The sequence below is a fragment of the Myodes glareolus genome, chromosome 21 (assembly GCF_982192425.1).
Source record: "Myodes glareolus chromosome 21, mMyoGla1.1, whole genome shotgun sequence".
In the NCBI taxonomy this organism is placed as follows: Eukaryota; Metazoa; Chordata; class Mammalia; order Rodentia; family Cricetidae; genus Myodes; species Myodes glareolus.
This window is the reverse complement of record NC_142046.1, coordinates 18,876,763-19,020,941: the sequence shown is the minus strand read 5'-3', so window position 1 is coordinate 19,020,941 and position 144,179 is coordinate 18,876,763. Positions and strand designations below refer to the sequence as shown.

The 144,179-nt window shown below is 42.8% G+C and overlaps 3 protein-coding genes across 10 annotated transcripts in view; all 3 read left to right on the top strand.

Annotated features, from left to right (window-relative positions):
• Positions 1 to 47,045: 47,045 nt before the first annotated feature.
• Positions 47,046 to 91,962, top strand: LOC125398825 (histo-blood group ABO system transferase 2). Of its 8 annotated transcripts, none has more exons than XM_087899834.1 (8): positions 47,046 to 47,062; positions 51,830 to 51,932; positions 81,022 to 81,091; positions 81,732 to 81,788; positions 83,097 to 83,144; positions 87,747 to 87,782; positions 88,284 to 88,418; positions 90,550 to 91,962. In XM_087899834.1, the coding sequence occupies exons 2-8, from the start codon at positions 51,920 to 51,922 to the stop codon at positions 91,238 to 91,240; spliced, it is 1,050 nt and encodes a 349-aa protein (XP_087755960.1). In that variant the 5' UTR covers positions 47,046 to 47,062; positions 51,830 to 51,919; the 3' UTR covers positions 91,241 to 91,962. The 8 variants fall into 8 exon arrangements, with proteins under 8 accessions (XP_087755960.1, XP_087755958.1, XP_087755959.1 ...); XM_087899832.1 differs by lacking the exon at positions 47,046 to 47,062 and adding an exon at positions 51,497 to 51,601; XM_087899833.1 differs by lacking the exon at positions 47,046 to 47,062 and adding an exon at positions 51,707 to 51,726.
• Positions 91,963 to 111,102: 19,140 nt separating this feature from the next.
• Obp2b (odorant binding protein 2B) lies at positions 111,103 to 114,460 on the top strand. The gene is made up of 7 exons (XM_085681014.1): positions 111,103 to 111,195; positions 111,660 to 111,793; positions 112,010 to 112,080; positions 112,905 to 113,015; positions 113,665 to 113,766; positions 113,960 to 113,986; positions 114,438 to 114,460. The coding sequence occupies exons 1-7, from the start codon at positions 111,103 to 111,105 to the stop codon at positions 114,458 to 114,460; spliced, it is 561 nt and encodes a 186-aa protein (XP_085537140.1).
• A 28,573-nt stretch (positions 114,461 to 143,033) lies between these two features.
• LOC148118674 (von Ebner gland protein 2-like) overlaps positions 143,034 to 144,179 on the top strand; it is a 6,170-nt gene continuing 5,024 nt past the window's right edge. Inside the window, exons 1-2 of the mRNA XM_087900145.1 lie at positions 143,034 to 143,168; positions 144,176 to 144,179. The exon at positions 144,176 to 144,179 is cut by the window's right edge and continues 130 nt beyond it. Of these exons, the coding sequence (XP_087756271.1) occupies positions 143,034 to 143,168; positions 144,176 to 144,179 (139 nt within the window). The remainder of the gene's footprint in view (positions 143,169 to 144,175) is intronic.

Below are 144,179 nucleotides of genomic sequence, written 5' to 3'. Positions count from 1 at the left end.
TGCTTGTTTTTTTTTTTTTTTTTTTTGAGGCAGAATCTCTAGCAGGTCCAACTGGTTTCAGCCTTAATATGTGTACAAGGATGGTCTTGAACTCCTGATCCTTCTGCATCTCCCTCTGCAGTGCTGGAGTGATAAGCATGCCATGCCACCTACCTCTGATGGTCTTAATTTTCTTAAAACTCCAGTGATTTTGTTCCAAAATGGTTTCTCGGCCTCAAAGTCCTTTGTGTCCTTGGCTGATTTTTCATTTCTCACAGTGTCAGATTTTGTTTTTTTCTGTGACAGGATCCTTGTGTATCCCCGGGTGGCCTGGAATTTGCTACTGGACCAGGATGGCCTGGAACTCATAGATCCTCTTTCCTCTGCCTGTCACCACACATGGCCAGACTTTTCCCCCTCCATCAAAGGTGGATAAACTACCAACATCCAATATTCCATAAACCTTCCCCATCTTGACAACCCATGTATGTGCTGTCTGACCAGCCCTGGATACTCTTGAGACTTGACTTCCCTTTATACCCTTACCTTTCTCAGCAATTATGAATTAGCCAATTGCATCAATTCTGAGGTCTGGCTCCCATCAATGGGATGAAGCCCAGTCATGACTTGTGTTACCACAAAAGCAAGTGAACATCCTGCCTAGTATGCTTGCTTGCTCTGTGTGGTGGAGCACTCTTTTAAAAAAGAAATAGCCTTGATAGTTTGTTTTTTATTCTTTGTGTGTTCGTGAGAAACTGAGAATATTCTCCAGAAACATGAAAGCTAGAGGGTAATGTCTTTCTGTCTCTTCTGTGATTGATAGATTCCCCAAATTCTTGGCCTCTCTGCAGGATCTCTAAAATGTAAGATAGAGGGTGTGGACAGGGTTCCTTGAGGCCAGGAGGGTCATTTAACCTCAGAGATTATGGTAGTTAAGAAAAGGTGTGGGATTATTTAGGGGGGTTCAGACAAGGTTGGAGACTTGGAAGGCTCCCATAGCCCTCTCCAATATCTCTGTCTTCATTCCCACTCAGGGTTGCTCTCTGGTTATCTGGTGCTGGAAGCTGAGAGTTGGGAGTCTTTAAGATAACAGTTAAAGTAAGGTACAGATCTGAATATTAAGATGGATAAATTCCAGTGGCACTTCAAGTTAGGAGCTTTCTGGGTGCCATCGTTTTTCCCTTTTCTCTAATGTTCATACAAGCTTCCATCTCCATTTGAGGAAAACAAAGATAAGTGTCTTCACAGGGATGCCATCATTGGGGACATGCCCCGGGTTCCTTGTCCACTCCACTGTCCTATTCCTGAGACACCTTTTGGAAAGTGTGTGTGTGTGTGTGTGTGTGTGTGTGTGTGTGTGTGTGTGAGAGAGAGAGAGAGAGAGAGAGAGAGAGAGAGAGAGAGAGGGAGAGAGAGAGAACACAAAGAAAAGTCAATCCAAACAAACAACTTTAAAATGTTGTCCAGCTGGATCTAATCACAGGACCTGGCAAGTGGCAGACAGAAGGATTAGTAAAGAGCTCAAGGTCACCCTCAAGGACAATCTCAGCTATGTATTATCTGGTCTTAAAATATTTAAAAAATAGAAATATCACACTAGCTCAGAATTGAGAATAATAAAGGGTTATTTATTTAGGCGTAGATTCACAAATCACAATTCTCTGCTGGAATGGGGAACAGAAAGTGAATCCCACAGCTGGAAAAGAGAGCCAGAAGCAAGAGATTGAGCGAGCACATGCTTTATAGCTGCATTTACAGTATCAGAGACCACACCTAAGTGGGCTGGTATCTTAAACGCTATTGGCTGAAAGAACAAAATGTGCTCCCACAATGCCTCCCCTTTTGTTTAAATAAGAGAGTTCCAAACCCAATACAAAACTATATACACTAGGAACAGATATCAAGTATAATTAGAATTATAATCAGCATAAACAATATTAAGCAAGGACCGTATGTTAAATGTTTTAACAAACCTTCTATCCTAAGGAGTCTAAATCCTGTATAGGAAATGACTTGGATATATCATAAGAGGACAGTAACTACAATTATTTAATCTTTAACCTCATCTAAGCCTTGAGAAGGGAGATAATATTACTTGAGCAGGCAGGAAGTACAATCAAACAGCTTCCAAAGTGAGCAATATATGATAGAGACGATTAACTATCTGAGCAATCACCCAAAGTTTCATTTGCAACATTGAAACAACCAGTTTTAGCTAAGGCCTAGCATAACCGACAAACCATTTTCAGAGGCAAGAAATTTTTCAGAGCCGTCTTACCCTGTCTTGGCAAGATTTGACAGTCTTTTTCCTCGTGAGAGACTGAGAATATTCTCCAGAAACATGAAAGCTAGAGGGTAGTGTCTTTCTGTCTCTTCTGTGATTGATAGATTCCCTGATTTGAGCTTGTATCAATATACAAAAACTATATCAATGTAAATTATCCATAAATAATAGCTCACAAATATTTACTCTATTATCCACTATTATTACCCCTCCCTTTTTTTCTAGAACAAACATAGTTTCCACCCCAACCCTCTACCTGATACAAGTAATAATCAACAACCCCTAAATGTTGTTCCCATTCCCGAGGACAAACTTTTTGGGGGTAGGGGCATCGTCCTCTAGAGTTGCTTCCCGCTGTCATGGGGGTGATATTCTCTTTATGGGATCCTGCAAAACTAAAGGGATGGTTAAGTTTCAAAATTACTGTCTAGTATAGTTGCAAACAGTTTCTGAGCAGTTGGTAGGGTTTTTTCCAAAGTTCCTATTTGGAGTTCTGGCCAGAATGTCACAAGAAGGTGCACCATTTCAGCAGCTACTACCCTCAAAACCGGTTATACAATAGCACTATCAGCATCACAGTGTCATCTCAACCAGGCAGAGTTGTTGCTGTGGAGCTCCATCTTCTTGGAAACTTCAAGGATTACTGAAGGAAAAGGATCGGTAGGAAAATCTATTGTTCATCATGGAAAACTTAAGCATCATTCATATAAATATTATTCAATGAAGAATACGATATAGACAAAATAGATTTGGAGAAAGTAAAATTTTTCCTAAAGTTTTCCTTCTGTTCCATGCCAGATGGCTCCCGATATGAGACAGAAATCTGAATGTTCCTTTTAACAACACGTTTGGATTTAGAGAAATACAGAGCCATTGTCCAACTCTAAAATCATATATATATATATATATATATATATACACATAATATATAAATATATATTTAAATGTATATGTATTAATTACCTGACCTCATCACTCGTATTCCTCTTTCTAGATGATCCTTAGTGGATAGTTATTTTTTCTTCTGTCAGCATTAAAACATATAGGGTCTCTTGAATTTTTAAAGATGTGTATTTTCCTGTAAAGATAAGAGCAGAACCCTGGTCCAACCCTATATTCTTTCCTTACCACCTGTGTGATTGTCACCATTGTGGATGAGCTGTCATTTCTCTTTTTCAAGAGGTTTTTCCTTTTCATAATAAATATTTATTAATTTTTAAAACAGTATCCATAGTTTTTCTTCTGTGTAAACAAGAGCAAAACTCCTTTCCCAACATAGCACATCTTCTGGTTTCCATTGTAAGGTCAATACATCCTTGAGATACACTGGTTGATTTAATTCAGAAGTCCTTATCACTATTTAATGTTTTATTCAAATGGACTATTAGGTCAGGTGCTATCCCAACAACTGGTCATAGACAAGAGAAGTCTCCCAATAATCTTTGAAAGTCATTAAGAGTCCACAACCGGTCTCTCCTAATTTGTGCCTTTTAATCTTCTGAAAACCTACTCTGTAACCTAGGTAATTAACAGAATCTCCTCTTTGAATCTTTTAAGGACCAATTTGTAATCTCCATTTTGGCAAAACTTTCTTTACTTCTTTAAAGATTCTTTCTAAAGTATCTGTATTTTAATCAGATAACAAAATGTCATCCATGTAATGGTAAATTATAGACTTAGGAAATTGCTTACATATTATTTCCAGTGGCTAGCTGACAAAGTATTGGCACAGGGTGAGGCTATTGAGCATTCCCTGTGGGAGGATGGTTCATTGATGTAACCTAGTAGGCTGGGAATTGTTATAAGTAGACACTGTGAAGGCAAACTTTTCTCTATACTTTTCTTGTAAAGGTATAGTGAAGAAACAATCCTTTAAACCAATAACTATTAGGAGGCTATCCCTTGGTAACAAAGAAGGCAGAGAAATTCCAGATTGCAGGGGGCCCATAGGTTGAATAACCTTGTTGATAGCTCTAAGATCTGTCACCATTCTCTATTTTTCATATTTCTTTTTAACAACAAATACAGGAGAATTCCAAGGGATGGGAGATTGTAACATGTGGACCAGGTTGTTGGGGTTTCTGTCCCGCCTGGTACCCCACAGCTGGCAAATCCCAAAGAGAATCACACACAGGACTCCATAAGATTATAAACTGATTGGCCCATTAGGTTAGGCTACTTATTAGCTCTTATAACTTATGTTACCCCATTATCCTTATCTACGTTAGCACATGGCTCAGTACCTTTTCCAGTGGGGCAGCTTACATCTTTCCTCTCCGGTGGTCTGGGCAGAACTGGCAGAGGGAGCTTCCTAGAATACTCCCAGTCTCTTTGCTCCAACTCTACTTCCTGTCTGGCTTTTCTGCCAATACTGCCTGCCTGGCCAATCAACGTTTTATTAAAATATGATTGACAGAATACAGATAATTCTCCTGCACCATTTCCCTCTTTTTTTTAAACAAAGGAAAATACCCATAATCCATTTGTTGGAAATGTGGGTGTAGTATTTCAGGCTACTTCCTGCTGGTTGGGGGCGCTGATGATCTTATGGGGACTTAAAGAAAATTTAGAGTTATAATCAAGTCCTGACTGGAGTATCCTGTGAGTCTTGATCATCTCAGGCAGCAGTTTTGAATCTGTTCTGGATGTAGAACTCAGACATATGGGCCATCTATTCCTACCGGAGATTGCTCAGGTGGTCTCCCTTGGCCAAAGATGATTTTTCTTAACTCTGAATAAATCCAGAGCCTCTCATTTTCTGTGGAAACAAAAGCAAAAGCTCTTCTCCAAAGTAATATACCTTTTGACTTCAATTTTGAAGCCAAGGTATTTTCAAAATACCTATCTTGGGTTAGTTCAGCAGCATTTATAAACAAAAGTCTTTTAGCAGCTGTTGCTTCTTCCTCAGCATTCAAACAATTCAAAGAGAGCATAATAAGACACAGTATCAAGATTCTCTGTGTATTTTCCATCTTTATGCGGCTTTATTTCAACCTCTATTTCTTTTAATTTTACTTTTAACTTTTGGCTTTTTGAGACAGGTTCTCTGTATATATCTTTGTCCTGGAATAACTCTGTAGACCAGGCTGTCCTTGAACTCACAGAGATCCCTTTGTCTCTGCCTCCCCAGTGCTGGAATTAAAGGGGTATTCTACCACATCTTGAATTCACAGAGATCTCTCTCTGCTTCCCAGGCATTGGGATTAAAGGTGTGTGCTACCACACCTTGAACTCACAGAGGTCAATGTACCTCTACCCCTTGAAGTCACAGAGGTCAATATGCCTCTGCCTCCCAGGCATTGGGATTGAAGGTGTGTACCACCACACCCAACTACTCCCTTTTTTTCTTTTTTACTTTTAAGAACTTTAACCTTTAGTCTGCATATATTTTAACACATAGTAAACCTTTTAGAGGTTTACTTCCTCTTTGAATCTCTCTTTATTGTATGTCTCTCTTTTTCTGACCACATGAGCCTTTAATTTACAAAGCAATACGGAAAGCCATGGCTTTGACGGCTAGATCCAGCCCATTCCTTAGCTTTCCAGCCTCATGGCTGAGATACCAGCCAGAGCTATGTTCACTGCCACAACTCTATGGTGTTTCAAGGTTCTTGCCAGCAAGCAAGCTGCAGCATTCTGCTCACAGATCACACTCAGTCGGACTGCCTGCCTGAAAGAGTCAGAGTTTGCCTTGGCAGGACGGCCAAGAAAGCAGGCATTTTAAAATTGCACAGCCTTTTTCCTGCTACGACTGACAACTGAAAAGCATGCATTCAGCTTTTCGTCAACACCATTTAAGTGTTTCGTGGCAGGACCTCTTAAAAGAGCTGCAGGGTTTTGCAGCTAAAGCTGAGTCAGGAAGCCTCTCTTAGATGACAGCATTTGCTTGCCTCTAGCAAGCAGAGCAGACCCGAGAAATTGCTGATACCAAGAAAACATGCTTTACTCTGTTCTTTCCCAAACTTCCTCAGGCTTTCTGTGGATGCAGTTATCCACGTGGGCGCCATATGTAACATGTAGGGCCGGCTTGTTGGGGTTTCTGTCTCGCATGGTACCCCACAACTGGCATACCCCAAGGAAAAATCAATCACACAGAGATCTCTATAAGTTATAAAGCTGATTGGCCCATTAGGTCAGGCTACTTATTAGCTCTTATAACTTATGTTACCCCATTATCCTTATCTACGTTAGCACATGGCTCAGTACCTTTTCCAGCGGGGCAGCTTACATCTTTCCTCTCTGGTGGTCTGGGCAGAACTGGCAGAGGGAGCTTCCTAGAATACTCCCAGTCTCTTTGCTCCACCTCTACTTCCTGTCTGGCTTTCCTGCCTATACTGCCTGCCTGGCCAATCAGCGTTTTATTAAAATATGATTGACAGAATACAGATAATTCTCTCACACCAGTAGATTCTTCAGAATATCTAGTTACTCTTATACCAGCTCCTCTAAAGCCTGCAGCTTTTCTTCAGCTAGAGGCCACTGTTTAACCCATATTGTTTTCTCAATTAATCATTTTAAAGGCAGGGTCATTAGTACCTCTGATGGTTTATCAATTGATTTGTGTTCTTGTATAGTCTGAATGGCTGGTGATAATTGTCTATAACATCTTCTAATATTTTCCCCAGAAACACAAGTTTTTGTGGCTGCAGGAATGTCAATCTGGGTATTCCATTGCTGCAATAGGTCATGATCCACAAATTTATTGCAATATTAGCTACACATGGCCTCAGTCTTCTGGCCCTAGGCATTCAACCCATGTCATGATTTGTTTTACCTGAGATAGGGTTCAAATTCCTAGGAACTGGACATCTACCTCTTGAAGAGACCAATTCAGATGCCAAGATTCTGGAGTAATGATACTTACATCTGCACCCATGTCTAGTAAGCCTTCAATAAAAATGCCATTTATACACACTCTTAGCTTTGGTCTTTGATCATTTATAGAAGTCTGCAAGAATATACATTTCCTATGTCCTACTATCGTTTTTGACTCATCCTCCACATTTATTCCATCATTCAGATTAGTATTGTTTTTTACGGTAGGCATTGGATTTTTTTAAATATTACTGGTGAGAGATATTCTCCACAGTAAATGGAAATGAGTGGATCACGTTCATCATGGAGGCCCACAGAGGTTTCCCCATGAAATTTCCTGATGGTGTTAGGTTGCCTTATCTTTCTTTCATTGACCTACAATCACTGGTCCAATGTTGACCTTTGCTACACCTCCTACATATACCTGAAGGCTGAGTGCTTCTATTCCTGCCATTCCCAGACATTATACCTAGGAATCCTTTGTCTACAATCCCTTCTCAGATGTCCCATTCTACCACAATGACAACATTTGGTATTTTGATGTCTCCTCTTACCATTGGAAATTGCTTCTCCTACCCAAACTTCAGTACCATAGTCAAGTGTCTCAACATTCATTGTATGTAAGACCCATTCATCCATGGGTGCTGATCAGATCTTTGAAGGCCCAAAGATCCTTTTGCATTCTAAGTTGGCACTCTCATAAGCCAAATATTTAATTTTTATATATCTAGCTTCTAGGTCAGTTATTCCTATTTGTACAGCCTTAGTTATTCTTTGTGAAAAGTCACTAAAAGGTTCTCCCTGACCCTGTTTAACCCTAAGATATAATTTATTTCTCTTTCCTAGTTCATAAGTCCTGTCCCAAGCCTTTAAAGCTGCTGTGCTACATAGGGACAAGGTGTGTTCATCATAAAGAACTTGGTTCTGAGGATCAGAGTAAAGTCCCTTAACTAGAATTTGATCTAGGAAGATATTAAGCCCTTTTTCTTTTTCCTGTTGCTCTAAAATTTTTAAAATAGCACCTCCAAAGCACCTACGATCCATTTTCCAGGACTGCCAAGATTAAATGAGTCCAGTCTTGTGGTGTTGTTTTGTTACCAGAAGCCCACATTTTGACCATTTCCCTAATAAAGGATGAATATAGTCCATAAGCTACAATTGCTTGTTTAATTTTCTTTAGATCAGTTATATGTATGGGCTGCCATGAATATTCTTTGACAACCTTAGGGTACTTGGGGCCAGGTACTCTTTCTGATATTATCACCAGAAAGGAATGTAGAATTCTGGGGAACCTATCCCGGAGGTTTTTATGTACTAATGAGACTAAATTTTGTCTTTGTACCTTTTGTCCCTGGTCATCAAATTCTATAAGTTCCTCAATCTTTTCAAATCTATTTACCACTGCCTTTTATAAAGTCTGGTTCTCCTGTCTAGTGTTCTGTTCTAATGCCCTCATTGAGGATTCCAAGATATGATGTCTGTCCACTAGAGAAAATGTCTCATCCTTTTACATAATCTTCATAGCATGCATGTTACCTTCCTGGAGAGACATTCTATCAGTCAATTTGTCATATCCCTTCAACAGAGTCTGATTAATAGATTCAACAGTACAAATTCTCTCAAATAAAGTTTCAGCCCCCAACTGTTTATTATTGACTGGGTTTTATGTACCAAATCAGCTGTATTCTTCTTCAGAATGCTGAATTTTCCTCTTAATAAACCACTATTAGTCTGTGCAATTTCTTAAAGTACCTCAGTTGACTGAGTTTTGTTAGTTAAATTTTAATATCCTTCTTTAGAGTTCCAACCTTTTTTTGAGAAGCATGGTATCAGTCTGTAAAGACTGTCCCATTTCTAAAAGCTCTCATTCTTAGCCTCATTATCAAACCATATTTTTAAGGAAAAATATTGAGGACAAGATTAATCCCCAGAATCAACAATAGTGATGTAGGAGGGGAATCATATGTCTTGTAAAACTTCATACATGGTGCAAGTAAAGAGGCTATTGAAACCCTTGACGGTTAGGTTGTTCAACATATTGCCTTTTTAAATTATAAATTCATAATTTATATTTCAAATTATAGATCTTACCTATGGTTGATTTTGAGCTGGAGTAGGTGCAATAACCATTACCTGCCAGTAGGTGGTGTCGCAGCCCACCTACAAAACAAACCCAGTGGGTGCCTAGTGGTGTACTTGGACTTGTGTGCTTGGTCTGAATTTGATTTTAGAGTGAAATACTCAAAGATATGCTCAGATTAAAAACAGCTATGTAATATAAACCACAGACCATGTGCTCTGTGGATGTCTCTAGAACAGTGGAATAGCAAATGCAGACAAATTGTTAGAAGCTGTGGAACAAATGGCTCAGACCAGGGAAGCCTGCTTCTCACCTGAGTTTTTGCAGTATGTACTGGTGGGATGCAAGCAGTGGGGTACACGGGGACTTTAAGCCACTCCAAGGCATGTAATGAGAAAATATAAAGAACCGTGGCTGATCTGTAGTAAGAAAAGCCAGTGCATGAGAATTCTATATCCAAATGAACTGTTGGTTCCATACACAGGTCATGGCTGAGGCTGGCTGAGGGAGGACTTGTGCTAAGCCAGGCTTGCTGTGAGCCCGGCAGAGAACATGTGGGCATGCAGAGCTGGGGGTTCTAAAATCAAATGGTTGGACTCCAGATGAAGAAAGATCTCCAAGATATATATATATATCTCTTGGAGATCAGCCCTCTGTCAGATGTGGGGTTGGTGAAGATATTTTCCCATTCAGTAGGCTGCCATTTGTCTTATTTACCATGTCCTTTTCCTTACAACACTTTTCATTTACAGGAAGTCCCATTTATTGATTTTTGCTCTTAGTGTCTGTGCTTCTGGTGTTATATTTATGACACGGCTTCCTGTGCCAATGTGTTCAAGGCTACTTTGCACTTTCTCTTCTATCAGTATCAGTGTAACTGTATTTATATTGAGGTCTTTGATCCATTTGAGTTTTGTGCATGGGGATAGATATGGATGTATTTGCTTTCTTCTACATGCTAGCATCCAGTTATGCCAGCACCATTAATTGAAGATGCTTTCTTTTTCCCATTGTATAATTTTAGCTTCTTTGTCAAAAATCAGGTATTCATAGGTGCATGGATTAATATCATGGTCTTTGATTCAATTCCATTGGTCCATCTGTCTGTTTTTATGCCAATACCAAGCTGTTTTCATTACTGTAGTTCTATAACAGAGCTTGATGTCAGGGATAATGATGTCTTGGGATGTTTCTTTACTGTGTAGGATTGTTTCAGCTATACTGGTTGTTTGTTTTTTCCTGAATAGTTGAGTATTGTTCTTTTGAGTTCTGTGACAAATTGAGTTGGGATTTTGATGGACATTGCATTGAATCTGTAGATCACTTTTGATAAGATGACAGTTTTATTATGTTGATCCTACCTATCCAAGAGCTTGGAAGATCTTTCCATTTTTCTGATATCATCTTCAATTTCTTTCTTCAAAGACTTAATGTTTGTTTCATACAGGTCTTTCACTTCTTTGGTTAGTTTTACCCCAAGATATTTTATGTTGATTGTGGCTATTGAAAAGGGTAATATTTCTCTGATTTCTTTTTCAGCCCTTTTATCATTTGTATATTTAAAGGCTACTGATTTTTTGAGTTGATCTTTTATTTGGCTGCAATAATGAAGGTGTTTATCAGCTGTGGGAGATTTCTGGTAGAGTTTTTGGGGTCACTTATGTATACTATCATATCATCTCCATATAGCAAAAGTTTGACTTCTCCCTTTCCAATTTGTATCTCCTTGACCACCTTTTGTGGTCTTATTGCTCTATTTAGAACTTCTACCACTATATTGAATATATATGGAGAGAGTGGACAGCCTTGACTTGTTCCTGATTTTTGTGAAATTGCTTTGAGTTTATCTCCATTTAATTTGATGTTGGCTGTTGGCTTGCTGTATATTGCTTCTATTATGTTCCTTGTATCCCCGATCTCTTCGAGAATTTATTATGAAAAGGTGTTGGATTTTGTTGGAGGCTTTTCCAGCATCTATTAAAATGATCATATATTTTTTCAGTTTATTCATATGGTAGATTACATTGATAGATTTTTGTATGTTGAAGCATCTCTGCATCTCTGGGATGAAGCCTGCTTGATCATGGTGGATGATTTTTTTTGTGTGTTCTTTAATTCAGTTTTCCAGTATTTTATTGAGTATGTTTGCATCAAAGTTTATGATGGTGATTGCTTTGTAATTCTCTTTCTTTGTGTGGTTTGAGTTTCAGGGTGACTGTATTCTCATAAAAAGATTTTGGCAATGGTCCTTCTGTTTCTATTGTGTGGAGCAATTTGAGGAATATAGGTAATAGCTCTTGGACATTCTGGTAGAATTCTGTGCTGAAACCATCCAACTCTGTTTTGTTTGTTTGTTTTTGTTTTTTGTGGAGAAACTTTTGATGACTGTTTCTATTTCCTTAGGGGTTGTAGGTCTATTTAAATTGTTTATCTGGTCTTGATTTAATGTTGGTATGGTACCTATCTAGAAAATTGTACATTTCTTTTAGATTTTCCAATTTTGTGGAGTACAGGTTTTTGTAGTATGTTCTAATGATTCACTGGGTTTCCTCAGTGTTTGTTGGTATGTCCCCATTTTCATTGCTGATTTTGTTAATTTGGATATTCTGCCTTTGCCTTTTGGTTAGTTTAGATAAGGATTTATCTATCTTGTTGATTTCTCAAAGAACAGGTTCTTTGTTTCATTGATTCTTTGAACTGTTTTCTTTACATCTATTTTATTGATTTCAGCCCTCAGTTTGATTATTTCCTTCCATCTACTCCTCCTGGGTGAGTCTACTACTTTTTGTTGTAGTGGTTTCGGGTGTGCTGTTATGTCACTAGTGTGAGATATCTCTACTTTCTTTATGTAGGTACTTAGTCCTATGAAATTTCCTTTTAGCACTGCTTTCATAGTGCCCCATAGATTTGGGTATGTTGTACATTTATTTTCATTAAATTCTAGGAAATCTTTAATTTCTTTATTAAGATGAAGTCTCAATTCTGAATATCTATACCCCAACTACAATAACACCCACATATGTAAAAGAAACATTACTAAGATTAAGTTGCACACTAAACCCATACACTAATAGTAGGAGACCTCAACACCCCACTCTCACCAATGGACAGGTCTGCCAGACAGAAATTTAACAAAGAATCAGAGAACTAATAGATGACTCAAATGTATTTAACAGATATCTATAGAACATCTCACCCAAACAGAAAAGAAGATACCTTATCCGCACCTCCTGGAACCTTCTCTAAAATTGACCACATTTTTGGTAACAAAGCAAACCTCAACAAATGCAAAAGTATCTTATCGGATCACCATGGCTTGAAGTTATAATTCAAAAACACTGATTGCAGAAAGTCTACAAACTCATGGAAATAATACAATGCCTGATTGATTCTTGTACTTTTATATGCACATCTTTATTTATGTTGAAAAAATTTTCTTCTATGATATTGTTAAATATATTTTCTGTATTTTAAAAATTGATCCTCTTCTCCTTCTATTTCTATTGTTCTGTTTTGTCTTTTCATAGTGTCCCAGATTTCCTGGGTGTTTTCTGTTAGTATATTTTTAGATTTAACATTTCTTTGGTTGAAGAATTTATTTCCTCTATCATGTCTATAATGTCTGAGATGCTCTCTTTCATCTCTTGTATTCTGTTGGTGATACTAACACCTATAGTTCCTATTTACTTACCCAGATTTTCCAATTCCAGGATTTATTGCTTCTATTTCCATTTTCATATCTTGAACAGTTTACTTTATGTTTGTTTGGGGTTTTTTACTTGGTTTTATTTTATGGCTTTATTGATTTCTTTCATTTTTGTCTTTTTCTCAATTTCTATAAAAGATTTGTTCATATCCTCTATAAGAACCTCTATTATCTTTATAAAGAAATTTTTACAGTCATTTTCTTGTGCTACAGCTCTGTTGGATTGTTCAAGTCTTGCTGGGTTCTAGTGATGCCATATTGCATTTTTATTATTGATTGTGTTCTACTGGCCTTTAGAGATCATGACTTGGGATGATTTTAGGTCTATGTATTTTGATTCTTGTGTTTGATTGGTGCTTTGTTACTTGATTTCTCTTTGCTCTCTGGTCTTCTGACTCAAAAGGCCAAGGGTTCTGATGACTAGCATTTCTTTGGTTTCGGTAAGGTGTCCTCTCTGGAATTTGGGGGGTTGGGGTCCCTAAATCTGCCCTGACCTTTGCTAAGGGTAAAGTCCACTTCCAAAGTTGTAGACGAGGATATGGAGACCAGGAGAGTGCATGCAGACTGGGGTCCCTAGATCTGGTCTGGCCTATGGGGTCCATAGGACCAGCCTGGCCTTCAGAACATCTCTCAGTGCTGGGGTCACTAGGTCAATCCTGTGCTTCAGTAAGACTGAATTCTTCTGAAGCTATAGACCTGGGATTTCTAAATCTTGCCTGGTTTCTGGGGTTCCTAAGGAGAAACTTGGCCTCCTGAAAGAAAACAAGGGATGTAGCCCCCAATATGGAGCCTAGAGGAGGAATTGCAGTCTGGAGTGGCTGGGCAGGCCTTAAAGAGTATTAGTTGACAGTGAGCAGTGTCTTACTGGGTGTTCCTTGATCCTGCCTGGCTTTTTAGTAAAGCCAAAGACCTCTGCTAAAGTAGTAGGCTGGGATATGGGGCCCAGGGGTGGGTGCAGTCTGGGGTTGTTGGACAGGCTTAAAGGGGTTTAGTGGGTGGTGGACAGTGTCTTCTCTGGGACCCCTATGACTACTCTGTGCTCCAGTACAGCTGCTGGGATCTGTAGGCATTAGTGTAGAGCCCAGTGGAGGGGGTGCAGTCTCATATTTTTCTTTTTTATTTATTTTTAATTAATTTTCACTGACTGGTTTTATGTGTCAACTTCACACGAGCTAGAGTCATCAGAGAGGAAGGAGCCTCAGTTGAGGAAATGCTTCCATGAGATTCATCTTAAGGCATTTTCTCAATTAGCAATCAATGCCTTAGGACCCAGCCCATGGTGGGGTGTGACATCCCTGGGCAGATGGTCCTGGGTTCTATAAGAAAGCACACTCAACAAGTCAGGGGAAGCAAGCCAGTAAGCAGCTCCCCTCCAGGTCGCTGATCCTCCTTGAGTTCATGTTCTGACTTCCTCCAAAGATGGACTATGATCTGGAAGTGTAAACCTTTTCCCAGCAATAGAAACCCTAATATCTATCTATCTATCTATCTATCTATCTATCTATCTATCTATCTATCTATCTATCTAGTTTTCCAGGAGGAGTTTCTCTGTGTAACAGCTCTGGGCCCTAGTTGTACTGATACTCTCTTTGTGGACCAAGGCTGGCCTACAACTCAAAGAGATTCATCTGCCTCTTCTACCAGAGTGCTGGAATTAAAGACATGCATCACTATGTCCAGGTTATTTCATGTTTTAAAAGATGATGTTTGAAGCTGTAGCTCTTGAGGGTGTGGAGTACATCTATCTACAATACACCTCCGCTATTGAAAAGTTGACTTTATTTTTTTTTTCTAGTGTGATTTTGATAGCAACATTTCAAGACAACTAATAGCATACTGGAAAACTTTGAACAGTAGGGGTTTTGTTTAGGAAATAAAAAGAATATCATTCATAAAATGTACAAAACAAACTTGAAGTTATTTTTTGCTGTACCAGGAACAAGGGTTCTGCCACATAACATTGACACATCTTGGAACTGTTAATCATTCCCTGAGGAAGAAATTTCCACTGATCCCCGTAGAGATTCTTTATTGTACAGGTACAGAAACGACAAACTTCTTTATCCTGGTAGGTTAAATAGCAAATACATCAATCATTTAAATTTCTCACAATAAGAGACTAATCTGTAGGAATGTCTGTGGATGAGTGCACACCTGGTTGCAAAGGCTCCATGGACTGTATGTAAGTTTACAGAAGCTGCCCTTTCTCTGGTCTTGTTGGTATGCTGAAAGTAGAGTATTTCAAAGACCACTGGATAATTCTAGAGCTTCCAGGTGTGCTGTTAAGTCATTAATGTGAGCTTTCTCCATTTTCTTTATGAGGGCACTTAGTACTATGAACTTTCCTCTTAACACTGCTTCATAGTGTCTCATAGGTTTGGATATGTTGTGCCTTCATTTTCACTGAATTCAAGGAAGTCTTTAATTTCTTTCTTTATTTCTTCCTTGACCCAGGGGTGGTTCAGTAGTTCACTGTTCAATTTCCATGAGTTTGTAGGCTTTCTGAGTAGTATTGTTGTTAAATTCTAACTTTAATCCATGGTGATCCAATAAGACACAGGGGATTACTCCAACTTTTTTATATCTGTAGAGGTTTGCTTTGTTACCGAGTATGTGATCAATTTTAGAGACGGTTCCATGAGGTGCTGAGAAGAAGATATATTCTTTTGTGTTTGGGTGGAATATTCTATAGATGTCTGTTAAGTTCATTTGATTCATGACATCTGTTAGTTCTCTTATTTCTCTGTTAAACTGACCTGTCCATTGGTGAGAGTGAAGTATTGAAGTCTCCTACTATTAGTTTGTGGGGTTTGATGTGTGATTTAAGTTTCAGTAAGGTTTCTTTTACATATGTAGGTGCTCCTGTATTAGGGGCATAGATGTTCAGGATTGAGACTGAATCTTGATGAATTGTTCCTGTTATGAGCATAAAGCGTCCTTCTCCATCTCTTCTGACTGATTTTAATTTGAAATAATTTTTTTTAGATATTAGGATAGCTATACCCATTTGTTTTTTAGTTCCATTTGATTGGAAAACCTTTTCCCAACCCTTTTCTCTGAGGTAGTGTCTGTCTTTGAGGTTGAGGTGCATTTCTTGTATACAGCAGAAGGCTATATCCTGTTTTTGTATCCATTCTCTTAGCCTGTATCTTTTTATAGGTGAATTGAGTCCATTGATATTAAGTGATATTAATGACCAGTGGTTGTTAATTCTAATTATTTTTTTGGTAGTAGTGTTTGTGTGTCCCTTATTTGGGTTACGCTGGTGTGGGGGAGTAACAGATGCCTGTGTTTTTGTGGGTGCCGTTAGTTTCCTTGTGTTGGGATTGTTCTTCTAGTACGTTCTGTAAGGCTGGGTTTGTGTATACATATTGTTTAAATATGTTTTTGTCATGGAATATCTTGTTTTCTCTATCAAGAGTGAAAGAAAGCATTGCTGGGTATAGGAGTCTGGGCTTGAATCCATGATTTCTTAGTGTCTGCAGCACATCTATCCAAGACCTTCTGGCTTTCATGGTTTCCATTGAGAAGTCAGGTGTAATTCTGATCTGTTTACCTTTATATGTTACTTGACCTTTTTCCTTTGCAGCTCTTAATATTCTTTCTTTATTCTGTATGTTTTATGTTTTGATTATTATATGGCAAGGTGATTGTTTATCCGGTCTATTTGATGTTCTGTAAGCCTTTTGTATCTTCAGAGGGATATCCTTCTTTAGGTTGAGAAAGTTTTCTTCCATGATTTGTTGAATATATTTTCTGTGCTTTTGAGCTGAAACTCTTCTTCCTCTTCTACCCCTATTATTCTTAGGTTTGGTCTTTTCATGGTGTCCCAGGTTTCCTGAATGTTTTGTGTTTAGAATTTGTTGGATTTGCTGTTTTCTTTGACCAGTGACTTTATTTCCTCTACAGTATCTTCAGCAGCTGAGAGTCTTTCTTCTATCTCTTAATTTCTGTTGGTTATACTTGTCTCTGTAGTTCCTGTTTGTTTACCCAGATTTTCTATATCCAGCCTTCCCTCAGTTTGTGTTTTCTTTATTACCTATATTTCATTCTTCAAGTCTTGAACTGTTTCCTTCACCTGTTTGATTGGGTTTTTTCTTGTTTTTCTTTGAGGGATTTATTAATTTCTTCCATTTTTTTGTTTGTCTTCTCTTCCATTTCTTTAAGGGAGTTTTTCATTTCCTCTTTAAAGGTCTTCATCATTTTCATAAAATTACATTTAAAATCGATTTCTTCTACTTCTTTTGGGTTAGAATGATCAAGTCTTCCTGTTGTGTGACCCGCTGTGTTCTGGTGTTACCATGTTGCTTTTTAGGTTATTAGAGAAATTCCGGCATTTGCGCCTACCCATCTCTTTCTTCAAATAAGGCCGTCAGTGTCTTTGTGTCTTGGTCCAATCCTTACTGTGGCTGTCTGAGTGTTTGGGAGTTTTTCTTGGTCTGCTCTGTACTGTCAATGTCTGTCTCAGAAAGCCTCTGAAGTCCCTATGTGCCCGCTCTCTTGGTCTTCTCTCCTGGTTTTCTCTCTTGGTGCTCTCTCTTGGTCCCCTCAGTGTTGCAGCAAGCTCTTAGTCTCCTCAGTATTATAGCAAGCTCTTGGCTCTTAGGCAGGGCATGGCTAGTAGCTTGGGGGGTCCAGTGGGTGGGTTTGGGTTTGGGGGAGCCTAGCCACAGGAAACTCCCTGCCAAATAGCTAGAAAAAGCCAAGGGAATTAGGGGAGGGGCCTGAGGCTTTATCCCATTGGGAGGTCCTATAGAGTGGGGTGTCCTTCTGTGTGGCTGTTCACTCATCTCTTAAGTCCCCTCAATATGGGATCAAGTTGTGTTTCAGAGTTTCACTGAGGTTGCAGGAGGTTAGGCAGGTTTGGGGGCGTGGTGTAGCTAGTAGTTTGGATGGTGGCTGGGTGGGTTTGGGTTTGTGGGGAGCCTAGCTGCAGGAAACTCCCTGCTGGCTGGCTAGAAAAGCCTAGGGAGTTGAGGAAGGGGCCTGGGGGGTTTTGTCCCACTGGGGAGGTCCTAGAAAGTGGGACATCTCACCATGTGGCTGTTCACTCACCTGTTACATCCCCTCAGTATTGGCTGTTTTCCATTTTTTAAATGGGAAAAAAAACCTCTCTCTTTTAACCAATTCCTTCCTTTAATAATTCCCAATTTCCTCATCAAATGCCCTGACAATGACGATGAAGATGTGAGGCTGACTGCTGCTTTGTAGAACAGCAAAAGTCTGACTGAGTTGCAAGGCAGCTGCCTAGTTTGACAGCAACCTGAGAAGGGGGTCTAAAGCCCACCAGGAGTGAAGAAAGGGAAACCTGGCTGGTCGGGCACTGTCTCCGACTGTGTGTACCTCTGGTCTATGCCAGTGACTGCAAAGCTAAATGCAAATGGCTTTTTAGTAAATTTATACCCCAGATGTTGGGCACTAGATGTAGCATAAATTCTAATTGATATTAATAAATAAAAACCCAGAGTCAGATAAATGGGCTAATGTTGAAAATCAGAGAAGCAGTGTGGCCATCCACTAGAGAGTTCTTTTACCTCTCTGTCAATACTCAGACTGAAAGAGCAATCCTGTCCTCAGACTGAATCTCCCCACTGCATTTGTCTCCACCAGACAACCTCAGACTGCACTGCATTCCTGCCTCCTTCTGCCTTATAGTCCTCTCTTCACCCAGTCATATCACTCCTGTATCCACCTCCCTAGTGATGGGATTAAAGGTAGGTGGTCCCAAGTGCTGGGATTACCTTTGTGTGAGCTCTGTTTCTCTTTTAGACAGATCCAATCTTCTGTATCCTAGGGTGCCTTTAATTAATAGATATTCCTCTGCCTCTGTCTCCTGAGTCCTGGGATTAAAGGATTGTGCTACCACTCTCTGGAGTCTAGTGGCTTATCTCTGCTCTCTGATCTTTACTTTTGTCTAAATTAAGAAGGTTCGAAACTATATACAATAAGAACAATTGTCAAGTTATGTTCAGGTAAAAGAAAGGGAAATAACATACACAAAATAGAACTATAACCAACAAGAACAACACCAAGCAACAAATGTATGCTAAATGTGCAGGTTATAGGTAATTGGCAAATAACAGATTATTCCAATAGTTATCCTGTTCTGAGGATTCTAACTACATAAAATTCTAAGGCATTAGAATACGTAAAATGCCTTAGTGAAGATATGAGAGGGTATTGACTGTGTCTATTTAGTCTTCAAAAGCTGAGAAGGAAAATAGTATTATTGTAGTAGGCAGCAAGTGTAAGCAAGTAACTTCCAAAATGACAGAAACAGCTGACTACCTGGACAGTCACCCAAAATCATTCTGCAATGCTGAGATAACCAACTTTGGCTATTGGCCACAAATATCTGACAGCAGAAAATTCAAACGACTCTCCTACCTTGTCTTGGCAATATTTAACAGTTGCTTTTTCTTGAATTCTGCTTGTCCAGTTTAGATAGTGGGCTTATTGTCAGCAGTTGAGGCAAGGGCAGTTCTTTGCCCAATAGATCACTTTCATCAGAAAGAAAATAAGCTCCATATGGAGTGTCTCTGTTGCCCATAATTCTCTTGGGAATAGTTCAGTATTGCCAGGAGCGGTCATGTCTCCTGTCAACAGAGTTCTAAATTATTAAAACATTTAAATAATGTATTTTGTAGCTCTTTGCAGTGTTTGAAGATTACCTGTCTATGCAGAGTACATCTTTGTGCATCTAGAGGACCTAACTAAGTATGACAGACATGGGTGACTATAACATGTTTGCTGTGGGAAAACGGTCTTCTACCCTGTAAAAATTTGTTGCTTGTATTGCTTTAATAAAATGCTGATTGGCCAGTAGCCATGAAGGAAGTATAGGCAGGGCGACTAGGCAGAAAGTAAAGGTAGGACACCAAGAACAGGAAAATTCTGGGAAGATGAAAGACTCAGTCTGCTGTTGTCACCCAGACGCAGAGGAAGCAAGATGAGCATGCCTCACTGATAAAAGGTACCAAGCCATGTGACTGATGCAGGCAAGAATTATGGGTTAATAATGTAGAATGTAAGAGTTAATAAGAAGCCTCAGCTAATAGGCCAACCACTTTATGATTTATGTGTGTTTCTTTGGGATTGAATGACTGTGGGACTGGGCAGGACAGAAACCTAAGTCAACACATGTAATTCTCAATAGTCTATATAGCTTGCAGACTAAAACTTCTTATTAAAAACAAATAATCTTTAAACAGATTTTCAGCATGAGGACAATGACCTTGAAATTTAACAAATATATAAGAATATCTTTTTAAAAAGATTATTTATTTATTATGTATACAGTGTTCTGCTTGCATGTATGCTTGGAGGTCAGAAGAAGACACCAGATCTCATTATGGATGGTTGTGAGCTGCCACCATGTGGTTGCTGGGAATTGGACTCAGCACCTCTGGAAGAGCAACCAGTGCTCTTAACCTCTTAGCCATCTCTCCAGCCCCCTATAAGAATATCTTGTTTAGAGATAGGAATGTATAGTACAATATGACAAAATATTATTGAATTATATAAATTTACAAAATATCTTAAGCAGATATAGAAACATACATATATATATTATGACAAAATAATTTTTCATTTGTGTGCAAAAATGTTGTAAGTAGAAATAGGAACATACACAATATAACAAATCTACAATATATGAATTATCTTAGACAAGAATGCAAAATAATTTTATGTATGTGTCAATATACAAGAATTTATGTCAATGTAAATTATCTATAATTAATAATTGCTAAAGTAGTTTACAGGCAGACACATTATCCTGTCCTATCCACTCTCCCCTTTTCTTTACCAAATGTGATTCCTGAGTCTAACATTATTATTATTCAAGCAATCCTATAATAAATTATAACCAACACTGAGAAAACTCAAAGACATCCATTCCAAATGTTGGGAGAGGGGGCATCATTTTCTTTGAATTACTTTCAGTTGTCTTGGGGACAATATGATATCTTTATGCAATTTTATAAAAAAAAAACACTAACTTGATTGTTAAGGCTTAAGAGCTGTAAGATTTGTAGCCAGTCTCTAAGTAGCAGGTAAATCTTATTTAAAGTCCTTATCTTAAGTCCTTATCTTAAGTTCTTATCTTAAGTTCTGGCTAGAGTGTTGTAAGAAGGTGGGTCATCTCAGCTAGCTAATTTGGAATTGTCTTGAGCAATTTTTGGTCCAAAGCTGATCCTTGATCAGTGTTTATTGGCTCATTGGCATCATTATGAGCCAGGTGGAACTGTTGTGGGGCCACATCTATCTGCAGACTTCAGAGATTCATGTTAGGAAAATTTATTGTTCACTGTGGAACACTTAAACATTATTAGTATCTAAACCCAAAGTTTAAATTTCTGATATATTTGTATCCAAAGAAAGGTAACAAAGAGATGAATACACGTATGGGGACAAATAGAATTTTGGGGAGATAACGGAGTTTGGACAACAATAGTCCAGAGGTTTCTTTAAAAATATGACATGAATTACAAAACTAATAGCAACTATGGCTAAGAATTTGTATGTCCCATGTAGGTTTTATATCTCATCTAAAATTCCACCCATAGTATACATAAAAGGAATTTAAAATTCCTGGATGGTGATATTATCCGCCATTGACGTGGAAGGAGTGTACCAACCATAAAAAAAAAAAATCTATCTATCTATCTATCTATCTATCTATCTATCTATCTATCTATCTATAATTTATCAGTTTAAAATGTAAAAATATCCAGTAATTTACCTCAAATAAAATCCTCTGGAGATCGTCCTTGTGTGCTAGGCTCTTAAATAACCAGGCAGGAAAATAACCAGGGAGATATGGCTGCTGCGAGGTATGGATGGCTGGTTTGGGTTGGAGATTTTAAACTGCAATGACGATGTTTGCCAGCAGGTGTCTCAAGTGTACTGCCAACATAGGTGCTTTACTTCTACACCTGTGACTTCTTAGCAGGATGGGAAGCAACTACGGAATAGAGTTTGGTTAGAGGGAAAATAAAAGGAGGTGCTGAGGGGCCCCCAAACGCTAGTGAGCAGGCAGAATATAACAGCAACTCTGCTGGGCGGCCGTGGGTGTTCGGAGGCCTTGCTCAGTGGGTACAGGATGCAGGAAGCTGGGAGTGCTCTAATGAGAGCTGCCTGTGTGCCTCCTGGGAAGAGAGTTCAGCTGTACTGAACTGGGGATGGGGATGGGGGTGGAAAGCAGGTCCTGTCTCAGGACTGAGCTGTGAACACTTGGGGTTTTGCAGGCATGGGAAGCATGGAAACAAGAAGATGCCTGGAGAGGAAATGCCACAGGGACACTAAACGTAGGCAACATATGTGAAACCACAGGAGCTCTTTCAAATGGCTATCAGGGATTTGTTAGGGAAACACAGGGTACACAGCAAGGTATACAGCCTCTGAGGTCTTCCATTCTGCCCCGGGGTGAATGGAAGCCTGCCCCCCCCCTTTTAAAGAATTCACATCAGCAGCCTCTATGGGGCCAGATAGCCCAAGGTCATAGGAGGGGGGAATACCCACTACAGCCCTCTATCCCCCAACAAGGAGCACTGAGGCATGCCAAGTGCTCTGGCCCAAGGTGGGTGCTGCAGGTCTGTCATACTTTCATGGCGGGACCCAGGATGGTTCATTTGCTGGAATGCAAGTTGACATGAGTTTGAGGCTGGGTGTGAAAACAAGTTGTGCTTGAAGCTGTAGCCCATGTGTTGGCAGCTGGAGTTGGGGGTTGAGGAAGATGCCCCAGGAGAGCACCGAAGGTGCTGTGGGGCCAGGGGAGCAAAGATGTGCAAAGGAGTGACCAGAGCAGCAAAACTAGCGGCATGTGGAGGGCAGCAAACACAATGGAGCCAGTTTGTACTCCACTGTGAGCCATGGTTCCTGAGTAAAGACTGAGAAGACAGAAGAGAGAACCAGGGCAGGGCTGCCTAGGTGCGTGGGAAGCTGGGCTTGAGGCAGGAGGGGAGAGGAGATGAGCAGATAGAAGAAGGGCTGGGGCTCACAACCTGGGCAGATTTTTCAAGTTACCTTCTACAAAGGTAAGGCCAGACAAGGATACGGGGTGGTGTCAGAGGTGAAGGAGGAAATGTCACCGCTTTTGTCCCAGAGCTCAGTTGGCTGCCTGTTCTACTTTACATCCTGCCCAGCTCTGACACCTCTTATTGTGCTGGGTCTCCCACTCATCACTGCCTAGTGCTTTTGCATACATAAGTGCCGGTGTTTTGACCTAGTCTATGCACCTTGGTGTGGGCAAAGCCAAACTAAGCACAGCCAAGATGTCAAAGAGAAAGACTTATTGCCCACAGCAGCAGGGCAAGAATAGAGTCATTTACAAAGCAATGCTCTCCTCGAATAAAGTAAAGATAGCTTCTCAGCAAGTGTGCCTGCACACAGACATGTAGGGATTGGCCAATTCCTGAGCACAAGGACACATGCGGGCACAGACAATTAATTTTTTGGTTATAGATTTTGCTATGGTGTTGAAAACCCGGAGCCAACCCTAAGATGTTGCTAGGCAAAAATTTTATTTTTTTCACCTTGTCCAAACTTACAGTTTCCTTGAGATTCAGAGAAGAAGCGACCTTGACCATAGGAAAGTTTGCCCCTTTAAAACAACTGAGCCAAAAAGTACAAAAGTGGAATTTTTTTTGCAGTTAGTTATTTTTATGATTATGATGAAAACAGCTGCTGTGGATTTATGAGCAGCCACAATGGAAACAATTTAAGGCATGCGAGAAGAAGATTACAGAGGAAGAAAGAATTTAAAAAACTCTACAAGTTGTACTAAATATTAACCTTCAGTATGGGACATGATTGAGATAAACACTATGTAAAACATTAGAGAAATAAATCAAAATTCGACTAAGAGAAAAATGTAATCAGTTGTTACATGACAGTTTAAATGGGCAATATTTTGAGTTGTATTTTAGTGACAGTCTCCATATTGTTATCACTCCCAGCTCCCAGAGATAGTACCCCAATAGGACCAAGTGCTAAAAGTGGGGGTGGGGTTAACTGACCAGTAGCTCACTTCATAATGTTATTGTAATGCATCATTGTGTGATAAGAATAATTCAGTTGAATTGTGAGTTCCATCCCAACACCCAGTTTTCTCCGTTACCCAATTCTCTGTGTGGTCCCCAATCTATCATCTTTCTTTTAGCTTTATTTTTTATTACAAGCTTGTATGGTAACACACCTAGGTTATCTTAAAAATCTCACTTTTAAAGTGGGGTGCCATTGCTTATGATCAGCACAAGAAGGTCTATTTGGAGCGTAAGTGAAATTCTTAAGGATCCTAGGCTAGATTCTCAAGCTGTTATACATTTTAGCATAGCCTTTGGATCTTTATTGGGTACATAGGCCAGCCAAATCTGTAATCCTGGTTGATAATAAAAGAACTTAATAACAGCAACACCTAGTGGGTGTGTGTGTGTGGTGGGGGAGAACATGGAACCAATATTGTAAGGAAATCCATCCATGGGCACTGTGTCAAGAAAGGGTTCAGGCAGGTATGCAGTATTACTTTAAGTAATAGCGGGCTGCCTCAAACCAAATGACAGGATGAATAAGAGTGGGCTTAGGAATATGTACTTAACAAGTCTGACCCCTATAAGCAGAACTCTCTGAGTCTCTGATGATAAGACCCTCACAAAGAACATATTTGCAATGGGAAAGGCTGGCTAAGATCTCTTAATTTCTGTACCTCTTTATCAGATCTCTTTTTCTCTTGCTTCTGTCCCTCGAAGCTTCCAGCTGCCCAGTGGCTGCCTAAAGCATTATAATTGGGTACAAACCCAACTTATGGAGGACACATCATCACCCCACACCTACAGGATATTTAAGCTCCCTCCCTCTTTTAGTTCATCCATGTGATTTTCTCTTGCACCTTCCCTCCTCCCCCTGCCTTGATCTCTGGGGGGCTGGTGATGTGGGATGTGGTGATGGTGTCCAATGTTTGGCAATGTACATTCACATAAAGCCCTAGAAAGCTTAAAAAAAGGGCTTCTATACCCACAAAAAAGGTACTTGGTAGCTGTATATTTTTAGATAGGCTCTGTTGGCTGGCAGTGAGCAGAGATGAGACTTCTTCAAGGGACATCTTCCTGATTCATGATGGTGGCACAAATGGTTCTGTTCTGACTCTTTTGGGAGGTCCTGCTATGGAGAACGTAAATGGGATTTGAGATCAGCGTATTATGAATTGATTAATGGAGACATAGACCTATTGCATCGCTGGAGCTGGACTGGTAAGCATGGCTCACAGAGGCGGTGAACATACCTCTGTATGTTGGATGGGGTGGAGACAATAGGCAAAGCTGCAGAGTTAGTCCCAACCACGCCTGCTTAGCATTTTTTTAAAAATCCTCTCCTGGTCAGAAAATGATAACAGATACACAATAAGACAGATTCAGACAAAAAAGACCTCTGAATGGGTCATAGTGTTGAATTAATGTACATTGGCTTAGGAGAGTACAGATAGGCATAGATTAAAGAAGTAAATGCTGTAGGAAATCATATAGATCTGTGAGTCTAACCCTAAGTAAATAACCGTCTCTTATTCTCAATTCTGAGCTAGTGTGGGATGTCTTTTAAGCATCCTTCTTCAAGTAAAGATAATAAAATAAATACTAAAATGTAATAGAGTAAAAACATAAGCCACATAAAGATGAAATATACACAGAGGATCTAGATTATGTATATTATTATATTTTCTTTAAATTTTTTTGACATTTGATTCTGGGGGCTGCTAAGATAAACCAACATGTATATTTTAAAGGTATCTTGACTTCAAAAATGAGTCTAAGAATACGTTACTTTGGAAAAGAGGTTCTGCTTTTGTTTCCACAGAAGATAAAAACCTATGAATTCCTTCCAGGTTCATGTGACTTGATGAAACAAGACTCCCCAAAAGGTCTTCATAAACCCTAAAAATATTTCACTCAACAAAGAGCAGGAAGCAGTTTGGAGAAAACAATGCCCAAATTCTCAAAATGATTGTTTATAAATTTATATAAATTTATCATTTAAAGGATAATGATTATAAGTGGTTAATAGTCACAGTCAATCTCTTTCATTAAAGAGGGGTGATATAGGAATGAATACTTTACATTGGTATGGTATTTGGTTTATTGATACAAATTTAAGGTCAATTTTGTTATATGTATATTTCTACTCTTGTTTAAGATATGTTTATAGAGCTCATTTAAAAACTTAATGTATAATTAAAAATTACAGATTAATAATCATTTATAACAGTCAAATTTGTAGTCATGTTAGTTAGGTTTTCTAGATATACAGAGGTATATTTCAGTTAGATAGATAATCTTCAACACTTCAAAGACCTATAGAATATGGTATTTAAAAGGTTTTAAGAATTTAGATTTTTCTCAACAGTGAGACATGTCTGCTTCAGGCAACACCAATTACTTCAGAAAGATTGAGGGACATTGAAGAAACTTGTTATGGAATTTGCCTTCAATGTGACAAGGCTAGCCATTGGGTCAAGAAACTGCTCTTGCCTGGACTGCTTGCCTGTATGCTGTATAAACTGCACAAGCAGGCCCACAGAAAAGTGATTGCTGAACTTGCCAAAACAAGAATAGACAGTCCTTCAGGGTTCCTGCTTCATGGAAGAGTCTGCCAGACATTCTGTAAGACACAGAAGAAAGTGACTGACAAACTGTCAATGAAAGCAAAGCAGTCTTTCAAGTTTCCTGCTTCATGGAAAAGTCTGCCGGATATTATGGGCCTGTAGGCTGAAGATGGATGCCCCAACATTACAGAAGAACTTTGAGTGACCATCCAGGCAGTGAGATGTCACTGTCATTTTTAGAGTTTTGGAAGTTGCTTACAATGTACTTCCTGTTTACTTATGTAATATTATATTCTTCTGGGGTCTTTGATGACATTGAAGACAGATAGTTATAGTCATAGTTTTCCTTAGTTATGATAAAAGATAAATTAGATATGAAACTTTAGACTCACAAAGATAAAGTAGATGATAAGGTATTTTCTTTCATTTTGTCAGGTACAAATAGACTAAATATTGTAACTGTAATTTTTGCTTGATACTTGTTATGTTAAATATAATTTTACTGTGTTAAAGTTAAAACCTTCCTTTTTATTTTATACAGAAAAGGGGAGATGATATGGGATTCCCCTTGTATACTATGAATATGTTTTATTACCATTGGTTAATAAAAAAGCTACTTTGGCCTATGACAGGACAGAATACAGTTAGGTGGAAAAACTAAACTGACTGTAGGGTGTGATTATATATGTACTATATAATCATATATATAAATAGGGTTTTTGTGTGATTATTCAGTTCTGAGTGGTCAGGAAATGAAAGTGGAGTCTCTGTTTATAGGTTGAAGGATTCACTTGGGAATGGCTAAGCTCAGAATTAATCTGTTTTTTTACTTTTTAATTTGGTTTGATCTGGCTTACTACATCAGCAGAAAACCTGCTATTGGGTACAGAAAACCTATTATCTTGGGGACAGATAACTGGGAGGAATTGAGCCTTCCATGACTGGTGAACTGGTTCCCTTAGCCATATGGGAAAACACTCCTTTTTTAAAACAAAATCTCTCTCTCTGCTAGATGGAATCAATTTTTGACTTGGGTAAGTCTCCAACACCCAAGTAACTGCATACAGAGGTCCAGGACCTCTTCTGGGTCAAGACCCCTTCTGGGTCAAAACCTTTTGGGTTCCTGTGAAGCCACAGTCATGCCAGGATGACCCTGATATGATTCTGGAGCAAAGACTGTCTTTGTTCTGTGGGACCTTTGCGGGGGAGACATCCTACCCGAAGACTATCCACCTCTATAGCTTGACACCAGGCTATCTCGGGGGATGCCCTGCCCTAATCAATCTCTATCAAGGACTTGGAAATAAGCAATCCTGGATCTAAACCTGATCCTCAGTCACCCCTGGGGTGTCTACTATGAAATTTATCCAAATTGGGACTTTGTCAAATCATGCAACAAATGGTTTGACTCCCTTATCCAGGGTGTTTGAACTCTGCACTCCCACCCCTCCCTCTTCCCTGTTCTGTCTGTCTGTCTGCCCACCTCCCACATATCTCCACTCTGAGATGGCCTTTTGCTCTTTCATTCTCCACACTCCCCAATAAACCTCTTGTCCTAACTATGTTGTTTCTGGCGTGTTCTATTAGTGTCTTGAAATTGGTCTGTCCTAGCTCTCAACCCATGTACTATTCTGGAGACGTCCTGATTAGCCTTTGGGTTTTCACCTTTCTCACATTTTTAGCCATGGGAAACAAACCCTCAAAAACTATTAGTCCAACCTCCCCCTGGGATGTCTTTTAGAGATCCTAAAACCTCAAACCTGTAAGCCTTACTTACAGACTCTCACACTTGTCTGCCTTTGTTCTAAAAAATGGCCTAAGTACCGTGGAGATAATAAACTAAAGTGACTGTATAATTTCACCTTAGATCCTGGTATTCTGCAGGAGCTTTCTAACTATTGTCAGTGCACATGCAGATGGAAGGAGTTTCCTTATATCCAAGCCTTTTTCTATCTAAGTTCTAAGCCCTCATCCTTGTAAGACATTCACCTGCTCACATGTTCCTGGCTATGCCATCTAAGCTGGCGGAACATACCTGGTTTCTGCTCTGGACCCTGCTAATGAACCTCCACCTTTCCAACCTCAGCAGACAGCAACTTCTACCTCTTCAGCCCCCCCTCACCAATTAGTACATCAGCCCCTCCAGATCCTTCTTCCTCTCTGGTGTCATACCTGTGGCAGTCACCCAACCCTAGCACCTACCTTTACCCTTCATCTCTTGTGCTTGTGTGCTGCTAAGGAACCCAACCCTGACCAAACCAAGATGGCTGCAGTTCTCCTGTTGTGAGAGGTAGCCGGTGTGGATGGACTGGTCAAGGTACATGTTCCTTTCTCACTCTCAGAACTCTCTCATATAGAACAAAAGCTAGGTTCTTTTTTTTCCTTATTTATTTATTTACTTATTAAAAATTTCCACCTCCTCCCCGCCTCCCTTTTCTCTCCCCCTCCCCTCCTCCCCCTCCCTCTCTAGTCCTTAGAGCAGCCAGGGTTTCCTGCCCCGTGGGAAGTTCAAGGTCCCCCTCTCTCCATCCAGGTCCATATAGGTGAGCATCCAAACAAATCAGGCTCCTACAGAGTCAGTCCAAAAGCTGGGTTCTTATACGTCTAATTCTACCTCTTTCATAAGCAATTCTAATACGTTACTCAATCTTATAGTCTTCCCTTTCATGATATTTTTAGGATCATATCTAATAACCTACTTCCTGAGGAGCACAGGTGAGTTTGGGAGTTCGTGCAGATGAGGTTCACCAGACTGATGTAGCACACCCCCTGGGGCAGAGAAGCTAACTCTAAAACTTCTGCCTGTCTGGAGAAAGGCCCCTGGACCCACAGGCAGAAGTTTTAGAGTTGACGTTTAAGGTATACCATGCAAGAAATGATAAAATCCGTAGTCGTAAATGTCAAATGCTAGTCATAGCCACCCAACCAGCCACGGCAACTGATTGTCCCATTCGTGCTCCCTTCCCCCCTGGGGCTCAAACAGGCCATGTTTCAAATCTGGTAAAACTTGGCATTAGACCTGGATGTGTCCTAATCCTCATATTTGTCCCACAAGACCGTGTCCAAGGTGCCATAGGGAAGGACATTGGGCAGTCGGTTGTCCTCGTGTACATTGTGGCATGGAGACATCAAACCCAGACAATTCCCAAACTGACCTTCTAGGTATGGCCATGGATGATTGAGGCTGCCTTAGCTCTTTTACCCCGACTACAACCATCATCTGTAACAGGGAGCCATGGGTAAATATCATGGTATCAGGATGGTCCATCTCCTTTCTCTTGGACACCAGAACTACATACTCGGTACTGAGAGAATCCTGGGGGCCTGCCTCTCCTTCTAGGTTCCCTATTGTCAGGGTAGGGGGACAACCTTATCTACCTCAGCAGACCCTACCACTTAACTGTATTTTTTACTTTTAGTCATGCCATCCTGACCAGTACCTTTTACGGAAAGAGATATTTTTTAGCAAAAGTGGGAGCTTCCATTTTGTTTGGTCCTTCCATTTGCCTTACTCCAGACTTGCCAGTGACTCCCCTCCCCCTTCTAGCCTCCCAACCCCCAGCTGTAACATGTCTTTTCCTTTGCCAGTCTCTCAGGTGGACCCTCAAGTCTGGGACATCCAACACCCCTCTATTGATAAATACCATTTCCCCATCATCATCCAATTACAGGATCCTACTAGGTACATTACCCAAACTTAGTACCCTATATCTCCAGAGCCTTAGGGGACTTAAGCCTGTCATCTCTGACCTTCTAAGAAAAAAAGCTACTTTGCCCCACCTCTTCTCCCTTTAACACCCCTGTACTTGATATTTAAAAACCTAATGGAACCTATCACCTGGTTCAAGACCTCCGGCTCATTAACTCTGTAGTGGTCCCTCTTCATCCTGTAGTGTCTAACCCTTACACACTTCTCTCCACTATCCCTTCAGGAACCTCCCTCTTCTCAGGTCTAGATCTCAAGGATGCTTTTTTCTCTATTCCTCTCAGCTCTCAATCTCAAGATATCTTTGCCTTCACCTGGACTGACCCTGACACTCACCTCTCCACACAGCTCACCTGGACTGTCTTTCTCCAGGGATTCCAGGACAGCCCACACCTATTTGGTCAGTCTTTAGCTTCTGATCTACTCTCACTGTCTCTCCCTAAGTCTAAACTCATACAGTATGTAGATGACATTTTACTTTACAACCCATCCTTAGAGATCAATCAAACTAATACCTCGACTCTTATTTTCTTGTCCCAAAAGAATTACAGAGTCTCTTGTCCCAAAAGAACTATAGAGTCTCCCCTTCTAATGTCCAATTGTCTACCTCTCAGGTCATTTACTTGGGATTAACTATTACCCCCACCAAAAGGCTATTACCCTAGACAGAAAAAAAACTAACCCAGATCCTTGCAGTCTCTTCTACAAGAGAGGAGAATTTATTGTTCCTGGGAATAGCTGGCTTCCTGTGTTTCTGGACCTCCTCTTTTTCTCTCCTTGCCTGCCCCTTATATGAGGCTGCTCTCTGCTCTCCACATGAGACATCCCATTTCTAAGCTCTTCCAGAGACTCCAGCAGACCCTTATCCAGGCTCCAGCTCTCCTTCTTCCAGACCTAACTCATTCTTTTTACTCTATGCAACAGAAAAGGAGGGATATGCCCTTGAGATCCTAGGGCACCAGCTGGAACCTTCCTTTGCAGCCATAGTGTACCTGTCAAAGAAGCTAGACCTTACCACTCAGGGCTGGATACCCTGAATATGTGCTTTAGTGGCCACTGAGCTCCTTACTCGTGAGTCAAAGAAACTAACCTTTGGGTTACCTACCACTGTCTTTTCCCACCACAATATGTCTCCTCTCTTAACTTATAAAGGCTAACAAACCTTATCTGCTTCCTGAGTTCTTTCCCCCCAGGTGGCACTAGTGGAAGATGCCACACTCACTTTCCAATGCTGCCCACCCCTTAATATCTCAAACTTCCTACCTCAACCTAATACTAACTATTCCCCCATCTCATTCCGGCATAGAAACCTTAGAGGACCTCCTGCCCCAACCCTCACACATACAGGAGGGCAAATTGCCCCAGGTCACTTATACCTGGTACACAGATGGCAGCTCCTTTTTATGTGAGGGGACCTGTAGAGCAGGCTATGCTACAGTGTTGGATACTGGGGTGGTGGAGGCACAGGCACACCCTGCCTATACTACTAACCAGTAGGCTGAATTAACAGCCTTCACGCGTGCCTTCCAGTTGGCACAGGGACAATCCTTAAATGTTTACACAGACTCCAAATATGCTTTTCATATCTTCTTATCCCACATGGCTATCTGGAAAGAGCACAGGCTTCTTATGACAAAAAGAGGATTCATAACTAACTCAGATTACATTATAGACTTATTAAGGCCTCCTATCTCCCCAAAGCTATAGAAATTATTCACTGTGTGTCTGATCATTCCGACAGCTCCATTATTTCTAAGGGAAATAACCGAGCTGACCAAGCAGCCAGGACAGCAGCATTCCAGAGCCCAAACCTACCTCAGTCACCTCAGGGGGGGATGTATACAATACAACCCACATTCTCGCAGACACCCCTGACACTTGGCAAATTCTGTCCCACCTACATCAGCTCTTTTATCCTAATAGCTAGGCTCTGTCTCACATTGTCAAGGTTTACCTCAAACCTACCCCTGAGGACTTAGAGTTCTTAAAAACTATTACTGCCTCTTGCAAAATCTGTCAAAATTCAGATCCCAAGTTCAAATATCATAACTTCACTTTTTCCACCCACCAGGCCAGGGGCTCCCTTCCAGGAACTGACTAGCAGCTGGATTTTACTCATATGCCCACAGTCAGATGGGTTAAATATCTCCTGGTTTTGGTAGCTACCATGTCTGGGTGGCTTGAAGTGTTCCCCACCACTAACGAGGGCCCAGACAAATTTTTATGTCCTTCTCTGGGAAATTCTTCCCTGGTTTGGAATCCCAACCTGTCTTCTGTTGGATAATGGCTCAGAGTTTACCTCCCAGATATCTCAAACTTTATTTAAGGCTCTTAACATTCCCTGGCATTTTCCTATCCCATACCATCCTTAGTCCTCAGTGAAGGTAGAGCAAGCTAAACATTCCTTAAAAAATACTCTTGTTAAGATGTCACAAGAACTTCGCCTTAACTGGGTAAAGCTTTTGCCTCTGGCTCTTTTCAGGCTCTGGGCTCTCCCCAAAAGACCCCTTTCCATCTCTCCCTTTGAACTCATGTATGGACGGCAGGTTTTAGCTACTGGCCTCTCATCTAAAACCTCACCCCTCCCCAATCACCTGCTCACCCTGTTGCTAGACCACCTCTGTTCCCTCTTGTGGGAGTTTACTGACTACTCACTACCTCAACCATGAGCCAATCCCTGCCCCCTCCAATTAAAATTGGGGGCCAGGCCCTTTTCTCCCCCCTAGACCAATGCCCCTCCCTCCTTGCCCCTACGGGCAGGGCTCCTTTAAAGCAATTATTGTAACCCACAGCTACCAATCTCCAGGGCCTCCCTCATAGAATTTACCTATCTCGTCTTAAACCTTTTACTCTTTCAGTTCGGAACATTCCCTCTTCATATACCATAACTCAATCAGGGACCTGTTCCCTTAAGTTCCAGAGGACACCAAGATCAGCTACTTTTCCCCCAGTTCCAAAAGACTAAAGTCTCACCACTGTACTCAACTCTCTTGTGACAGAAACTCCATATGCTCTCCTTTCTGATTCTCCCCTTTTTCCTCTTTCTCCTATCTGCTTCACCAATTTCTCTGTAGCTCCAATGTCATACTTAAATTTCCAGTTAACCATTCAGCTATTGTTACAGGGACAATCATTAAACACAGAGCCAGAGGTGCAAAGACTGTCAGATGCCCAGGTGGTAAGAAACAATAATAGCCTGGGGACAGTCACACTCCCAGCCTCCAAACGGAGACTCACAAAACAGATTGTAATATAACAGGTTTATCATTGACTGCAGCAGAGTCTCCTGGACTTTAACACATGGTGCTAAAAGAAATAAGTGCCTTAAGGTTTGCTTCAGGTAAAACATTAAAAGGTCTAATAATTCCCCTTCCGGTCCCTCCTCTCTTACTATACAACTATTCACAATCTTCTATTTCAACACTATACTATCATAACCACAAGCTTTTAATGTGTCTATAATTTATCTCTTTTTATAGATTTAAACATTCTTATATAAGCTCCAGGGAGCTCAATTGGACCCACCTAAACAGACCAGACTGCCCAGGATAAGTATCATTTAATTCTTCCCTGGTTGCCCAAGATAAGTATCACTCCTGGTCTTGGGACCCATGGGAAACTCTCTCCTCCATCTCAGGAGACCCCTGGGAAATCCCCCTCCATCGTGCATCTGGGGACCCTTCTCAATCACTAGGATCTAAAATTTTTCTAAACATAGTTTTCTGCTTTGCCAGCATCTTGTCAGATCCAAGCTGCCAGCCAGCCAGCCAGTTCCACGGAAGTAACCAGCTACCCAAGGATGTGGCCAAGCATCCTAACTCTCTGATGCTCACAAGCCAGAAGGAAGAAGCCTCGAGAGACCCCATTCCCACCCATTGGCAACCTCTAACCCCCTCAAATCTTTATAAGAAACAAAGGGGTGGAATGTTATGGTTTCTATCACCCCAGCACTTTGGGAGGCACTTCTAGGTTCCAGGGCTGCACATGTGCCATTAGCACTCAGGCAATTTACATAGCCACCCAGGGTCCTCAGCCCCTATATGACTTAAGTGCAGCATGATCATGTGACCTAAGCATATTGCAGCTACTTAAGCTCTTCTGTGCATGCATAAGCCCCTGTGCATATGTGCTAGGCCGCCTTTAAGAGCTGGACATGCCTGCTCAGTGCTCTCTCCCTGTATCAACTTCCTCAGGCCTGTGCACATGTCTTTCTCTTAATAAACTCTTAAAGTGGGTTTCATTGTGTGTTTTGTGATCTCTTCTTGCTTGTGTCCAGTAATTTCACAGTGACTACTTATTATTCAGTCACAAGCTCAAGATTTCAATTTCCTCTGGTTGTCTTCTAAGTATAGACTTAGAGGTATGTTTCACCGTGCAAAAACCAGACTCTCTAGACCCAGGGAAATGGTAATGCTTTTTAACCCAAATCTCTAGGCTTTGCTAAGATACCAATAAATCTGTAAATCTGTTCCAGATGTTTTACAGACACCTGCATGTTCCTGGGGTGCCTGCTGCTACTGGATCAAGGAATTTGGCCTGGTGGAAACTAATATTGAATCACTCCACAAATTGTCTGAAGAGTTTCATCAATACAACCAGGGTATATTCCCATTCCATTCTTTCCGGCAGTCTCCAGTCTTCCCAAGGTTAGTGCCATTGACAGGATTCATAGTCACAATATCTATTTATTTTCTCTTAGGAACTTGCCTTCTCTGCTTCCTCCAGGAACAGATTGCTGAGGTCTCCAGGACGGCAGTTACTGAATGCTTCTTCACCCAGACCTCGTACTGAGTGTGAGCCCACTGACTCCTTACTCTTCCTCTCAACATTGTCCTGTGCTAGCCGGATGTAGCCACATTTGATCTGTTGCCAATGTACTGGAAAGGGTCAGGATGTTCAGCTGGAATCTTCAGCTCACCGCTGCTTGATAGTCTTCTTTCTCCAAACCCCATCCTTTTAGAATCTCCAACATAAAAAAGTCACCAAAAGCACAGTTCCACATTCATGGCAGCTGCAGTGGTTGAGCCTGCTTCTCCTCTGAAGCTGCCAGTTGGCCAATCCCTGCTAAAGCACTATATTATAATTAGGTACTAATCCATCTAATGGAGGACTTGTCATCACCACTACCCTAGAAGGAATTTAATCTCCCTTTTTAAGTTTGGCCATGTGAGTTTTCTCCTGCCTCTTCCCCCTACCTTGATCTTTGAGAGTTGAGGACTCACCTAGGAGTTGCTTTGCTCATAATAATCCTGGTCTTTTACTTTTTAAATTTTGTTTGATCTGGTTTACTGCATCATAGAATAAATATATTATCAGAGTACAGAAAACCTATTACCATTCGCTGGATCTTACAAGAAAACCTGTAGTTAAGGCTCAAAGTGAGAGGAGGATCCTGCACAGTGCCTTTACAGAAGAGTATCCATCATCACCTAGAGAAAAAATAGGCATAATTACTACTATTATTACTTCCCACACCATTTGCCTCTTTCTGCCTAAATGAAAAGGAAGGTTCTAACTTTAACATAGTAAAACTACATATAACAAAACAGTTATCAAGCAAGAATTACAGTTACAATATTTATATCTATTTTATCTTTTATCATAACCAAGGAAAACTATATAACTATCTATTCTTCAACTCCATCAAAGACTCCAGAAGAATATAGTATTACCTAAGTAAACAGGAAGTGCATTGCAAACAACTTCCAAAGCTGTAGAATTGACAGAGACATCTCACTGTCAAGACGGTCACCCGAAGTTCTTCTGTACTGTTGGGACATCTATCTTCAGCCTATAGGCCCATAGTATCCAGAAGACTTTACCATGGAGCAGGAAATTTCAAAGACAGTTCTGCGAATATTGGCAGTTTGTCAGTCAAACTGTGTCCTGCAGAATGTCTAGCAGATTCTTTCATGAAGCAGGAACCCTAAAGGATCGTCTCACCATTAGGCAAGTTCAGCAGTCATTTCTCTGCAGGTCCTGCATGTCTAGTTCATCAAGGAGTCTAGGAAAGAGCAGGTTCTTTCCCAAATGGCTAACCAATTCCATAAGGAGCCTCTTTGATGCCCATCATCCTCTTGAAGTAATTGGTGCTGCCAGGAGCCGATGTATCTCACTGTCATGGAAAGTCCTAAGTTCTTAAAATAATTTAAATGCCATATTCTGTAGTCTTTGAAAGGATTAAAGTATATCTATCTAACTGAAATACATCTCTATATATCTAGAAAATCTAACTAACATGACTACAAGCTTGACTATTATAGATAATTTTCTATCAACATATATTTCTTAATTATACATTACATTTTTAAATGAGCTGCACAATCACAATACCTTAATCAAGATTAGAAATATATATATACACAGTATAACAAAATTGATCTTAAATTTGTGTCAATAAACCAAGATCCATACCAACGAAAAATCTCTAAATCATATCTACAGCATATCCCCCTTTAAATGTAAATAAACATTCATAAACAATATTTGGGAATATGGGTGTAGTTCTTCTCCAAACTGATTCCTGCTTTTTGTTGGGCAAAGTAATTTTGGGGAGTGCTCACGGTGACTTTTCAGGGGTTCTTGGTTCAAACCACATTAGCCTGGAATGAAGCCACAGGTTCTCATCCTCTGTGGAAAAAAAGAAGAACTTCTTTTTCAAAGCAACATATCCTTAGACTCAAATTTTGAAATCATGATACCATTAGAACATATATGCTGGTTTAGCTTAGCAGCCCATACAATGAAATGTCTCTCTGTACTTAGCTCCTTCACAGCCAAAAAGTTCAAAGAAAACACGATAATATACACAATCCAGACTCTCTGTGTATATTTCATCTTTATGTGACTTGTTTTTAGTCTATTACTCTTTAATATTTATTTCACTATCTTTATTCCTTTAATCTATGACTGTCTGAACTCTGTCTCTTTAAAGACTTTTTTTTTGGAAAAAAAAAGGTTTACTTCTTTTCCAATTCTCTACACTTTTTTCTCTCTCCCAAGCCTACATACATTTTTTTAAAACACACTGTGTCTCATTTAGAGGTATTTTCCATCTGGCTCTGTCTTTATTACATATAACTAGAAGTGCTTCTTAAAATATTAAGCACTTAAGAATCTAAGCTGTGACATTGCTAGGGTATATACAGTACTTTCTGCTTGCTCTGCACAGTCCAACATGGTGAAAGTCTGTTCACTGTCTCTGCAAACCGTTCACGTTGCCCCATTTTTAGGCACATAGGGGGTCTATGTTATCATTAATCAAGCTGTAACACTCTGCTTACAAACCCCATTTAAATGTTTAGCCTTCTGAAAGAGTCAGAGGTCATGCTGGCGCACAGCCCAGAAAGCCGCAGTTTCAAAAGGGTGGCTTTTATTCTGCTAGTGCTGAATCAGGAAAACCTCTCTTAAAGGAGCCATACCTCTGCTTGTTTCTAACAAACAGAGCCCACCCAAGAAAATGCCACCACCAAACCATGCTTAACTCTGTTCTTTTCTGTCTAGGATTCCTTTTAAAGCTTTTTCAGGTTTTACATGAATTTAGTTCATCACACTGGCACTAATTTGTTGAAGGAAGCCACTCATTTGTTTCCCAGCCACCCAGCAACTCAGACCCGAAATAATCACACAGAAACTATATTATTTAAATCACTGCTTTAGCCCATTAGCTCTAGCTTCTTATTTGCTAACTCTCATATCTTAATTTAACCCATTTCTGTTAATCTGTGTATTGCCACAAGGCTGTGTTTTACTGAGTAAAGTTCTAGCGTCTATGTCCAGCAGGGCTACATGGCTTCTTTCTCACTCTGCCTCCTTTCTCCCAGCATTCTGTTTAGTTTTCCCTGCCTAGCTAAAAGTTTTGCCCTGCTATAGGTCCAAAGCAGTTTCTTTATTCATTAATGGTAATTATAGCATGTAGAGGGGAATCCCACATTAAGTCATAACTCATATATATGTAAAAGACAGCTCTCAAATGTTCAGCGATATGGAGAATATGGCATTTAAATGTTTAATTAAAAGGGCTTTTCATAAAAGAGAGACAGGTTAGCTCCTGGCAGCAACTCCTACTTTCTCCAAATAAAATGGATGGGAACAGAAAAACTTTCAGCTGGAGTTTCTTCCACAATTAGCAGCACTAGACACTGATCAAACCTGCCTTTCACTTCAACTGCTGTAAACCTCTTCAGACTGTGAACAATAGGACACTGGAGAATCAACTACCTCATTGCCCAGGGCAAGGTAAGCTGGTTTTCATACAGATTCCTAATTCACAGGATCTTCTCAAATCTGTCAGGCCCTTCACTGACAGCCAAAAGACAGATGTTGCCCTAAGACCTGTCCTCAACAACCATGGAGGACTCCCGGGTGGCTGCCTAGGTAACCAATCAAGGAAGTCTCTGTCATTTTTAAATGAATAACTCAGGTAAGATTAATCTTTCTCCAGAATTCTGATGCAGTGTGATAGCTGGTAGGTTTGCCAGTTTAGCAGGGACAAACTCACAAAACAGATTTCAGCATAATTTCTTATCATTTCTTTGTTTAAATAAAAGGCGTTTTAAAATGCAAAGCTTGAGATGTGAGGATCTAAGGTGTCTTAGGGTCTAAAAAGGTGTCGTAAGGTATGCAAATGACAGTTATTATGGTGTAATATATGCAAATTATAAAGGTCTGAGGATAAGAACATTTCAGAGTAGAAGAATGTGACTTCCGATGTGTAAATGCAAGTTATGAAGGTCTGAGTAAAAACAGCTTAAGTGATGATGAAGTCAAGTGATTTAAGACGTTTGAAAGAACAAAACATGTTCCAGATTTCCCTCTTTCATTATGGTTTTATTAGGACTCCAAGGGTTCATAGTCTTAACATTAATCAATAAAATTTTGATAAGCTAGTTCTGGCAGAGTACTACCACTATCATAATGGCAACATCAAGATTTTAAATTCTCTCTGGTTATTTTCTAATTATAGACCTCAAAGATATTTTCCATTGTGCAAAAATCATTTGTCGCCGCCATTTCTGACATGAGTATATTGCTGTTTCTACAAAACAGTTTCAGTACAGATTATAAACAATGTAAATGCTAATGTGTCTAAAACGTATGTTTCCACAAACTCAACAAAATCCTTAACTTACAGGGAGTCAACTTAGAGGATTTGCCTCAAACAGGTCAGATGCACCCCTCCCTTAACTATCAGGCCCTAAGAGCCCAAGCCTCTCCACATTTCCCCGTACTGATATCCTCCCCTCCATTCACTAGGAACTAAGGAAATCCCCTCCCCCCAAACTTAACCTTGTCCTCTGCTCTGCCAGCAACTAGCCAGGTCCAAGAGACACCAGACAGTTCCCAGACTCTGGACAGCTGTGAAACAACCAGCTACCCCAGCATGTGGCAGCACCCCAGATTTCTCAGGTCCTCCCACAGATGGTAAATGCCCTCAAGCTCAGCCGAAAGAAGTCTCAAGAACTTGAATGGATGTCCTTCTTCCCTTAACCCGCCACACCTAACTCCTCACCTTTTCTAAGAAAAGAAGGGAGGACTGTTAGCATTGAGACACACCTTGACCCTGCCCCTTGGGAACCTGGCCCAATGTATCACATGCTGCACCATGCATCATGCATGGATGCAAAGCAGACAATACCCGGTTCATTTACGAGACAAGCTCTGCCCACTGCTGCTCTCTTCTTTTCTGCCATTTCTCTGAGGTGGCAGCTTTCCATCTTTATCTTTCTTTTCCCCTCTCTCTGTATCTCCCTCTCTCTCTCTCTCTCTTACCTATCTCTCCCCCCTTTATCTCTGTGGGTGTGTCTCTCTCTCCCTTCCCTCTCTTTTATGCTCCTCTTAATGACCTCAACACTCAAGTTCTGTCTGCATGGCATATTTGTCTCCCGCCTACAGTCCTCACCCATGGGACCTGTTAGAGTCCCAACTTGTGCTGTAATCCTAACAGGGTGTGTTATAAGGAGAATTGCTCTTTAGTATCCAGCCCCACAGTGACCTCAGGGAAATTGGAGGCTCTTTCTGGATTGCAGCCCCAATCTCCTGGAGAGCAGCTTGGGAGGCTGGGTCACAGGGTGGAGATGAATTAGATCAAAGGGATCCTGGGTGTCTTGTTAGTTTATTATACTATATGTGTGTTGATGTTCCAGAGTTCAGTGTTTCTTATTCTGGGGCAAGCAGAGGAGAGTGTTTAGCCCCAGAGTGTGAGAGTAAACCATGGTTGTTGAAGGTAGAATTTTCTTTTTTTTAATTACTTTATAAATAATACCAATCAAAATTCCCACTTCCTCCCCTCCTCCCACTTCCCTCCCACTCACCCCACTGTCTTCCCCCACTCGCTCCAGTCCTAAGAGGGAACAAGGCACCCTGCCCTGTGGGAAGTCTAAGGCCCTCCGCCCTACATCCAGGCTTAGGAAGGTATGCATCCAAAGAGAATAGGATCCCCAAAAAGCCAGTACATGCAGTAGAGACAAATCCCAGGGCCATTATCATTAGCCTCTCAGTCTACCCCAGTTGTCAACCACATTCAGAGGGTCCAGTTTGATCCCATGCTCGTTCATTCCCAGTCCAGCTGGAGTTGGTGAGCTCCCATTAGCTTAGGCACACTGTCTCAGTGGGTGAACCAACCCTTCCTGATTTCCTTGCTCATATTCTCCCTCCTTCCACTCTTCAACTGGACCTTGAGATCTCAAACCAGTGCTCTGCTGTGGGTCCCTTTCTCTGTCTCCATCTGTCGCCAGCTGAAGGTTCTATGGTGATATTCAAGATAGTCATCAGTCTGACTACGAGACAAGGCCAGTTCAGGCGCCCTCTCCTCCACTGCCCAGAGTCCTAGCTGTGGTCATCCCCATGGATTCCTGGGAACCCCTCCAAAGCCAAGCCTCTGGACAACCCCAAAATGGCTCCCTTAATTAAGATATCTCCTTCCCTGTTTCCATATCTGTCCTTTCTCCATTTCGACCATCCCACTCCCCCAAGCTCTCCCCAACCTTCCCCTTCTTCCCTCTTTCTCTCCCTTCTCCCCCTCTTCTCTTTGTCTACCCCCCACACCCCCATGCTCCCAACTTTTGCCTGGCAATCTTGTCTGCTTCCAATTTCCAGGAGGAGCTATAGCTGTTTTTCTTTGGGTTCAACTTATTACTTAGCTTCTCTAGGATCATGAACTATAGGCTCAATGTCCTTTGTTTATGGCTAGAATCCACTAATGAATGTGAACATACCACATTCATATTTTTGGGTCTGGGTTATCTCACTCAGGATAGTGTTTTCTACTTCCATCCATTTGAATACAATATTCAAAATGTCATTGTTTTTTCTGCAGAGTAGTACTCTAATGGGTAGATGTGCCATACTTTCTTTATCCATTCTTCTGTTGAGGGGCATCTAGGTTGTTTCCAGGTTCTGGCTATCACAAATAATGCTGCTATGAACATAGTTGAACAAATGCTTTTGTAGTATGATTGGGCATCTCTTGGGTATATTCCCAAGAGTGGTATTGCTGGATCCTGAGGTAGGTTGACTCCCAGTTTTCTGAGAAATTGCCACACTGATTTCCAAAGTGGTTGCCTAAGTTTGCATTCGCACCAGCAATGGATGAGTGTTCTCCTTGCTCCACATCCTCTCCAGCGTAAGCTATCGTTAGTGTTTTTTATCTTAGCCATTCTGACAGGTGTAAGGTGGTATCTCAAAGTATTTTGATTTGCTTTTCCCTGATAGCTAAGGAAGTTGAACATGTCCTTATGTTTCTTTTAGCCATTTGAAATTCTTCTGTTGAGAATTCTCTGTTCAGTTCAGTACCCCCATTTTTAATGGAGTTATTTAGAATTTTAATGTCTAGTTTCTTGAGTTCTTTATATATTTTGGAGATCAGACCTTTGTCTGATGTGGATTTGGTGAACATCTTCTTCCATTTAATAGGTTACCTTTTGCCTTAATGACTGTGTCCTTTGTTTTACAGAAGCTTCTCAGTTTCAGGAGGTCCCATTTATTCATTGTTGTTCTTATTGTCTGTGCTACTGGGGTTCTACCTAGGAAGTGGTCTCCTGTGCCCATGTCTTGTAGACTACTTCCCACTTTTTCTTCTATCAGGTTCAGTGTGGTCAGATTTATATTGAGGTCTCTAATCCATTTGGACTTGAGTTTTGTGCATGGTGACAGATATGGATCTATTTTCATTCTTCTACAGAAAGCACCATTTGTTAAAGATGCTTTCTTTCTTCCATTGTATAATTTTAGCTTCTTTGTCAAAATTCAGGTGTTGATAGGTGTATGGATTAATATCCAGATCTTCATTTGATTCCATTGGTCAATGTCTCTGTTTTGTTGCCAATACCAAGCTGTTTTCATTACTGTAGCTCTATAATAGAGTTTGAAGTCAGAGATGGTAATGCCTCCAGAAGTTCCTTTATTGTATAGGATTGTTTTGGCTATCCTGGGTTTTTTGTTTCTTCATATAAAGTTGATTATTGTTCTCTCAAGGTCTGTGAAAAATTTTATTGTGGTTTTGATGGGGATTGCATTGAATCTATAGATTGCCTTTGGTAGGACTGCCATTTTTACTATGTTGATCCTAACAATCCAAGAGCATGGGAGATCCTTCCATTTTCTGGTATCTTCTTCAATTTCTTTCTTCAAAGCCTTAAAGTTCTTGTCAAATAGATCTTTCACTTCCTTGGTTACCCCAAAGAAGTTCACTTAGTATTACCCCAAGATACTTTATGCTATTTGTGGCTATCGTGAAAATTGATGTTTCTCTGATTTCCTTCTCAGCTTCTTTATCCTTTGTGTATAGGAAGACTACTGATTTTTTTTTAGTTGATCTTGTATCCTGCCATATCACTGAAGATATTTATCAGCTGTAGGAGTTCTCTGGTAAAGTTTTTGGGGTTACTCATGTACATTATCATATCATCTGCAAATAACAAAAGTTATTTGACTTCTTCCTTTCCGATTCGAATTCCCTTGATCTCTTTATGTTGTCTTATTGCTATTGCTGGAACTTCAGGCACTATGTTGAAGAGATATGGAGAGAGTAGAGTGGACAGCCTTGTCTTGTTCCTGATTTTAGTGGAATCAATTTGAGTTTTTCTTCATTTAATTTGATGTTAGCTGTTGGTTTGCTGTATATTGATTTTATTATATTTAGATATGATCATTGTATTCCTAATCTCTGCAATACCTTTATCATAAAGGGGTGTTGAATTTTGTCAAATGCTTTTTCAGCATCTAATGAAATGATCATATGGATTTTTTTCAGTTTATTTATATGATGGATTACATTGATAGATTTTTGTATGTTGAACCAGCCCTGCATCTCTGGGATGAAGCTTACTTGATCATAATAGATGATTTTTTTGATTTGTTCTTGAATTCGATTTGCCAGTATTTTATTGAGAATTTCTGCATCCATGTTCATGAGTGAGATTGGTTTGTAATTCCCTTTCTTGGTTTAGTCTTGTGCAGTTTTGGTATCAGGATAATAGTAGCTTCATAAAAAGAGTTTGTCAATGACCCTTCTATTTCTATTATGTGGAACACTTTGAGAAGTATAGTTATTAGCTCTTCTTGGAAATTCTAGTAGAATTCTGCACTAAAACCATTTGGCCTTCAGGTTTTTTTGGTTGGGAGGTTTTGAATGGCAGCTTCTATTTCCTCACGACTTATAGATCTATTTAAATTGCTCACCTGGTCTTGATCTAATTTTAGTATAGGATATCTATCTAAAAAATTGTCCATTTCTTTTACATTTTCCAATTTTGTGGAGTACAGACTTTTGTAGTAAGACTTAATGATTCTCTGAATTTCCTCAGTGTCTGTTGTTATGTCCCTCTTTTCATTTTTAATTTTGTTAATTTCGGTGTTCTCTCTGCCTAATTTTAGTTGTTTGGATAGGGGTTTGTCAATTTTGTTGATTTTCTCAAAGACCCAGCTCTTTATTTCATTGATCCTTTGAATTGTTTTCTGTGTTTCTGTTTTGTTGATTTCAGCCCTCAGTTTGATTATTTCCAGTCTTCTACTCCTCCTGGATGAGTCTGCTTATTTTTTTCTAGAGCTTTTCAGGTGTGCTGCTAAGTCTCTAATGTGAGCTTTCTCCGTTTTCTTTATGTGGGCACTTAGTGCTATGAACTTTTCTCTTAGCACTGCTTTCATAGTGTCCCATTGGTTTGGTTATACTGTGTCTTCATTTTCATTTAACTCAAGGAAAACTTTAATTTCTTTCTTTAGTTCTTCCTTGACCCAGGGATGGTTCAGTAGTTGGCTGTTCAGTTCCCATGAGTTTGTAGGCTTTCTAGGGGTAGAATTATTGTTAAATTCTAACTTTACTCCATGGTGATCTGATAAGACACAGGTGGTTATTCCTTTTTTTTTGTATCTGTGGATGTTTGCTTTGTTACTGAGTATATGATCAATTTTCGAGAAGGTTCCATGAAGTACTGAGAAGAAGGTATATTCTATTTTGTTTGGGTGGAATGTTCTATAGATGTCTGTTAAGTCCATTTGAGTCATAGCATCTGCTAGTTCTCTTATTTCTCTGTTAAGTTTCTGTCTGGTTGACCTGTCCATTGGTGAGAGAGGAGTGTTGAAATCTCCTACTCTTAGTGTGTGGAGTTTGATGTGTGCTTTGAAGTCTAGTAATGTTTCTTTTACATATGTGGGTGCTTTTATATTAGGGGCATAGATATTCAGAACTGAGACTTCATCTTGATGAATTGTTTCTGTTATGAGTAGAAAGTGCCCTTCTCTATCTCTTCTGATTGATTTTTTAAAATTTATTTATTTATTTATTAAAAATTTCCACCTCCTCCCCGCTTCCCTTTTTCCTTCCCCTCCCCACCCACCCCTCTCTAGTCCTAAGAGCAGTCAGGTTTCCCTGCCCCATGGGAAGTCCAAGGTCTTCCCCCCTCCATCCAGGTCTATAAAGGTAAGCATTTAAACAAACCAGGCTCCCACAAAGTCAGTCCATGCAGTAGAATTGAAACCCAGTGCCATTGTCCTTGGCTTCTCAGTCAGCCTTCATTGCTAGCCACATTCAGAGTGTCCAGTTTGATCACATGCTCTATCACTCCCAGTCCAGCTGGCCTTGGTGAGTTCCCATTAGATCAGTCCCAGTGTCTCAGTGGGTGGACGCACCCCTCGTGGTCCTGACTTCCTTGCTCATGTTTTCCTTCCTTCTGCTCTTCATTTGGACCTTGGGAGCTAAGTCCAGTTGACATCAATTTTGTTAGATATTAGGATAGCCACACCTGCTTATTTCTTAGGTAACTACTCTGAGGTAATTCTATCTTTGAGGTTGAGGTGTGTTTCTTGTAAACAGCAGAATGCTGGATCCTGTTTTTGTATCCATTCTTTTAACCTGTGCCTTTTTATAGGTGAATTGAGACCATTGATATTAAGCGATATTAATGACCAGTGGTTGTTAACTCCAGTTATTTTTTGGTGGTAGTGTTTGTGTGTTTCCCTTCTTTGAGTTGTGTTGGTGGAGGGTTGTCAGATGTCTGTGCTATTGTGGGTGCTGTTAGCTTCCTTGTGTTGTGGTTTTCCTTCTAGTATTTTTTGTAAGGCTGGGATTGTGGCTACGTATTGTTTAAATCTGTTTTTGTCATGGAATATCTTGTTTTCTCCATTGATAGTGAAAGAAAGCTTTGCTGGGTATAGTAGTCTGGACTTGCATCTATGGTCTCTTAGTGTCTGCAGCACATCTATCCAAGACCTTCTGGCTTTCATGGTTTCCATTGAAAAGTCAGGTGTAATTCTGATATGTTTACCTTTATATGTTACTTGACCTTTTTCCTTTGCAGCTTTTAGAATTCTTTCTTTATTCTGTATGTTTTGGGTTCTGATTATTATATAGTGAGGGGATTTTTTTTTGATCCAGCCTGTTTGGTGTTCTGTGAGCTTCTTGTACTTTCACAGGTATGTCTTTCTTTCGGTTGGGAAAGTTTTCTTCTATAATTTTGTTCAATATATTTTCTGGACCTTTGAGCTGGAGTTCTCCATTTTCTACCCCTATTATTCTTAGGTTTGTTCTTTTCATGGCATCCCAGATTTCCTGGATGTTTTGTGTAAGAATTTGTTGGATTTGCTGTTTTCTTTGATCAACATGTCTATTTCTTCTATAGTATCTTCAGTACCTGAGATTCTTTCTTCTATCTCTTGATTTCTGTTGGTTATACTTGTCTCTGTAGTTCCTGTTCTTTTACCCAGATTTTCCATATCCAGCCTTCCCTCAGTTTGTGTTTTCTTTATTACCACCATTTTGTCTTCAAGTCTTGAACTGTTTCCTTTACCTGTTTGATTGCTTTTTCTTGGTTTTCTTGGGTATCTTTAAGGGATTTATTAATTTCTTCTAACTCTTTGTCTTCTCTTCCATTTCTTTGAGTTTTTCACTTCCTGTTTAAAGGTCTCCATCATTTTCATAAGGTTATGTTTAAAGTCGTTTTCTTCTACTTCTTCTGGGTTTTCGTCCTCCTGTTGTGTGTTCACTGGACTCTGGTGTTATCACGTTGCTTTTCATCTCTTCCTTCAAATGAGGTCAGCAGAGCCTCGGTGTCTTGGTCCAATCTTTGCTGTAGCTGATTGTGTACTTGGGAGTTTTTCTTGGTCTGCCCTCTCTTAGGTCCCCTCAGCACTGGAGAAGGTTGTGTTTGAGGATTCCAAGGACCTCACAGGTGAAAGGCAGGCTTCGGGGCATGGTGGGTTGGGGAAAGCCCAGCAGCAAGGACACTCTCAGCTGGCTGGCCAGAAAAGCTAGGGAGTTGTGGAGGGGCCTCTATGTTCCAGCCCACTGGTAAGGTCCTGGAGAGTGGAATGTTTGGCTTTCCAGGCTTATGGGCACTGACTCAGCTCTCAGATCCCCTCAACACTGAAGCAGGCGGTGTTGCAGGGTTCCAAGGACCTCGCAGGTGAAAAGGCGGGCTTGGGGACTGGGTGGGATGGGGTAAAGAAAGCCCAGCAGTAGGAACACTCCCTGCTGGATGGCCAGAAAAGCATAGGGAATGGGGGGCTGGAATCTGTCCCCCTGAGAAGGCCCCAGAAAGTGGCGCTTCCAGCCGTTTGACCCTAGGACAACTGTCTCACCTCTCTTGTCCTCTTCAGCAAGGGAGTGGGTTCTCTTGCAGGATTCCAAGAACCTTGCAGATGCAAAGGCGGGCTTGGGGGCAGGGTGGGATGGGAGAAAGAAGGCCCAGTGGCAGGGACTCTCCTTACTGGCTCTCCAGTCACCTCAGCTCTGAAGCAGGCTATGTAGGAGGTTCCAAGGACCTTGCAGAAGTAAGGGCAGGCTTGGGGGCAGGGTGGGATGAGGTAAAGAAAGCCAGCAGCAGAAACACAACCTGCTGGATGGCCAGAAAAGCTTGGGGAATTGGGGGGGCCTGGATTCTGTCCCCCTGGGAAGGTCCCAGAGAGTGGCACTTACAGCTGACTGGCCGTATGGCCACTGACTCACCTCTTTCGTCCCTTCAGCATGGGAGCAGGGTCTCGTGCAGGATTCCCAGGACCTTGCAGATGAAAAGGCAGGTGAAGGTAGAATTTTCTTGTCCTGCAGCTGCTCTCAAAGAAGTACACTGAGACTTTTATTAATTATAGTGCCTGACAAATAGCTCCCAGGGCTTATTACTGTAAGAAGTAATTACTTATTACTAACTCTTACATTTTAATTAACCCATATTTCTTATCTATGCGTTGCCATGTGGCTCATGATCTGGTACCTCATTTTCTATACACCATGCTTCCTCGGCAGCTGGCTGGCATCTCCTCTGACTCTGCCCTTCCTCATTCATTGTTCTCAGTTTGGTTTCCCCACCTAACTTTATCCTGTTCAGCTACTGGCCAATCAGCTTTATTAAATCAATCCTAGTGGCATATATTCATATAGTGTGCAGAAGAATTATTCCACAGCAGGTTGTGGTTTTGTTAAGAATTAATAACTTCTCTGGAACACCTGGGGATGACGGGCCTCTTTCAGCTGTTTCCTCAAAGCTGGGTCAACAAGTCATGTGTACACAGTTCTTTTTCATTGGCTCCACCATCCATACCCTGAAAACAGAACTTCTCTGGAAGCAGAGTCTTTTGGTTAATGTAGTGTGATTTACATGCATGTAACTGGATCCATAAAGACATTTTGGGAAGTGTATAAAGCAATAAAAAATAATGAAGGTTGACCATTTCAGGGTATCTGAGGCTCTTCCTGTGGAGACGGTAATAATCTAATTATCTAATTATCTAATGTAATAATCTGTTCCCAGGGCACTAAGGTCCCTTTATGGACTGATTGGTGACCATGCAAGCTGCACAACCTTTCTCAGGTCTGCAGATCTCTTTTTCCCCTTCTAGGTGACACCAGTCACAGCGGAGAACCCAGGAAGACAGCTTGGCTGGGTAGGCACAAAGAGCTGTTTGAAGTCCAAGGGGAATCTTTGCCAGAGACCACACCTGGGCAGCAGCTTCTGTGGCCATAAAGATGACAGGGCTACTGGATATTCGAATGGCAGAAGATAGCGTCCGCAGGTGCTCACCCCAGAAAGCGTGCACACGCGCGCGCGCGCGCGCACACACACACACACACACACACACACACACACACATCTCATTGGGGACATACTTAGATTTTGAGGAAGGGAGAGGAAGAACCTGCAAACTTTAGTGGAGGCTGAATAATGCCACACAGAAGGGAGGTATTCCAGCCCTTTAAATCTTCTCTGAGCCTTGTTATCATTCCCTTTACCACAATGCCATTCACTTCTTCTTTTTGTTTATGGCAATGAGGTAAGTCTGCACCATGACACCCTCTGCTGCTCTCTATTTTACTCACAGCTGAAGTGAAAGGCCACAGTGGTCCACATCACCACTGCTTGCTCTGCCTTCTCTCCAGCCGCCTGGTCTCCAGGCAACTTCCTCTCCCTGCCCCGCCATCTGCTCCATCTTCTCTGCCCTCCAGTCATTTCCTGTTTCAGTCAGGCTCCCTTTGTCCCTCAAAGGCCCCAATGAATGTTCCTCTCACCTGGAGTCCTCTACTACTTCACTCATTCCTTGACTCATTCTCTTCACTACCTTTAGCTACGTGTTTAAATGTCCCTTTGTGCAGCTGACGCAAACAGATCCACTTAAATCTACAACCTTTGTACCCATAGTTGACGCTTACATTGTTCCACTTGGGGCTTCCTTATGTAACATGCCCTACTTCTAATATACAATTAAAATATGTATTTAAGTAATCAGGAGATAGGAACACACAGTACACTGGGCAGGGATAGTTAATAGAATAAACACTTAATAATACAAGTGGGTTGCAGGAAATCAATGCAACAAACCATTTTGTGGTTGATCCCTTCCACATCTCCAGTTCCCCCTTGGTAGGGAAGTTTTACAGCCGGCCCAGGTGTGGTTTTTCTATTCTTTTTCAGAGACTGGTCAGATTTGAGCCGTCTAGTTATGTGGTTCAGTGGTTGAAAAGATGACATAAATCATGATGAAAGGTTGCTTTCATGATGAAGAAACTTTCTGTTTTCCTTTGGGCTCAGCCCAGGGAAACTTTACCCTTTACCTAAGGCTGCTTAGGGCAGGCAGGAAGAGGAAGGAGAGCTTGAGAGGCTTGCAGAACTACTTTCCCCTCCTCGTATGCGTTACGCCTAGATGAGCAGGAATCAAGTACAAATATAGATGTACTTCTGATCATAGAGTGGGAAAAGTGGAGGCTTCTTTTTCTTTTTTGGCAGGGAGGGTTTCCCTCCAGTCAACCTGGAAGTGTTGTCTGGTTTGGATCCCCAACAGCAGGAGAGACAGGTCTTGAGCCAGCGGTGTTCTCACTACAGGGAAAGCCACTGGCCAACACAGGGAAACAGAACTTGCAGGGAAACAATGGAAAAGACACAGACAGACAGATACACAGAGACATACAGTAAAGACAACTGGGGTGGTCACTACCTATTCATATATCCGGAAAGACTAGGTGGAGTCAGTGTGGACACTGGATCAGTGGTCACATCCAACCTCTCCTATATGGCCAAACAGCAGGCACATTAACTAGACTTACCTCTGGAGGTGACAGAGCAGGTCACTTGCTAATTTTCATCCTTTTGGGATGGCGGTGTCAGACCTCTTCAAAGAGTTAGGCAGAAATTGGTCAAAGGGAGCTATGGCAACCTGGAATATTTCAGAATGTGCACCCCGAGGATTTGCCTTCACTCTTCATTGTTCAAAGGAGCTTTGAGACTCTCCCTCAGTGTCTTGAGGTCTGGTCTCTGGGATCATGGTGGGCCCTCCAGAAATATTGTGAAGTATTCACTAGAGAAGATTGGTGAGACATGGATTTAAGCATGCTGGTGTTGCACCCATTTATTCCAAAATCCAGCTCATGGGATGGGGGTGCTCACATTAAGAGTTGGTCTTTTCTCCTCCAGTAAGCCTCTGTAAAAACATCTTCACAGGCCGGGCGGTGGTGGCGCACGCCTTTAATCCCAGCACTTGGGAGGCAGAGGTGGGTGGATCTTTGTGAGTTCGAGGCCAGCCTGGTCTACAAGAGCTAGTTCCAGGACAGGCACCAAAGCTACAGAGAAACTCTGTCTCCAAAAACCAAAAAAAAAAAAAAAAAAAAAAAAAAAAATCTTCACAGATGCACTCAGAGGTTTCTTTCCATGGGGATTCTAAATCCAGGCACATTGACCATAAACTATCATGTTGCCCAACTGGATTAGTAACGAAAGGCAAGTTACTCATATTTCACACTGCTATGACAAAACACTCAACGCAAGTACTTTAAGGGCACTTGTAGAGAACAAAGAGCCTTATGCACACAGCTCACCTCTTCAGAGGAATGAGGTGCGAAGCTGTCCTTCCCGAAAAGCCAGGAATTATGTTGTTTTACATCCTGGTGATTTTTTTTTTTTTTTTTGTCTAATGAGACAGTCTCTGCTCATTTCAGCCAGAATTAATGTTTGTTACTTATCCAAGACCATTTCCCCTAAATTTTGAACATTGCTTTTAGAACATAAAACCCTCTCTTATGAGTGAGGTCATTTGTGTTTTACAACAGCCTAAGTGACTTCTGTGTTATCTTTGGACCAAGGAAATCCTGACTCCTACCTGTATTGTGTTTACCCAAGTCAAACTCCCTAGGCCCTGAATCTTGGGCACTATCTCTGAGTCAACAGTAACCATTCTTGTGAAAGAAGCCAGAAATACTTAGTAAGAAATCTCACTGTAAATATATCTTAAATTTTTGTGTACTTGAGACTGAGTTAATTGTTAACTGAATACTTTTTCGAAAATTGTGCTGTGCTGAAATATGGCTAAAGTAAACTGATCTGGACCATACTCTAGAAGTCCTGGCCCTGCACTAATTACAATAAAATTGGGATTAACAGAGTTTTATTCTTGTCTCTTCATGGATCATTTCTTTCCCTGACTGCTGGAAAGCCTGCAGTAAAACAACCACAGGCGCCCAGGTATTCATTGTAGGGAGAAGATTGGAATTGTGCCTAGTTTCAGCTACTTTGAGGAAAACATACCACCTCACTTTCAAAGCATGTGCCATGCCACTAGATGTGTTCCCAATGAACTAAGACCAAAAGTAAGACAAAATGCCCACTGTCCGCAGGATTAGCTTCGTTCTGGAGGAATCAGCTGACACCAGATCTGGACAAACGCCCACTAGATTTCTTCTCTACCCACAGGTAATCTGGACTGTGTTTCTGTCTCTCCTGAGGTCTGGGCTGTGCCTAACGATTTTGCTGCTCAGAAACTGAACCATCCAGGGCCCTGCCATGGACCTCAGAGGTAAGCTGGGGATGGTGAGGAAGGGGTGTGTGCATACCCTGCATAGATTACTCACCATATGGTTGGGGCTGCATTGTTGCTGGGGCCAGGGGCTCAGAGGCAGCAGGGCCAGGCCTGCTGTGCTGGCCAGAACCCTGAGGGTCCCTGTATCTGTTTCTTTGAGCATATATATTACTGAGGGGTGGGTAAGTGGGGCATCTGACCCAGAGTTCTGGGTCATAGTGGAGAGTATGGATCTGAATAGGCAAGGGTGCTATGGAGAACACTGAATTCAAGTGACCTGTCAATCTCTTCCTGGGCATTCTCTCCTCCACCTGTCAGGCATGCTAGAACAGAGGTTGTCATTAGCTGTTTTAGTTAGGGTTTGTATAGCTGTGATGAGACACTATGACCATGGCAACTATTACAATTGAGACTGGCTTATAGTATCAGAGGTTTAGTTCATTATGGTCATAGCAGGAAGCTGGTACTAACGTTGGTCTTAGTGTTCTATTACTACAATGAGATGCCACAACCATGACAAGTCTTACAGCAAAAAAAAAAAATAATTAATATGGGCTGGCTTATAGTTCAGAGTTTTCGCCCATTATCGTCATGGAAGGCAGCATAGTGGCCTGCAGGCAAGCATGGTACCCAATGTAGCTGAGAAGTCAGCATCAGTATCGTCAGTTAGCAAGAAGAGACTGTGTGCCATATTGGGCCTGCTCCCGGAGACACACTTCCTCTAACAATGCCACATCTACTCCAGCTAGGCTACACCTTCCAATAGCGAGATTTTCTGTGACCCTAAGGGGGCCATTTTCTTTCAGATCACCACGCTGCTCTCTCTGGCCCCCATAGCTTTGTAGCCATGTCAAGTGTGGAAATGCATTTAGTCCAACTTTAAAATCCCTCATAGTCTGTAAATCTCCAAAGTTCAAAGTCTCTTCCGAGACTGATGGCAATCTCTTAACTATAACCCCCTATGAAACAAAAATCAAAAAATAAACTACACACTTCCAACTTACAATGGCACGTGGTATATATTTCTGGTTCAGAAGGGAGGAAAAGGAACACAGTGAGTAAATACTGGAACAAAGCAAGACTGACAGCCAGCTTGGCAAACTCCAAATTCTGCATATCCATATTGGTAGGTTTATTGTTCTTCCCCATCCACTAGTTCACAGCTAACCAATATGGAGACACAATATTAATTATAAATGCTTGGCTGATAGCTTAGGCTTGTTATAAACTAGCTCTTACAACTTAAATTAATCCAAATTTCTTAAATAAGTTCTACCATGTGACTCATGACTTGTTACCTCATTTTGTACTCCTCAGCATGCAAGCTTCTTCTTCTCAGCATCCTCCTAGTCTGGCTCCCCTGCCCAATCTCTCCCTGCACAGCCATAGGCGAGTTAGCTCTTTATTAACCAATGAGAGTAATACTTGTTCACAATGTAGAGAAGGATTGTTCCACAGCATTTCTTCCTTTTTGTCTGAATAAGAATAAAAAGGTTTTAACTTTAACATAGTAAAATAATATACTACAAAATGTTATCAATTAAGAGTTACAGTTAAAATATCTAGTTCATTTGTATTTGGTAAGATTAGAGAAACTATTTTATTATACCTTTGTGAGTGTAAAGTTTCATATCTAATTTACCTTTTATCATAACTAAGGAAAACTTTAAGTCTAATTATTTAGTCTTTACCTGCATCAAAGACCACAGAAGGGTGAAATGTTACCAAATGACCAAATGACAGGGGTATCTGGCTGCCTGGACAGACACTCTATGTTATTCTGTAATGTGGGGTAACCGACTTTGGCTTATGGGCCTGGTCTATCTGACAGACCTTTCTGAAAAGCAAGGAATTTTGAAGGACTTTCCTACCTGGTCTTTGGAAGTTTCGCAGTTGCTTTCTTTTACATCCTGCTGGTCCAATTTGGACAGTATATTCAACAAAATCATGGAAGAAAACATTCCCAACCTAAAGAATGATATGCCTATGAAGATTCAAGAAGCTTACAGAACACCAAATAGATTGGATAAAAAATAAAGTCCCCTTGCCACAAAATAATTAAAACACTAAACATACAGAATAAAGAAAGAATATTAAGAGCTGCCCAGGAAAAGGGCCAAGTAACATATAAAGGTAGACCTATCAGAATTATACCTGACTTCTCAATGGAAACAATGAAAGCCAGAAGGTCCTGGTCAAACATTATTCAGACGTTAACAGACCATGGATACCAGCCTAGATTACTATACTCAGCAAAACTTTCACTCACCATTGAAGGACAAAACAAGATATTCTATGACAAAGCTAGATTTAACTGATACCTGGCCACAAACTCAACCCCACACAAAGCACTAGAAGGAAAACTCCAACCCAAGAAAGTTGGCTACATCAACAAAACCCCAAATGATTGATGATCTCACAGGAGTAAATCCAAAAGAAATAACATCAATAACAATGAAAACTAAATTAAGAGGAGATCCCAATCACAGGTCATTAATATCACTTAATATAAATGGACTCAACTCACCTATGAAAAGACACAGGCTAACAGACTGGATGCAAAAACAGAATCCATCCTTCCATTGCATACAGGAAAAACACCTCAACCTTAAAGACAGACATTGCCTCAGAGTAAAGGGTTGGGAAAATTTTCCAATCAAATGGAACTAAGAAACAAACTGGTATAGCTATCCTAATATCTAATAAAATAAACTTCAAACTAAAATCAATCAAACAAACAAAAAAAGAAGGATATTTTATATTAGTCACAGGAAAAATCCATCAAGATGAAATCTCAAAACTGAATATCTATTCCTGGAATACAAGGACATCCTTATATGTAAAAGAGGCACTTCCAAAGCTTAAATAATACATTAAACCCCACATACTAATAGTGAGAGACTTCCAACACTCCATTCTCACCACTGGACAGGTCAGTCAGACAAAAAATGAACAGAGAAATAAGGGAACTAACAGATGCTATGACTCAAATGGACTTAACAGACATATACAGAATATTCCATCCAAATATAAAAGAATATACCTCCTTCTTAGCACCTCATGGAACCTTCTCAAAAATGACCACATACTAGGTAACAAAGCAAACCTCAACAGATTAAAAAAATGAAATAACACCATGTATCTTATTGAATCACCATGGCTTATGGTTAGAATTCAACGCAACACTAATTTCAGAAAGCCCACAAACACATAAATATTAAACAGTGCTTACCTGAAGCATCCATGGGTCAAGGAAGAAATAAAAGGAGAAATTAAAGACTTTCTTAAATTCAATGAAAGTGATCATACAACATACCAAAATTTATGGGACACAATGAAAGCAGTGCTAAGAGGAAAATTCATAGCTCTAAATGTCTACATAAAGAAGCTGGGAAAATCCCACATTAGCGAATTAACAGAACATTTGAAACCTTAGAACAAAAAGAAGCAAACTTACTCAAGAGAACTAGAAGGCAGGAAATAATCATATTGAGAGTTGAAATCAACAAAAATATGAACAGAAAAAACAATACAAAGAACTAATGAAACAAAGAGTTGGTTCTTTAAGAAAATCAACAAACTGAAAAACTTTTATCTAAACAAACCACAAGGTAGAGAGAGATTATCCAAATTAACAAACTCAGAAATGAAAAGGGGGACATAGGCTATCATTGGTGTTTTTGATTTTAGCCATTCTGACAGGTGTAAGATGGCATCTCAAAGTTGTTTTGATTTGCATTTCCCTGATCGCTAAGGAGGTTGAGCATGACCTTAAGTGTCTTTGGCCATTCAAACTTCTTCTGTTGAGGATTCTCTGTTCAGTTCAGTACCCCATTTTTTAATTGGGTTAATTAGAGTTTTAGTGTCTAGTTTCTTGAGTTCTTTGTATATTTTGGAGATCAGACCTTTGTCTGATGAGGGGTTGGTGAAGATCTTCTCCCAGTCAGAAGATAGCCTTTTTGTCTTAATGACGGTGTCCTTTGCTTTACAGAAGCTTCTCAGTTTCAGGAGGTCCCATTTATTCATTGTTGTTCTTATTGTCTGTGCTACTAGGGTTCTACCTAGCAAGTGGTCTCCTGTGCCCATGTCTTATAGACTACTTCCCACTTTCTCTTCTATCAGGTTCAATGTGGTCTGATTAATATTGAGGTCTTTAATCCATTTGAACTTGAGTTTTGTGCATGGTGATAGATATGGATCTATTTTCATTCCTCTACAGGTTCATTTTCTGGAGTGAAATTTGGAATGAGGTGGAGGCTGAACGAGAAAACAAGTTGTGCTTAAAGCTGTAGCCCATGGGTTGGTCAGCTGAGTAGGGGTTGAGGAAGATGCCTTAGGAGAGCACTGAGGATGCTATGGGGGTCAGGAGAGTAAAGATGATACAAAAGAGTGACCAGGGCAGCAAACCAGGGGCATGCAGAAGCCTGGAGCCCCAAGGGAGCCTGTTGGTCCTCCACTGTACTGGCCATGGTTGATGGGTAAATTTCAGGAGAACAGAAGAGAAAAAGAAGGTCAGGACTGTTCAGGTGGCCAGGCAATCTGGGTTAGAGGCGGGAATGGTGGGGGATAAGCAATGGGAGAAAGACTAGGGTTCCTGACCTGGGCAGATCTTTTAAGTTTTTCAACAAAAGTAAAGCAAGATATGGAGTAGGGTGGGTGATGGAGGAAATGCCACCATTTGTGTTCTCAGAGGTCAGTTGGCTGCCTGCCCTATGTTACATCCTGCTCAACTATGACATTTTCATTGCTCTGGGTCCCCGCCCACCAATGCCTAGTGCTATTATGTACCTAAGTAATTTTACCTATTGGATGCATCTTGATGTGGCCAAAGCCAAAATAAACACAGTCAAGATGTAAAAGAGGAAGATTTATTGCCCACAGCAGCAAGGGAAGGAAGGGAGCCATGTGCAAAGCAATTCTCTCCCTGAATAAACTAAATATAGGGTTTTAATAAGGGTGCCTGCAAACAGTCATGTCGGAGTTGGCCAGTTCCTGAGCAGACGCACACAAGCTGACACAGACCAATACTTATTTGGTGTTACATTTCAATGGGTAGCTTTTGAGTTGGATTGTAGTGATTATCTCTATATTTTACCACCCAAACCTCCAGAGATAGTCCTGCAACAGGACCAAATCATAAGAGTGGGGGATTGGGCTAACCCAAACATACCCCAACTTTATAGTGTTATTGGAAAGAATCACCTATGATGAGAGTGATTCAATTGAATTTTGAGTTCCTATCCCAATACCTAGTTTTCTCCATTCCCCAATTCTCCAGGTGATCCCTAGTCTATCACCTCTCTTTTAGCTATGTTTTTATTTCAAGGACATTTGGTAACACACTCAGACCATCTTAAAATCTTACCTTTTAAGCAGGGGAGCCTATGATTAGCACAAGAAGGTCTATTTGGAGTATAAATGTATCTGGCAAGAATCCAAGGCTCAGATTCACAAGTTGTTATGAATTTTGGCATAGCCTTTGGATTTTTTTGGCACTCAGTTCAGCCAAATCTGTAAATCTGTAATCCCGGTTGATAGCAAATAATTTAATAGCAGCAACATACAGTGGGTGGGGACCCAAACCAATACAATATTGTTACAATATAGTTGTAAAGAAATATATTCATGGGCACTATGGCAAGTAAGGGTTCAGGCAGGTATGCAGTATTATTTAAAATAATAGTTGGAAGCATGAAACTAAATGACAGGATGAATGATAGTGTGCTTAGGAATATGTGCCCAGTAAGTCTGCCCGTAAGCAAAACCCACTGATGAGACCCTCACAATGAACAGATTTGCAGGAGAAAAGGCTGTCCTAGATCTCTGAATTCCTGCACCCCTTTATCAGATGTCTCTTTTCCTGGCTCAGCCCAGGGATAGAGTATTCAGGCAAAGACATTTTACAGCCACTGTGGAAGGCTTTGCTGGACCAGGGTTGGACATTTTCCCCCTGTACTATAAAGACAGCTTTCTTCATGACTTAACAGGCACAGCCTTCAGCTTAAGTGAGAAGGTCTTGAGGTGTTTTTACATGTGCCATCCTGTGGATCTTGCTGGAAAGCCTGTGGGTAAGGATCAGGACGAGAGGAGGATCCTGCACAGTGCCAATACAGAAGACTACCCACCATCACCCAGAGAAAACATGGAGGATTATCACCACTACGGATACTAAAGAAATGGGTTTCAGGGATTAGTCCTCTTTTTTCTGATGTTGTAATTTTAAAGGTTTGTTAGCCAGCTCAGCAATAGCTTGTCTTGCAGTATTTCAAGGAATGTCAGTTTTGTGCAGAATACCCAAAAAGGAACAAAAGTTTGGAAAGCTGGTCAAGTAAGTTTATTATTTGTTTTGATTATGATAAAGTTTAAAACAATTTAGCATGACAGAGTAATCTTGTATTCGCTGAGTCGTAGTCCAGGACTACATACTATGTGTGTGTATACCAGGCAGAGGGTAAGAGGGAGGAACCATAGGAACAACAAAGAGGGTGTGTTATGAGAATTACAGAATCTTATCACTTAGGTATATATGTAAGATATGTTGTATAAAAAAGGATACTTGTATTTGTTATGGGAGAACAAAAGTATATAAAGAATTATAACACAGCAAGATTCCCTTGAAGAAGTAGTCCTATAAAATTGGAGACCCTCATACTTATTTCACATGAGATAAGGGGGCTCTGTATTATGACTTTGGGAGAAATCTGCTGTTTCCTAGAGGGAGAGAAGAATGAGATAATTGGTACTTTGTTCTCTTGGTCTTCCTTGTTAACTATTCCGATATCAGCACTGGCTGGGCCTTTATTTTTCATTCTGCTTCATTCTGATTAGGTTAATGTTAGGCCCTCTATTTTAAATTACCTCTTGGCAATTATATAAAACAAAGGATTAATTCAGTCAAAATAATGGTTCTTAGAACCAACTACACCTCTTTAGAACAGGATGAGTCCACAATTTGACTCATTCACTAACACCAGTAAGAAATATAGTGGGGCAAAGATTTCTCCATCATGTCTCAGCTGAAGCCATCTTCGGTTTCCATCCCCTGCCCTGAAAAGTCCTGTAGGAAAGCACCCAACCCTGTCCTAGAAGCTCAGAGTCGAAACGCCCCCTCTAACTGCATGTCCTTAGCTCTTATTCAACTGCTTGTTTGTTTCTCCTTTCGACTGCCAACCAGGATGTAGCTTTTCTGTGATCTTTATCTTTAAAACTTCTTGTAACATGCATCAGGGCTTCTGTAAGAAGTGTTTCTCCACAGGCAGTTGATCGCTGTCATCACAGAGACTCAATTCGGACTTTGGTGGTGCTGAGTGGTCTTTGGGTCCTTACCCTGTAACAAGTACATCCCCTGAGTTGTTGCTAACTGCAGCTATTTCCTGGTGTCACAGGAAGACAGACAAGGGGTCACTCATCCTTATAAAACTTGTTCTCCATTGATTAGCCAACAAGTGCAGTACTTGGCATGTTAAAATTATTATTAGCTGTCTGTGAGCCACCAAGAAACATCTAAAGATGTTTCCCACATCTAAAGAAACTGGTCTACCTAGTCTCAGTGCTTGTCTCTATGGACAAAGACTTTGTTTTTGTTGCCTGAGCAACAACCTGTCTTTTTACTGAGTTTATAAGACAATCAAAAAAAATCAACAAAAGATTCTGAAAGACACAGTAATATTGAGGAAGGTCTGGGTAGGGTTCAGGGAGTTGTTTTTTTTGTTTGTTTGTTTTTTGTTTTGCCATATTCCTAATGCAGCCAGTGACGTGTTTTCTTCTCAAATGACGCTGTTGACAACAGGCTGTGGCAGTGGCAGCCACAAGAGAAACACACTTACCAGCCAGAAGCTAAGGGAGGAAAGCATGCACAAGGCTCTGCCCTGGACCCCTCTCTATCTGGGCCACTGCAGGAAGGTGATGTCCACTCCGTTACTATTTCCTGGAGCTGTCTTCCCAGAGATGTGTCTTAGTCTATTCTAGAGCTTAGTAAGTTGATATTTAAGTTTAACCACCATCGTAGGGTTTTATAAGGATGGATTTTATGAATCCTTTATGTAATACGGATGATAATTCTAATGATAATGTCTTTTACAACCAGTTTAAGACTTGTGTTTTCTGTTCTCCTTCGTTAGAGAAGAACATTTAATTTTAAGAAAGGGTGTCTTTTAAAATCATTTCTTTCATGTCCTCTGCCTTTGGTGATGTATCTAAAAGCCATACCTAATAGGTCTCTATTTCTTCCTGAGGGATTCTCTGATGTTGGACTCACTATGTAGCCAAGGAAGACCTTGAAATCTCGATTCTCCGGCCTCCACCTGAAAAGTGCTGGGATCAAACTCTGGCTTTGTGTATGCTTAGGAGAGCCATTCTACCAACTGAGACAAATTCCAGCTCTTAATCAGTCTTTTGATACTTACAAAATAACTTACTAGGATTCTGATGGCACCTTATTGACTCCATTTAGCATGTTGGCAAGAGCAGGTATGTCCACAGCTTGAGTTTTCTGGTACATCAACTGTGGTCTCTCTTTCTGATGGGCCAGGTGAGGGGAGGAGAGAGAGTGGAGCCTTGAGATTTGTGGTTTCCAGTTCCATCTAGCTCTCAGCCAGGTAGTGGAGGCCTGAGACAGTATGGCTGGGAGAGCAGTGAAAGTCGATGGTGAGATGGGCTATGGCCTTAAGGTCATAGGTTTCTGCTCCTCAGTGATTTCTATGCAATGCAAGATGGAGGTACTGTAGCCTAAGACCAACATGGGTGGGAGAATGAAGGCAGTGTGTTGACAGAAATAAGATGACAACAGAGTAAGAAACATGAATTTGAAAATTAATCAAGGTGTTCAAGGTGTTGATAACAGGAACCTCAAGAGTCCACTTAAAAATCCCTTTCAGGATTCAATTAAAGACATCACAATTAGCGAAAGAAACTAAAATCCGAGGGTTAAGAGATCTACTCACTACAGGGATCCATCCATCTTTCTCTCTCTTTCTTTCTTTCTTTCTTTCTTTCTTTCTTTCTTTCTTTCTTTCTTTCTTTCTTTCCTCCTCCTTCTCCTCCTCCTCCTTCTTTTTCTTTTTTCTTATTCCTCTGTTACAAATGTTCCCAGTAAAATATACCCTTATAACCAGCAATTCCCCAGGCCTAGCAGGTTTCAGGGCTGGAATTCTTTTGCCCCATAAAAATCAGATAAGAGTTTTCACAGAGAGAGAGAGAGAGAGAGAGAGAGAGAGAGAGAGAGAGAGAGATTTGTGGCTGTCAGTTTAAAGGTGGGAGTGTATAGTGCATGTTCAGTGAACTCCTTAATGTAGAAAGTTAGTTAAGAAAGGAATTAAATCATCAGGGAATACTAGAGGGGAAGGTTAGTGAACTACGCTACACATTTAAAAGGGTTGTTTTCAGTAAAAATTATGAATAGGGCATGAATTGCTTTTTAAATCACTGTTTCACTTCTCCGTCAGCATGCATAGAGGGTATCGGGTAATCAGGGAACCTACTTAAACAGTCAGGGGAAAGCTAATGGCTCCTGACCTGATAGCACATTCACCAGATGCCCCAATTTCTGTGGGCCTAGATCTGCAGTTTACACTTATTGCTCTAAGCAGTAGAAACAAAGAGGAGACCCAGGTCTCTAAGTTATCAGTTCTGGGGTATATGCTGTTATCAGCCATTTTTATCATGGGCATTGTGTGCGTGTGGTGCCAGGGGGAAGGAAGTATTTCTTTGAGTTGTGGTATTTCTGTATCTATTCTGTCATTGAGATTAAAACACAAACAGTAAATTTCCTGAACTGAATCATCAGTGAACTGAGGTGAAGGTGAGCGTAAGTAGTTAGAAATCTTTTAAGTGAGGTAAAACTAGGGAATGCTTATGTTTCTGTCTGTCTGAGCAGTTATGAACCAGCAGCTTTGGGAAAGAAGTAATTCTATGTCCTCTTGGATGTCTGTGAATATCTTAAATGGGATGTGGCCGTTGCCTGGACCCTAAACACTGACCAAATGCCTACTGATGAAGGTAATTGCAGGAAGGCAGATCTCTGTAGCTACCTGGGAGGGAGGAATGAAGGCCTGGCAGTGAGAAACTGTTTTTACGTGTAGCTGGGAATGTGATCAGTAAACCCCAAAAGCATAGGAAGCAGTTCTGAACTGTGGGAATTAATCCCCAAATATGTAACAGAAGGGGAGTCTGCTACAACAAAAATCTATAGGAAAATATAGCCACTTTATTCACAAAGCAATAATTCCTAAATTCCTTGACATTTTGTTTAACCTTTACCAAAGTCTCTGGCTCTGATAAGTCACTCATGAAAAGGATGACTGAGCAATTACTGTATAATGTTGCAGTTTGTAACATGTTGGGGCACCAAACTCCGTTCTGCTCCACCCTGTTGCCTCTGGGTGATTCTGTGTTCTCACCTGCTAAAACTGGGTGAGGACAGCCCCATCACGAAGCAGAAGAAGTGTGAAGAAGTCGCTAACCATGGGGAAACACCAACTGGAATAGGACATCTATATTCATTGGGTTCTCTGGACACCTATCACTTCTCTAGGGAGGAAAAGATGTCCCCACCCTGCCCAGAGGCACCATCAGTCAGAGGAAAAGCTGAGGTCTCCAGCAAAGGGGCTGGAGCTGCAGAGGTGTGCAGTTGTGTCCTGAGAACTGGAGTTGCATGGTGTAGTTGGCCGAGAGTGTTAAGGGTATCTCCAGGAGCTGAGTATCCCTAGGCAGGAACTCTTCAGGACTGGGTGGGACCAGTGGGTGGGGCGTGGGAGGAGCATCTAGGCTGAGATTGGAAGTACAAGACAAGGCCTCTGGGGAAAGACCTTGGTTCTGTCTGTGGAACCAGAGCCTTAGGAGATGCTGGCATTGGAGGATCTGTGTCCCTGGGTGTGTCCCTCCTGGCCAGCATCTGCCCCCACTGCTGTCAAGGTGGATGATGTCTGCACTGGACACATCATTCTCAGGTCAAGCACATCACAGAGATTCATGCCACCCGTGACACAGCTACAAAGAAACTGACACTCGCCAAAGCCTGTGAAGATCCACTGAGATAAAACATAAGCAGGTTGTAGACTAATAATGTTATTCTGTTTGACTATGTGCCCTCCTGCTCTTTAATGGGATATGTGCCTTTATCCCCCTTTAAGAGGATAAAATGCAAATTTGTTGTAAATGTCTCACAGCTGCAAGCCACCACTTTGTCAGGTGAGCACTCCTTTTACTTCCTGGTTGAAACTGGTTTACATAGGCTGATAGTTTGTACCTTTGCTTGCCTCCTTGGCAAATATGCCAATTCCTGATAGCCTGTATCTTGGCATTCCTGTTCCCCAGGACATATGTTTATGATGGATCAGTAGGGAGAAAAACACAGGTATGCACAAGCAGGCCCTTCCAGTCTCCATGTTCAGGGCCAAACATGCCATCCCCCTTTTCACACCCCTCATAATAAGCTTAGGGACGGACAGCAGGCGCCATCCTTAGTGGCACTGGTACAGTAATGACTGACATTAACTTTGAAAGCCTAGGGCTCCAGATGACTTTGGATCTCTCTATTTTAGGAGGAAAAAAAAACTATTGCCAAGATAGAAGAACAGATGGCTTTGTTAGCTCAGGTGGGTTTTCAGCACAGGAGACCCCTGGTTTATGGGCTGTCTGCGCAGTGCAAGGATGTCACTGTGTGGCTTTAGGGGAATGCTGTAGCTGTGCACATCATTTGGAAACCATTACAGATTACTCGGTTGTATTCTGGAAAAACCTCGCCTTAAAGAAAAGAAGAATACGTTAATGGGAAAAAGCAAATAAATGGTTGCCATTCTGATTCTCAGGTCCTTCCTGACTAGTAACTCTGCTGTCAGCCATCACAGGGCCCAGGGCTCCCCTTCACCTGCCGATTATGATTGGCCCTGCAACGTCAATGCCTTAACCAGATATATAAATTAGGAGCTATTAGCTCTGCTCATTAAGTCTGGGTATGGAAGGCACCCAGCACAGAGTCAAGGACTTGACTCTGGGTATAACTCAAGGGGGAATATGATGGCCAAGGTTGTGTTTAAAAGTATAAAATTTCTGTGCTTAAGAGAACTTTAAAGCAAAATTAGACATCCAAATGTTAAGGTCTGTTAAGGGTTACTTTTTGTAATTGCCTGGTCTTGTACAGCTTTAACAAACCGGTTATAGCTAGGTTATAAAGTCAACCAGTGTTTCTGCTTGTGTAAACAAGAACTTGTTTTGCAAGAATTGCCCTTCTGCTTGCAGGAGAACAGATGTAATTTTGTGTTCTTTGCCTTTAAAAACCCCTAACTGAAGTGGCTGGGAGCTAAATTCAGGAATCCCATATGTCAACCGGGTGTCAGTATACGAATAAAAGCCTCTCCTTTGCCAAACCTCATTAATGGTCAGACTGGTGAATCTCTGGATGATCCCAGACCCATAACACTAGGACTGTTGACTGAGGTTTTTGTCCTACTTGGTCCTGCAGCCGTTCAGTCCCAAAGAATCACACAGAGGTCTACATTAATTATAAACTGATTGGCCCAGTACCTCAGGCCCTTTTTCTTAACTAATTTTTATAATTTATATTAGCCCATAATTTTTGGGTATGTTGGCCACGAGCCTTAGTATCTTTTTCAGTGAGGCAGTCACATCTTGCTTCCTCTGCGGCTGGGTCACAACTGCAGACTGAAACTTCCCTCTTCCCAGAATTCTTGTTACCCCGCTTCTACTTCCTGCCTGGTCGACCTGCCTGTACTTCCTGCCTGGCTACTGACCAATCAGCATTTTATTAAACAAGTACAAGAAACAAATCTTTACAGGGTGAAGCCATTGTCCCACAGTACTAGGACCAAGAGTTTCCCATCCTAGAGCAATGGTTCTCAACCTTCCTAATCCTGGGACCTCTTAATAGAGTTCCTCATGTGGTGACTCCTAACCATAAATTATTTTCATTGCTACTTCATATTTTTAATTTTGTAACTGTTACTAATGGTCATGTAAATATTTTTGGAGATAGAACTTGGTTAAAGGGGTCACAAACCACAGGTTGAGAACCACTGAAGAGTTAATAATAAGGTAGAAAATATCACTGACTTTGGATTGTTTAGCAGATGTGACTTCAAGGTGCTCAGGTGATGAGAAGGAGGGCTGGGGACATGGTTTCCATATCTAGGACTGAATAAACTTGGGGGGTGGACAGCTACATGGCCATAATCACAGCATTTGGGAAGCAGAAACAGATGAGGTTCAAGACTGTTGTACAGAATATGTTGAGGACAGCCTGCCTAGAGATAGAGAGATTAAAAAGATGGAGAGAGGGAGAGAGAGAGAGAGAAAGAGAGAGAGAGAGAGAGAGAGAGAGAGAGAGAGAGAGAGAGGAAGAAGAAGAAGGAGGAGGAGGAGGAGGAGGAGGAGGAGGAGGAGGAGGAGGAGGAGGAAGAAGAAGAGATGGGAGAAGAGGAAGAGAAATGAGGGAGAGAGATGAGAGAGAATATCCTAAAATAAAACAGTCAGAAGAGGAGAGCTTGGGAGAGGGTTGATAAAGTAGGAAGGAGCCTAAGCTGAAGAAGGCAGTGGGGGCAGGTTTGGGGAAATCACAAAGAAGGCAGGCTAGCGTAGATAGCAGGTGGGCGCGGGGGGGGGGGGGGGGGGGGGGGGGGGACGCGGAGGGGGGATGGGGGACGGGGTCAGGACAACACCCACAATCCCTGGGATCCGAGTTGTGGGTGAGATCCTACCTGTGTCCATGGCAATAGCTGACTGAGGACACCTGGTTCCTGTAGACACACCTAGGCAAATCTAAATTCAGCTAGAGTTCGTCCCCGCCCACAGGCATTCAGGACTGGATTTTCGCTCCTGAGGGTGGGTCCCGCTGTGTGTCTGAGGTCTGGGCTGTGCCTAATGACTTGCTGCTCAGAAATTTAATCATCCAGGGCCCTTTCATGGACCTCCGAGGTGAGTTGAGGGGTGAGGGAGGGGGCTGTGGGTACCCTCGATTGATTGCTAACCACCTGGTTGGACCTTCATTGCTACTGGGGCCCGATAGGCTCAGAGGTGTCGGGACCAGGCTTCCTGGCCTGGCAGGAGCCCCCAGAGCACCTACATCTGTGTGCTCGTGCGTGTGTACTGCTGAGGGGTGGGCAAGGGGGCAGAGGTCTGGATCGCCGCGGAGAGTCCTGATCTGACATTGCAGACGCTGAGTGCAAATGCAAGTCTGTCTGTCTCCGTACACGGCAGCCTCTTCTCCACCTGCCTAGGCATTTGAGGACCGAGATGGTGGCCAGTGGCCTTGAAGCTGGCTTTCCAGGAGCTCAGAGGAGTCCAAGCCATCTGTAGGGAGAAGGGGAGGAAGGAGGCCAAGGGGAAGCATCTCCAGGTGGCTGAGTGGCCAGTAATCCTTCATGGCTGGAGGTGGTCTGGCGAGGAGGTGTGATGGGAGGGTGTTGTAAGAAGAGGTCACTTGTTGATTCCCCACTGCTCAGCCCCGAAATAATCACACAGAAACTATATTAATTAAATCACTGCTTGGCCCATTAGCTCTAGCTTCTTATTGGCTAACTCTTACCTCTTAATTTAACCCATTTCTATTAATCTGTGTATCACCACGTGGCTGTGACTTACCGGCTAAAGTTCCATCTGGCTTTGGCAGGACTACACATGGCTTCTCTGTCACTCTGCATCCTTTCTCCCAGCATTCCGTTTAGTTTTCTCCACCTAGCTCTGTTCCCCTATAGCTCTGCTATAGGCCCAAAGCAGTTCCTTTATTAACCGATGATATTCACAGCACACAGAGGGGAATCCCACGTCAGGAGGGAGGATAAGACTCGCTCCCCAGGTCTCACCTGGTCAAGTCATGATCCTTTGGATGGAAAAGAATATTCTTGGTGTTGAACAAAGAAACACATAGACAGTGGAAAATTGATTCAGGAAGGGAATTTCTTTTGACAAAAGGGTTTGCTATGTGTGATCAAGGAGCACAAAGTCTGCTGGGTTTTTATTCTAGCATGAGTGGTGACTCTCATCTCATTGGTGGGATTGGACCTTACATCCTGGTGCCACTGATTATTAATTATCAGCACAAAGGCTAAGGTCATTAAATAATAAACAGACTTGTTTGCCAGAATTCTAAAAGATGGGGCAGACTATGGAGTCTTGGCCCTTGCTGGATGACCACCTTGGGTGTGAAAAAAAAATGAAAAACTTTTTTCTCATACTTCCTCTTTTCTCCCTTTTTTAAATTCATAAAACAAAATTATGATTAAAAATATATCTCTGTATAAAATGTGAACACGTGGGCTTGTCTGTGACAGTCAGAGGACAACTCGGTGGAGATGCTTCCCTTCTACTTCCTGGGCTCCAGAGCTCCCACTCGGGCTGTCAGCTTATGCAGAAAGGCTCTACCTACCGAGCCGTCTTACTAATTTTAGCAAATTTAAGTGCGAAGTTCAGTGTCTTTAAACACATTCACACTTAATGGGACCTCATCATACGCTATTTGGGAAGATGAATTTGGGGTGGGGAGGAAGCTTGGTGCTGCCTCTTAGTCCCAGTGAGGGACCCTGGTATCGTGTGGGTGCTGTGGATCACCCATACTTTCATAGCAGGGCCCAGGATGGTTCAGTTTCTGGGATTCAAGTTAAGATGAGAATGAAGCTGGTGAGAAAGCAAGCTGTGCTTGAAGCTGCAGCCCATGGGTGAGCACTGGAGGTTGCTGGGGGAGGATGCCCCACACAAGGGCTGAAAGTGCTGGCGGGGAGGGGAGCAAAAGTAATGCAAAGGAGTGACAAGCACAGCAAAAGCAGGGATGTGGGAGGGGCTGGAGGCCCAAGGTAGTCAGTTTGTCATCCACCATGTGAGCCATGGTTGGTGAGTAAACTCTCAGAGAATAGAAGCGAGAACCAGGTCTAGGCTGCCCAGGTGCCAGGGAAGTAGGAATAAGGGAGAAAAGCTGGGGCTCCTGGCCTGGGCAGATTTTTCAAATTTTTGTGCAGGAGTAAGGTGGTGTCAGAGATGGAAGAGGAAATGTCACCATCTGTCGTCACAGAGCTCAGTTGACTGCCTGCCCTACCTTACATCCTGCTCCGCTCTGACATCTCCTATTGCTCTGGGTCCCCATGCACCACGACCTAGTGCTTTTAAGGACCTAAAGTGCTTACACGTTTACATATCATATGCATCTTGCTGTGGGAAGAGTTTAAATAAGCGCAGCTAACATGTAAAAGGGAAAGATTTATTATGAGGGAAGGAAGGGACCCATTTTCAAAGCAATGCTCTCCCTTAATAAACTAAGCTTAGAGTTAGAGTAAGGGTGCCTGCACACAGTCATGAAGTGGCCAACCAATTCCTGAGCAAAAGTATGCCTGCTGTTACAGACCATTTCTTATTTGGGGTTATGTTTAAATGGCTAACACTGTTACCACACCAACCACCAAATAGGATTTCTGCAATAGGCTCAAAACCCACCTAAGAGTGTTGAATGAGGCTAACCTGCCCTTAGCCCACTTTACAATGTTATTAGAATGACTCACTGTGTGATAAGAGTGATTCAATTGAATTGTGAGTTCCTGTCCCAGCATCCAGTTTTCTCCATTCCCCGACTCTCTATGTGGTTTCAAATCTATCACCTTTTAGATATGTTTTAACAAGGATGTTTGATAACACACTTAGACCATCTGAAAAATGTCATCTTTTAAGTGGGGTGCCTATGATCAGCACAAGGTCTATTGGGAGTATAAATGGACCTGGTAAGGATCCAAGGCTATTCTTGGTAAGGATTCTTGAGCTATTATAAAGAGTAGCTGGGGGAAGGGAAGGGAAGCTCGGGGACTGTTTAGGGTAGGGATGGGAGAAGAGCTGAGAGGAGCCAGAACTATGCAACAGGGACTTGCAGTGGTGAGAAAGAAAGTGGCCTCTGGAGTCTCATTCGACATGTCGGTAGGCACATCAGTTAGCCATTGGTTCCCCATATCTTCAGCCATATCATTCCTGCCTTTTGTTGATATATTTTCTTCTATAAGTTCTTCTGAGCTGAAATTGGGGCATTGTTGGGGAGCAGGCCGCAGGGCTGGAAAAACAGTGAAAGATCTGGAAAGAAAAGAGTACAGCCTGGGGGAACATCTGTTTTGCTCGCTGTCCAGGTCCTGTAAGATCACCTAGGGATAGTGAAGTATAGGCAGCTTTGGAGCAGTCTAGTATGCAAGGGCTCAGGCTAGGCAGAAATTCCTTCAGAAACATGTAGGGCTGCAAGTTTGAAACAGTTTTCACTCTTCACTTGATTGTAAATCTATTCATGCAGAGATAGACTAGGGGCACAGGTAAAATTAAGGAGTTTAGGGGAATATTTTTATCTTGGGTGTACATTTAGAACTGTCAGGTCTGTGGTCCTGGTAACTGGGGGAAGGGGTGGATTTGTAGATAAAAGTTTCTGTCCCACATGGTCCCTCAGCTATCCAGTCCAAAGAAACACACAGAGGCTTATATTAAATCTAAGCTGTTTGACCTATTAGCTCAGGCTTATTATTAGCTTGCTCTTATAGCTTAAATTAATCAATAATTCTTGTCTGTGTTTAGCCACGTGGCATAGTACCTTCTCTCAGTGCAACATTTCATCTTGCTTCCTCTGCATCTGAGTGTTGACTGTAGACTGAGCCTTTCCTCTTTCCAGAATTTTCCTAGGCTTGTCGTCCTGCCTATACTTTCTGCCTGGCTACTGGCCAATCAGCATTTTATTAAACCAATACAAGTGACAAATCTTTACCGGGTACAAGAACATTATCCCACAGTTCTTTCATTTTTTTTTCTTTTCAAAGCATGAACTCTGAATCTAATCTCCAAAGACCAGGGGAAGGGGAAGATCCCACCCTCGAGAATAGAGAGGTCTGGCTGTTGAATGACAGGAGTACTTATCTGGAGTCCATTAAATCCATGAGAGGAGGATCCTTACAGGAGGTGACTTCCTATAAGCTTATCTGAATTTTAAGTTTACCAAAAGAGATAAAAGTTTTAGACACATTATCATTAGCACTGTTTGTAATCTGTGCTGAAATATACAAAACAGAAAAAGCAGTAGATTTGTGTTGAGTCGTAGTAAAAGACTGGGAACCCAAAGAAATGAATCTGGGCTCAAAGCATTAATACTCTTTTCTTTGTCCAAGGTGATGGATTTATAATTGGACAGTGATGTTTTCAGCATGATCAGAAACATTTTAAGTCTATACTTAGTCTATACTTAGAAGACAACCAAAGGAAATGTAAATATTTGAACTCATGACTATAATAGTAAACAGTGCTATACCAGGATTAGATTAATAGCTTATCAACACTCCACTGATTAATGTTAAAACTCTGAACATTTTAAGTCTTAATATAACAATATAGTGAGAAGGAAAATCTGAAATATTTTTTATTTTTTACATACCTTAATTCACTTTTTTAGACCTTTACACCTTGCATTTGCACATATTAACACATTTTCTTAGATGTACACAAATTTTAAAACTTTTCCTTCTATCTAGTCATTTACTATGAGATAGAGGTGGTTGATTAATGACAGCAGTCATTGTAAAACAATTCCTTATACAAAGAAGCTGTAAAAAGTTACATTGAAAATTATTTTATGAGTTTATCCTTTCCAGAGTAAAGTCTGGCCATAGACAAACTGTGTCTTTACAGCTGGAGTCGTAGTAGCTCTAGAAAGAAGTGAGGCCTGATTTTACCTATGAAATGAACTTCTCCAGTAGCCTTGAGAAGGAGCTGTTTGCTTCTTTCTGCCAAATTAACAAAGCTACAGTTAACCTTCAACACCATCAGAGAATCGAGAAGGAGAAATTATATCAGGAAGTATAGTTCAAAGTGACTATGTATCAATTGAAAAGACAGAAACTTATCACTACCTGGGTTATGAATTACCATAGGTTCCCACTGAAGGGATCTGTGTGGGCTCAGGACACCTAAGACCAAGTTCTCAGCACAAAAGAGATTTATTTGCCCCAGAGGGACAAATGTCAGACAATCAGAGACAAATACAGCAGATAGAGAAGGAGGAAAAAGGGGAAAGGAGCAAGGGAGAAAGGGAAGGGATATTTGTTCTAGAAGGACAAGGGACTGCCTTAAGACAGAGACAGACGTGACCTATGGGCTTATAAAGGTAAAATGAGAAACACCTTTAGGATGAGGTGTTTAATTTTAGTTGGGCATGTTAATTAGTTGAGCCAAAGGGGGCTTATGATTGTTGGACTAAAATACTTTGATAGCTGTACCGTGGTAGTCAGCCTCAGGAGGAAGAAATAGCCCAATAAGAGACTAGACTTTGATGACTACCTTTCGGAATATAACCTAATGGATTTTATCAAGGCAGAGGAAAATGGGGAAGAAGAACAAGGTCTGACAGAGTCTCGTTTGCTGTGTTCAGGATAGCTATACATCTCCACCTATTTGCTTTATTATTGGGATGCTGAGTGTTGGGTAAGTGGCCATCATTTTCTCTAGCTGCTTCCTGCTGACATTTGTGCATTGTTGTTAGGATATCCACAGAAGCAGGGTTGTTGGTTAAGGATGGGAAGAGCAGGCTGTGTAAATCAATGTCCAGATTATGTAGGACCATCTGGGATTAGGGGAGTATAGTCTATGAGGCTACACCAGGATGTAGATTCTGAAGAAACAGTTGTGGCCAGCACTGGACTTTCTAGAGTGTTATTCAGTTGACCTGAAATATTTGGGACAGATAAACTAGGAACAGATGTAAAGTTATGGAATTTAGAAAAAGACATTATCTTGGATGTACACTTGAAGCTGTTAGGTTCGTGGCTCTTGAAAGGAGCCAGGAAATTTCATATTGTCTATATAAGGTCAAATGGAGAACAACTTTTATCTTAAAATAGGGCCTGGTTGTGTTGGGGAGAATACACTTTGAGAGACTTTTGTTTTATCAGAATTGTCTTTCTTGGGGTGTTTTGTGGGTTCTGAAACTGAAATATTTTTTGGATCATATGTGATTGGGGAAGCTTTGAAAAATGGTGAGAGGGATGGTCTGTAATGGTTTTAGGGTTTGTGTGGAAAGATTGAGGGAATTTGGCTTTGGTTCCCAAAGGGGGACTTGGATTGTCAAGGGACAGGCAGTTAGTGGGGGTGGGGCATCAACGATTGCTGTATTTGCAGCAAGAGGGACAGCAGCTGATGGAGGGCACTGAAGAGAGGCACCAAGAAAGCAGGGGAGGCATTGAAGGAGGGGCTAGTGAAGCTGAGGAGAGAGTTTGTTGGATGATCTTCATCTAACTGAGGGTTTGCCTGTGAGAGTGTGTGTCTGTGTCAGAGGGGAGACAGTTTGAGTTTAGTTATGTCTTGTAATTGTGAGTGTAGGATTTATTTAGAGTGACTGATGTCTAAGGATGTCTGGATAGTTAATGAATTTAGGTGAGTCAACAGTCAATGGCGTGAGAAGATAAATGAACTTTGTGGGGAACAGGTGATATTGAGAGAACAGGCACCAGAGGTTGGGAATAAACATGCAAAGTGGGGGTTAAGTGAGTATCTGGTGTTGGAGGCTTAGGTATGTTGTTATCTGTGTTATATATTAGGGCAGCCTGGAAGAAAATGGGTTGAGTTTGACTTCTTCTTTTCTGATTTGTATAGCCTTGATCTCCTTTTGTTGTCTTATTGCTCTAGCTAGGATCTCAAGAACTATATTGAATAGATATGGAGATAGTGGAAAACCATGCTTTGTTCCTGATTTCAGAGGAATTGCTTTGAACTTCTCTTCATTTAGTTTGATGTTGGCTGTTGGCTTGCTGTATATTGCCTTTCTTGTGTTTAGATATGTTCCTTGTATCCCTGCTCTCTCCAAGACATTTTTTATGAATTGTATTTTGTCAAAGGCCTTTTCAGAATCTAATGAGATGATCTTTTTTTTCAGTTTGTTTATATGGTAGATTACATTGACAGATTTTTATATGTTAAATCACCCCTGTATCTCTGGGATGAAACCTTTTTTGTCATGTGTTCTGATGGGTCTAATGGTGGATGATGGTTCTGATGTGCTCTTGGATTTGATTTGACAGTATTTTATTTAGTATTTTTGCATCAATGTTCATGAGTGAGATTGGTTTGTAATTCTCTTTCATAGTAATGTCTTTATGTGGTTTGGGCAGGGTAATTGTAGCCTCATAAAAAGAGTCTGTCAGTGTTCCTTCTGTTTCTAATGTGTGGAACAATTTGAGGAGTATTGGTATTAGCTCTTTGAAAATCTTCTAGAATTCTGTGCTAAAACCTGGGCTTTTTCTGGTTGGAAGACTTTTGATGACTGTTTCTATTTCTTTGACAGTTATAGGTCTATTTAATTTGCTTATCTTGTCTTGATTTAATTTTGGTAACTGATATTTATGCAGAAAATTGTCCATTTCCCTAAAGTTTTCCAACTTTGTGGAGTACAGGTTTTCAAAGTATGACCTGATGATGCTCTGTATTTCCTCTGTTGTCTGTTGTTATGTTCCCACTTTCATTTCTGATTTTGTTCATTTGGATATCCTCTCCCTGCCTTCTGGTTAGTTTAAATAAAGGTTTATCACTTTTGTTGATTTTCTCGACGAGCCAATTCTTTGTCTCATTAGTTCTTTGTATTGTTTTTTCATTGCTTCTATTTTGTTGATTTCAGCTCTCAATTTTATTATTTCCTGCTGTCTAGTCCTCTTGGTTGAGTTTGCTTCTTTTTGTTTTAGAGTTTTCAGGTTAACTCACTAGTGTGGGATTTTTCCAGCTTCTTTATATAGGCATTTAGAGCTATGAACTTTCTTTTTAGCACTGATTTCATTGTGGCCCATAAATTTGGGTATGCTGTCTGGTCATTTTCAATGAATTTTAGGAAGTCTTTAATATCTTCCTTTATTTTTTTTCCTGACCCATTGGTGATTTGGGTGAGAATTGTGGGCTTTCTGAAATTAGTGTTGCTGTTGAATTCTAATTTTAAGCCATGGTGATCCAATAAGATACATGGGGTTATTCTAATTTTTTTTTATCTGTTGAGGTTTGCTTGGTTACCTAGTATGTGATCAATTTTTGAGAAAGTTCCATGAAGTGCTGAGAAGGAGGTATATTCTTTTATGTTTGGATGGAATGTTCTGTAAATGTCTGTTAAGTCCATTTGAGTCATAACATCTGTTAATTTCCTTCTCTGTTAAGTTTCCGTCTGACAAACTTGTCCAATGGGGAGAGTGGGGTGTTGAAGTCTCCCACTATTAGTGTGTGGAGTTTGATGTGTTATTTAAACTTTAGTAAATTTTTTTTTATATATGAGGGTACCCTTGTATTTGGGGCATAGATGTTCAGCATTGAGATTTCCTCTTAATGGATTTTTCCTATGACCAATATGAAATGTCCTTCTTTGTCTCTTTTGATTGATTTTAGTTTGAAGTCTATTTTGCTAAATATTAGGATAGATACACCAGCTTGTTTCTTAGGTCCATTTGATTGGAAATTTTTTTCAAACCTTTTATTCTGAGGTGATGTCTTTGAGGTTGATGTGTGTTTCTTGTATGCAGCCGAAGGATGGATTGTGTTTTCATATTGTGTTTCATATTGCTTAGCCTGTGTCTTCCTATAGATGAGTTGAGTTCATTTATATTAAAGGATATTAATTACCAGAGATTGGTAGTTCCTGTTATTTTAGTTTTCATTGTTGGTGATGTTATTGTGTGTGTTTTTTCCTTCTTTGGGACTTGCTGCTGTGAGATTATCTATTGTCTGTATGTTTGTGGATAGCTAACTTCCTTGGGTTGGAGTTTTCCTTCAAGTACTTTGTGTAGGGCTGGTTTGTGGCTAGGTATTGCTTAAATCTGGTTCTGTCATGGAATATCTTGTTTTGTCCATCTATGGTCATTGAAAGTTTTGCTGGGTATAGTAGTCTGGGCTGGTATCTGTGGTCTTTTAATGTCTGCATAATGCTTGACCAGGACCACCTGGCTTTCATTGTTTCCAATTAGAAGTCAGGTGTAATTCTAATAGGTCTGCCTTTATATGTTACTTGGCCTTTTTCCTTTGCATCACTTAATAATATTTCTTTATTCTGTATGTTTAGTGTTTTGATTATTATGTGATGAGGGGATTTTTTTTTTGGTCCAGCCTATTTGATATTCTGTAACCTTCTTGTATCTTCATAGACATATCATTCTTTAGGTTGGAAAGTTTTCTTCTATGATTTTGTTAAATATATTTTTTTGTGTTTTTGACTTGAACTTCTTCTCATTCTTCTTTCTTTATTATTCTTAGGTTTCATCTCTTCTTTCTGTCCAACATTTCCTAGATATTTTGTGTTAGGCTTTTGTTAGATTTAACATTTTCTTTGATTGATGAGTCTATTTCCTCTATTGTATCTTCAACACTTGAAATTCTCTCTTCTATCTCTTGTATTCTACTGTTTATGCTTGCACTTGTGGTTCCTGATCATTTTCCTATATTTTTTTATTTCCGAGATTCCCTCAGTTTGTGCTTTCTTTATTGCATCCCTTTCAGTTTCCAAGTCTTGGATCATTTCTTTTTCCTGTTTGATTGCTGTTACTTGGTTTTGTTTAAGGGATTTGTTGGTTTCCTCCATTTTTTTGTTTGTCTTTCCCTCCATCTCTTTGAGAGAAGTTTTCATTTTTGCTTTAAGGTCCTCAAACATTCTCCTAAAGTTATTTTTAGGTTATTTTCTTTTACTTCTTTTGTATTGGGGTGTTCAAGTCTTGCTGTTTTTGTAAGTTCTTACCTCGTCTACCCCTCTTTTCCTCTGATTGATATAGTTGTGGCCCTGTCTCTGGTGATCGCTCTTCTAGGTGCCAGTGGATTCAAGGCTTAGATGGTTGCTCCTCATGGTGGAGTTTGGGACATGGTTCCTGCCACCTGGGAGTTCAGTTGGCACTCCCAGAGGTCGCTCGGTGTTCCCAGAGTTTGCTCTACAATCCTGGAGTTTGTTTGGGCCTGCTCCCATTGAGGTCACTTGCTTGGGTCTACTCCCATGGGGGTCCCTGGCTCAGGCCTACTCCCATGGGGGTCCCTGGCTCAGGCCTGTTCCCATAGAGGTCGCTGACTCAGGCCTGCTTCCATGGAGTTCACTGTCTCAGACCTGTTCCTGTGGAGGTGTCTGGTTTGAGCCTACTCTCATGGAGGTTACTGACTTGGACCTGCTCTAGCAAAGGTGGCTGGCTCAGACCTGTTCCCGTGAGTGTCCCTGTCTCGAACCTGCTCCTGCAGAAGTGACTGACCTGGGCCAGGTCCTGTGGAGGTCGCTGACTTGGGTCTGCTCTGGCTGAGGTCACATGCTCGGGCCTGTTACTGCTCCAGCAGAGATCGCTGGCTCGAGTCTGCTCTCATGCATGCCCCTGGCTTGGGCCTGTTCCCAAGGAGGTTGCTGATCTGGGCCTGGTCCCACAGACAGTGCTGTCTCTGTCTCCTACTGCAGAGGTCACTCACTCTGGGCTGCTCCCACAGGGTTGCTGGCTCAGAGGCCTAGACTCACAGAGGTCACTCAAGTTTGATTTTAATTTGCCCAGATGCCCCTATAGTCTCAACTCACACCCATAACCTCATAGGGTGACTCACTTTTTATTCCCAGGAATACATCATTTATCATTCTAGGCTGAATGGGTGGTGCTAGGTAGTTGATGGAGCCTCTTAGGGCAAAGTTGAGGTTGAAAAATATGATTATAAAGTGGGGTCACTCATTCCTGGTGATTCCAACCACCTCAATTTTGGTGTTCCTTCAGCCAGGCTCTGTTTAGGCTCACTGATCTCTCAGTGCGTCTTTGGAATGAGAAGGGGTAAATTTCTCTCTTTTTGCTGTGGAAAGACAGGTTTGGAGAGACACAGAGGGAATGGAGCTGAGGTGTTTAACTCAATCCCTGCTCCTGTCCTTGGGAATGCATTCCTGGGCTGTTCTCTGTGCTTTCTTTGTTTACCCCCACTATCCTTCTTTTGTAATCTATATCTTCCCAATAAACGTTAACAGCTCTTATATAGTAAAACATGTATACAATTTAATAACTTTTGACACCTGTGATGCAGTCTTTAGTAAAAATAAGAAGAAAACCAGCTCCTTGGTTCCTTCTGCCCTTGTGCTGCATTGCTGTCCTCAAGTCAGAGACAGTCATTTTCCTTGTTCTTGGAACCTCCTAGGACCACTCTTTAGTGGGTGTCCATAACCTTGAGGCCCCAGTTCAGGATCTGGTCCATGCCTGGACCTGAGACAGAGGTCTTGAAGATTAAAAACGTTCAGGGTTTTTGAGGAACTTGACAAATTAGTGCCTGTTCTTGGACTACCCATCTTGTTTAATCTCTATTCATCTATTTAGTGATATTTGTTGAACACTGATAGTTATCATCAACCAAGATACCAGAACAATGCCTGCCACAGTGAGCAGGAAAAGGGAGGTAAGCTTGGAAGTATGAGTCTCCATATAAGTGAGAGGTCTGATATATGCAAGTCTGAGAACCAGTGTGTCAGGAGAAGAGCCAGTGCAGGGAAGGCACAGCCCCAGAATTTGGTGAAGAGTCCTGGGAAGTAGAGAGGGCCCCCACCAGACAAAGTAATCCTGGAGTTTAGATACAATGGTTTTATTGAGTTGGTAGAGCATGGTTGATGCGTGGGTTTTTGGAAAGTACTAGTTCTTGGAGAACTGATCAACTGATCTGGAAAGTACCTGCATACTAGGTCTTCCTCTTTTCTGTGGGTCTCCCCAGTTCTTGACAAGAAGACTTAATGAACATCTCGGAAACCATCATGCCTTAAGGTGACCTGCTTGTCAGAACCTGGCAGATCATACTTAACATCTCTTCATTCCAAGTAGAAATAGTGATTGATGGTTGGTGATACCTAAACAGAACAAACAGCAAGTCCTGGCTAGTCAGTGACTCACAGAAACCCAGTTGTTACTGTGGTTTTAATCTGTGCTCTTCTAAGAGCAAGAAATTTTGAGCAACTTGTGTTTCTTTGGTGCAATGCCTGGTAAACTATTTTTTTTTATCTTTTTAAGATGTTAATATATCCTGCCTTAGGGTTTCTATTGCTGTGAAGAGATACCATGACCATGGCAACCCTTATAATAGAAATACATTAAATTGGGGTGGATTAATTTTCAGAGGTTTAGTCAATTATCACATTGTGTGACATGGTGACTTGCAGGCAGACATGGTGCTGGAAAAGCAGCTGAGTGTTATACATCTTGATCCACAGGCAATAAGAAGTGGTCTGAGACACTGGGTGTGGCAGGAGCATATATGAGACCTCAAAGCCAACCTCCACAGTGACATACTTCCTCCAACAAAGTCAGACCTTTTAATAGTACCCCTCTCCCTATGAGAGTATGGGTCAAATTACCACATATCCATTTTTTATATTTCTTCAATTTTGATAGTTTTACACACACACACACACACACACACACACACACACACACACACACCTAGAGTGTGTGTTCCCTGGTTACAGGCCTTCCTTCAGGAATTCTTGTTTTACATGCTTACTGTGATTCCCAACTCCAGGCCCTCATGATGATGCAGCAAGTGTGCTTAATTCCTGAGCAACCTCTCCAGCTCCCACCACGTGGTTTTTGAATGGCGTGACAGGAAGAATGTCATTTCTTAAATGGTTGAAACTGTTGGGGGTATTTTTTAAAGAGCAATAAAAATAATGAAGAGATCTCACACGACCCTGTGGTGAGTAGTGACAGCATTGTGTTATGTAAACATCCAGCCAAGAGGGCAGATGGGTCTCTTGATTCACATGTAGATGAGGAGGCATACTCAGCAAGGGGGTTCCTTGTTCAAAGCGCATCAAACAATATCTTAAATATAAAATTGTTTATATTTATGTACACGAGCATCTGTCTGTATGTAATTCTGTGCACCAATTGTATGCTTGGTGCCTTAAAATATCAGAAACCATATTGGATTAAATGGGCATATTTTGTTAGATTTAAATTATACTTTAAAAGATTGGTGGCATTGGTGGCACATGCCTTTAATTCCAGCACTCAGAGCAGGAGGCAAGGGGATCTCTGAGTTCAAGCCCAGTCTGGTTTACAGACTGATTTTCAGGACAGCTACATGGAAAAAACCGTGTCTCAAAACAAGCAAACACCCCCAAAACAACAGCAACATCAACAATAACAAAAAAAACCCAACCAGACAAGAAAGGAACAAAAAAGTATACACACTACTTCTTGCTTTTGCCTTAAAAAGCCTTGCTTTTTCCTTTTAATACACCAGGAGTTTTGCTTTTTTTAAAAAAAATTATTGTTTATATTTATGTACATGAACATTCTTCTGCATTTATTTCTGTGCACCAGTGGTGTGCTTGGGGCCTTCAAAGGCCAGAGACCTTATTGGATTCCCTAAAACTGTAGTTAATAATGGTTGTGAGATGCCATGTGCTCTTAATGTGGTGAGTCATCTCTTCAGCCCCGAAAGAGTTGTTTTTAGAAGTTAAAAAGTAGCAACTATTTAAATATTGGGGAAATGTTACCTTCAGTTAGATTTCTCTATAACCTGTGACCACCAAAACATGGAGGAGAACGTAATGAGGACAAAGAAAGTTCGCATGTCAGTTTCTCTTTGTTTCTAGAAGCTTTTAGATCTCAGCTGTTCCATTGCGGGAGGATGTGGAGACGTGGAGAGGAAGCGTTAGAAGTGACAAATGAGATGGCTCAGTGGGTAAAGGTGCTGGCAGCCAAACTTGACCTGGGTTCAATCCCTGGAACTCACAGTGTGGAAAGAGAACCGACCTTTGCAAGTTGTCCTGGGACCTCCATGACTGTTCCATGGCGTGTGCAAGTGCGCACACATGCAACTAAATAGACAAATAAAATAAGAAAAAAGTACCAGATCAGGTGGTTTAAAGGGGAAAATAACTGGCCGACTGGGACAGAGAGATGTAAGGCTTCTTAGACATAAACCTCTAAACACATCCTGTGAGTGTGGGTGTGCCTGTGAGTGTCAGAGGACAGCCATGGGGGAGTGACAGTTTGAGACAGGGTTTCTTTGTTGCTCCTCACTGTGTGCAGGCTAGCTGACTGTGAGCTTCCGGATTCTCCCACCCCTCTGTCACCTCATCACAGGAGTGCTGGGATTTCAGATGTCTGGCTTTTACTAGGCTCTGGGGATCTGAACTGAGGTTCCTATGCTTGTGTAGATGTGACACATGAGTCTATTTAGATCTATGTCTTTTAGGTCTATTTGAACTTGATTATGAGAATACATAACTTTTAGAGACGTGACAGTCATCTGAGGCATTAGGGCATAGCTCAGTGGTGGAGCACTTAGCCAAGACTCATGAGCCCTGGGTTTCAACCCCAGCGTGAGAAAAAGTCCTAGAACAGGCCTGGTGCGGGACAATTGTAATATTCTGTCAATTATGTTTTAAATAAATGCTGGTTGGCCAGTAGCCAGGCAAGAAGTATCGGGGGGACAACCAGACAGGAAGTAGAGGCGGGTCAATGAGAATAGGAGAATTCTGGAAAGAAGGAAGCTCTTTCTGTAGTTGTGAGCACGCCACAGAAGAAGCAAAATGTGGCCTATCCCGCCAAAAAAGGTACTGAGCCATGTGGCTAATATAGACAAGAACAATGGGTTAATATAAGTTATAAGAGTTAACAAGAAGCCTGAGCTTATGGGCCAATCAGTTTATAGTTAATGTAGACCTCTGTGTGATTTCTTTGGGACTTAACAATTGTGGGAACCAGGCAGGACAGAAAACTCAGTCAACACAGACCAACTGCTGTCCTTGTGGATGTAAGCCTACAGGGGACAGAGCGGGAGCTGGTCCTAGCCTCCTCTGAAGGAGTCAGCAATGACCCCAAGATATTCATTTTGGTTCATTTCTGAAGGAGTACTCAGTAGCTTGAGGACATGGGGGCCCAAGGGGATCCTGAGGGCCCAAGGGAACAGCTGGAGTCAGGAGCAGAAAGTAACCAACTTTCCCCTCTGAGTGCTCAGTCAGCTAGAGCCTCAGCTGGGATTGGGGCTGCCTGAGATAGGGCACAGTGGTGGGTATGGTCCTGAAACAACCTCTGAATCTCAGGAGAGGCCTGGAGGGGGGTCAGGCCCAAGAAGGGGGTGAGTAACTGGATCCCATGCTGCTGTTTTTCAGGAAGACAAAAATGCTACTTGCTTCACCTTGGAATCCTTCCCCTCACAATGTTCATCTTGGTCTTCTTTGGGTAAGAATCCAGGCTGGTGAGGAAGAGCTCCTGAGACCCTGATGGGGATCCTGAGCTACGAGCATACCACATCAGTCACATCAGTCAGATGCTGCTCTTGCTCCAACACAGTGACATGTCAAGCTTTTTTGGTCTCCTTAGTGAAGCCTCTCTTGCAAACCTCTTTTGATTTCACAAAGGGATCTTGGGGTTAGATGCCCTGTCATTTGGCCATAGCTATGTGGGTGGGTCTGGGGAAGGAGAGAAAGGTAGGCCTGAGGGCTCAGAGGCAGTTTTCTCTAGATGCAGATGGTCTGAGAACCCTCGCAGAGCAAAGTCACTGACATGTCTACTGGGACTTCTGTAGCCACAATCAGGAAATAGTCCCAGATGTGATCTTGGGTTCTAGGTACCTGGCATGGAGAAGGGGTTGTTTGCAACTGTTACATGTGTCCAGGTCCAGACCTTGTGCCCAGGGTCCTTCCTCTTGCCACCTTCTCTCAATGTGGTGGGCATGCTTACTCCTGTCACGGGGCCCTGACTACCCATTGGGAACTTCTGTGCTCACTGTGCTGAGTACTGTGGTGCATTTTGGAGGGAGGGACATGCAGTCTCAGGTCTGTGTCCTGAACAGCTGCTCCTATGCACTCCCTTCCCACAGCTATGGGTTCCTGAGCCACAAAAGTCAGGAATTGGGACACCAAGAAACTGTGACTAGGTGAGTGTTTGTAGAATGTGTGTGTCATAAATGTATGTATCGTGTGTGTGTGTGTGTGTGTAATATGTGTGTATCATATTTGTTTATATGTGTGTATCTATCATGTTTGTGTATCTGTCATACATGTGTGGAAGTGTTTTGGTTACTGACTAGATGAACATTTTGCTACATGCTGTGGCCTCTGCCTGTACTTCTGCATGGATGGGTCTAGTCCTACTCTAGGCTGCCCAGAGCTTCCTCAACTGCCCTCTGTTGTCTTTAAAGGGATATATTTTTAGGGAACACTGTTATCTTTTCTGGCTTCATTTTCATTCTCCTACTTACATGGGCAGCCCTTAGATCAATTTCTCTTCCCTACCCATCTCCCCAGACGCAAGTTGGAGGCCCCTCCATCCCCACAGTCACCAGATCCTGTCAGTCTGCCTTTTGGGAAGGCATCCTCAGCTTTGCTTTACTTTCTTGGACCTGCAGTGGCCTTGCATCAACCATATGTTCGCCTGTCTGTTTCAGCCTTGCTTTCCTTACAGTAGCTAATGATCCTTCAGCACAGAAGGTAGGAGGCTTTCTGAACTCAGATCCTGCTCGCTGACCCTCTCAGCAGCCTGCCCCTCAGCATCCCTGCACAAGCAATGCGTGCCCTGGAGCCGAGCTCTGGTCTTGGTCTTCATCTGTGCTGTGCTTCCCATTAGACTACACTGCCTCCCGCCTGCTCTTTGTTCCCACCAGTTCCCTCTTGTGTCAGTTTTCCACTGCTGCAAAGCATTCTGCCCCACCCTCCCTCACTGGAGTTGGGAGGCACTCACACCTTTGATGGCTGTCTCTCTAAAGTCCCTGGGTCGGCTATGCAGCTGCAGTTGTGTCTTCCTGGAGGTCTCTCACATTGCTGGTGGTTGATGGTGTCCCATCCCTGGGGCTAACTGGGCTTACTCTCAGCCTGGCTGGAAGGTTCTAGATCAGTGACCTGTTACACGTTAGTCCTGCCTCTCAAAAGCTGGGTTTGAAGTCACCCAGGCCCTGCTGCCTTAGTTTTTCTCTTCAAGGACAGGAAGAGAGTCTGCTCCTTGATGGGAGGGGCTGAGAATCTGCTGTGTTCTGCTTGGTTCCACCCAGGAATGGCTGCTGTGTGGGGCAGTGAACCTTGGCCACAGTGTTTGACATTGGAATCTATGGAATGACAGTGTCTGGTTTCCTGTTGTTGACAGAGTGTCTGGGTGTTCACCATTATGTTGTTCTTTAACTGTAACAGACTAGTGCCTCCAGTCTCTGTGTACCTGGTCGAAATCTGTCTCCTGTGTTCTCTTTCTGCAGTGTGGCTGTCAGAGAGCTGGATGTCCGGGAAGTTGTAGCCCTGTCAAGGTAACCTACCTTCACATGGTGCTCGTCACTCTGGACTGAGGGGTGCAGATGGAGGTGTGTGTGTGTGTGTGTGTGTGTGTGTGTGTATAATTATAAGCAGCTGGGATGTCCCTTCCTGTACCCAAAGTGGAGCACCTAGCCCTACACTGTGTGTTGACTAACTGCATGTCATTTGACTATTAAACTGTCTGCCTGGCTCCTGTGGTTCAGAGCTGAGTTTACAGCTGTCCACCCCATTCCCAGGGCAGCACACACAGCACGTGAGTTTACCGTCCTCACCCTCTCAATGTTCAGTGCAGTGAGCACATTCATGCTGTGATGCAGCCATCACCACTGTCTGTCTCCAGAACATCCCATCTTGTAAACTGTGTCCGTTAAACACCCTCTCCCCATTGCCCAGCCCTATTGGGAGTCCTGGCAACCATCTTGCCTGTTCTGTGTTGTTCCTGTGAGCATGGGCACTTTTAGTAGTGCCTCCTAGGGATGGGATTCTGTAGGGTTTCTCTTATGTGACTGGCCAGACTCATCCACTAAGGGGTCATCAAACTTTATCCCTGTGCAGAAATTTTCTGTGTTTATTTCAAGACTTCTTCTCTGTCTTAAAATAAAAAGATTAATTTTTATATGTGTATGAATGTTGTGCCTGCATGTATGTCTATGTGTCACATTCATTTCTGTGCCCCAAAAAGCCAGAAAAGAAACTCAGATCCCCTGGAGCTGAAGTAACAGACTGTTGTGGTGTAGGAGGCCACTTGTTCATCCTGGCTTCCCAGAACCAAAATAACCACACAGAAACTATATTATTTAAATCATTGCTTGGCCCATTAGCTGTAGCTTCTTATTGGCTAACTCTTACATATTAATTTAACCCATCTCCATTAATCTGTGCATCACCACGAGGTTGTGGCCTACCAGCAAAGTTTCAGCACATCTGTTTCTGGTGGCAGCTCCATGGCTTCTCTCTGACCCAACCCTTTTTTCTCCCAGCATTCAGCCTATCTTTCCCTGCCTCCCTAAGTCTGCCTTGCTATAGTTCCAAAGCAGTTTCTTTATTCATTAATGGTAATAACAGCACACAGATGGGACTCCCACATCTTTGTGGGTCTCCATGTGGGTGCTGGGAACTGAATCCCGTTGCTCTGCAAGAGGAGCCTGTGCGCTTACAGCTGAGCATCTCTGCAGCCCTGCTTTCTGATTTACAAGCCATCATAGGGCAAGCAGCTTACTAGCAAAGGTGACTCTTGTCCCTTGGAGCCTGACATCCTTTGTGGGGACATCCCACTGCCATATGTTGCCCCAGGCCTTTTGAGGAAACTTTACACCTATGTTATGGCTGATCTCGGACAGAGACAGTGTTAGTATTAAGGCACACCTGGGCCCTTCCCTTGGGAACCTGGCACAGTTTGTCACACCCTGTGTCACGCCAACATACGTGGCAAACAGTACCCTGTCCCTTTAAAAGACAAGCTCTGTCCACTCCACAAACTATTCTTTTTCATTATACATACCAATTCAAGTTCCCACTCCCTCCCCTCCTCCCATTTCCTCCCCTACCCCCTACCCCACCTCTCACACTCCACAGAGAAGGTAAGGTTTTGGGGAAGGTCCAAGGCCCTCCCTATTATATCTAGGCTGAGAAAGACATCCATCCAAAGAGAATGGGTTCCCAAAAATCCTGGTGTCACTGTCAGTGGCCCCTCCATCTGCCTCAGCCATGCAACTGTCAACCACATTCAGAGAGACTAGTTTGGTCCTATGCTGGTTCCTTCCCTGTCCAGCTGGAGTTGGTGAGCGCCAATTAGCTCACATAAACTGTTTCAGTATGTGTCTCCATCATGGTCTTGACCTCTTTGCTCATATTCTCATTCCTTCAACTTTTCAACTGGACTTTGAGAGCTCAGTCCAGTGTTCTGATGTGGACCTCTGACTCTGTTTTCATCAGTTGCTGAATGAAGGCTCTATGGTGATATTTAAGATATTCATTAGTCTGATAACAGGGCAAGTTAAGATCAGATCCTCTCTCCTCTATTGCTTAGGGACTTAGCTGGGGTCATCCTTGTGGATTCCCAGGAATTTCTCTAGTGCTAGGTTTCTTACTACCCCAGAATGGATCCCTCAATCAGAATATCTCTTTCCTTGTTCTCATTTCTAACCTTTCTTCAACACGACTATCCCATTCTCTCAAGTACTTCTCCTCCTCCCCTCCTCTCCTCCTCTTTCCCTTCCACTGGAATTGAGTCCATTGATATTAAGAGGTGTTAATGATCAGTGGTTGTTAATTCCTGTCATTTTTCAGTGGTAGTGCATGTGTGTTTCCCTTTTTGGGTGAGGGGGGTTGCTGGTGGGAGGTTATCTGTTGCCTGTGTTTTTGTGGGCACAGTTAACTTCCTTGGGTTGGGGTTTTCCTTCTAGTAGGGTTAGGTTTTGAATACACATTGTTTAAATCTGGTTTTTCATGGTATATCTTATTTTCTCCATCAATGGTGATTGAAACCTTTGTTGGGTATAGTAGTCTCAGCTTGCATCCGCAGCAATCTGCCCAGGACCTTCTGGTTTTTATGCTTTTCATTGAGAAGTTGGGTGTAATTCTGTTAGGTCTACCTTTATATGTTACTTGACCTTTTTCCTTTGCAGCTCTTAATATTCTTTCTTTATTCTGTTTGTTTTGCGTTTTGATTATTATTTAACTATGAGTGTCTATTTAGTGTTCTGTAAGTTTCTTATACCTTCATAGGGATATCCTTGTTTAGGTTGGAAAAGTTTTCTTCTGTGATTTTGTTGATTATATTTTCTGTGCCTTTGAGCTGGAGTTCTCCTTCTTCTATCCCTATTATTCTTAGGTTTGGTCTTTTCATAGTGTCCCAGATTTTCTGGATGCTTTGTGTTAAAAATTTGTTGAATTTTATATTTTATTTGATAGAATGAATTGATTTCCTCTATAGTATCTTCAACACCTGAGATTCTCTCTTTCAGCTCTTGTATTCTGTTGGCTATGCTTGCCTCTGTAGTTCCTGTTCATTTACCCAGATTTTTCAAATCCAGAATTTCCTTGGTTTGTGTTTTCTTTATTGCCTCTATTTCAGTATTCAATCACATATTCTTTGCTTCACCTGTTTGATTGTTTTTTCATGGTTTTGGGGGGGTTTCTTTGAGGGATTTATTAAATTCTTCCAATTTTTCTTTATCTTTTTCTTCGTTTCTTTAAGGGAGTTTTTCACTTCCTCTTTAAAGGTCTCCGTCATCTTCATAAGGTTACATTTAAAACCATTTTCTTCTGTTTCTTCTGGATTTGGATGATCAAGTCTTCCTGTTGTATAACCACTGGGTTCCTGTGTTACCATGTTGTGTTTTAGGTTGTTGAAAGAATTCTTGCATTGGCGCCTACCCGTCTCTTCCTTCAATTGATGCTGGCAGTGTCTTGGTCCAATCCTTGCTGTGTTTGTTTTCATCTCTAGGAACTGTTCTCGATCTGCTTTATATCGTCACTCTCTGTGTCTTAGGGAGCCACTGAGGTCTCTCTTAGCCTGCTCTCTTGGTCCGCTCTGTGCAGCCACAGGTTATACTTTAGAGTTCCTTTCTTGGTCCTCCCTCATGGTTCTTGTGGTTCTCTCTGTTGGTCCTCTCTGTATTGTAAGAGAGAAGCCCAGGGCTTTGCCCCCATCTGGAGGCCCCCACTGGGTGACTGGTCATTCACCCTCTTGGTCCTCTCTGCATTGTAGCAGACTGTGTTTCAGAACTCCACTGCATTTGCAGGATGATAGGCATGTTTGGGGACAGGGTGGGGCTTGTAGCTTGCAGGGTCCAATGAATGGGGATGGATATTGGGGCAGCCTACCTGCAGGAAACTCTCCTGCTGGCTGACTAGAGAAGCTGAGGCAGGTGGGGGAGGGACTTGTTGTTTTGGCCCCATATAGAGGCCCTAGAGAATGGTGTGTCCTGCCCTATGACTGGTCACTCACTTCTTGGTCCTCTGTGTATTGTAACAGACTGTGTTTTTCCCTCCCTGCTCTTCTGAAGATGGAAACAGGCCTTTGATTCTCTCTCCTTCCTTCTCTCCCTCCCTTCCTTCCGTTCCTTCTACCCGACCCTCAATAAAGTCCACACTCAAATTTTGTCTACATGGTGTATTTGTCACCCATCGTGATTTGGCCCTATCTGCCACAATGGTCTCTCTGGTGCCATACCAGGTCCTTATATGCCATGGGACCCGTCAGGGTCCCTCTCATGCCATAAATCATAGCAGACAGAGCGAGCCAGGACTTCGTGTGCCACCAGCCAGGAGAGGATCAAGGCCGGTTGCTGGCCCAGGTGGGGTGGCCAGCATCTACCAGGGACAAAACTGCTTGGTCCCATCAGGTTTGTGAATTTAAGTAGTCCTTGTCTCTCCTATCCTTAAGTGGGGTAGGAGATACCATGGTTTCTCTCCTGACTTTCGGTCAAGACTGTGATCTTCCTGCTTCAGCTCATTCTCAACTCTCAGGACCATGGACAGACATGATGGCCACCACTTGCACAGGTCTGTGTGCCTGGTGCACAGATGCCAGTGACATGCATTCCAGGGACTTTCATGTCACCTTGAGTTCTGGTGTTTTCTTACTGCAGGATGGTCTACGCTCAGCCAAAGGTGCTAACACCCAGGTGAGTAGATCTAGTCAGTGCATGTGTAGTGCAGGAGTCGTAAAGGTATGGAAGGACGATTTGCTTGCAGCCGGGAATAGTTCAGAAGTACACCTGAGGCCCTGGGTCAGTCTCCAGCACTGGAAAAACCAAGAACTGAGAAAAAACAAAAACCCAGTTATGATTCTCTTTGCACTCACTTCAGCAACCCTTTCCGAGATTTAAGGTTGTCTCATTCTGGAACACAGAACATCTTCTGGCTCTCATTTCCTATCTGGGCTTCTGTTCATTGTTCCCTGTCTCTGTCACCAGGGTTTTCAGAGATGTGGTGGCTGCAGTGGTAGTAAACTCAGTTACTTGGTTGAGTGGGGTGGTGGATAGTCAGTGAGAGTTGCTGCTGATTGGCCCAGTCCACACTCGGGGATGGTGGCAGCCCTGGGGAAAGCTGAGGGTGTGGAATCTGAGAAGGGTTCCTGCAGACATGTTTGGTCACATGTTTCCTCTTGCTCTCCTCCCATGTAGTAGAGAAGATGTCCTTGTCTTGACTCCTTGGCTGGCTCCCATCATCTGGGAGGGGACCTTCAACATCGACATCCTGAATGAGCAGTTCAGGCTTCTGAACACCACCATTGGACTGACCGTGTTTGCCATCAAAAAGTAAGCAGTGGGTGCTGGAGAGATGGCTAGTGTCTAAAGCACTTTCTTCAGGGCTGTGAAGACCTGAGTTTGATCCCCAACACCCATGTAAAGGCCGGGCATCCCAGTACTGAAGGTGGAGGGGAGAGACAAGTGGATCCAGGCAGCTTTCAGGACAGCATAGGCAAACACTGAGCTTCAGAGTCAGAGAAGGGACCCTGTCCAAAGAACAGAAAGGAAAAATGACAGAAGACCCCCAAAGTCAACCTCTGGCCTCCACACAGGCACACAAGCAAATAAACATGAATCTATACAATGGCCATGCACACACATGTACATACGTGCACAATGGTAAAGGTGGAGGCTAGACATGCCTAGATATAAGTTCCATGCTTGTATTCAGGATGCAGTAGGGAGTACGGCTTGTTCACTCTGCCACCTTCCTGACTACTGATGGACTCACAGGGGAATAAACCCAGCCCTGCCTCCTTTAAGAACCCCAGGCCAACTGCCTCCAGGCCTCTGTGCTCTCAGGCAGATGCCATTTGCATCGCTCAGCACATACATCAGGTGAGGATCCCCATCCTCAGGGCTGGCAGGGACAGGGTACCAGCAGAGCTGTTGCCACTGAAGCATCCTCGGATGCAGGAAAAGGGCAGAAATGGTTGAGTGAGAGCTTAAACCTGGAGGTAGGGCATAGTTCTGGGACTCTGGATCAAGCTGACTTTAGGCCTCAGGCAAGAACCTTGCCCTGTGGCAGCCTGTGGGAGCCTGTGGGAGACTGTGGGGGCCTATGGGGGCCTGTGGGAGCCTGTGGGAGCCTGTGGGGGCCTGTGGGGGCCTGTGGGGGCCTGTGGGCATCAGGTCAGGGCAACATTGTACTGTGGAAGGCTGTAGGGGAACTGAGAGAGGCATTTGTGTAGTCTGCATATGAGGATTCTGTATGCTTCCTTGCAGGGCTAGGTTCAAGGGTAGATCTGAGACCTTTGTACCAATCGGACCTCAGAAAGGTTTGGGGCTCAGCTGGAAGGATCTCAGGCACCTTGAGATTGCCTGCAGTTACTAGGGAGTAACTAGCAATTGACAGTAACAAGATACAAACATTACCTTGTCTGGGTGCTGCTGTGTGCAAGAGCAAGAGCCCTGCTAGGTGTCTGTAGGTTATTGACCTGTAGGAAGAAAGCCTCTGAAGGAACTAGCTGGGAGCCCAGTGTCACACCTTTGCACAGGGAAAACAGCCAATTGCCTGTTTATGACAGGTGGGGAGGGCTTGGCACACATGCCAGGTGATGGGGATCGCTGTTCCCATGGTGGGAAACATGACCCTGGGAAAAGCAGCCATATGAAGCAAGTGAAAACCTAGACTGGGAGAGAACCTAGAATTCAGGTTAGAAGCTTTCACTAGTGTACCTGAGGGTTTGGGATAGGCTTGCCCTTCTATCTAGGGTGTCTGTCTCCCTTCCCTGCATAGTCTGAGATGATTTCTTCCTCTGGTGGACTGAATGTGGAATGAGACTTAGGGACATAGTGAGTTACTGAGTGCCTTCTCCCCAACACTTTCAAGTCTCTAATGAGGAAGATCTGGGATACAGAGACCCCTTCCTTTCCTGAGACAGGGCCTGGAGGGTACCCCAAAGGAGGGGTGTGGGTACCAGGCCCTTACAGATTCATCCAGTTTGCCAGGGTTTAGCAAGTGGGGCCCTGTAAGCACAGGCTCTGCTCAGGCCAATGCAAGGATGTGGGATGTGGGATGTGGAATGTGTTGGGAGGGAGCTGTCACTTTTGGTGGGAGGGTGACAGACTCATGGAGAGGTGGCCTGCTGAGGGGCCTGCCAAGACAAGAGATACCGGCAGGGCATCTGCCTGGATCCCCATGTCTGGAGTCATCTCTGCTTCCTGACTAGAAGCTTCCAGGTCTCTACCTCAGCATTCCTTGCTAATATGTGGTAATGATGTTAGTCCCTTCTGAAGCAAAGGAGGGTGAGGTGAGACATAGCCTGTAGACTGCTCAGGACAGCTGTAGAGCAGGGGTGCTGTTGCTTCAAGTCTCAGGGTAGCCGGTAGCCATGGTTTCTGCAGCTGGGCCCCTGCCCTGGTTAGTCTTGACCTAGCCGTGTTAAACCTCGGCTTACCCCTCTGTCATCTTACACAGGTATGTGGTGTTCCTGAAACTGTTCCTGGAGACAGCAGAGCAGCACTTCATGGTGGGACACAAGGTCGTCTACTATGTCTTCACTGACCGTCCTGCCGAGGTGCCGCAGGTGCCCCTGGGGGCAGGACGGAAGCTGGCGGTGCTGACTGTGCGCAACTACTCCCGCTGGCAGGATGTGTCCATGCACAGGATGGAGATGATCAGCCACTTCTCTGAGCGGCGCTTTCTGCATGAGGTGGATTACCTGGTGTGTGCAGACGTGGACATGAAGTTCCAAGACCACGTGGGTGTGGAGATCCTCTCCGCACTCTTCGGCACCCTGCATCCTGGCTTCTACAGAAGCAGCCGCGAGGCCTTTACCTACGAGCGCCGGCCGAAGTCCCGGGCCTACATCCCCCGGGACGAGGGTGACTTTTATTACATGGGGGCCTTCTTTGGGGGGTCAGTGATGGAGGTGTACCGTCTCACCAAGGCCTGCCATCAGGCTATGGTGGAGGACCAGGCCAATGGCATCGAGGCCGTGTGGCATGATGAGAGTCATCTGAACAAGTACCTGCTGTCCCACAAGCCTACAAAGGTGCTGTCCCCAGAGTACATGTGGGACCAGCAGTTGCTGGGCTGGCCCTCCGTCATGAGGAAGCTGAGATACGTGGCTGTGCCCAAGAACCACCAGGCGATCAGGAACAGATAGCTGGATTCCTATCGGAGAGGCCAGGCTTATATCCTGGGTCACCCCAGGCTGTGTGGAACTGGGAAGATTTGAGAGACATTAATGAAGTGTCACCTTCTACCCCACCTCAGGGTCTGGCAGGCCCAGCACCACTTGGATTACCACATTCTGAGGCCCTAGACTGACAGCCATTTCCACTTCCCACTGCGGCCCTAAGCTCCTTCTCCTCAAGGGGTTGTTGGTCCTGGAGCCTTCAGAAACAGGAGAAACTCTGTCATGCAGTTACCTGAGGGCCTGGGCATCCTCACTCAGCTTGTTTCTTCCTCTTCTGGTCAGTGTGCATGGGAAGAGGCAGGAGGGCAGGGAGCCTGACAGCCTGCAGGCCTCAGAGGTGCTTAGCTCCTGTTCAGCCCAGCTGGCAGATCAGCAACCTGTGACCGTCACCTCTACTCAGTTTTGGTACGTGTGGCAATAGGTAGTTATCCATCCTGGGAATAAGTGTATTTGTCGATGATATAGGAAGTTTTTAATTTTCTTTCTCTTTATCTGAGGTGCTTGGGATTGAAACCAGGACCCCGTGGATGCTATTTGAGCAGGTTGCCACTGAAGTTCGATCCCAGTCCAGATTCTCCTAGGGCACACATGACTGAACTTGCTGAGCGTTGGGTCCACTACATTATTTTTATACTCTGGATTTCATTTGAAGTTTCCAAATAAAGAGATTGTTACTTTTCTTTTCTTTTCTTTTACAGTATTGTGATCAAACTCCATTCCCAGCATCAAATTTACATTTTGGGTGGATGATAGGGCGGGGTATTGTCACTTGCTTTTTATTAAGGCAGAATCTTGAGTAGCTCCAGCCGGTTTGAGCCTCACTATGCGGCCAGGGATGGCCTTGAACTTCTGATCCTCCTGCTTCTACCTCCAGAGTCCTGGGATTACAAGCATGCCACCATGCTTAGCTCTGACATTCTTAATTTTCTTAAAACCCCCGTTTATCTTGATCTACTTGTGGGACACCTAGTGGTGGAGGCAGGGTCTGTCCCTAATGCTTTGGCTGACTTCCAGGAAGCATCATACTGGGCTGTCTTGTGCAGCCTTAATACAAAGGGAGGCGCTTCAACTTGATATGTCATACTCTGTTGACACCCATGGGAGGCCTGCCCTTTTCTTTAAACAGAAACAGGGCAGGAGTGAATTGAGATGGGATGGAGTAAAGTGGGAAGAGAGAGAGAAGAGAGAGAAACTGGTTGGGATGTAGAATAAATGAATACATTTAATTAATAATAAAAAAGTAAAAAGCAAAACAAGAACAAAAATAACCCAACATGTATCTTGTTCCGAGATGGTGTCTGGGCCCTGAGGACCTTGTGTGTCCTTGCTGGTTTTCCATCTCTCACAGTGTGAGAAGCACACTGTAGCAGGATTCCCTGTGGATTCCTGGCTGTGTAACAGAGTCTCAGACCTTAGAACTGACTCCATGATGAGAGTACCTTTCAGGCTGGAAAACTCAGCACGTAGACAACACCACCTGCCAAAACTAAAATAAAGGCCCAATCCATCAAAGCTCTCAGAATGTACTAACGTTGCTTTTTAGCTTCTGTAATTCTGCTTTTGACCGACTGTTCTTATTAACTGAAGCATATCAACCCAGAAAACCCAGAGTATAACGATAGCTTTTTTTTAACCCACCCTGGCAAGGTTTAACTGTATAACAGTCCTGACTGTCCTAGAACTCGCTTATAGAGCAGGCTTGCCTTGAACTCACAGACGTCTGCCTGTCTCTGCCCTCCCAAATGCTGGTGTGTACTACCACCCATTGGCCAGAATATGGTTTTTGTGCTTAAAAGATCACCCTGAGAAAGGCTCAGGACTACACGAGGGTCCCGAACACCTAGTTTAGTCATAAGCCAACTAGTAAAGTCTTTCTTTTGGCTTAAACCCATGTCTGACCAGTCTTCTTTGACGAGTGTCCCCACAACAGTGGACCTGGAATTTGCTCCTAGAACAGAGATGCCTGGAACTCATGGAGATCCACCCCCTTTTCCTGTCAACGCTCCTGGCAATTTTTTCCTCTCTTAAAGCCTGATAAACTGCCAATGGCCAATATTTAATAAACCTGCACCATCCTGACACGACACATATGTGCTCCCTGCCAAGCCCTGGTCACGCCCGAGACAACTTCCTATCACACCCTTCCCTTTCTCAGCAATTATGAATTAGCCAATCACATCAATTCTGAGGTCTGGCTCCTACCAATAGGATAAGGCTCATTCATGACCTGTGTTACCACAAAAACAAGTGAACTTCCTGCTTGGTGTGCTTGCTCAGTGTTTGTGTGGTGGAGCGTTCTTTTGCAAAAGGAAGTTGCCTGGATGGTTGATTTCGATTCCTTGTGTGTTTGTGAGACACTGAGAATATCTCCAACACATGTGAAGTAGACTGTGGTGTCTTACCTTCTCTTCTGTGGTTGGTAAATTTCTCAAACTTTGGGCACCTTCCGTGGATCTACAAAATGTAAGATAGAGGATATTGGTAAATTTCTCAAACTTTGGGCACCTTCCGTGGATCTACAAAATGTAAGATAGTGGATACAGACAGATTTTTTTTATGGCCAGGAGAGTTATTTAATCTCAGAGATTATGGTATTTAAGAAAAGAAGGGGATTTCAGTCAACCCAGAAAATTGGGGAAAACAACTTTATGACTTTTGAGGAAGGGAAGTTTTACGCCCAGATCATGGAGTCCCCCAAAAACCAACAAGGAGATCGAGTCCTGTATGTAAAAGCAAAGAGTCTTTATTCAAGTTCAAGTTCGGATTCTCTGTGTGTCCAACACATAAACACAATCAGAGCCTCAAGCTCAGTTGGGGTGAGGGATTTCTAAGGTTCAGGACACCTGATTGACTGACATTTGTCTAGGGGTGTATACTGGTGAGTGTGCTTGGCTGAGGGACATGAGGTAATCCTATCTACAATGGTCAGAATATTAGGTACTTCCTTTGGAACATTAGGTGCTTTCCCCTGGACAGTTCATTCATGGGCGGTCTCTGTTGAACCTGTCGTGGCTGGGCCCTTTAGGAAGAAGGTGGGTCAGGGAGTTCATGCTCTGTGGGTAAGTAAGTGAGGAAGGTACCTAGCAGCTGTGGGGTGGTGTGAAGGAAAGCCACCTTAGGTGTATTCACTTAAGGTTAGGGAGATTTGCCCTTTGATGGCTGAAGTCTCTAATTTCTGGGCATCTGTCGTTTTCCTGACCCAGGACACCTAAGGACCAGCTGTTTCCTCCCCATATAGCATCAGGGATCCTGAGGGGAAAGGAGCAGAAGAAAGAGCCTGTGCTGTGGGAGAGGGAGCCTGTCACAGCCTCACCCAAGCAGTCCTGAGGCAGTGCCTGCTAGTACCTGTAGACTTCGGGGAAACGTGGTCTGCTTATCTCTAGTTCAGAACTAAGACGTCATGTGTAAGAAGTTCTGAAGCTCTGGGTGTGCTTTTCTGTCACAGCTGGCAGCATTATTCACATAGGAAAAGCCCAGGGAAATGTTTCTCTCTAATTAAAAATGATTCCAGCCTTACTCATGGGAGAGACAGGCTCTGGCAGGAAACCAGAGCCTGGAAACTAACTTCCCTCTAACCCCCCAGGCTTCTGTTGGCAGGTCAAGCTGTGGAGGATTTGGAGTCTCATAGAAGCCCCACCCTTTCAGTTTCTGTAGTCAGAGGCCTCCGCCATAATGGCTACTTTGCTCAGCCCCGAGGGCCCTGATGGCTGAGTGTTCTCTTGTTGTGGATGCTTTTGTGTTGTTTTCCTAGAGTGCTGACCAGTTAGTCTGTGTCCCGCTGGGATGCCTTGTGCTCACAGTTGACTTTGAACTTGTGTCTCTATCTAAAACCTTCTTTCCTCAGAGCTCTTCCCATGGGGCTGTTTGGGCTTTCATAGAAAGAAGGTGGAACTTCCAGGGCCATTTGCTGTTGTTCCATGATGGGGGTCTCGGGAACAGACAGAGGAATGGACCAGGGAGCTTGGGTAGGTCTCTGCAGCTGATGTTCTTGTGGGCACTGGGTGAATGCTCAGCTTCTGTCTTTACTGGTGGGTCCAGGCAGGAGCATCACTGAAGGGTGGGGCTGCCACTCTTGGCTGGCCTGTGTTAGGTCAGGACATGTAGCCACACTTATTGTCAACAACTTTGAACAAGCTAAAACTCTCTGACATTCAGACAAGGTGAAAATAGACTTCTATGCTTGGGCCTCCACAACCTTTGTGGGATCCGGCACTTCTGGCTTTGTGCCTCTGACTTCATGCCTTTTTGGACTCCACATCTTTCTGGGCATATTGCCCAGGTCCTCATTCTTTTGACTGACAAGCCAGAGTATGACCTGAGCCAGTTGCTTATCTTTCTGCCTCACTTGTGGGAAGCAAGCTGATCAAAGCATATACCCAAGGTTTATGGGTTCTTTCTAACTTATGCCTGTGGATGAGTAAATGGAAGGAGTTACGACACATGGACAGGTGCCATCTTGGCTAAGGGCATGTTGGATATCTTAGTCGCCATCTTTACTAAGCTACCCCTGTGCCACTCAGCCCCGGGTGGTGACTGTGGCAGGGAGGAGCCTCAGACTCATGCAGTTCCAGCCCTAACCAAGCTGCGCAGGCAGCAGCCTGCCCCCACAGCCAGAGCAGTTACATCAACTATCGTCAACTGCCTTTAGGCCATTAGCTATGCTTTTTAAAATTCCTTTTATACTGACTCTGTTGCATGTGGAATGTTCGCATTTTAGCACGGCCTTCCAGAGCACCCACTTCACTCAAGTACCCTACCCACCTACTCTACCTGCAGTGGATCTGTTCTCTTCCACTTGCAACGAATATGCTTTCTTGATCTTTGATGTCTCTGATTCTCTACTTCATTCTTTTCTCCAAAGACCTGTGCATGTCGGTCTACTCTTTCTTTCTTTAAATGCCCTGTCTGCTTGTTACAATGTGAGAGCCAGAGATGGAGAAACAAGCTTCATTTCCCTTTCTTCTTATTTACTCAATTCCTGTTTAATATATATATATTTTTTCCTGGGGAGGCAAGTCCTCCACAGTGACTGGGAATGACTGGACCATGTTTGACATGGGGGCTTATGAGAGCCCCCCCAAGGAGTTTCCCAATGGTATCAGGTTGCCTTGTCTTTTCTTTTTGATCTATATTCATTGGTCCAGTGTCGGCCTTTGCTGCATCTTCTACATAATTCAGAAGATTGAGGCCTTCTATTTTTGTGATTTCCAAAAGAATTATTTCTAGGAATGCCTGGTCTACAACTCCTTCTCAAATGGCCTATTCCACCACGTTTAAAACGATTGGTATTTTGATGCTTTTCATATCTTTGGAAATCGCTTTTCCTACCCAAGCCTCAATATTATAGTCGAATGATTTAACATTGGCTGTGTGCAGGATTCATTCATCCATTGGTGCTGATCTGACCTTTAAAGGTCCATGTACCTTTTTGCATATTAAACTGCCATTTTCAAAAGTCAGAGATTCAATCAGTACTCATCTAGCTTCAGGATCTGTTAACCCTATTTGTACAGCTTTAGTTAATCTTTCTTTTTAAAAAGAGTCACTAAAATATCCCCTTGTATGACCTTGTATGACCTTAGTGCATGATTCAATACTTCTTCCTGGTTCTTGAATCTTGTACCAAGCATTCAAGGCCTCTGTACATCATAGGGGCAAGAAGTGTTCATTGTATGTAGCTTGGCTATCCAGATCAGCATAAAGGCCCTCACCAAGATTTGATCTTTGGAGGCCTCAAATCCTCTGGTTCTACCTTGATGTTCAAGGGCCTTAGCCTCCTCTCTCCAGTAGCACTTCCACTGTAGCTGTGGACCATATTCCAGTACAACTGAGACTAACTGAAGCCAGTCATGCAGAGTGACCTTATTTATTGAAGCCCATGTCTTTACCAGCTCTGTAACATATGATGAATACATGCCGTAAGATACTACTGCTTGCTTAGTATCTTTTCGATCTTTCATATGTAAAAGTTCCCATTTACATTCTGTATATCCTTTTGGGTATTGAGTGCTTGCTGGCTTTTTAGAGGTAGTAGCAAGATAAGTAGTTAGTGTCATCTCTGACTCTGAGAGGTCATGCTACATATTTACTATTGCCTTTTGCCTGTACCTCCTCTCCTTGCTTATCAGTCAGTCTGATAAATTTCTCAATTGATTGAAATCTTTCTATTACTGTCTTTTGTAAATTCTAAATGTCTTGATCTGTGATGAAAACTCAGGAGAGGGTCTGATGATGCCCCCTTCCCCTTATGTGAGGATTCCTAGACAGTATTTATCTCAATAATTTCTTGAGTAACCACAGTTGCTGTTGGCAATTCTGGTGGGTGTTATTCTTTGGGGACAGTGCTCCGCAACATGCATGTCCAGGAGTTCTGTACCATCTCCTTTTGTGCAAGAAGCAGGTGGTATTCCATTCCTCTGGATCCTTGGCATGAAAGAACTACCCAAGGGTTGTAAGGCTCCCAGGAGGCTCATCCACTCAGGTGCTGTGTCACATAGTATAGTAAAATGTATAGTAAAGCCTTTGTGTCTGGCCATGAGTGAAGTGTTCTAGCAAAGCCTTTGCTATTTGGGGGTTAATAGGTAAAGACCAAGAAATTGTTTCAATAATGTTTAGACCATCAAGAAAGGTCTCTGTGGAGAATTCTTCACTTGGTGCTGCATGAGAACTTGCAGCTGCACTTACCTTGGGCATAAGACACTCCTAAAAAACCTGGAGTTCTTATAGTGATAAGAACTAGCCATAATCAAAAGACACTGAGACTTGTGTGGGTTGTCTGCTTTCAGGTAGCAAGAGCAAGATGACTTTGGTAGTTGGGCCCTTTCCCAGAACCAATGATCCTTGTAAATATTTTAATAAAGAAACTGGAGTGAGATAACTGGGTATCGGTCTTTTCCAGGAAAGTTGAACCTCTCTGTTCCTTTGGAAAATGAAGGCTTAACATATTGGTGAGTTTCTCTCTCTTTACTATGGCACCTAAAACAGATATCAAACAACAACAGAGTCAAATGCCCTTGCATCTGATGTCTAGGGCAAGACTCCTTGTGTTTGCTTTCTTTGGGAATTGACAATAAGAGAAACAATGAATAAATGGGATCTACTGAAACTGAGAAGCTTCTGTAAAGCGAAGGACACTGTCAGTAAGACAAAAAGGCTGCCTTCTGACTGGGAGAAGATCTTCACCAACCCCTCATCAGACAAAGGTCTGATCTCCAAAATATACAAAGAACTCAAGAAACTAGACACTAAAACTCGAATTAACCCAATTAAAAAATGGGGTACTGAACTGAACAGAGAATTCACAACAGATGAACTTCGAATGGCCAGAAGACACTTAAGGTCGTGCTCAACCTCCTTAGCAATCAGGGAAATGCAAATCAAAACCACTTTGAGATACCATCTTTCACCTGTCAGAATAGCTAAAGTCAAAAACACCAACGATAGCCTATGCTGGAGAGGATGTGGAGAGAGGGGAGCTCTCATCCATTGTTGGTGGGAATGCAAACTTGTGCAGCCACTGTGGAAATCAGTGTGGCGGTTTCTCAGGAAACTGGTAGTCAACCTCCCTCAGGACCCAGCAATTCCACTCTTGGGAATATACCCAAGAGATGCCCTAACATACTACAAAAGCATTTGTTCAACTATGTTCATAGCAGCACTATTTGTAATAGCCAGAACCTGGAAACAACCTAGGTGCCCCTCAATAGAAGAATGGTTTAAAAAGGTGTGGAATATATACACATTAGAGTTTTACTCAGCGGTAAAAAACAATGACATCTTGAATTTTGCATGCAAATGGATGGAAATAGAAAACGCTTTACTGAGTGAGGTAAGCCAGACCCAAAAAGAGGAATATGATATGTACTCACTCATAAGTGGATTCTAGCCATAATTAAAGGTCTTTGAGCCTATAATGCGTGATCCTAGAGAAGCTAAATAAGAAGGTGAACCTGAAGAAAATCTTATAGCTATCCTCCTGGATATTGGAAGTAGACAAGATTGCCAGGCAACCTTGGGTGCACGGGGGCGGGGGGTGGAAGGAAGGGGAGATGGTTAGAGAGAAGGGAGTAGGGGAGGATTGGGGATGGCTTGGGGGAATGGAATGGGGGGAGGGAGGAAGAATGGATATGGGAGCAGGGAAGAATATATCTCAACTAGGGAGCCATTTTAGGGTTTGCAAGAGACTTGATTCTAGAGGGGTTCCCAGGTCCAAGGAGAGGTCCCGAGATTGTTCCCTGGACAGCAGAGGGGAGGGTGCCTGAACTGACCTTGGCCCATAACTATACTGATGAATATTTTGTATATCACCATAGAACCTTCATCTGGCGATGGATGGAGATAGAGACAGAGACCCACATTGGAACACTGAACTTAACTCCCTAGGTTCAAATGAGAAGCAGAAGGAGAAAGAACGTGAGCAAGGAAGTCAGGACCAGAAGGAACCTTCATCTGACGATGGATAGAGATAGAGACAGAGACCCACATTGGAGCACTGGACTGAGCCCCCAAGGTCCAAATGAGGAGCAGAAGGAGGGAGAACGTGAACAAGGAAGTCAGGACCGCAAGGGGTGCGTTCACCCACTGATACAAGGGGACTGATCTAATGGGAGCTCACCAAGGCCAGCTGGACTGGGACTGAAAGAGCATGTGATCAAACCAGATTCTCTGAATGTGACTGACATGGGGACTGTCTGAGAAGCCATTGATAATGGCACTGGGACTTGTTTTGTCTGCATGTTCTGGATTTTTGGGATCCTAGTCAGTTTGGATGCTCACCTTCCTAGACCTGGAGGGAGGGGGGAGGAACTTGAACTTCCCACAGGGCAGGAAACCCTGACTGCTCTTAGGACTGGAGAGGGAGGAGGAGAGGGAGTGGGGGGAGTGGGAGGGTATTGGGATGAGGGGTGGAAGTGGAAATTTTTATAAATTAATAAAAAAAGTAAAATAAAATAAAAAATAAAAATGAAACAAATGGAAATCTTTTAGCAATGTATGTCAGGAAAATGAAGGATTTAAGAAACACTGAAGCAATGAGGCAAAAATGTTTGTGAGAAATATCATATATATCGATAGAAATCATTATTTATGGGTGGTGGTATGCACACCTTCAATCCCAGCCAGCACTCGGGAGGCAGAGGCAGGCAGGTCTCTGTGTGTTTGAAACCAGCCTGGTCTAAAGTACTAGTCTGAGGATGGCCAGGACTACACAAAGAAATCCTGAGTTAAAAACCAAAATAAATATCAATTATAGGCTTTGTGATCATATGCTCCCGTTTAGTTTTTCTTTGAATACTTTTTAAGGTATATTTGAACGCACTGTTGATCCAGGTTTCCAGCATACTGAATACACAGTGCAGTGACGTCAGCCAAGTCTTTGTTCTGTTTTTTATGGGCATGCCCTCCATGCGACTTACACTACTGAGGTGTGCTTCCCGGATTTGCCTGCTGAGTTTACACCATTGTTGCATGACTTCCCTGCACACAGTGTCTATTTAGCCCTCACACTGTAAGAAGTGGAGACAGGTGCTGAGGTGCTGTGAAGGCCATGTGCTTCACACACACATGAGAATTCCCTGAGACAATTGTGTCAAGACAAGGACAAAGACAGTACTGAGTACTGATTGGTCTTGTAAGAACATTGATGAGCCAGGTCTGAGAAGGATTCTCCCTGACTGTGTGAGTGTGGGAGAAAGAGGGGCTGAACCCCAGGGTCAGGTGAGTGAGGTGATGATTGTAGTAAAAGGAAACGGGCCGCATCCCGCCGCTCGGCTAGCTTAACCCCCGAAATAACCACAAGGAAATTGTATTCATTTAAATACTGCCTGGCCCATTAGTTCTAGCCTCTTATTGGCTAACTCTCACATCTTGATTCAACCCATTTCTAATAATTTGTATGTCACCACAAGCTCGTGGCTTACTGGGAAAGATTCAGCATGTCTGACCTGGCAGTTTCATGACAGGCGGCTCTCTGTCTCTGACTCCTTTCTCCCAGCATTCAGTTCTGTCTACCCCTCCTACCTATGTTCTGACCTATCAGGCCAAGCAGTTTCTTTATTAATTAACCAATGAAAGCAACACATAGAAAGAAGACCCTCCTACACCAGACAATGTCATCAATGATCCCATAGTCTCTGGGTGCTTGGTGGTGTCTATGACTGGTCCTCTCTGAGCTCTGGTCTACTCTGCCTCATGTGTCATTTTCTGGATGACTTCTCATCTCCTTATTCAGGATGTCCATAGAACAAAGTCCTTTTCAGGAAGTTTATCTCCCAGGAGACCCCTACTCTAGCTTGCCTGGATCTGCCTGAAAATGGTGGAAAATATTCAATCTTGACCATGTTTCATGTTGTCTTTCCAGTGCCTTAGGCCCCTCCTATCTGCACTAAGATGCTTCCCAAACCTCTCTTAGCCTCTGCTCCCACTTCATCTCTAGGCTGGGAAAACTTCCCATGACTTTTTCATGATGCTGAAGCTTGGCTCCAGTGACTTACCCTCTACCTTCTAGGAAAGTCCTAAATATCTCACTGGGCTGGAAACCTGCCCGTTCCTGCAAAGAAGCCCAGCTCACTGCTGCACCTTTGTCACTAATACTCCTGGGAAGTTGGAGTGTCGAATGGAGATCATGTGAGTGCATGCATCCAGACAGATGTTTCATTTGTGGCTGCATCTTCTTTCTCTTGTCCATCACACATGATTCCTGATCTCAGCAAGGCTCTCCATGTCGACGAGCAGCCCTTTTGTGTTATCTGTGCAGTGTACCAGGTGTCTCCAGGAACCAGAACAATGATGCATACAGGACACTGAGCTGAGTGTGTGTAGGGGCTGTGCTCATTTCTGCTCAAGAACCAACTAAGGTCCCATAAGATTCCCATGGTTTCTGTGCTAGTGAAATCCAGGTGGGGAAAATGTCAGCCTAGGATCCTGTCATTTGGGAGTTGTTTTTGCTGGTCCATGGTGTGAGTGCAGGCTGTATTTGGAATGGCCTGGTGTGTTCGAGGTACAAGAATGTGCTGAAAGGGGGTCTGGATTTTTCACCATTTCTTCATCAGTGTGTGTCAGCTGCTCTTCAGCTGGAGTGACTTGGAGCTTGTGCCTGTGCATTGAATTCTACATATGTCCCCTGCTCCCCAAGTGTGGGAGTCCTCTTCTCAGAATCCTGTGTGAATCATCCACCTGAGGCTTCCAGCCCTACTGCAGACACATCTGCTCAGGTAGCACTTGTCCTAAACCATACGCAAATGTGACTTCCTACTGACTGACTCCTGCCATCTGGCTGGCCTCTTTTATAAGAAGTTTGAATGGGAGCCTCCCTATTCCTGACCTGAGTCTTCTTAGGTCCCAGATAATCCAAGAGGAACTATGGTAACCTACTTGTAGGCCTTATTTCCTCAAACACAATTTCCCACCCCTATTTGGATTTGGGGTATTGCAACCCTATACATTATCACCCTATTTGTCCTACAGGTCATTTCCTGGTCCCAAACCCACAATCTGTGAGGTTGTATGAAACATTTGTGGTGAATACAGGCTTGGAAAGAACAGAAATCTTCAACGCCCTTTGTGATAGTTGAGATTGGGTGTTTCCTCATTTCCCCTTCCCTTTTCTTCAGGATTTCCCTGTAAGACTTGGCCTCAGAAGCACTCTTTAGAGCCCTCTGTCTCTTTCTGGTTCTCCACACAGATTCCTGTGAGTGATCTGAGAATCTTAGTACATGGAGCAAGTTCTCCATCTCTGCAGAGATGACTCAGCAACCAGGAGTTGATTGAAAGACCCTAATTTCTAGGGTCCAGGGAAGGATCCCCAGACTCAATAAGCCACACCAATGGATGCAAACAGCAAGAGGATTCTTTATTGTCGAAGGCACCAACGGGAGACTCAGTACTCCAGTAAGACTGAGCCCCCCTTGTATTTTTCCAGCCAGTATTTATAGGGTCTCAGAGTTATATAACGGGGAAGCATAGCAACTGCAACATCATTGGTCAACTCAAATTAAATTAACATATGGAGTGGATCAACAGGACAAAAACAAGTCTACAAAAACAAGTCTAAATTAAGCTAGTTTCAGCCAGTTTCTGCCCCCTTGGTTTTCGATACACAAAGGACTGGGTGTTTTTCTCAAGACTGCTTCTGCTGCCCATAGATATCCTGTTTTTATCCTTTTGGCAGGTGCAGCCAGTCTTAAGACTGCTTCTGCCGCCCACAGATATCCTGTTTTGCCCTGGCCTGTTTTATCAAAACATCTTAAGATGGAGACTTGGGCTGGGGTCTTTCAATCTTAAGATGGAGACTGAGGTTGGGGTCTTTCACTGATCACCTGCCACCTTCCAGTGAGACAACACAGACTATGGGATAGAGAAAGCGATGTGGTTGGTGGACCATGTTCCTAACAGCCTGTGGCAGAGGAAACTGGCTTTGTACTGAGAGGGTTTCTTCCCAGCCTGGATTCAGGAAGAGGATTCGTGGATATCAAAGAGATTTCTCTTGGGAGCCAGCAGACAGGTTAAGAGGCTGTGGAAACTCACTGGCGATCTTTCCTGAATAAGGGTGTTGTATAAGGAGGAATACACTTTAGTAGCCAGCCCCACAGTGACCTCGGGGAACTGTGAGGCTCCTTGTGGTTTGCAACTCCAATGAAGAGCACAGCTTCGGAGACTGAGCCACAGGGTGGCTTGTCTGTGGGACAGGGTGGAGGTGAGTTGGATCTAACGGCCACTGGATACATAGCTGGTTTATTAGGCTGCATGTGTGCTGACTAAGTTGCAGTGTTACACAGCACAGTGTCTCTTATTCTAGTTCAATCCTGGCTATGTGTCTGGCCCCAGAGTGTGAGAGTAAACCATGGCTGTGGTTGGAATTGAACTCAGTCGCTGCTGAAGAACACAGGGAAATGACTGACCTCCTCAGCTGCCCCTCAAAACAGAGTCAGCAAGTCATGTTTACAAGATTCTGTTCTGTGAGCTCCAACGTTCCCACCTTAAGAACAGAGCATCTCGGGAAGCAGAAACTGTTCCCTAATGCAGTGTGATTCACATGCTTGTAACCCAATCAATAGACTTTTGGGGGAAGTATGAAAAAGTAATAAAAAAGAATCAATCTTGATCATTCTGTGACTCCTGAGGCTCTTTCTGTGGTAGACTGCAGCAACATTTAGTTTGAGTGTCTTCCATGGGGCACCAAAATCCCTGTAGGGGCTGGAGCGTTACCACGCAAGCTGAAACACTTCTCAGGTCCTTCGTCCCTTCTAGTAACTACAGATGAGAGCCCATGTAGGCAGCCTGGCTGGGAAGCTGACATAATCCCTTTGAAGTCTAAGGGGAAGCCTTCAGGGCATGCAGGATAGTGCCATAGACCATGTCTGGGCAGCAGTTTGTGTGGCCATAGAGATGCAGAGCAACGGGAATCTGAAGGGAAGAAGGTAGAACCCACAGGGGCACACCCTGAGGAGAGCATCCACCTCACAAGGGGAAATACAGAGATCCTAAAGAAGGAGGAGCAAGAATCTTTGCTGTAGAAGCTGGGTAGTCACTCAAAAAGTCCCTTAATCGTCTATATCTCTTGCTATCTTTTCATTCACTACATTTTTGATTCACTTCTTTTTGTCTAAGACACTGAGGAACGTCTACACAATGATAGCACCCCCCCCCCGTCTTCATTTTACTCACAGTAAAAGCAAAAGTGCCACAGTAGCCCACAAAATACCACCACTGTTTTCTCTACCCCCGCTCTAACCTGGTCTCTGACCATCTTCCTCTCCCTGACCTGTCATCTGCTCCATCTTCCCTGCCCTAGCGTCTGTTCCTGGCACAGTAAGGCTCCCTCTGCCCCTTCCAGTCCTCACTGAATGTTCCTCCCTCCCAGAGTCATTTATTTTTCACTTCCTTATCCATGGCTCATTCCCTTCACTACTTTTAATTATATGTTTAAATGTCCCCTTTGTGCAGCTAACTCAGACACTTCCACTGAATCTACAACTCCCCGTGCCCATAGTTAGGGTCCACCTTGTTCCATTTGGGCTTCCTCATGGCACATTCCCCTCGTAATAATATATAATTAAGTAATCAGGATACAGGAGCACACAATAGACTGAGCAGTGATATTTAATACAGTGAACACTGAAAAACACAAGTGTAGGGGGAGCTAGAGACATTAATAGAGGGTTGCATGATATCAGCTGAGAAAACCATTCTGTGCTGGGATCATTTGCACTTGGCTTGTTCCACCATGACAGGGACAATGTGACAGCCTGGGGGTCATGGCAGTGTTCCTTGTCAGTTCTGGGTTTGTTTTTAGACTCATTGAATCTTTCCACAGAGACAACTGCATCATCCCTACCATCCCTACATCCCATAGATATGAGGTCTTTGATTCCCTTTTTTATCCTCACTGGTTCAGCTGGAAATCACGACACTGTTCATTGTTCATAATGAGAGTCAGGGTCTTGGTTCGATTTTCTTTTTTTTTTTTTTTTGACAAAAACTGACATAATCGAAGTTGTGGTAGAAAGGGGTTTATTTTGTCTTACAACTTCCAGGTCACAATCCATAACAGAGGAAACCCAAACCAGAAACTCAAAGGCAGGAACCTGGAGGCAGGAACTGAAGCAGAATTCACAGAAGGAGAATACTGCTCCTGGCTTGCTCCCCATGACTTGCCCAACCTTCTTTCTTATACTCCCAGAACCAAGTACATAGGGGCAGTATTGCCCACAGTGGGTTGTGTTCTCCCATACCATTTGCTAATCAAGAACATGACTCACAGAGTTGTTTACAGGCCTGAGAGAGGAAATCCATCAGTTGAGACTCCTTCTCTGCAGAGAGGTCTAAGTTTCTTTCAGGTTGATATAAAAACTAACCCGCACAAAGGACCACTCATCAACTTGATGCATAAATGCATCAGTATTAAACCATAGCCTTCCTTTTCTAATTTGTTCCCAAGCTGTCACATGGACATTAATATCACAATACAGAACCCAAACAATGCAACAAGTCCCACAACTTCAAAAATTCCAAACTACAAAACATCCAGTTCTGCTTAAAAAAAAAAACAGTGTTTCTTTCAAAGTCCAAAGTCTCACAACTGTGGGTTCTTGTGAAATAAGAGTTAAAATAAACAAGTTTAATACTTCTTGCTCCAAAAGGAAGCAATCAGGTCACCGTCACAATCAAATAAAATCACAATGACACTTCAACAGTGTAAAAACTGCTTAATATCTGGGACCCACTTATAACTCTCTGAGCTCCAAGGGCCTGGGCAGCTAAATCCAATGTTGACAGAAAAATACCATGTTTCTTCGGCTCAGGTCAGCCTCCACCTTATAACTGCCGCTGTCTTTAACAGTGGTTACACATGGTACTGGTATCTTCAATGTCCTGGGGTCTTCATTGAAACTGAGGCTGTACCCTCACCAGTGGTCTCTGTCAGGGCTCCATTCCTGCTACATAATGTCAATCCTCAGTTGCTGTTTACCTTCAAAACCAAGACCACCCTGGGGACTGAGGAGATGGCTCAGTGGTTAAGAGCATTTCATGCCCTTGCAGAGGGTTGTGGGATGATTCCAGGCCCCCATGTGGTAGTTTAAAATCTTCTCTAATTTCATTTCCAGGGAATCGGATGCCCTCTTCTCATCTCTGTGGCCACCAAGAACTTATGTGGGTGCAGAACACATGTGCAGGCAAAACTCTCACAAGTAAGTGAAATGAATAATCTAATAAAACTATATAAAGTCCAGTACTATTTTGGTGACTTTTACTCATTCCTAAGTTCAGATGAAAGCATGAGATGGAGCCTTAGCCCCCTCTGGACCACAGCTTCTGTGTGCTGACCCTCAGTGACTCTGGTCTCTTCTCAGTCGCTGCTAATTTCTCAGCTCCAGCTAACCAGCCCCGATTGTCTGAGGAAATCAGTGGTTTCACCTCACTGGTGCCGGTCTCTGGTAATCACAGCCATTCTTCAGCTCCAGCTGACCAGACAACGCTGACTACTAATTCAAAATATCACAAAATGGCCCAGGTAGAGGTTTTGCTTCCCTTTGGACCCTCTCAAGGAAGTCCCCCATCACCTGCCTTGCTCTCATCTTTCTTTCCTTCCCATCTCTCACAAAAGAACCACTGAGCTCTGATCTGCCATTGGCTTTTCCAGACCAAAGTTCCAGTGCCATTGCAATCCCTGCCCAAACACATGGTCAGGTCTGTCACAGCAAATTCCCACTTCTGGCACCAAGTTCTGTCTTTGTTCTTTTTCTACTTCTCTGATAAAACAAGACCAAGGTAATTTATGGAAGGAATGGTCTATTTGGGGCGTATAGTTCCAAATGGATGAGTCCATCACTGTCGTGGCAGAGAGGTGTTGCAGCAGGCAGCTATGGTGACTGGGAACAACTGAGAACTCACATCTCAAACACAAACAGAAATCAGAACTAGCAAAGTCAAAACGCCATGTGGTTTTTAAGAACACAAAGCCTGCCCCTCAGTGACATACTTCCATCAGCAAGGCCACACCTCTTACAGTTACCCAAACAAGGCCACAAACTGGGGGCCAGGTTTTAAAAATATCTGAGCCTATGTGGGTCATTGTCACTTACCACATAAAATGAAAATAGTCCAATAAAATATAGAAATCAGAATTCAAAGAACATGAAAAGCGTGCCACCCAGAAGACGAGCACAGTGGGAGACTGACTGCTTGATTTTCATCGGAGTGATACTGGGGAGAGAGGGACAGTAAAAGACAGACAGACATATGTGTGCATGCACACACACACATACACACATGCACACACACATACACACATGCACACACACAGACACACGCGCACACACACACATACACACATACACACACACACACACACACGGACAGAGAGAGTGGGGGGAAGGAGGAACAGTCTTTTTCTTTTCTTTATTCCTTTGGAGACAGAGTCTAATGTAGCTGAGTCTGACCTGAAACTCAGTTTTCATCGGAGGCTCGCTTACCCTCTCCTTACCCTCTCGTCTCCACACCCCAAGTGCTGGGATTAAGCTATGCAGCACCACAGCAGGCTCCTCTTTTCCTATTGGTCACTGCCTCTACTAACTGACTGAGCTAAGACAGGACACATCTGGGCCTTACCAGAGTGTGTCACTTGAAACACAGAGGAGAGGCATACAGCCCTGGAGGTGGGATGCCACAAGTTAGTGTGCCTGGGCCTGGCTTTAAAACCAGAAGAGAATCAACAGACTTCTTCATCAGCATCTTGAAGGATCCTCCACTTCTTGTACTGAGCACTCATGCTTCGGAGTGGCTTTATGATGAACTGGAACTAAGCATTCGTGTTGGTCCAAGTGGAGCCTCAAGTGAAGTCGATAGAGAAGCGATCTGCAGCCTCCACCACGCAGTTCATATTCCAGGATTTACCGATACTCATCTCAGGACTGCTCCTTCTTTTCAATGAACCTCGGTCCCAGGCAACCCCTTCTGGCCTGGTGCTTTGGGTGGCGATATCAACACCTCCCTGTCTTTAATAGTATGTATTATATGTAACACACAGACACTGGACCCTACAATAAGGCACCTGTGACTTAGTACCATCTAAAAGGTGACAAACTGAGGTTCACATTCAAGGGCAGCGAAGGATGTAACCAGATGTGGTGAGACCAGAAACTGTGGAGCTGGGGAACCCTGTAAGAACCACCACCAGAATGTGAAGCGGTCACTCAGAGAAATACCTTAGGCCATGGCACACTGTGGACAGGGAATCCTCTCCTACCCTGCCATCTCACCATCTTGTCTGCCCTGGGTTGGCCCCAACCACCTGTTCTTTTGACTCCTGAGATCAGGTGTTATCTGAGGCCTCCACATGATACCCTGTCTCAGTCATTGAGGATTAACTGCAATTCCTGGTTCACCTGGATGGTTTGCCTCATCATTTTAACTTTTGGGTCTCTGTGAACATAGTTGGCAGAACACAGCTCACAGGGACACAGGAAGGGCCAGGTGGGTGATAGGAGTGTGGAGGCTTCTCATCATACTAGACATGAGATTCGTGATTTGTCAATTTCTGTGCCTATTGTTTCTCACTGACATTTTAAAAGGATAGAATTATATATACCATTGTCATAAACGCTTTCATCAGTGAGCCGCACACTGAAGTGTGCTATTTGTTTTCAATCAGTAGGACAACAATCAAAAAAAAAAATGCTTGGCACCACAGACTTGCATATTCCAACCTTCTCATTATTCTTTGCTTCTAAAAAGCACAAGCCCCACCCTTCCTGCCCTTGGGATAACAAACTTCCTGATAAGTAGCAGCTTGCATGCTGGGGCCAAGGCCTAGGTCTTATGAGCTCCTCAGCAAGAGCCAAGGCTTGTCAGTGAGTGTGCGTTAATACTGTTTATAGGTAGGGTAGCCATATTGTTTTTAGATATGTTTAGCTGTGCAACCTGGACTCGCAGAGGCAAAATGATCCCATTGTGTGACCAGTACCTGTCTCTAGAGTCTGAGCCAGCTGGGTCTCAGAATAGGACATTGAGGGCCAAGAAGTACAGGATGAGGCGGAAGAAGACAATGTTCCTTCTGAGGAGGGAGCTTGGCTGAGTTGTTAGTTAGGGCAGCCAGGGCAAGTCTGCTATGGACTCAAGATGTAAGAGTTCCTGGGCTCTTTGTGTTTCCTTCACCCTTTTATTTCCCAAAGGGACTCAGACTTGGGGTCACCCTGGTGTCCTGTCAGTATTCAGACAAATGAGATGATAACTTTAGTGTGGTGGGGGCTCTAGTCTGAGGAAGTTGATACAGTTGTACAAACATTGGCTCTCAACTGTCTGGGCCAGACCTAAGACCCTCAAGTAAGGCACAGGTGTGGGAGGGGACTCAACAGTGCAGGGTGGGCTGGGGTTCCACCAGTCCTTTCAGCAGGCCCTCAGATGACCAACTCAGCAGAGGATCCAATGGCCTTTGTCAAATTTGATGTCCCTGAGCTTATGCAGGTGAGATACTCTGAGATAACCTTTCGTGAACACATAATTGTGACCCCTGACATGTAGCTAATCTTTTGAAGCTTCAGGATAAAATTTTAAAGCACGGGCATCAAGGCCCTACTCCTCAGGTGCTTAAGATGAAATTAAGAAGGTGGGTTTTGGGTAGTGGTGAAGAAGGAGCGAGAAGCCTGAGGGTCAGAAGTGCTCTCGGAGAGCCCAGCTGGCCCAGGTGCAGAAGGCTTAGTTCAGGTGACTGTGGGCTTGAGTGTAGCTAGGAGCCTCTCAGAGAAGGTGCTATTTCAGGAGACCCTGAGTCAACGCACAGGGACCCTACCAACACCAAGGGTGTCCTGTCAGGCAAGAGCAGCCTTGATCTGGCTCCTAGAACATAGTGTGTACTCTGGAAATCAACAGGACTGTGTGTGGGGAAGCCCAGGCCTTTTCTAAGCACTAGGAACTGAGAAATTACCTTCCATAAAAGGTTGCCAGGACAGCCATGGGTGTCTGAAAGGGGAGATCAGGTTTAGGGATGGCAAAAGAATGAACTCAGCCTTCCCTTTCTGGCCCAGAGTACAGACTGTGTCTCCACCCCACAACTGAGCAACTTACACTCTGGGGTCCTACGGGGGTAGCACCATAGGGCGATGCAGATATTGCAGGGTAGTGTGTCTTTTATCTGGAGGTGGCGGCGAAACACCAGATCCCAACAGCAACAACACCCAGCCAAATGATGGACTTTAGATTTGGCCATGAAAGATGGCCAGGAGGGGCGTGGCCAGTGTAAGTTGTGGCCATAAATGGCATCCACTGAAGAGTCCAACAGAAGCTCCTCGTGTCAACCCAGCGACCTGCCTTGTCTGAGAGAACAGATCCTGGAGATGCAGAGCCTGCTCCTGACTGTCACACTGTGTGTCCTGGTTGCTGTCTTCCAGGCCCAAGATGACCTGCCCTTCCTCTCAGAAGAAGAGAAAGTAAGGCAGGGAGGGATGGTGGATGGTTGTGTGTGGAAGCCTTGACGGTTGGCCAGGGCCTAGGAATGGAGTTAACACTCGTGAGGGTTTAAGTCCTCTGAGTCTGAGCAGAGACTGCTGCTCTCCAGCACACATGGACCTCCTGGGCCACAGAGTTGGAGCAGAAAGGGTCCTAGAGCGGTGACACCCAGGACCAGAAAAATCTCACTTGATAGGACCTTTATGTGTTGTTTCCTTGACTCCTAGGGGCTTTGAGTCTTTGGAGTCAGACACCTTTTGCTTCTACTGGGCCACCAAACTGTAGTTATAGTCTAATTTTAAGCATCATGGGGTTGGAGAGTAGAATCCCACCAACTCGGGGGCTGCACCTTGGTCTCTGGGTTATGCATTCAGACTGCATGCCCATGGGAGTCTGGAGTAGACCAGGAGCTGGGCAAGAGTGGGCTCAGGACTGTCTGCTGCAGCTCTCAGGTGTGTGGATCGTAAAGGCTACAGTGAGTGAAAGGAACCAGACAGCGCTGAGGAGGCCTCTGGTAGAGTTCCCCTTCAGAGTGTCATGCCCGCAACCAGGAACTTTGGAGGTCGAGATCACTGTCATGTGAGTGTCCCTCATGTGTTTTTTCAGCCTTCTGTCCCTCTATCTGTGTTGAGACATTGATGACAGAAAATCCCCTTCCTTTGAGAGGCCGTAATCTCAGCACCTAAACCTTGGAGGGATTGATGTGGGATTTCAGGGGTCGTTGTGCTAGGTGACCTCAGTGGAGCACAGGCATGAGTTCTGAAAGAGGCTGTGGGTTGGTTTCCTGTTTTTCAGATCTGGAGGTGAATGCCTAAAGGCAAGAGTCCATATGCAGAGAACAGAGGAGCCTGGTCAATACAGTGCCTGTGAGTCCCTGTCTCAGCTTCTCTGCCTGCTGCTGCGATAAAAAAACACCCTGATCAACACTGCTTAGGGAGAAAGGGTTTGCCTTAGCGCACAGTTCGAGCTATGCCCACAATGGTGGGGATTCCAGGCTGCTGGAGCAGGAAGCAGCTGCTCGTATCACACCCAGGGTCAGAGGAGAGCAGTGATGCATGCATGCCAGTGCTCAGACGGCTTCACTGTTCCACACCGTCCAGGATCTTCTGCTCTGAAATGCTTATGCCTACAATTAACATGAGTCTCCCACACACCAATTAATATAATCAATATCATCCCCATTGTCATGGCAAGCAGAGCAAAGCCCAGGCAATTGTAGATATGCCCAGCTCTTTGCAAACATGGTACCCTTGGCTGCACGTGCTTGTCCATTTTAAGGCGAGCCCCTGGGGTTATAGCATCCCTACTCTGCTTAATTCTCAGGAAGGCCTCTCAGTTAATTCCCAGGCACTTTAGAGATCACAGCCTAGTCCTTCTCTAGAGATATTTTTGTGCAGGGTCAGGCAGGGAGTCTGTAGCTTAGGATACAGGAAGTAGGACAAGGCAGCTGCTAGGCAGGCAGTCATACACAGTCTTCATCTTCCCTGTCGCCTGTGGCCCAGACTCCATAGCTGAGAATGATACCTTTCTAGGAGGAACCTCTCTCTTGTGATAGGACCACAGCAAGCCCTGGAACCAGTTGGCTGGATGCTTAGGGGTTACTGATGAAACTCTCTTGACTGTCCCTTAGTGTTCTCTGACTATTGTCTTTGAAAAAGATCCTACCTGCCCTTTTCTCTTTATTCTGCAGTCTTGGGTCAGATGCTCTTCTACATCTATGAGCTGCCAGCGAAGGACCACTACATCATATGCCTTGAATACCTTTTGTTTGAGAAGAAGTTCCAAATAGTAGACCTCATTGGTGAGGGACCCCACAGACTCCACCTCCTGCCCAGGCTCTCTACTGCCAATAGCTATTGGAATGTTCACAGATATACCCTGTCACTGGGAATTAAAACACCCGTGGGTGTCCCTCTAGTATCTCTGGATAAGGTTCTATGTGGTCATTATGCATGCTTTGACGTGGGGAGGGGTGGTCTGAGGAGATGTGGCCTCAAGCACAGATAAATAGGACAGACGTTCCAGCCAGTGACTTACTACGTGTCCCTTCCTGGGGTCTCAGATGTCATAGCAGGCAGGTCTCATTGAAAGCTTATGTCTTATAAGAGCCTTTAATGGGCAATGGCTCTCGGGAAGGTGAGGGAGACTAGTGACCCTAAAACACAGGGACCTTCCTGATTAGAGTGTGACATTCCTTGTCTTCTTAGAATGTCAAATATATCTTTGGTCTTAAGGTGGTCCTCTGTGTCAGTGATACCAACTTTCTATGGACGAGCTATCTTATCCATCCATATCCAACCTCCATGGTTACTCTTAAAGTCTCTTCCCCTGTTACTCCCATCTTCTCCAGGTTGAAATCCCTAGTGCTGGGCAGAGTTTTTGTCTTTATGTCACTGGCTACCAACAGAGCTGTGCAGTCAGACCTCCTCTAACCATCTCTCTACCCACAGGAAAGCATCCAAATGGAAACTTAGAAGTCCTGGAAGAATTTAAGAAATTCATACAGCACAAAGGACTTCTCCAAGAAAACATTATTTTGCCTGAGCAGAGGGGTGAGAAAATGCTCTGTTCCGCTTCTCCCCCCCACGTCCCCTGTGTGCTACCCATAAGACTGATACCCTTGTGTAACCATGTGCCTTCCTTTGCCAGTTGGCCCTTTTGTGATTTTAATTATGGGGACAAAGGAGCAATATGGATCTTCATACTTCACACCTTCTATTTGATTTTTTTTTCTTGCTTTTACAGAACACTGTGTTCCCGAACATGACAGCGGTAAGTGACCCTCTGAAGGAACATTGATAGAGCATGGATTTGCCAGTTCCAGGGGTTAAAGTTTCTATCTGTTCTTTGCCTTGCTCCCCTCCTGTCTCTCAGGAGGGGACGTGCTTAGCCAGGAGGCAGTGACCACTCTAGCGGGTATCCTCAATCGTAATTCCCAAAATACTGGGGAAATCTGTCCTTTCTTTTCCCAGTGTCCTTCCCATACCATCATTTCCAACTGGTCTACTCTCATGCCCTAGGTACCCACAAAACACAATTGGAGATCTACAAGGTCAAGGGAGTCAGGATTATTCAGGCCCATGTATTCTCAGGAGACTTCCCAGAGACTTGATGGGAAGAAGATCTCCAATAGGCACCTACCTCCCAGGTAGCTAGTCTCTGACTGCTATTCTCATGGTAAGGATAGGAATCGCTCACTCCTCTTCCTCTCTCTCTGTCACAGCCCTCCAAGACCACAACTATTGAGCCGGTTTTGCCATTGTATATGGTAGTGACCACAGTGAACTGCTCTTCTCCCTGGACCACACTCCACTAGCTGCATTTCCCCCACCTGAGACCCACTCCTTCCATAGTTATTCCCCAGTGCACTGCCCTCCTGCTTTAACTTTCAACCCCTGTCCCTGCCTCGTCTGAAGCCAATAAAGAGTTTAACACATTTTTCTGAGTTCAGTTTTTATGTGGCAGGCCTTCTTAGTTCACAAGGTATTAGAATGAACAGATACCAAACACCAAATAGCACAGCATCCAACAGTCCTGTAGAGCTATGTGACATCCTTGAAGTTCAAGGATGTACAGCCAATGCCAAGTAGTTTCAAATGATGTCTGACACTGGGGCAGGAGACTTTAGGTAGCCACTAGGGTGGGCAGCACTGACCAATGGGAAAATGTTTGAAGATCCTTACAGACATATTGGGGTACTTCAAGGAATCAGGAGGGAAGTTTGAGGGTAAGGGTAGGGGGAGGAAGATTGCTTAAGACTCTCATCAAGGCAGACCTGGCTGCAGATCTCTGGATGTTTGTACTCATTCTGGCTTTCTGTGATGGGCCAAGTATTCAAGGTCTGTTTTGTCACTGCCTCAAGAACAGGGTGAGGACACAATGACAAAGGGCTGGGCCAGTACTTGAATGATTAAGACCATCGCCAACCTCAGTTAGGCATGGATTGATGGAGGATGAGTGTGGAGCATCATTTTCATCTAAGGGGCTGCCCATTGCTTTCCAATGAGCATCTGCAGTAACCCTTCATCCCAGCTCCCACTCTTACCTGTTGTTCACTCCCTGCTCTTCTCTGCCTGGACCTGGTCATCTGGATAGGAAATTAACCTCTTCGGTACCTGCTGGAGCCTGAGACAGCAGGGACAAATTGATAAGAAGTCGTAGCAAGAAAATTACAAAACTGCTAAGTACTCTTGGTGTCTCTACTGTATGAGACCCAAGTATATCATGGAAGGCTCAAAAATTTCCAAGCAAGATTATAAAGAAAGAAATGGATGTATTTTTCTGAACTCTGGATAAAAAGTGAATTTCACAGCATGGAAGCATAGGGTGAAAAATCTTATGTGCAAAATAAATATGACTGCACTTAAGCAAAAACCATATTTAAAAATTTAGTGGTTGAGCTTGGAAGCGTGGTGCACACCTTTTAATCCTAGCTTTTGGGGAAAAAAGCAGGCAGGTGTCTGTGAGTTTGAGACTATTCTGGTCAACATAGAGAGTTACAGGACAGTCAGGACTATATAAACAGACATAGTCTAAAAATAAACAACCCAAAACTTAGCATTTGTCTAATACAGTTGATTTTTCATTGAATTTTTGTTTTAATGCATATTTTCATTCCATGTTTTATATATTTTATTATGTATTTCTAGCACAGTTTCTCTGTAGTGTCATTTGTGGGCAAGTTTTCCTAAGAACTTGACCTATGGAAATGTCTCCATATTGTCCCCTGGAACCTGTGCAATATTGTATGACTTTTTCAAGGGATCATGTGAATGTCCTTAACCCCAGACAGGTCAATGACAATATATAAAGAATCAATTTCACAAAAGTTTAGCCAGCTGACCCACTGGATTTATTAGGACTGTTTGTGAGAACTTAATTTGAGGAGAGTGTGTGACTCATTGTATTGCTTTATGAAAAACTCCTTCTCCACTGGTGATGCCTCATGAAAACTGAGCAGTTTGAGCTCGCTCTGCAGGTTCTAGGCAGCTCCATCAAAGAGTCTCCTCTTTTCTAGCAACTTTTTTCCTGCTTATACAACCTTGGTGATAGGGAAGAATCAGGGAAGGGTCATAAATCTTGTAAACTGGATATGCGGAACCCACAGAAAATGACTGCTGAACTTGCCTAAAGAAGGTGAGACAGTTCTTCAAGGTTCCTTCTTCAAGAAAGAATCTGTCAAATATTCTGCAGGACACAGACGAAAGTCATTATAAGGCAGAACACATCTTTAAATTTCCTGCTTCATGTAAAAATCAGCTGGGGACTATGGGCCTGAAGACTGAAGATGGGTGCCCCAACATTACAGAAGAACTTTGGGTGACTGTCTAGGCAGCAAGATGTCTCTGTCAATTCTAGAACTTTGGAAGTTTCATACAATGTGCTTCCTGTTTATTTAGGTAATATTATATTCTTCTGGGGTCTTTGAAGAACTGAAGACAGATAGTTATAGTTTTCCTTAGTTCTGATAAAAGATAAATTAGATATGAAACTTTAGACTCACATAAATAAAGTAGATGATAGAATATTCTCTTTAATTTTGCCAAATACAAATAGACTAAATATTGTAACTTTAATTCTTGCTTGATAACTGTTTGTTGTATGTAATTTTACTATGTTAAATTTAAAACCTTACTTTTTATTTAGACAGAAAAGGGGAGATGATGTGGAATGCCCTTTTGTATATGTGTTGCTTTATTGGTTGATGAATAAAGTTGTTTTGGTCAATGGCTTAGCAGAGTAAATCCAGGTGAGAAATCTGAACAGAGACATCTAGAGTGAGTAGGAAGTGTCAGGGAGACATCACGTAGCTGCTGAAGGAAAAAGATGCTGTTGCCGGTAAGCTACACCCTCACAGTAATACACAGATTAATAGAAATGGGTTAATTTAAGATGTAAGAGCTAGCTAGAAAAATGCCTAAGTCATTGGTCAACCAGTGTTATAATTAATAAAATTTCTATATGATTATTCATGTCTGGGCACCTAGGAAACAAAATATAGCCTCTGCTTACAGGCTTCCCTTTCCCTGGCTCCTCATTCCTATATAACCCTGTAATTTGGCCATACACTACCTTCGCTCTCTGTTTCTCTTAGCCCTCTCTCTTACCCCACTCTCCTGGCCCTCCTCTATTGTTCTCTCCTGCTTCCTCTCCTCTCATGGCCCACTTCAGCCTACTGGCCATGTGTACTCTAGTACTTTTTCTACCTGCTCTGGATGCTTCCAGATGCTTCTGGTTGTGCTCTCCATCATATCTACAATAAAACCTTTTTCCTCAACAGTACCTTGGAGTGGTCACGTCCTCATTCCATTTAATATTACCTGCAGTCGTCCTCCATGATCTACTCAGGTTCCTTATCCTGGCATGTGGCCACTGCTGTAGGGCGATTGCATCCTCTCATTCCTGATAGACTAGCTGTGTCCATCCTGTACCACTCAACTCCACTACTAGCCAAGAAGAAGCAGGGCTACACTCTCACCTGCCTCCTGAGCTAGCTCCTCAACCCAGGCAGACTGTAGGGAAGCCCAGATTTGATGCTGGATTTTTACTCTTACCGTTTTGGCTCTTTGGGGGAGGGGGGTGCTGCCAACCAGCTCCCAAACAAATCATACATGGAGTCTTGCTATTACTTATAAATGCTCAACTTTAACTTGGCTTGTTTCTAGCCAGCTTTTATTAAATTATACTGCCTACTTTTTGCCTCTGCAATTTTATCTTTCTCTATTTCTATATACCTTTTCTTTACTTCTTCCTCTGGGTCCAGCTGCTATGGCTGAGTGGCTGGCCCCTAGCATCCTCCTCCCCTTGTTATCTCATGTTCCTTCTCTGTCTATTTATTCTCTCTGCCTCAGACCTGCTTATTCTTTCACCTTCTTTGCTATTGGCCACTCAGCTCTTTATTAGTCCATTAGGTGTTTTAGACAGGCAAAGTATCACAGCTTCACAGAGTTAAACAACTGCAACATAAAAGAATACAATACATCTTTACATCATTAAACAAGTGTTCCACAGCATAAACAAATGTAACACATCTTAAAATAATATTCTACAACATTTCCCCCTTCTTTAAAAAGAAAAAAATGAAAGATTTTGGCTTTAACATAGTAAGACTACATATAACAAAAATAGTTATCAAGTAAAAATTATTTTACAATATTCAGCCCATTTGCACTCGGCAAAATCATAGAAAATACTGTATCATCTTAGTGAGATCAAAAATTAAAAGTAAACTTACTTTCTATCATGACTAAGAAAACAGAAACTCTTATTATTTAGTCTTTATCTCCATCAAATTATTTAGCCTTTGTCTCCATCAAAAGCCCCAGAAAGTATTAATATTACCTAACAACAGAAACATCTGCCTGGACAATTACTCAAATTTCCTCTGCAACTTGGGGCATCCATCTTCAGCCTACAGGCCTAGAGTAGATGACAGACTTCTCAGTAAAGTAGGAAATTTGAAGGACTTTCCTGTCTTGTTTTGGCAGAGTTCATCAATTGATTTCCTCTATGTTCTGCAGAATGTCTGGCAGATTCTTCCATGAAGCAGGAACCCTGAAGGACCCCACACACACTTTGCTTTGGCAAAGTTCAACAGTGATTTTCCTGTGGGTCCTACATGTCCAGTTTATACAGCACAAATTCAGCAGTCAAGGCAAAGTCAAGCAGTCTTGTCCAAATGGCTAATCTTGCTCTAATGAAAGCAGACTCCTAAGGAGTTTTTCCAATGCTCATCATTTTCTCTGAAATAAATTTGTACTGCCAGGAGCAAATGTGTCTCATTGTCATGAAAAAAACCTTATGGTAGCAGAATATTTTAAATGCCATATTCTGTAAGTATTTGAAAACAATTTATGTATCTAAATATATCTCTATATGACCTTGAAAATCATACCTAACATCTATGAATCTGATTGTTGTAGGTGACTAACTACTAGTCCATGTTTCTTAATTATCCTGAATAGTTTATAATAATAGCTTTCAGAAACTAGAATTTTATCCTAAATTTTAAATGAACTGCATAGTTATAATACCCTAAACAAGAATATATATATATATATATATATATATATATATATAAAACTTTGTACTTGTGTAAATATACTATATTCCCCTAAATGATAACAAACATTCATAACCCACTAAATAACCAAAAGCCTCCCATATCCCACCTCCTGGGAATGTGGGTGTTGTGTTCTTGAGACTTCTTCCTCCTGAATTGGACAAGGGCATCTTTTAGGGTCCCTGAGAAAATCTGAGGTAATGCCCAAGTCCTGGCAAGACCGGTTATATTTTTTGTTGATAGTGTAGGTTTGTAACACAAGCTGGTGATAGCCCCAACATTGCCCAAGTTACTAAGGATTGTTTTGGCTATTTGGGGTCTTCTGTGTTTGTGCATAAGGTTTAGAATAGGCTTTTCCATTTCTATGAGGAAAGATGCTATAATTTTGATGGTAATTATATTAAATCTGTAGATTGCATTGATAATACAGATATTATCCAGTATTGATTCTGCTAATTTATACACAAGGAGACTCTCCACAGTCCAGTTTCTTCTGTGTTTTAAAATGTTCATTCGTTCATTCTTCACTCCACAGAAAATTATGTTGTTTAGGCCTTTAACTCCCTTAGCTAGTTTTATTCCAGGATATTCTATTTATCATTTGGAAATCAATGCTAATTAGATCAGTTTCTTATGTTCTCTCTCCATACAACCCTTATCGGCATGTGGGAAAGCTGTTGGGTTTGTTTGTTTGTTTGTTTTCGAGACACAGTTTCTCTATAGCTTTGGAGCCTGTCCTGGATCTCACTCTGTAGGTCAGGTTGGTCTTGAACTCACAGAGATCCACCTACCTCTGCTGGGATTAAAGGTGTGTGCCACCACTTGCCTGCTTTTCTGACTTAAGTTGCTGGTTTTTATAAATGGATTTTGTAATCTGATGTTTTTGTGGAAGTGTTTGCTAGTTTTTAGAGTTTCCTTGTGGAGTCTCTGAAGTCTCTTATGTAGAGGATCACGACATTAACAAATTCTGATATTTTGACTTCTTCCTTTCCTCTCTGCATCTCCTTCATTTCTTGCTCTTGTCTTATTGCTCTAGCTAATACTTTAAGGGATCATTCAGTAAGACAGAGAAAGTAGACAGCCCTGCCCTGCTGACTTCAGTGACATTGCTTTGATTTGTCTCCACTTAAAATGATGGTGGCTGTATAAATTTGCTCATTCCATGAAGAGTTCCTTCACAGCCATGATTTCAAAGGATGGTTGGCCTTTCTCAGAGGACTTCTCTCCATCTCAGATGACTGTGCCATTTCTGTCCCTAAATGCATCAGTGTGTTGTATCCCATTTAAGGCTTTGCGTATAGCAGACCAGATGGATAGTAGTAAAACGTTGTGATATGTTGTTAAATGCTTTGTAACTGACAGGTATTTTTTTGCCTCCATGTTGATCAGGAAGATCAGACTATAATTCCTTGCTTGTGTATGTCAGGACAATATCAGTTTCTCTGAAGAGTTTGGTAGCTTCCCCCATTTATGCTTTGTGGAATAGACTCAGGACCATTATGTTTGTTCTTGGGAGAATTCAGCAGTGGATGCATTTGACCCAGTCTTGGTCAGTTTGAGGACATTTTATTGCTGTTTTCTCTCACTGCTTATTTCAGCACACTTTAAGTTTTCCATGTTCTCTTGTTTAATTTTGATAGACAATAGCATAGAACACTATATATTTCTTTTATATTTTCCAATTTATTTGAGTACAAGTATTTACAGTACCTCATCAAGATTCTATGAATTTCATGGGTAGGAGATATGTCTTCTCTAACATCTCTTCTGTTTTTTTTTATTTTATGGGTTTTTTTGTTTAGTTTTGCTAAAGGTTGACATTCTTGATACCCTCTTCAATTTTTATTTTCTTTCTTATCAATACTGATACCTGGGGGACCATGTCCCAAAGTTTATTTGCATCTGTGTGTATCAGGAACTTTGTGGTCAGGGAAGACACAGGGGAGAATCGTTGACATCCATGTTATTTAGTGGGGCCACAGTGCCAAAAGTCCCACATGTCCCAAAACAAGGGCCTTCAGAAATGACCAAGCAACCCTGCTAGCTTCCCCGCCAGCCATCCCAGCTTCCATCCAGAGGGCCTTCGGAGTGGTGAGGTGATTCGGGCCCCCGCGGGCCCGGCGAGGGGGAGCTAGGACTCTCCCCGACCCCATAGACTCCCAGGTCAGCCTGCAGTGCTGTTTCCACCCTGCTAGGCTCTCCCACCTGCTATCCCAGCTTCCATCCAGGTACAAATTTCTATATTTCTCCCCTCCCACTGAGCCCATAAAATTTCCCCAGTTCAGCTGCCTTGCACACTGGGCCTGCTCTGTAGGGGCATCCCAGAAAGAGGCAGTGCCTGTGGTTCAATACCCTGCTTGGGGAAAGGTAGGCATTCTATCGGTGAACTCCCTGCCCAACAAGGGAACCTGACCCGATACCAGAAGTTCCAATAGAGAGCATTTGATCGAAGAGATGGGCAGACGCCAAGGCAAGACCTCCTCCAACAATCTGAAAAACAACATGAAAATATCAGATCCCAATGACCCTACAACAGAAGGATTTGAACACTCTAACCCAGATGAAGTGGAAAAAAGTGCCATTATGAAAGCAATAGAGTCCCTTAAACAGGATATGAATAACTCCCTTAAGGAACTGGTCGAGAAGTATAACAAAAAGTTTGAAGAAATGAGTATAGAAATGGATGAGAAATATAACAAAAAGTTTGAAGAAATAAGTAAATCCGTGAGTGATACCCTGAGAAACCAAGAAAAAACAATCAAACAAGTAAAGGAAACAGTCCAAGAATTGAAAACTGAAATGGAGGCAATGAAGAAAACACAAAATGAGAACCGGCTGGATATGGAAAACCTAGGTAAACGAGCGGAGACTACAGAATCAAGCATAACCAATAGAATACAAGAGATAGAAGAACGAATCTCAGATTCTGAAGATACCATAGAGAAAATAAATGTTCTGGTCAGAGAAAACGGCAAATCCAACAAATTCTCTTCACAAAACATTCAGGAAATCTGGGACACAATAAAAAAACCAAATCTAAGAATAATAGGGATTGAAGAAGGAGAAGAACTGCAGATCGAAGGCCCAGAAAATATATTCAACAAAATTATAGAAGAAAACTTTCCCAACCTAAAGAACGATATTCCTATGAAGGTTCAAGAAGCATACAGAACACCGAATAGATTGGATCAGAAAAAAACATCCCCGTGCCATATAATAATCAAAACACAAAACATAAATATTAAAGAAAAAATTTTAAGAGCTGCAAAGGAAAAAGGTCAAGTAACTTATAAAGGTAAACCTATCAGGCTTACACCGGATTTCTCTATGGAAACCATGAAAGCCAGAAGATCCTGGATAGAGGTACTGCAGAAACTAAGAGACCATGGATGCAAACCCAGACTACTATACCCAGCCAAGCTATTGTTCACTATCAACGGAGAAAACAAAATATTCCAGGATAAAAACAAATTTAAACAATACGTAGCTACTAATCCAGCCTTACAGAGAATATTAGAAGGAAAATCACTACCGAAGGAATCCAACATTCCCAACACGATCTACAATAACTCGAACATCTAGCGACCATTCACAAGCACAAATCAAAGAAGAAAAACACATACACTCTACTACTTAAAAAAAAAATGACCGGAGTCAACAACCACTGGTCATTAATATCACTTAATATCAATGGACTCAATTCACCTATAAAGAGGCACAGACTTAGAGATTGGATACGAAAACAGGATCCAACATTCTGCTGTTTACAAGAAACACACCTCAACCACAAAGACAGACACTTACTCAGAGTAAAGGGTTGGGAAAAGGTTTTCCAAGCAAATGGACCTAAGAAACAAGCGGGCGTGGCCATTCTAATATCTAACAAAATCGACTTCAAACTAAAATCAATCAGAAGAAATGGAGATGGACATTTCATACTCATAACTGAAACAATTCATCAGGAGGAAGTCTCAATCCTGAATATCTATGCTCCTAATATAAAGGCACCCACATATGTAAAAGAAACTCTTCTAGAACTCAAGGCGGTCATCAAACCACACACACTAATAGTAGGAGACTTCAACACTCCTCTCTCACCAATGGACAGGTCAATCAGACAGAAACCAAACAGAGAATTGAGAGACCTATTGGAGGTATTGAATCAAATGGACTTAACAGACATCTATAGAACACTCCACCCAAATAGGAAAGAATATACCTTTTTCTCTGCAGCTCATGGAACCTTCTCGAAAATTGACCACATACTCGGTAACAAAGCAAACTTCCACAGATACAGAAAAATATTAGTAACTACCTGTGTCTTGTCAGATCACCATGGACTAAAATTAGAATTCAACAACAATGTTCCCCCCAGGAAGCCAACAAACTCATGGAAACTGAACAGTCAACTACTAAATCACCCCTGGGTCAAGGAAGAAATAAAGAAAGAAATTAATCTCTTCCTTGAATTTAATGAAAACAAAGACACAACATACTCAAACCTATGGGACACTATGAAAGCAGTGCTAAGAGGAAAGTTCATAGCACTAAGTGCCCAATTAAAGAAAGCGGAGAAAGCACACATTGGAGACTTAACAGCACACTTGAAAGATCTAGAAAAAAAAGAAGCTGATTCACCCAGGAGTTCTAGAAGACTGGAAATAATCAAACTGAGGGCTGAAATCAACAAAATAGAAATAGAGAAAACAATCCAAAGAATCAATGAATCAAAAAGCTGGTTCTTGGAGAAAATCAACAAGATTGACAAACCCCTATCCAAGATAATCAAACGGCAGAGAGAGAACATGCAAATTAATAAGATCAGAAATGAAAAGGGGGACATAATCACAGACACAGAGGAAATTCAGAGAATCATTAGATCTTACTATGAAAGTTTATATGCCACAAAGTTGGAAAATGTAAAAGAAATGGACATTTTTTTAGATAAATACCATATACCAAAGTTGAACCAAGAACAGGTGAACAATCTAAATAGACCTGTTAGTCGCGAAGAGTTAGAAGCTGTTATCAAAAATCTCCCTACCAAAAAAAGCCCAGGACCAGATGGTTTCAATGCAGAATTCTACCAGAACTTCCAGGAAGAGCTAATACCTATACTCCTTAACGTATTCCACAATATAGAAACAGAAGAGTCACTGCCTAACTCCTTTTATGAAGCTACAGTTACCCTAATACCAAAACCACACAAAGACACAACCAAGAAAGAGAATTACAGGCCAATCTCACTCATGAACATCGACGCGAAAATTCTCAATAAAATACTGGCAAACCGAATCCAAGAGCACATTAGAAAAATTATCCATTATGATCAAGTCGGCTTCATTCCAGATATGCAGGGCTGGTTCAACATACGCAAATCTATCAATGTAATCCATCATATAAATAAACTGAAAGAAAAAAACCATATGATCATCTCACTAGATGCTGAAAAAGCATTTGACAAAATTCAACACCCATTTATGATAAAGGTGTTGGAGAGACTGGGGATACAAGGATCATACCTAAATATAATAAAAGCAATATACAGCAAGCCGACAGCTAACATCAAACTGAATGGAGAGAAACTCAAAGCCTTTCCACTAAAATCAGGAACGCGACAAGGCTGTCCACTCTCTCCATACCTCTTCAATATAGTGCTTGAAGTTCTAGCAATAGCAATAAGACAACATAAGGGGATCACGGGGATTCGAATTGGAAAGGATGAAGTTAAACTTTCGTTATTTGCTGACGATATGATAGTGTACATAAGCGACCCCAAAAACTCTACCAAAGAACTCCTACAGCTGATAAACACCTTTAGTAACGTGGCAGGATACAAGATCAACTCCAAAAAATCAGTGGCCCTCCTATACACAAAGGATAAAGAAGCAGAGAGGGAAATCAGAGAAGCATCACCTTTCATGATAGCCACAAATAGCATAAAATATCTTGGGGTTACTCTAACCAAGGAAGTGAAAGACCTATTTGACAAAAACTTTAAGTCTTTGAAGAAAGAAATTGAGGAGGATACCAGAAAATGGAAAGACCTCCCCTGCTCTTGGATTGGGAGAATCAACATAGTAAAAATGGCAATTCTACCAAAAGCAATCTATAGATTCAATGCAATCCCCATCAAAATCCCATCAAACTTCTTCACAGACCTTAAGAGAACAATAATCAAGTTTATATGGCAAAACAAAAAACCCAGGATAGCCAAAACAATCTTATACAATAAAAGAACTTCTGGAGGCATTACCATCCCTGACTTCAAACTCTATTATAGAGCTACAGTATTGAAAACAGCTTGGTATTGGCATAAGAACAGAGAAGTCGACCTATGGAATCGAATAGAAGACCCAGATATTAACCCACAAACTTATGAACACCTAATTTTCGACAAGGGAGCTAAAGGTATACAATGGAAGAAGGAAAGCATCTTTAACAAATGGTGCTGGCATAACTGGATGTCAACCTGTAAAAAAATGAAAGTAGATCCATATCTATCACCATGCACAAAAATCAAGTCCAAATGGATTAAAGACATCAACATTAATCCGTCCACTTTGAACCTGATAGAAGAGAAAGTCGGAAGTAGTCTACAAGATTTAGGCACAGGAGGCCTCTTCCTAAGTAGGACCCCAGCAGCACAGACAATAAGAGAAACAATGAATAAATGGGATCTACTGAAACTGGGAAGCTTCTGTAAAGCAAAGGACACTGTCAGTAGGACAAAAAGGCTGCCTTCTGACTGGGAGAAGATCTTCACCAACCCCTCATCAGACAAAGGTCTGATCTCCAAAATATACAAAGAACTCAAGAAACTAGGCACTAAAACTCTAATTAACCCAATTAAAAAATGGGGTACTGAACTGAACAGAGAATTCACAACAGATGAACTTCAAATGGCCAGAAGACACTTAAGGTCATGCTCAACCTCCTTAGCGATCAGGGAAATGCAAATCAAAACCACTTTGAGATACCATCTTACACCTGTCAGAATAGCTAAAGTCAAAAACACCAACGATAGCCTATGCTGGAGAGGATGTGGGGTGAGGGGAACACTCATCCATTGTTGGTGGGAATGCAAACTCGTGCAGCCACTGTGGAAATCAGTGTGGCGGTTTCTCAGGAAACTGGGAGTCAACCTCCCTCAGGACCCAGCAATACCACTCTTGGGAATATACCCTAAAGATTCCCTAACATACTATAAAAGCATTTGTTCAACTATGTTCATAGCTGCACTATTTGTAATAGCCAGAACATGGAAACAACCTAGGTGCCCCTCAATAGAAGAATGGTTAAAAAAGGTGTGGAACATATATACATTAGAGTTTTACTCGGCGGTTAAAAACAATGACATCTTGAATTTTGCATGCAAATGGATGGAAATAGAAAACGCTTTACTGAGTGAGGTAAGCCAGACCCAAAAAGAGGAACACGGTATGTATTCACTCATAAGTGGATTCTAACCATAATTAAAGGTCTTTGAGCCTATTATTCGTGATCCTAGAGAAGCTAAATAAGAAGATGAACCTGATGAAGATTATTTAGCTATCCACCAGGAGGTAGGAAATAGACAAGAGTCCCAGGTAACCTCGGGTGCATGGGGGGGTGGGAGGGTCGATGGAGGGGGAGAGGGCTAGAGAGAAGGGAGTAGGGGAGGAACGGGGAAAGCTTGGTGGCCGGGGATGGAGGGGGGAGGGAGGTAGGATGAATATGGGATCAGGGAAGAATATATTTCAACTAAGGGAGCCATTTTATGGTTTACAGGAGACTTGATTATATATGGGATCCAAGGTCCAAGGAGAAATCCCCCAGATTGCTCTCTGGACAGAGGAGAGGGTGCCTGAATCGGCCGTGGCCCATGACCATACTGATGTATATTTTGCTTATCACCATAGATCCTTCGTCTGGCGAAGGACGGCTATGCAGTCGGAGGCCCACATTGGAGCAACGGATTGAGCCCCCCGAGGTCCGGAGGGGGAGCGGAAGGAGGAGGAACATGAAAGACGAAATCAGTACTGCGAGGGATGCTATCACCCACTGATACAAGGGAACGGATCTGATGAGAGTTTACCAGGGCCAGTCGGACTGGGACTGAAGGAGGACGTGATCTAGCCAGATTCTCGGAATTTGGCCGGATTCTCTGACTGTGGCTGGCCCGGGGTCTTTCTGAAAAGCCATTGACTATGATACTGGGACCTGTTTCCTCTGCATATGCTGGATTTTGGGGATCCAGTCTGTTTGGACGCTTGCCTTCCTGGACCTGGAGGGAGGGGGAGGGAGCTGGAGCTTCCCACAGGGCAGGAAACCCTGACTGTCCTGGGGGACGGAGGGGAAGGAGGGGGGGAGTGGGGGGAGTGGGAGGGTGTTGGGAGGGGGGGCGGAAATGGAAACTTTTATAATTTAATAAAATTTACAAAAAAAAAAAAAAAAGAAATGACCAAGCATTCAGAACCCCAATGGTCCTGTGTGGAACATTTCAGACAACAACCAAAATATCCCCCAAACTAACAAATATATAAAAGCAGAGCATGCATATACACACACACACACACACACACACACACACACCCTACCACCAACTCTCTGGCAAGTATCCACACATATGAATGTGCACACACCAAAAAAAGGTATATAGACAGTCACAGTCATGCTGGCATTTCCATATATGAACACAGGGAAACACATAAACATGCATATAAATACATTTTCAAAATGTATACACACTGCTACAACTACAGACAAGGAAAAATACAGGTACAAGTTCACACAAACAGTCAGAGAATACCAGCACACAGAGACATTTGTACATGTGAACACAAACACATATACTTATATGTTGCTTCCCACAGCTACACAGACCCACAAGCACTTTCAACGCACACAGCTACACACAGTTGTACCTGTGCACAGAAGCAGGACAATGAATTTGCACTGTGGTGTGGCAAAGAAAGGAAGTGAGAAGTGGGGATACCTAGGGGACTTTAGTCAGAGGTCTGACTCCCATCCTGTTTTGGGGCCTGGAAGAGGGAAGGCAGCTGTCCTATGAAATGGCAGGTTAGTATATAGGTGTGTTGTAGGGCCTGAATGCTAGTTTGACAGAGATCAGCTATGAGTGTGTGGAGCGTGGGGGAGGTGTGCACTCTCATGAGGATGAGAAGCAGGGGCAAGACTGGACATAGCGGTCAGGGTGTTGCAAGGGTGACACCGTATCTCAGCTCTCGTGGGACTGTGGCTGCAGAACACACTCCTGCACCCACCTCTGCTGTGTGGAAACAGGTTAGTGACTGCTTTCGGAACTGGAGGTTCTGAGAGGGAAGAGAACGTGTTGTGACTTTTTGTGTGTGGGAGCACAGCCATGCATGGGGAGGTTTGGAAATCTGGAACCCTTGTTTTCCTCCAGGCTCTGGTTCTCAGGTGTCACTTCCCACTCTGATAACATTCTTCCTACCAACAAGGCTTCCTGAGAATTAGTGAAAGCACAGGCAGGTGACTAATTACAGAAATTAGCACCACATACTCATGAGGTAGAAACAAACAGTGTGATGAGCCTATAGCATGGATTGGAGCTTTGTGCTGATAGAACATTACCTAGTGCAAGATATACACGCTGAAGGGAAGCCGGTAGCACAGAGACATGAAGGTGACCACGCAGCTGCTCCTGCTGACTGTGGTTCAGATCCTGCCCTCTGTGGAGAGATTATCCTACAGGAATCGTAAATATCAGGCCACTACTGACCAGGTGAGAGTACTAGGCTGACTGAGTGTGTGAACTGGGTTTCCACAGACTGGGTGAGAGTCTTGGGGCTTCTGTTGAGAGCTGCCTATGGAGATTAGTGGCATGCCCTGTGATAGGATTCATTGTCTGTCCTCCTACATGGCTTTTTTTTTTTTTTTGACATCTGACATCAGGGGCACCCAGAGCACAAAGAATTGTTTATGAGGCATCTGTCTCCTCAGTCTGCCTCAGAGAACAACTATCTCTTCAGTCACTCTGAGGTCTCCTAAGAATCTTCTTTTAGGTCTACAGAAATAACTCGGTTCCGTTTCTGTTCCTCGGTGAAAGCCTCATGCAGGACAACGTTTACAGAGGCCTGAGCACGGCTGGGCATCTGGATGTCTGGAGACAGCAACTTTCTAAGATGTTTTGACGTTTAAATTGATGATGTGTTTGGAGAAAATAAGAGACTCTGGAGATGATCAGACTTCCTCCCAAGTCATATATCCCTGATGGGTAACGGTGCCCGTGTGGTTTCCCTGATCTTTCATGATCTCTTCCTGGCAATCCTGTTGATCTGGAGGCAATCATCCCAATGTTTTAGGCTGGTATCAGGGTACCTGCCTTCCTCCAATGACAACTCCAGTTCATTCTGGTCTAACAGACTTCCACCAGTGATCACAAGTCCTTCCTTTTCCTCTCAGTGTTTGAAGGGTTTGGCCAGCCCCTGATCATGCTCTTAACCTGGTCTTGGTAACTTTTCTTTGCTGTTTATATGTGACCTTTGCAGGAATCAAGGAATAAATTCTTCCCAGAAATGATATGTCCTAGCCTGTCTGGGTCTGACTACTCTTGACAGATAGAGCCTGTCATGAACAGAATTCTTCCTGATCCTTCAAGATGTCATGTCCCTCCAGATGGCCCAGGGACCCTAACAGAGCCATCTCACCTTCTGGCTGGAGTCCCTTTGTTTGGCTTCCCCTCTCCATGCTCCCCCACGCAAGGCTGATTTCCCTCTCTAGCTTTTAGGAAAATGGTACATAAACTGCTGGGCAGGAAACATGCCTATTTCTCCAAAGAAGAAAGTCAGCCCACTGCCACCCTTCAAGTTCATCAAGAATGTGATTGGCAAGTTGGAGTTTAGGATGAACATCTCGTGAGTACCTGTACTCGGGCAACTGTCTCTGTTCCTGGGCTCCATTTGTCCCCCTCCCTAACCACAAGCATGCTCCTAACCTCAGCTAGGCAATTCATATCAATATGGAATCCTCTTGTATTGTCTGGGAAATGTGTCAGGTGACTCTGTAAGCACAGGAGAGATGTTCACTGGACACTGGCTACAAATAGAAGTCTCAGTGCCTCCCACGGTGCTCTTTGCCACTCCCCGGAGGACTGAACCTTTTCTTCCACGTGCTGCTGTGCTCCCTGGAGTCAGCATAGGTGCTGTGCTTGTTCTAGGGAAAGCACAGAACCTCACTCAGGCCTCTCAATATTTCCCTAATTTCCATGTGCAGTGAGGACCCAAGTGCAGTGATTGGAACGGTGGCGGGCTGTGTTCCCGCCCAGATCCCGGCTAGTTTACCCCCAAAATAATTACACGGAAACTGTATTCTTTTAAACACTGCCTGGTCCGTTAGTTCTAACCTCGTATTGGCTAATTCTTACATATTCTTTTAACCCATTTCCAATAATCTGTATCGCCACTTGACTGTGGCTTACCGGCATGAGTTTAACCAGCGTACATCTCGGGCTTCATGGCGTCTGTCTGATTGCCTTCTTCCCAGAATTCTGTTCTGTCTACTCTGCCCACCTAATTTTCTGCTCTATTAAAAGGCCAAGGCAGTCTCTTTATTAACCAATGAAAGTAACACATAGACAGATGACCCTCCTACATCACCCAAGAGCAAGGGGGGGGGGGGGCAAGTCCAGGACTAGGACCCTTGGGGAACACTACCTTTGGAGACACAGCAGCAGAAGTAGTGCAAGACCTGGTCTCTGGGGGGAAATGGCCTGGGTTGACGGGAAGCCCCTTCAAAGATGAGAAGATGAGCAGTTCTTCAGATATGTACCATGTCTTCCTCATCTCCCCACCTGCCTTGATGAGGAGTGGTCAAGCAGGTGGCACAGGTGGTGCCGAAACACCAGTGCTGATGCATGGCCAGTTGCTGTATGCATTAGTAGGAAGGTCTGGGGACAGCTCATTGTATCGCTCATAGATGGCACCAGGGAAGGTCAGGGCTGGTGTCAGGGTGAAAACCGTGCTTGTATTCTGTGTTACAGAAAACCCATCGGGTGTGTTGAGTTCAAGAAGTATCTGGATGAAAAGAAACCAGGTGTCTTCCATATTTGTGAGTGGTGGGATTCCTGCTCTTATTTTTCTGGAGCCATCAACAAGAGATGTTAAAACCATGTGCTTCTTTTTCTACCTCAGGGCCCAAGTTCCAAATCCGCATTATGTTCATAGGTGGGAAGGACTTTGCTATTGCCTTCCATGAGAGCAAAGGCAGCAACCCAACTCACGCGGTGGCGATGCTCATGGGTGCGTCTTGGCCTTCCTATGGTTGTGAGAACTCGGGATGGGATTGCGGGGGCAGTAGGTATAGAATGGGTCTCTTTCCCCTGCTCTCATGCTTTCGTGCCCACCTGGTGGTCTTTCCTGACATGGCCTGGGATCTTTGAGAGAGGGGTCTGTAAGCTGTTGGTGTGTGCTTGCTCAGTTCTCTCCATATCACCTCTGAAGCACAAGGCTCTTCACCACTCCCTACCCACTGAGCCCCAGCTCCCCGCTTCCCTTCTCAGTCAGCATTCCCTGGGTCCTTCTAAGAAGGGATCTGGTTAGAAACATTCCCCATTGGGAACATTGGTAAACATTTGGAGGTAATGTGCCGTTGTCCTGGTATCAGGACCTGGTCTGGCACATTCAGTTTGTCAGAGACAGTCCTGTTCAACAACTGTTCTACACAAGTTTACCCCCTTTAACCACACAGAATGAGGTACCAAAGTCCACAAATTATATGATATCTAAAGAGAAGTGATAGACAAGTAGATGAAGTTCCATGAACAATTTTTGCCTGTGATAAGCAGAGAAAAATGTTTCATTGCTCTTTCTGCTTCCTTCATACAATTTAGACCTTAATGGGAGACTTGAGCAAGGCTTAGGAAAACTCACTGGTTAAGAGTTCTTGCTCGGTAAGCATCAACCTGAATTCCTCACAAGAGCTCACATGAATTTCTCTACACGGCTGAGTATGTCTGAAACCCCATCATTAACGAAGAGATGGTGGGTCCTCCGAACTGGCTGCCCAGAAAAACTAGCCACAACGATGAAATTCTATCAATGTGATACTGTGTCCTAAGACATCAATGAGGAGATTTGTAGATGATGGACATCTTGCTCTATTCACCATGGTTACAAACAGACACACCCAACCATCTACTTACTATACACATGCACAAGTGTGCATGCACTCACACACACACACACACACACACACACACACACACACACACACATTCACAGGGTGAGGGACAAAACCAGGACCTGTGTGTACGTCCTGAGATACTTTTATTCTCACATGCTATGGAAGGCAAGTATCTTGATCAAGTGTCTCATGCTATTTCTGTTCTCACAGGGTAGTTCTGGATATTGGGTCACACTTGGAGAGTACATCTGTACAAAGTCACAAGTGCTAGGTGGAAATCCGACCTCCATCTACATCCACCGCCAAGCACTGAGAGCCCCAATGCAGGCAGCGCATTTCTAGTCTTTGTTTATATTCCCAGTCGTTCTGCTCTCCTGATCCTTCTTAATATTGGGATCTCCTGTGCCTCTCTCTCTCTCTCTAAATGAGCCTGGCTACCCATAGTCTTCATCCTGTAATTTCTGTATTCATGAGCTTTAAAAAATAGCCTAGGTGATCTCTAAGCCTAGGCATGGAGACTCTACAGAAACACCTAATGCTGTTCACTGGCCCCACCCTCCCTGCTTGACTAAGGGCTCCAGGAGTCATGGTGCTGCCCAGAAACACTAGGTATTCCTGGGCTACTCTCTCAACTCAAATATTTCCCTGGGTCCTGGGGAAAACCCCTCCAAATAAAAGTCCTACTTCAAGGTGTGTTTTTGAGAAGTTGATAGTCTACTGAGGGCAATGTTGGGAGACAGGGCCCTGCTGATGGGTACTTAAAGCATAATTATTACAGAGTTGGCCAGTCACTATTAAATCCTGTCATTTTTTTTATCCCCCAGCTACTGTCAAATTTTACACTTCCTTCTAGGAAGTAATGAAGAAGAGGCCATAAGGGTCAGTCTGGGCCGAGGATGTGTTTTTCATGAGAGTTCAGGGGAGGATGGACTGGGATTATCTCCATGACTTCTGCAAGAGCCTTTTTTTGAGTAACCTTTATGAGTGTATTAGGGCTTCAGTCTCATGGTAGATCCATGTGCTCAGGTGACACTTGTCCCAACTACGATGTAAACATAATTCCACTGAATGGCCTACCCGGCCCTCCTTCTCAGGAAATTTCTGCTGGATATGCTCTTTCTAAGGCTTGAAATCTCTCTGGTCACAAAAATGATCTTTGAGTGAACTGTCTACAGTGAGAGTGCTTTCACCCCCTTGTTCTGTACCCATTTGGCCAGCAGGTCGCAACATGGCTCCAAAGAGAACAATGTTATTGGATTTTGAAGAAGCTGTGAAATACATAGGACTGAACAGAACAGACATTATCAATCCTAGATGTGATGGTAATGAGACTGAGATTTTTTTCTTGTTTCTAATTCCTTTCTATTCACAATTCTGTGTAAGTCAATGGCCATGAAAGCACCCCTCTGAGACACATCTCTTTCTTTGTTTGTAAATAGATTCCTGTGAATTGTCCAGAGGAACTTAGTGCATGGAGAAGTACCACAGAGTCTGCACAGGAACTGGGATCTAGGACCACTGTCCTTACCCTGTCATCCCATGGATAGGAACCCAAGTGCCAAAAGAAGACAGAACCATGTCCACACTCTCCAATGCCTCTGCTTTCAGTAAAGGTGGCAGCTAATCCCTGCTCTGTGTCAAGTCTGATCAAATGGCTCCTGGCTTTGTGTCCCTCAGGTGTGAGCAAGCATACAGACATGGTCTTGATCATCAGCACACATGAATCACTACATAAGTGACATGCTATGGCACACAGGGTCATGGGGCTCAGCTATGGCAACTGGGGAAGCTGAAGAGAGGGCCAGGGTAAGAGGATGCATGGTGGCTAGTGAGGGCAGGGCTGGGTAAGCAGGGTCACAGGCAAGCAGGTGTAGGTCAGCAAGTGTGGATCGGTGCAAGAACCTGGGGTCTCAGGGTCCTCATGTTCTACTTTCTGCTGTTGAATCACTGTCCTGTTGTGAGGGCCAGGGAGGAGGGTATAGGAAGGGGTCTGTGACTGCAGAAGGCAGGGCTTGCAAATGAGGCCTTTACTATATCAGCTAGCTAACTTGTGGCTGAGGCTGCCAGGAGCAGAGAGGTGCAGATGCAGGCACTCCAGATATGGAGAAAGTTGAATTTAAGCATGCTCCTCCCCAGCCCACTTAAAAAGAAAGGGAAAACTTGCCCCACATCTACACTGAAGTTGTAAAAATCATTTCCTCCTTTGACATATCACCAACCTTTTCTTGGGGACAGTTAAAAATGTACAAAATGCAAACAGGTTCTCTTTCTGTTGTCTTCCCAAATCTGTGCGGGCAGGTGGCATTAGTGTAATGAATTATGTCGACCTGGGATCACCTCTGCATGAGGTTCCTGAAGGCTTTGCTACTGTGACCATGAATGAGAAAGGAACAGTGAAAAGTCAGTCCATCTGGCCCTGGGCCTTGTGTATGCCAGCCATGGATTCTCAGCTACAGTGGGTGTATGCCCAGAGGAAAGAATGGAAGGAAGGAAGGACCTCAGAGGATACGGCCATAGCTTAGGATCAACATTTCCATGGACCAGGATGTAGGATGAATTCCGTTCATGGGAGTCACAGCTAGGGTGTATGTCTTGCTCTCCAGCTGTCCTGCATAGGCTTCTGGAACAGGATGGGGTCACGGTACCCCTGAGTCTCTGCTAGGCTCTGTTGTGTGAATGGACAAACATCTTCTCACCCCTGACTGGCACATACGACAGAACAAAGTACAGTTCCACTGAAAACCAAGAGTAGTGCGATAATGATGAAGGGTGAGGAGAGTTTTTTATAGGAGCATGGGTGACCTGTCACCAGCCACACCACTGAAAAGCCCCATCCTTGCATGGACAATTTCTGCACAGCTGTATAGTTGGAGTTTTCCTATAGGTAACTTTCTATTTATTTCAAAATGAGACCATGTTCCTACAGAGTTACAAATATCTGGTAAGACGGTCAAGGAGGGAGTGGCTGGAATCTCAGGTGATAGTTTAAGGACACAGGTTTCTTTGAGGGAATGTGCTCAGACCTGATCTTTATGGTTTCTTGAGTCGTTACTGCTGCTAAAGAAGTTGTTATGCTTGGAGGACAGAGCTCCATAACAGGCCAGGTCAGGAGTTGGTGCATGATTGTATTGGGAGTCATCACTGGTGTGATTACACAAAAGTGTAATCCTCTGAGGATTTGTCCTCATTAGCTTTCCTATTACCTATCTCCAAGTAAACTGCCATCTTCTCTGTATCTTCCCTTTGGTGTCAGGCTAGGTTTGACTTCCGTTAGACCACAGACAAGAAGAATTACTGGTGTCTATGAGATCCCTGTACGCTTGACCCACTGTGAAGTCTGGTTGGCTTTTCTCAATCAACAGAGCATAAACCATGGAATTTAGACAGTGGACAGGATGGACTTCTTTAAGATTTTGCTATGAGGGAAGAGAGTCAGACAAATAGCTTTAACATTGAAGGATTTTATGTAAGCATTAGCTAGAAATATGCCTAAGCTATTGGCCAAACAATGTTGTAATAAGTATAGTTGCTGTGTTATCAATCGGGTCTGGGTGGCCAGGAAATACACGAACAGTTTTGTCTACAGGAGACTGTGGTCAGGATGTAAAACTAATTAAATAACTAATTACTAAATAAAATTAAAAAGATGCCTTAGATTCTGAGGCTTAAAACATGGGAACAACATGAGCTAGGAAAACTCTCTCATCTGCCCTACCATCTCCTTAATGTCTACCCAGACCTGAAAACCACCAACTGTTATGTTGACTGCTGAGAGTACCTACCATCAACAGACATTAACTTCCTGTCCTACCTCTTGTACTCCTAGGGTTGCCAGCATGTTCCTTTCCTTCTACCTTCTGATGGTATCCTTTATCACTTTAACTTAGCAGGTATCTATGAGCACAGTTGCAGAGCTTAGTAGAATTCAATCCACTAGAACACAGTTAATCATTTTAAAGGTAGAACCATTGGTACATCTGAAGGTTTGCTAGTTGTTTTGTGTTCTTGTGCAGCCTGGATGGCTGGTGACCTTTTTTACAGTACCTTATAATATCCTTCCCAGAAACATGAGGTTCTTGGACTGCAGGAATGTTAATCTGGGTATTCCATTGCTGCAGGAGGTCACGACCCCAAAAATTTATTGTGATATATACCATATATGGCCTCAGCCTTCCTCTATGTCCTTCTGTCTCTATGCATTCAACCCATCTCATGCTTTGTTACATTTGAGGGTTCCATTTCCTAGGAATTGAATATCTGTCTCTTGAAGAGGCCAATTTGGATGCCAAGATTCTGGATGATAGTCACATCCGCACCCATGTCCAATAATCTCTTACTTACAATGTTATTTAAATGCACTCTTAGCTTTGGTCATTGATCATTTATAGAAGTGTGCCAAAATATGTTTCCTATTTTCTATTGGAATTTTTTATTCATCCTCTATGTTTATTCCATTATCCAGAACAGTATGACTTTTTACAGCAGCCACTGGATTTTTTAATTTTCTGGTGATACATGTTCTCCACAGTGACTGAGAATGACTGGACCACGTTTGACCTGGAGGCCTGTGAGAGCCCCCCCCCAAGGAATTTCCCAATGGTATCAGGTTGCCTTGTTTGTCTTTTGTTGATCTAGATTCATTCGTCCAATGTTGGCCTTTGCCACTTCTTCTACATAATCCAGAAGATTGACACCTTCTATTTTTGTCATTCCCAGAAAAGACCTTATTTCTAGGACTACCTTGTCTACAATCCCTTTTCAGATGTCCTATTCATTCACATTTAAAACATTTGGCATTTTGATGTCTCCTCATATCTTTGGAAAACGCTTCTCCTACCCAAGCTTCAGTATTATAGTCAAATGTCTCAATGTTCATTGTATGCAGAATCCACTCATCCATTTGTGATGACCTAACCTTTAAAGACCCAAGTATCTTTTTGCATTCTAGGTTGACATTTTCAAAAGCCAAATATTTGATAAGTACTTGTCTAGCTTCTGGGTCTTTTCCTTCTATTTGTACAGCCTTAGTTAATCTTGTAAAAAGTCACTAAAGGGTTCTCTTTGGCCTTGTTTAACCCTAGTTTATGATTCAATTATTTTTTCTAGTTTTTGAATCCTGTCCCAAGCATTTAAGGCTGCTGTGTGGCATAGGAACAAGATGTGTTCATCATAAAGAACTTGATCCTGTGGATCAGCCTAAGTGCCCTCACCAAGAATTTGATCTTGGGAAGCCTCAAGTTCTTTTGCTCTTCCCTATTGTTCTAAAATGTTTACCTCTTCTAGCTAGGAACATTTCCACAGTAGTTGTGGACTCTCTCCCAGGACCCCTGAAACTAATTGAAGCCAATTGTGTGAGGTGGCCTTATTTTTGGAAGCCCATGTCTTTACCATCCCCCTAAAAAATAGTGAATGCAAGCCATAATATACTATCACTTGCTTAATTTCTTTTAGATTGTTCATACCTATAGGTTTCCATCTACATTCATTGGGTTCTTCGGGCATATAGTACTTGATGATTTGTCAGAGGTGATAGGGGTAAGTTATACTGATGATGCTAAATCCTGTCCTTGTACCTTCCTTCTCTGCTCATCAATTCCAATAATTTTCTCAATTGTTTCAAATCTTTTACCACTGTCTTTTGTAAAACTGGAATCTCTTGATCTCTAAATATTTCTAATGATTTCATTGACTCACATAACCTCTGGTTCTCATGTTGCACATATGATTCCAATGTATGAAATTTTTCCATTAAGGACAATTTCTCATCCTTGAATAATATTAATAAATAAAGTTTGTCTGAATATCAAAGGGGCAAACATAAACCATTAGAGGATAGGCAGTGGTGGCACACACCTTTAATCCCAGGGTTTGGGAGGCAGAGGCAACTGGATCTCTGTGAGTTCAAGGCCACCCTGGGCTACACAAGATCAATACAGAGACAAATCCAGGTGGTGGTTGCTCACACCTTTAACCCAGGACTAAGGAGTCATGCCTTTAATTCCAGCACTAGAGAGAATTTAAAATAGGAGGAGAGAAAAGTTCAGTCTGCTTAGTCTACTTAGGCTGCTTAGTCTGTTTAGTCTGCTTAATCTGCAGTGACCCAGCCTTAGCAGAGGTAAGACTTTTGTAGTGGCTTGGCTGCTTTGTTTTTCTGACTTTTTTTAAGTTGAATCTCAATATCTGCTTCTGTGGTGTATATCTGCTTCTGTGGTGTAGGAGGTCCTTCTCTTTGTGCGTTGCTTTCATTCGTTAATGAATAAAGACACTGCCTTGACCTGATAGGGGCAGAACTTAGGTAGGCAGGGAAGATGGAACTGAATTCTGGGAAGAAAAAAGCAGAGTCAGAGGAATGCCATGGAGCTGCCAGAGACAGACATGCTGAATTTTACCCAGTAAGTCACTGCCATGTGGCAATACACAGATTAATAGAAATGGGTTAAATCAAGATGTGAGAGTTAGCCAATAAGAAAACAGAGCTAATGGGCCAAGCAGTGATTTAATTAATAAAATTACTGTGTGGTTGTTTTGGAGCTAAGGTAGCTGGGTAGCTAGGACTAACAAGTGGCTCTCTCCCTTACAACACCTCTGGGTTTATAATTTGACCTACAGGAAAACATGAGGGATCATGTGGAGTGGAATGGATAAGAATACTGAAAGAGATGACTGGAAAGAGAAAGTATCTTAGGGTAGGGTAGAAACCTAGTACAAGGGAAACTTCCAGGAATCTACAACAAAGACCCCAGTTAAGATTCTTAGGAATAGGGGATATGAACTAGCCATCTCCTGAGACCAAGCAAGACTCACAGTAGAGGGATTGGAACAAAAACCTAGCCACATAACTTTCAACTATAGTCTGTCCTGCCTATGTGATGTGCTGGAGAAAAAAAGTGGCACAGAGATTGTGGGAGTGGCCAACCAATAACTGGCCCAGCATGAGACCCATGCTACGAGCCTACTCCTGACACTGCTTGGAGCACCAGGACCCATAGGCTGGATGGCCCAGAGACCTAAAGAACCAAACATGACTGGCAGAAAATAAAAAGTCAATGTAATGATGCCTAACAATATTCTGTTCTGCTCATAGATTTTTGCCTAGCCAAGTTATCATCAGAGAGGCTTCATCCAGCAACTGATGGAAATAGATTTGGGCACTCACAGTCTAACACTTGATAGAGCTTGGGAAATCTGTAGAAGAGGAAGAGGAAGGATTGTAGGAGCCAGAGAGGTCAAGGACACCACAAGAAAAGCTGCAGAATCAACTAACCTGGACCATAGGTACTCAGAGACTGAAATGGACAACCAGGGCACCTACATAGGATTGACCTAGGCCTTCATCACATCTATTACAGTTGTGTAGTTTGGTCTTCTTCTGGGGCTCCTAACAGTATGATCAGGAACTCTCTGACTCTTTTGTTGAGTTTGGGGACCCTATTTCTCATACTTGGTTGCCTTGTCCAGCCTTAATAAGAGGGGAGGTACTTAGTCTTACTGCAACTTGATATATCATGTTTTGTTGATATCAATAAGAGGCCTCCACCTTACTGAGTAAAAACAGAGGAGGAATAGGTGGGGAGCCAGCAGAGGGGAGATAGAGGAAGGAACTGGAAGAGGGGATAAAGAGAATGTAAAATAAATAAAAAGGGAATATTTCCACCTAGAGGAAATAGCTTCACTGAACTCCACCCCTTTCTTGGGCTCTTCCATGTTCTCTGGCCCCTCTTCTGTACCATCCTCTGAACCATGAGACAGATGACTGATTTTCTTTCATTTCTCAGTGAGCCCTGGCCACATTAACACTCTTGTTCTTAGCAGTTTGATTAGTTATGTATGGCAGCAACCACCACCCATGGCACAAAAACTTTCTCACTGGAGTGATGCTGGCAGCAGCAGTGATCTATGGGCATTAACAGAAGCTCTCAGAAGGCGTTTGACAGGCATACCACCCGCAGTTAAAATACAAGAAACCCTGTCCTCACCAGGCCACATTAAACTGTGGTTATTTGCCATAATTACTTCTATTATTGAGAATTGTCTGTTCATTTAGTCAGTCCATTTGTTGACTAGATTGTTTGGAATTTTATTATGGTTTAGAACACATTGCCATTTCTGTGATCAAAGCTGTTGTAATTTTTATGGGTATTTCATGTAATCTGTAGATCGTTTTGCTGATACAGACGTTTTCCCAGAATCAATTCTATCAATTGCTTCCATATACAAGGAAGCTATTCATATTTCCATTTCTATTTCAATCTTTTCCCTTTGTGATTTAAAATGTTCATATTTTCCTTCTTTGGTCCACAGAAAATTTTATTTTTGAGGCCTTTAACTCTATTAACTGGGTTTTTTAAGGCATTTTATTTATCATTTGGAAACCAATGCTAGCTGGAGTATTTTCCTTGACTTCTCTGTCTATTTGACCCCCTCTAGGTATGTGAAAAAGTTGCTGACTCTTATTCATTGACTTATAACCTGATGCATTTGTTAATGCTTATTAGTTCTTAGAATTTCCTTGGTATCTCTGAATTCTCTTAATAGAGGATAATATCAACAGTAGATAATGATATTTTGACTTCTTTCTTTTCTATTTATATCTCTTTTATTTCTTGTTTTTGTCTTATTGCTCTAGCTAGCACTTTAAGGACTACATTTAGGAGGATAGAAGAGAAGACAGCTCTGCCCCTGCTGACTTCAGTGACATTGATTTGATTTGTCTCCACTTAGGATGTTGCAGGCTGTAAGAATTCATTCCTCCCATAAATACTTCTTTCAGAACTATGATCTTGAAGGATGATTACACTTTCCCAAAGGGCTTCTCTCTATCTCAGATGATTGAGCCATTCCTGTCCCTAATACATCAGTGTAATGTATCCCACTTATTGCTTTATATATCAACCAGATGGATGGTAGAAAAATATTTTGATGTGTTGTTAAATATGCTTTCTGGAAGGGATTCGGGTTGTTGTGTTCATCTAGGGGTAATTCAGCAGTGGACACATTTGTCCCAGGATTGCTTCAGTTAGAAGACGTTTTGTTGCTGTTTAATCTCATTACTGACTGTAGAACTCCATAAATGGTCCATGTCCTCCTTTCTAATTTTTGTGGATCATAGCATAGAATAATATTCATTTTTTATATTTTTCAACTTATTTGCAAGTAAGTTTTAAAGTATATCGTCAAGGTCCTCTGAATTTCATAGGTTATCCACATGTCTTCTCTTGAATCTATTTTTTTATCTTAATTTTTCTTTTCCTTAGTTTTGCTAAAAGTTGACATTCTTGAATCACTTTTCAAAATGTCAATTTTTATTTTGTTTCCTCTTAATGTTGGTACTTGGAGGAACTTGTCCCAGATCGTGTTTGCATTTGGCGGATCAGAAAGTTGAGTGCTCAGGGCAGACCCTGATTGGGATTCCACTGACATCCATGTCTTCTAGTGAAGCCACAGTGCCAAGGGTTCCACATTTCCCAAAAAAGACTCCACAAGTGACCATGTCGTTTAAACTCAGATCCTGTGTATACCATTTCATATCCCAAACATAACATCAAGGAAACTAACACAAAAACATATATAAACACACACATACACACAAACACATAAACCCACTGATAGGAATGCACACAGACACATGTACACAAACAGAAAAAGATACACACAGTCATATGCACAGTGACATGCCTGCATATGCACAATGACACTAGTCACAGAGAAAAACACACAAAGATGCATGTAGCTACATATTCAAAACATACATACGCTGATACGAGTGAGCAAGGCACAATTCACACAAGCATGCAAAGACACCGACACACAGAGTCATTTGCACACATTGACACATAAAGACAAATACTCATGTGCAATCTCCACGGTTACCCAGGCACACAAGCACATACTGTACACACCAGCACATACATACACAGAAGCAGGAAAATGTATTTGCGCTGTGGTGAAGCAGAGAATTGAAGAGAAGTGAGAAGTAGGGGCTCTCGGGGATCTTTTGTCAAAGGTCTCAATCCCAACCACTCTTGGAGCCTAGAAAGAGGGAAGGTGTCTGTACTATGGAAAGGTGAGCTGGGATTTAGGTGCATTATAGGGCTGAGACACTAGCTTGGTAGAGATCGGCTGTGAGGGTGCGGAGTCAGGGAGGTGTGCGGTACTCACATAAGCATGAGAAGCACAGGAAATACAGGACACGGGGGCAGGGTGCTGGAGTGTGATACCATTGCTGAGTTATCATGGATTATGGCTGGAGAACACACTCCTGTGCCCACCTCTCCTGTGCAGAGACAGACTGGTGGCTGCTCTTGAAACTGGAGGTTCCGAGAGGGAATAAAAAGTGTTGTGGCATCTTTCTTGGGAACTCAGCCGGGCATAGAGAGGGTGGTACTTCTGGAACCCTTGTCATCCTCCCGGCTCTGGGCTCTCGGGTGTCACTTCCCATTCTGATAACATTCTCTCTCCTGACAAAGCTTCCTGAGAATGAATGAAAGAGCACACAGGTGGTTGGTTACAGAAATTAATACCATGTATCCACGGGGTACAAACAAAACAGTGAAACCAGCCTATAGCGTGGGTGGGGACTTTGTGCAGATGGGGTGTCACACAGTGCATATATGCATGTTGCAGGGAGATTGGGAGCACAGAGGCACCATGGCGACCATGCAGCTGCTCCTGCTGACTGTGGTTCTGACCCTGCCCTCTGTGGAGCAATTATCCTACAGGAATCTACAATATGCTCCCACTATTGATGAGGTGAGGATGCTGGGCAGAGTGGATGTGTGAACTGGGTTCCCATGGATTAAGTGAGAATCTCAGGGCTGCTGGTGAGAGCTGCAGATGGATGTGGCCGGGATGTTCTGTGTCTGTCCTCCAGCATGGCTTTTCTTGATATCTGACATTGAGGGCACCCAGACGCCAAGTGACGGTTTAAGGGCACTTCTGTCTCATCCTATGCCACAGAGACCCACTGCCTCCTCTGTCAGCCTGTGGTCTTCCAATAACCTATTAATTTCACAGAAATGACTGTTCAGCATTTCTATTTCTCAGGGGAAGGCTTATGCAGGATGATGTGCACAATACAAGGCTGCTGTTTGTAGAGGGCTGAGCACTGCTGGGTATGTTGGTGTCTGGAGGAGGGGCTTCCTAAGATATTTTGATGTTTAAATTGATGATGTGTTTTGGGAAGAAAAGAGACACTGGCGATGGTCAGCCTTTCTCCCAAGCAATGGCTCTGAAGGATAAAAATGCCCATTTTGGCTTCCCTGGTGTTTCACAGCCTCCTCCTGATAGTTCAGTTGATCTGGAGGCCATCACACTGCATGGATGAAGCTGGTGTCTGGGTACAACACTAGCTCATTCTGGCTGAACAACCTCCCTACAGTTATCCCAACTCCTTTTCCCTCTCAGTCTCAGAATGAAGGGATTGTCCAGATCATGATCATGCTCTTAGCCTGATTTCCTTGGAGACCACTCTTTACTGTTTATGTGGAACCTCTGCAGGAATGCAGGAACCAACCTATCCTAAGAATGATCTCCCACTCAAGGTCCCTGTTCTACTGTGCCTGGATCTGCCTGCCCATGACAGACAGGGGTTAACCAGAACTCTGCTTGAGTCTTCAATGTATAGTGCCCCTTCAAATGGTACAACAGCTCTACTGCAGACCCTCCTTTACCTCCTCCCATCTCATCTCCAGCCTGGAACCCATTTGTTTGGTTTCCCCTTTCCATGTTTCCCCCTCAAGGACGACTTTGCTCTCTAGCTTC

Coding starts and splice junctions, on each gene's coding strand:
- LOC125398825 (XM_087899834.1), top strand. Junction 83,145..87,746: donor GAAGTTGTAGCCCTGTCAAG/GTAACCTACCTT, acceptor TTCTTACTGCAG/GATGGTCTACGCTCAGCCAA. Junction 87,783..88,283: donor CCAAAGGTGCTAACACCCAG/GTGAGTAGATCT, acceptor CCTCCCATGTAG/TAGAGAAGATGTCCTTGTCT.
- Obp2b (XM_085681014.1), top strand. CDS start 111,103: ATGCAGAGCCTGCTCCTGACTGTCACACTGTGTGTCCTGGTTGCTGTC. Junction 111,794..112,009: donor GAGGTCGAGATCACTGTCAT/GTGAGTGTCCCT, acceptor CCTGTTTTTCAG/ATCTGGAGGTGAATGCCTAA. Junction 112,081..112,904: donor GCCTGGTCAATACAGTGCCT/GTGAGTCCCTGT, acceptor TTTATTCTGCAG/TCTTGGGTCAGATGCTCTTC.